This window comes from Eublepharis macularius, chromosome 9, assembly GCF_028583425.1.
Source record: "Eublepharis macularius isolate TG4126 chromosome 9, MPM_Emac_v1.0, whole genome shotgun sequence".
NCBI lineage: Eukaryota > Metazoa > Chordata > Lepidosauria > Squamata > Eublepharidae > Eublepharis > Eublepharis macularius.
In genome coordinates, this window is record NC_072798.1 from 24,513,973 (window position 1) to 24,658,151 (window position 144,179).

General features: G+C 43.2%; 1 protein-coding gene across 1 annotated transcript; it reads right to left on the minus strand.

Annotated features, from left to right (window-relative positions):
* Positions 1 to 30,656: 30,656 nt before the first annotated feature.
* On the minus strand, positions 30,657 to 97,375 carry PKP2 (plakophilin 2). The gene is made up of 13 exons (XM_054988929.1): positions 97,137 to 97,375; positions 81,320 to 81,432; positions 76,794 to 77,479; positions 75,446 to 75,581; positions 68,493 to 68,700; positions 59,482 to 59,662; positions 45,997 to 46,114; positions 44,020 to 44,181; positions 40,293 to 40,466; positions 39,194 to 39,347; positions 37,845 to 38,034; positions 34,990 to 35,065; positions 30,657 to 31,507 (listed from the first exon to the last, which is right to left on the minus strand). The coding sequence occupies exons 1-13, from the start codon at positions 97,336 to 97,338 to the stop codon at positions 31,439 to 31,441; spliced, it is 2,469 nt and encodes an 822-aa protein (XP_054844904.1). The 5' UTR covers positions 97,339 to 97,375; the 3' UTR covers positions 30,657 to 31,438.
* Between the last annotated feature and the right edge of the window lie 46,804 nt (positions 97,376 to 144,179).

Genomic DNA, 144,179 nt, shown 5'->3' on the forward strand with positions numbered 1-144,179 from the left:
CATTTCTGTCTCTCCTTGTTGTACCATGGACATTTAAATAAAACATGGGTTACAGTTTCGATAACACCCAGACCACAGCCACAATATCTGTTTGCAAAAGGTATACTCAGAATGTGGCCTTTAGAGACTGCAGAAGGTAGCGCATTTAGTCTTACAAGCATAAATGCTCATTTATATTTAGGGACTGTTAAGCCAAACAAATACGTTGGAGTCGTAAAACTTGGAGGGATCCCCATATAAAGGGAAGAACAAACTCTCCTAGCTCTTCAGATGGTGCTGTTCATATCTATCTTCAAAATTAATTCCTTGATTGTTTTACAAGCTGAAGACCATCCTAGAACAATGATTACATCCTCTGCACATTGTAAAATACTCCGTTTTCCTTCAGTTGCTTGGCTCCATGCACTAGAATAAATATCACACTTTAAGTAGAGCAATAAGCTATTGTTCTCTGAGAAAATTATTTTAAGTTTCATGTTCAGAGTCAGAATCCAAGCTCTGGCTTCAATAATTATGACAGGAATGAAGAAGAATCTAGTCTACCATCATGGCCAGCAGTGTCACCCGAGGAAGTGTTGATATTGATAAAACGTTTAAAAGAGAATAAAGCTCCAGGGGCCAACCTGATACCAGCTGAAATATTTAAGTGCAACCTAGAGTGGTGGAGTGTTGCGCTAGCACCTGTATTCTCCAAGATTAATTTGATAGGCAAAATTCTAGCGATGTGGAAACGCACTCTTATCATTTCTGTTTTTAAGAGGGGTGATTGAACAGACCCTTGTAATTACAGGCCAATTAGTTTACTACCAGTTATCAGTAAACTATATACATCCGACATGTACTACAAGTTAACTGACTGGATTTATTCTGAATCAGTAATAAGTCTAGAGCAAGGAGGCTTTGCCCAGGGAGCATCAGCTATTGACCATTGTATTGTTCTGCACCATCTGGCAGAAAAATATACCCACTATACCAGAAGAAAGTTATGTGTTGCTTTTATGGTCCTGAAATCTGCATTTGATTCAATACCTAGGACCCGTTTGTGGCAAAAACTAATGAAAACCAAAATTGCCTGTAGACTGCTATGGCTAATTCGGATGCTATATGATGATCCATCTGGACAGGTTAGATGTGGGCCAGAGGGACAACTTTCAAGGACTTTTATTATGAGATCAGGTGTTAAGCAGGGATGCCTAATGGCTCCACTCCTTTTAAATCTATATCTGAATGATCTGGCACCTTCTCTTAAACAAGACTCCTCTACTGAACATCAATTGCAAGAGGCTCCTGGTGCATCTGATACTAATCAATTGGTGTTACAGTCTTATTGGGTTTTTTGAATGTCTTATTGAATGATAGGATCCCCTTCTGGAACTCCAGATTTGGTATAGTAGTTTTTAAAGGCCCATTTTAGATGTCAAATGTTCATCTATTGCCATGAAGCTGGGTAAAACTTTAAACAGCTCCATTAGGCCAGGAAGAGTACTTCTTTCCTTTGATGTCCCATTTATTCCAATGACTTATTCCAGATCATGACCTTGTTAGTTGGGATGAACCCTCCAATAACTTGAAGTTTAAGGCTGGGGATTCCCCATCTACCTATCCTATTGAGATAGATTTAATTAATTCCTTTAAAGCAATCCCACCAGGGAAGCAAAAATATATTATGGATAGGTTGAAGCAATTGAAGGCTAAACTCTTAGAGATGAAGGACCACACCCATGTTCCTATACCCCTCAGTCCCATGGTAATTGACGCTCTCCCAGAAATCCCTTTATCAGTCCAAACATCAGCAGAATCTGCTAAGCCACTAGATGAGGCTCTTAGTGACAACCAATCTGCCCCATATAAAAAGCATGTTTCAGCACAACCTCAAAAAAATTCCTCTGGAAGGGTTTTTCAACTGCTACTTAGGAGACCATAAAATTGGTACAGTTGGACTTTGCCCAGTAGGCCCTACTGTTAGCAGTCAGATCCCCTCTTCACACTGAGAGTGCAGTTTATTGATGGAATATCATAAACCCTTTCTCATATGCCCTAAGTGCAAGGCACTGCATGGCCCAGGGCAGGGTGAATGCCAACTGGGCAGGAGCTTGGACAATTACCAGAACATGAGTCAGAGGCAGTTGACTGACTGACAGCCCTCCACACCCCAGAGAAACACAGAGATAACAAGGTTTCTTAAGAAAAGTCCTGTCTAATCTCATCAGTGCTTTCCTATACCTCTCCTCACCCATTTACTCTAATCAAAGCTATTCAGCAAACCTGAGAGCTTTTCCCATCCGGTACTTACCAGGTCATCAAGTAATATTTTCACTATATTCTATCCCAGATAATAACTTCAAGCCTCTCCCAACTTATTGTTCTACCTTCCGACAAACCATTAAGCTATTGTTTTGGGGAGCAAGACATCAGCTTTCCCTAGGAAACATTTTGCCTCATAATTGGGCTCCCCAGTTTTGTGCTGTGTGTGTGTTCTGGGACCCATCTATGCACCCCCAAATTCATTTCAGCCTTCTCCTCCATAAAGCGCTGGTCATTTTGCTTCCTCCATGGACCTCTGCTGTTCAAGACTGGTAATGATCACCCTCCTGCTTTCTTCTCCTTTCCTCATTAATTTTCTATTGGTTAGCCTTGTATATGTGCTGTATCTGTTTGTGTTATTGCCCTTTTCCCCTTTAATAAGACCTTTCTGGTTGAACATCTGCCTGATTTATTTGAGAGTTCTCTAAGGGAATTATCCCAGTAAACATTGATGGAGATTTGTAGTTACCCCTCTTGCTTGTTGTCTTTAATGCTAATTCCCCCAACTAATTAAGGAGACCTCCTATCTGTGTATTATTTGCCCATATATATAAAAATGGATTATTTTAGTGGCTCCTAATGGAAACATGGACAAAACTGAAGAACTAAACTGACATCTATAGACCCAGAGTGAGTATTATCTGAAATGTATTTCATGGAATGTGACAGGATGGTGAAATAAAATACCAGGACCCCACATTTGTACAATTTATAAGATGTGATGGTATATGATTGATAATCTGAAATTACCTTGAAAGTCTATAATATATGTGGTTAGTCGTCCTCAGCCTGTTTGCGGGGAGGGTGGGGTATAAATTTGATAAAATAAAATATAAATAAAATTTAGTATAACTGGGTTCATCATTTTACTATTTCTTGCTCCACAGATAAAAACTACCAGAACGTGAAATGAATTAAAATAACTAATAGGAAGAGCAACTAAAACATCTTGTAAGGCAGACTTGTTCTAGAACTAAATAAGGTCATGTGATCTCAGGGCAAGTCTACAAATTACTAATTCCTTAACACTACAATGACAACTTGCTTTTCATTTCATGCAGTACAAACAAGGAACATGGCTGTCCATGTGAATAAAGCTTGTTTTAAGACTGTAATACAGACCCAATCTAAGTTAATTATCTGAACTGGTATGTTACCCAAAGGAACTTGGAAAACATGCCATCCAGGGGGACAGTTCCTGGACCTCACTGGAGCTTCCTGTGAGAGAGCTTAAAATAAGTACCTTTGGATTCTCTTTAGAATGCTCTTGAGTAATTGTTTGAGTTGGGAAATCAGATTTGTCAGAATCCTGGATTTGCTGAGGATTCACTTGATAATACCTGAGCAAACTGGCCAATCAACAACAATACATCTAATTCTGAACTTGGCTGCAGGGTACGGATCAAAAATACACATACAATGGTGCCAGATAGAAACTGGGGAGATGTAGTAAAAGAGGAATAGGGGAAAGTTTGAAATATGCAGAAAAATTAAAAATGCTGCAAGGCAAAAAAATAACCCAAAGCAGTAAAAAAAAAAACTCTGATGGGTTCCAAATCATGGGGAGAGGTAAGGCTTCATAGCTGGGAATAAAAAGGAGAGAAATGGCTGGTTTAAATACAGCAATAATCCTTGGAAATGTCCTGCTCAGAGTGTCTGAAACCATTGCTCTGATGAACATTTGTTAGGTTTTGGAATCAAGCCACCAAACTCTCAAGGCAACTGAAGTTCTGTCAAGGTGTACAGGATGCCTATATATTTCCTGCTGCCAATCATGAAGCATGGTACAAACAAATATTGTATCAGTGCTAGCATATGTACAATCCAAAGCCAGAGTATTCCTTTAAAGAATTGATTTAGATCGTGTGACTGTCCAAACCTCAGCCCTTCACTAGTGGTATAAGACGTTTTCCTTGGCCATTAAACTGGTACTGGAGAGAGTTACACTGAGATTTATATTAGATGGAAATGGGATTTATTCATCCTAATTCTGTGAATGAGTATTTGAAAGTAAGTCCTACCAGTTTCAATAGGACTTATCCCAAGTCACTGTTCTTAACTTTGTACTTTAGAATAGGATCTTTGTGATTCGGTTTCGTTTTCCCGGCCATGTCGGACGCTCCTCTCGGCAGGTCCGGGAGGAAGCGCCCAAGCACCCTGACCGGGCGGCTGATCTGCGAAGATTAGCCCCCAGGACTCCCAGGGAGGGAGGCAGGGTCCGGGACGCTGCGGGAAGAGCCCCCCGAAACCTATGCGGGGGGTAAATTGCCCGTTTGTCCCTATGGAGGCCGGCAGACATGCGCGGCGCCTTGTGTGCTGCCGGGCCATGGAAAACGGCAAAGAGCAGAACTAGGCGGAAGCCTGCAAGTAAGCAAATCCCTTCTGTTATTACAAGCGCACGCGAAGGAGTGGTGGGATCTGAAGCTAAGAAGGCTAGTTCTTCCCCCTCGCTGAGTCTCAGAATTTGGCTGGCGGCCCCCCCCCCTAAAATGGCAGCGAAAAAACAGAGTCCCGCCCTGGGCAAGTCAATTACGGCTGCCCTGCAGGGGAAGGGAGAGTCGCTCGAAGAACTGGTGCGGAGGTCGGTTACCGAAGCCATAAAACCCTTTGTTGACAAGCTGAACGAAACAGATCAAAGGGTGGGCTTAATTGAGAGCGAAGTGAAAACCATTAAGGAAGCAGCGGGAGGGGCAGAGAAGTCTGCTCAGGAAAGTGCGTCACTCGTGAAGGCTACGAATAAAGAGTTAAAGCTGGTGGAGAACCAGCTGATCGGGCTACAAGTGGAACGAACACAAACAATTTTGCGCCTCCAGAATGTGAAAGAGGAGGAAAATGAGGATTTATGGGGTTTGGTCTCGGAACTATTGGCGACACCCGCGAAGGCAACTAAAGAAGAGGTTAAAAGCGCCATTTTGGAGGTCCGTAGGGCTTCTTCAAAATATGCAACGAAGCGTCAGCTGCCTCGCGAGATCATCATCGATTTCTCATCTAAAAGGATCCGAGACATCATCCTATACAACTCATACAATGCGGATCTGGACTTTTTGGGTAACAAGGTCAAGATATTGAAAGACGTCCCATTTTTAGTCCGGAAAAGACGTTTTAAGTATAAAAAGCTTGCAGCCCTTCTGAGGGAACGTGGAATAAAGTACAAATGGTTATTTCCTGAAGGCATCTGGTTCAGTTACAAAGATCAAGCTTACAATATATTATCAGAAGATCAACTAAGGGATTTTGAGGATAAAAATCCGGAATTCCAGCGAGACACCAAGCAAGAAGAAAACGAGAAGTCTGAGGGGTGGGGGGAGGAAATGAGCACTGCGGCTGCAATTGCTCAGAGAGAACTGCGTCCGGGACCCAGGAGGGGGAGGAAAACCTAATTTGAATTTGAATTGTAATTTGCATTTTGTAAGGTCGACCACTCCATCAATATTATACAAAGCTTTAGTTTTTAATAATGGCAGTATGAAGGGAAAGCATTCTGGGTAGTGTAGATGTTATATGTTGTTGTTTGGATTTTTTTTCTCTTTCCTTCCCTTGTTTCCCTTCTTTTCCTTTGTATTGTTAGTTAATGTAGTTAATAAAAAATAAAAAAAATAAAAAATAGAATAGGATCTTTGTTACGGTTTTTAAAAACAGAAGCCTGACTTAGGAACAGGTATGACAATTCAGATCAGAGATGTGAAGTGCCTTTGGGGTTCCTGTAGGTTCTTTCTGAAGCAGCAAGTACAGTCCTACTGGAATGCCCTTTTTGTGCGAAATTAAAATAGGTTTAGCACTATTTTGGTGATGTTCAAAATCTGATTTTTTAAGCATCACCCTCTGCATTAGCTTCAGGAATTTGAAGCCATGGGTTTGGATACACAGTAGTGTGTAAAGATTGAGCTTGAAGTACAGCTGCTTTGTAACATCAAAAATCCCCCAAAACCCAAAGCAACCAAATGAGGCATGTGGTATGGATTTGGGGGGATTTACTTTAGGACTGTTTTTGCAAATCTAGAGATAGCTGCGTAAACAGACTTCAGTGTTTAGAAAGATCCGCTCAAGCCAATTAATTCCCAAGTCTACTGATCTGCCTGTTGCCAGACAGGCCATTGTGGGAGTTCTCTGAACAGGAAGTCTTTTTGTGTTCAGAGATGCTGCTTGCATTTTCTTTCCTGGTTATGGCAATCATCAAGTTTACATTTATGATTAATCAGCCTCTTCATAATACAGGTTATTTTGAGACCAAGAGGCAATTTTGCAGGATTCTAAATATAAGATCCAAGTTTAGAATGCAACTGTGAATCAATTTTGATATGCTGGGAAATCATGTTTTCCTCATTCATATCTAAAACATGGATTATGGGAGTGATATTTTTATAACTTCTCACCTCTCATGCGGCTGAGATCTCTTGGAGTAGAACAGATGAGGGCCAAAAAGGTAGCCCTACATTTTATTGCTTACTTACTTCATTTATAGTCCACTTTTCTCACTAAGAGCTAAACTGCAAGAGACGAATTACACAAGGATGCTCATGTGAAGGGAGTCGCAAATGTCAGCAGGGAAGTTGACTTTTAAGGGCTCTGTCAATTTCCCCTTTCTACAGAGCTGCAAAGATCTCTCTTCAGAGGGTTTGTTTATTTCCTCATCACCTCCTAGAAGGGGAGGTGAAACGGACAGACTTCCTGAAGGTGAAGAGGAAATGAACAAACCCTCCGAGGAGAGATCTTTGCTGGCTCTGTAGAGAGGGGAAAATAACAAAGCCTTCCAATCTGTCTTTTAAAACTCAGCTTCTCAGCTAACATTGCGACTCCCTTCACATGTGCATCCTTGTGTAATTCATATCTTGTAGTTTAGCTCTAAGACTCAAGGCAGGTTACAAAATATTTTAGTCTCGTATTGGAGACAGGGACAGCTTGAACAAACAATACCCATCTAGTGAGATTATGGTCAAAGTGAGAGTTGAACCAGAAATCTTCTGACTCATAATTCGCATGTGCATTGGAACTAAGCATGTTGGAAATTCTGAGATGAACATGACGGCCTTGATGGAATTTCCTCACTTCAAGCTACTGATTGGTTTGCCTCAGAGGTTGTAGTTGAATGCCTGTTTTGCACCATGTAAGTTTCCAACTGAACAGCAGCCAGATCATGCTAGATCATGTCTTCGTAATCAGTAATGAACAGAAATACAAAGAGGGGCTACACTGGTCACCAAGGTGAAAGAAGGCAAGGCCAAATGCCAACAGTGCAGTGTGTTATTCATGTTCCTTTTATATCATGTTTCAGATCCCTTGACAAAACGCTGTGTTAAAGTGTAGGGCATTTTTTAGTATCCATTCAGTCACTTTTCAACTGCACCATTGACATTTGGCTCTGCTTTCTTTCATCTTGGTAACAAGAAACAAATTTGTGTTGCACCTTGCAACCACTTTTTCTCTTGTGCTGTCTATAAATTAACTCTTCTTATTACCAGAGAAGAGGGACATATTCCCTGAGATGATGGTCAAGTCATGAAAGTAACCAAGTCAAGCATGGAATTATGTGCAGTTTTTATCCTTCTTGCATCTGAAGAGGCATCCTTTAAATGACTGGCATTGCATACATTGTGTACTTTTTTGCATTTAGATTCACTAAATCAGCCTCCCTGCCAGTCTCCTACCAGTGTGTGTGTGTGGGGGGGGGGGGCAATATGACCATCCGCCGCCCACATATGAGTAGTGACCAACTGAGTATCAACTCATGCCTCCACCTCCTCTCTTCTGCTTATATGGGTTGCAGGTAAAGGTGAAGGGAATCTCGTCCTGGAACACCGGGAACTTATGTTGTGGAGCTATGTTTTATGCCGCTGAACTTGGATCTTGTGATTCTTTGATTTTACTGTTTTGTTTATTGTATTGATTTTACTGTTTATTGTATTTATTGTATTGTTTTACTGTTTTGTTTATTGTATTGTAATCTACTGTTTATTGTTTGTTTATTGTATTGTAATTTACTGTTTTGTTTGTTGTAATCCACCTTGTGCCCACTTGCGGGGAGAGTGGACTATAAATTTAACAACAACAACAACAACCTGCACAACCAAAGACATCCATTCACAAAGTGATTCCAAGATTAGCTAGCTTCATGATCAGATACTTAGATATATCTAAGTAGTATGTTCTTCTTAAAAAATCTCAGACATATTTTTCCTTTCAATTACGTGCCTTTTAACAATGGGTGTTGATGGCAGAGAGGTGAGGGGAAGGATGGCAACTGACAGAAAGCGGGTTTGTGCAACCGATCAATCTAATTATAGAAAGGACACATTCAAATTCATTCAGGTCTATCCAAACAGCTTGGTAAACGACTGGTTCCCTGACTGTGATTGGCTAGCAGGACACAAGCTGGACTGGTGGGTGATAGATCAATCCTGATGGGAACACAGATTCAGCTTGGCGGTATTGAATGGATTTATGCCAGTACAGTCTATTCACCTTAATGTTCATAAATTATCCCATCCTCGTTGTCTAAATTCATGAGAGTTTCAATTATCAGAAATAAGCATATACCTTGAGATGATCGTTGCCATCATATTTTCGAGCTGTGCACTTAGAATTTTTTTCCGAACCAAAGCCAACATTTGCAGAATGTAGTTAAGAAACTTTGTGACGAGAATAGGTAATTAGGAAACCTTGTGACAAACACCTTGTGACAAGCTCTTGTTATATACTCACAGCAAGAAGTAAAACAGTGACCCAGGTAGGTTCAACCCAACACTGGATCCTGAGGCAGCAGCTTTGACAGAATATTTTGCAATAGCCAATACAGAATAAAATCTAGTACATGTGTCTGGGTAAGAACATGACACATGGAACGCCATGTATTGTTTGTTCTGTCTGGATCAGATAAGAGCCCTGGATTCTGAATAATTTTGTTTTTGCACAGCTGTGTCCCTGCATATGCAGACCTCCCCACTTAGGAATTCCAAATGGCTTCTCTCTTTTAGAAAACTGGAGATTCCCATCCCTGGGAACGTTTGGGCAGTTTGAGACTGCCCATCACATTGTTTAGCTAGGTTGAGAGTTAAACATCACATTGTTTAGCTAGGTTGAGAGTTAAACAAGATCTTAAAGATGAAAATAGTCACAAACAAGGGAAATTTATAAAGACTCTCGTATATCTGTGATAGTATTTGACCTCTTCCTTGAAGAGTCATCCTTGGCCCCTCCCCCCAAAGAAGTGAATATAGTATTCTGTCCGTCATTGGTATTTCAAATGCTTTGTATAAATGATCTGATAGGAGATAAAAATCTTGGGAACTGAAGTTCAGCTTCCCCAAAGGAAGAGAATTCTACGTTACTTATATACCAATGTATGAATCTGCTTCTTATCTTTGGTTCCTGTAACTCAGTATCACTTCCTAGCAGTGGCCATCAAGGACTCAGGAAGAGAGATGTGTTGCCCAGCACCTTGTACTTGAGAGGCTTAAACAAGAAATGACCTGGGAATTTCAGAATGCAAAGATGTTTTGCTTACATTATTCGTCTTTAGAATCAAGACTGTGACGTTAATCAATTAAGCAATTTTTTAAAAAATTGATCAGCTTAAAACGTGCCTCGTTTAATCAAAGTGCCTCCCAGCAGCCAGTTCTGTAAAAAATAATTATTCTTAACACAACTATTTTAAAAGGATACTGCAGATGGAAAGCATCATCTTAGAAGATGTGAAAAAGGAGAGGAAAAACAAATCTTCTAAGATGGTGCCTGCTGCAACACATCTGTAGATCACCTACAAGGAAGTCTCTCTCTTTTTACATCTATTTGTTTTCTTATATGCAAATATATGCAGATTCAATCAATTAATTGATTAACCTACTAAAACTCATATGATTTTAGTAGGTTAAGATTTTTTTTAAAAAATCAGACAACAGCTCTATTTAAAATACAGTGATTACATATACACAGGTGTGTTTCCCAGCAATTTGCGGGGTGGGGTGGGGTGGAATAAATAGCAAGGGAAAATATAGACATCCCTGACCGTAAAAGCTTCCTAGAGTAAGTTGATATGTGCCAGCATGCTCCCAATTGAAAACTCAACCTGCATTCATTGCTATCAAGCCTGTTCTGGAAGATTTACAATGGAAAACTGAAGGAATTTTGAATTCGGAGCAAACAAGAAGACAAAGCCACATGATTGCATCAACACAGAACGGACTGCTGTGTGGCTGTCTGCAGCCCATATGTCAACATGTGAATTTGACCACATCGACTGGTCCAGCAAACGTCTCTTTTTCAGCTGCCACCTGGCCAATGGCATCTGCTTATCACATCATATGGCAGAAGGAAGTCTCCATTAGGTGTCACTCTGCACAAAGGAAAGAGCTTTTAAAATAACCTCCTAGTCCTCAAAATCAGCAGAAGTTTGGGGGACTGCTTGTGGCCAGTCATATAGAATGGAAGGTTCTTGCATGTGTCTATCTAGCCCTGCTTCGCACTGGTTTCGCCCTGCTTCGCACTGGTTTCTAGAGCTTCCCTCGGATCAGCCAGAAGCACGAGATAGAGCTGAATGACAACTCGGCCCATATCTCTGTATGACCTCACCCAGCGGTTTCTTATAGATGTTTAACAGCATAGGGGACAAGAACCTTGCGGGACCCCACAGGCCAAAGGCCACCTGGCTGAGCAGCAGTCCCCTAGCCTCACCTTCTTAAACCTACCGTCCAGGCAGGACCAGAATCACTGCAAAATGATGTCTCCCAATCCCAGCCTGGAAAGATGGTTCAGAAGGTTACCATGATCTATGGTATCAAAAACCTCTGAGAGGTACAAGATAATCCACAGAGTCACACTCCCTCTGTCCATCTCTTAGAGGCAGAATTTTTCTTTAAAAATGTTTCTTTACCACCATCACCACCATGGAGTATGCTTTAAAATGAGCTTTTGCTGGTGTCTTATTGGGCTTGTCTCAAGTCTTCCTCCACGGTCACTGTAGCCATTTCCCTGTCTTTTCCATAAACCAAGGGGCTACCTTGGTGCTAACACCTGAGAAAGCATGCCTGGGAGAGCCTTCCTGGTGTAGTGGCTAGAATGTCAGAATAGGACCAAGGGACCCCCATGTTCAAATCCCCACTCTGATGTGGAAGCTTGTTGGGTGACCTTGGGTCGGTCAGTCACACACTGATTGGAGAGATAGAGTCCTTATAGACTACAGTGACACCACCTCTCAACTCTAGACTGTTGCTGGTGTATTTGAAGGTGTCACTTTTAGCTTGACTGTTCCTTCTGTTGCTGTGGCAGTAGTCTCTACATTGTAGTTTGCCCCACAATTTCCTTCCTGCAGTCCTCTGCAGCTACCCCCCAACCCTGCTGGGCTTTTAAAAATAAAATAGAATTAACATTTTGCAACAGCCTTATTCTAAAGCAAAATGTTAATTACTTATTTAAAGCTAAATCAGTTACAATTGGTAACCGACATATTATGACACTATAGCAATATATCAATTCTGGGTTTTTTTAAGATCTGGAAAAGCCCTTGGGGATGACATATGGAAGCCATAAGGCACTGACAAGGAACGTTTTGCAGGTCCCTTCTGCATCTGCACCATTTCTGTTCCTGTCCACATATTGAGTTGCTGTAGCACAGTGGTTAAGTGGTTTGGCTGCGAATCAGCACTCTACTGGTTTGAATCCCACTACTGCCAAGAGCTCAGTAGGTGGCCTTGGGTAAGCCAGTCCTCTCAGCCCCAGCTCCCCAGCTGTATTGTGAGGATAATAATAACACTAACTTGTTCACCGCTCTGGGTGAGGCATTAATCTGTTGAGAAGAGTAGTATATAAGCACAGTTGTTGTTGTCATTGTTGTTATTATTATTAATCAAGTTACATACAACACAATCAATAATAAATAAAGATCGATGTTATCATTGATTGGCCTTGCTAAGCTGAAACTAGTTTCCACCAGAGACCTAAGTATCAGCCAGGTATCTGTGTAATGCGTACGCTGTCCCAAGTAATGCCGTCTTTTGCAGTTCTGTAGGTGTTATGTCAGAAAGCTGCAGTTGTTGTTGTTGTTGTTATTACAATACAAAAGTGCTTTGACCACAATCTTTTACAAAAGCTTGGGAAAGACCTCAGCAACACAGGGAAGTACCCAGAAAATGGACAATATTGTGTTGATACTCCCCCCCCCCCCAAAAAAAACTTGGTTCAGTTTACACTTGTTTTTTTTAGAACAGAAACTTTCCTGTTCTAAAAATAAGATCTCATTCTTGAAATTGGAGTTTGTCAAAAAGTTCTATTTTTGGACATTTGTAGGTGGGGTAAATTTTTGCTCTAGGTGGGACACCAGTGTATTCACGGGCCCCACCTTGGCTATGGCTCCTATTGTCTACTCTCAGTTTTCTCCATCCTATCTTCTAGCTCCACTTTTCTTAACAGGACCTCCTAAAAGCACGTAGAACACATATAATGTATCTCCCTTAGCAAAAATATAAATAGATTGACATAATAGAATCCTTTTGGCTTCAACGTGCATTGTTTTTCTGTCATTCCTACAGGGAGGAAAAACTGCTTAGTGTGTCGTTTCCCAAATAACAAAACTCCTACCCACGAACATTTATAACGCTCTGATACAAGAAGCAATTACAAGCTTATCCATTCTAATTTTGTTTTCCAAGCCTTTTAGTTAACCTTATGTACTATGGAGCTGACAATTGACCAAAACAAAGCAAAAACAAAAACACCCTAGCCTGGTGTACGTCTAACAACAACTTGATCTGCAGAAATAAGAAAACATAGTTTTTCACTGAAAAATAAAGATCATTGCCTGCTACGGTCAGCCCATCAAGCTTCTGTTAATGATACAGCTAGAGAGGACACTTGAAAAACTGGCAAACTCGTGCACTTAGTCTGTAAGCCCATGTAAATGTAACTCTATAAACAGACAATCCTAAGGAACAGAGCAGGAGGGAAGGCATCATGGTATAACCTGAACTCATCAAATCAGAAGCTAAGCAGGGTTGGTGCTTGGATGGTGACCACCAAGAAATACTGCAGAGGAAGGCAATGGCAAAACAATTCTGCTTCTCACCTGCCTTGAAACCCCATTGCTGGGGTCACCATAAGTCAATTGGGACTTGAAAGCACTTTACACACACACAAATGGAACAGAGCAGGAAAAATATCTGTATGAAACCATTTGCATTCATTTTAACACTTTGCTTAACACCGCAGCTCATGCTCTGCTCACGACCTGAGTTCGATCCTGGTGGAAGCCAGGTTCAGGTAGCCGGCTCAAGGTTGACTCAGCCTTCCATCCTTCTGAGGTCAGTAAAATGAGTACCCGGTTTCCTGGGGGTAAAGTGTAGATGACTGGGGAAGGCAATGGCAAACCACCCTGTAACAAAAAGTCTGCCAAGAAAATGTGATACGACATCCCCCCATGGGTCAGTAATGACTCGGTGCTTGTACAGGGAACTACCTTTACCGTAACACTTTGCTTAATTAGGAAGTTTAGCAAGTGTTCTATTGCTGCAAATGAGCATTTGCTATGTTTTCGAGTAATATAAAAACATCATCATGTAAAAGTTAAAGGGCTAATTAATCTATTATAGATTTTTTATAATCAACCATCAATAATTGTTGTTTGAGATGTCCACTAGGATATGTAGGATGAAACCCTTTGCGTACATGTGCAGTTATATTTAATTCAAAGGTAAAAACACATCAGAAAATCACCTAAAGTTAAGAACAATTACATTCAGCTACAAAACATACATACATACATACATACATACATACATACATATATATGAAAGAGCAACAACATATCTCCATAACACTCAAGTATAGAGTACCCTTCTTGTATACAAACAATACCTAAGAGAAAGGTCCAACTCTTCAACATCATTCAGATGTTGATTAGAACATTCAACACCTTATCAACACCATTAAAATGTTGATTAGATTATACAACTGGGGCATCCGGTAATTCTCCTGTTTCAAAGAAAAAATTCTTCCTCAGGTTTGAAATTCCTCATGTGCAATGTTGTGGTGTTCTTGTACTTATAGTTGTCTTCAGATTTTACAAGTCCAAATATTAACAGTACATATCTATAAAAACTTATAATAATGCAGTTGTCACATTTGCAGCTTCTATATAAAGCATTATAATATGCAGAAGTAAAAAATATACTCCTTACCATACCTAGCTCCATTAACATATTCTGTCATCCGTTATTTCATACTGTGTAGCATAATAGTATATAATACAAAGGAAAAAATTCTTCCTCAGGTTTGAAATTCCTCATATACAATGTTGTGGTGCTGCTGTGCTTATAATTGTCTTTTCAAGTCAAGCATGAGTCAGAAAGGATAATTGTAAATTTCTAGAAAGCAGAGTTGCCAACTGCCTGGAGAAAAATGCCCTGTCCCTTCAACAGAGAGGCTTAGGGTATGGAAATAGGCTGCTGAAGCCTTTCATGGAATGGAGGTACCACCTGGTAAATAACATCCTATTAAGACTTTGTAGGATGTTCTCAGGGCATTTTTTCTCCAGGAAATTGGCAAGCATACTAAAGAGGGTATCAGCTGTTGCTGAAGTTGCAAGATTTAAGCTACCAACCCAGATCAACAATAATTGTATGGCTTCTTCCTTTTGCAGGAAAACAAAATGCAGCAAGCAGACTGCCTGGCTTCTCAGGCCCCCAGAGCATCCTGGCCAGAAGGAATTTTGTATCCCAGTCCCCCATTTACAGTGGCCTTGTAAATAGTTATCTCATTTTTTGGAAACTTCTGATTCTGTAAATGAGTTGAATGGTCCCCCAAGGGCTTTTGATCAAACAATATTGGCTGTACTCTCTTACATATTCTACTGGAACAAATCAAGGGCTATGGCATGCTGGAAACCAAGAGCTCTAACTTTTATGGAACCTGAGATGTAGTAATGTAAACAGCCGCACCTGTTGGATTTCCCTTGGCATGCAGCTTGCCAAGATGCAGCACCTCTGAGAGGAAACTTCAGTGAGGGGGCTAAAGATTATTGACACTAGGATTAACACAACTCTGCAAATAAAATTACTAGACCTCAGACGTTTTTATTAGTCTGCCTGCTGGTACATTCCCATGTCAATGGCCTGAGGGTATGTTACGGGCACTGAAAGACAGTTTCAGACTGGTAAAGAACCAAGTTTCTTGCCTGCTCAGTCACCCGAAGCCATTTTGAACTTGTTACAAGGAACTGAGTGAGGAACTTTTGACAGGCCTGGATTTCTACAGCCATCAAGTTTTGGAATAAACCGGGAGGTGTTGACAAAACCTTGATATTGGAAGAAAGACTGGAGGACCATGGAGAGTTTGAAATTAAATCTGATAGATAGCCGGATCTGGATAACTCGGTGTTCCAGCTTGGTGGTGTTGGTTATATCCATTGTTATTACAATTATTACTTGATGTTATTATAACTGCTTTCTGTTCTTCTGTATTGTTTATGCTCAAAACTGTAGTCATAAGAGCAGAGAATAAAGAAAGAAAAAAAGGAGTTTGAAACCACAGCAAGTACCTCCGTTCTGAGGGATACTGTCAGAGGTCATAGGATTTGACAGTAGTCAGACAGCTGAGTTAACTACTGGTAACATGGATAGTAAAAATAAACAGGTGTCTTGAGGCACCTCAAAGAATAGCAAGTTTTTAATTTTAGTATCATATTTCATGGATTAAACCTCACTTCATCAAGGTGCATGCTGAGGGCACTCGTTAGCTAGAGATACAAAGTGATGAAGATAATAAATTGTAAACAAATGTTCAAAAGGCCATGAAATGCAGGAAGAACAGAGTTTTCTTCAAGTTGTGATCTGAACCTAACTCAGAAAACTCATATAGCTGTTTGTCAAAGGTTATAAAATGGATACCCATTTTATAGTTCCTGGTTTTGGACTTGAGTCCAAGTCCAAATTCATACATGTGCTTTTCACCACCTGTTTTTATACAGGATTGTAAATATTTTGATGGCCCTGCTGATTTACACAGCTTACTTAAAATTGCATTTCTGCCTTCTTTTGTTTTGCAGTGCACATGTGACTTCAGTCCTATGATCATGGACGTCCAACTAAATTGGTCTTTGTCTTGCTTCCCAGAAACCAACAGAGCTCCATTTTTGAATGTATTATGTTGCTTGCAGAATTACGTTGTTCACAACTTGGTGAAGTAACTCCACCCTCCATGTTGCTGTTACAAACTTAAGTAAAGGTTGAACTAAATATGGTCTATTATCCATGGCTGTAATCTGTGTGTTACTCTGTTGGTGCAATTTCTATTTATCAAGTTGATAAAAATGCTAAAACACAGTAGAATAGAAACCTGTTGTTAGAAACCTGACACTGTTTAGAAATTCTGGAACATGGCTAATTCACTTGGGCAACTCTTTCTATTGCATCTATGTGAGAAACGTAGATTTAATTACAATCCATTGAGGCAACGCCTAAGTGTGTTCTAATGAAACTGACTGTTCAAAAAAGTGACCCGTCCTGCTGGATGAAATTTTCTGCAGTACAGGATGCTGTAAAGCTCAGGAGTACATTCCGTAATGGTCTACTGAGAACATCCTACTGTAAGTTATACTTGTTCTAATAGGGCATGGATATTGTGAAATCTTTGGCAGTATCAGGTTGAGGTAACAAATTTCTTAATTTAAGCCAACTGTACACAGTCATCCAGATAATTTGGGCTAGAGAGCCGTTGGGCTGCTCCTAATATACATAACTATTCTTTGGTAGTAGAAAAAAGCAAGTGTCCGGTAGCACCTATAAGTCTAACAAAATTTGTGAAGGGGTATAAGCTTTCGTGAGTCACAGCTCACTTCTTCAGATGCAGCTAGAATGTGAATCCATCTGTCCTTATATCTTGGAGAGTGGAGTGATTTCAGATGCTGAATTACAATAGCCGGCGAATGACATAATAGCAAGCGTAATTGGATTAGGTGGGATATGCAGAGGGGTAGTAGGTTTGGAGAAATCAGCATTAGTAATGAGACAGGAAGTCTAGGTCTCGATTCAATCCAGGTGGATGCATTGTCATGAGCTTCGTTATCAGTTGCAATTCAGCAGCTTCTCTTTTTGTAATCTCCCTTTGGTAATGTATTATGGTTCTGCTAATACTTTAAATCCGAAGTGCAGTGTTAGCAACAATCCACAGAAGAGTGTTTTCCTATGAAATATATTTAATAAAGGTAATTTTTATTGAACAAAAGAATGCAAGCTTTTGGCTACATGAGATCTCCTTTAAGAAATTAGATTTCTATTATTTAAAAAATCTGGCTCTGCTATAATGATCCTTTATCTTAGCTTAACCAACCTCATAGAACTGCTGTCAGAACAAAGAGTTTTAAGAGCTGAAAAGAAACTTCAGTCTGGGTCTTTCACTTCTTAACTTAATTGACACTGAAGAACAAGGAATCTTGGGACTGAACTGTATGTATTACACAGACATAGGCATTTTTATTTGACTGCAGTATCAGCCAGCGAGTTGCTGCTCCCAAAAAGTTCTTCAGCAACTTGACAGCTGAGTGTTACCAGAGTGGATGAGTGGTGGGAGAGAAGGCCATGTCTTCTCCCACTGCAGGCTGAGCCCATTTGGTGGCTTCCTGACACCATCTGCTCTCCCAAATGTAAACACGGGTGAATAGGAAGTAGTGTGGGACAGCCAACACTAGGAACAGGAAAATCTGGCATCCAACTTAGAGCCCTCTCCAACAGAAGCAGACCCAGATGTGGCCCTCAGACTGAAAAATTTGCTCACTCCTGCTGTCTGTACTACTACACTAGTTTATTTCTTTCTAATACACAGATTGCTGCCACGGGTCACTTAAAACCTCAGCAAGAAGATTTAGCTCTTTTGGGCTTCAGCCTGAGAGGCATGTTCTGTCAAAGCATAACTTTTTCATCTTATCAGTCATTTCCACTTTCTTTTGTGCTTATGAGAAAATAAAGGGCAACGGCAATTTTTGAGCAAACAGTTCAATGCAAAACAGCTGGCTCCAGTGTAAACCCAGTTAGAGCATGGGTGCGGCATTTCTTGTGTGAAATTCAGCCAGTCATCACAATGAAATCCTTTATGCAAGAGTTCAGGCACAACCGGAATCAGATTTTATTCATTAAACACAGATGGATTGTTCTTTACAATTGTACTTCCCAGTGCAAAGTTGCTGATCCAGTGTCCATGAAGATAGGGTGCAGAAAAACCAGTGTTTAATATGGAAAAAACACCTGGTGCTCAGAGAACAAATGCACCAATTATAATTTCTGGATGCATCCAATAAAGACAGATCTAGTATTTTAAATGTGAAGATGGTCTGAATGCTTCTTTGCTGCCCTGAAAAGGTACATTGTCCTGGAGTGAATTTTGAAAACAAATAAACCAATGATTGCGCAATATAGGTTAGGTCAAGCCAGATGGGAAGGGATATTATTGGCTAATGCCATTGCTGAGGTCATCAACTTCTCTCCTGCACCAGTCGCAAAACAATTTTGCAACTGATAAAATGCTTTAAACATTTGAACATTAAGAAAAGTCTATAAATATATAAACCTATATAGTCTTTTTTTAAAAGGAAGCTTGCTTGAAGTTGAGAGGAGCAAGACGGAGAGATAATTCAGTGTGCCTTAGACCCAGGCATGCCTCGTCAGCTTGAGGGGCTGATGTGACCTTTAAGTCCTTAAATACTTCAGGTCCAACAACATACCTGCAGCTGCTTAGATACTGAGCCCCTTTTGCCGGAGTTGTACTGTCAGAAACAAGACTGGTAGGCATATGAGCCTAGAATTGCCAGCTTTTAACTGGTCCCTCTAGCTGTTCTTTTGACATCACTTTGACCTGCTGCAATTATCAGGCAATATTATTTCTCTCCATGCCATGAAAAGCTCCAACTGCCCTTTCCCACATATTAAAAGGACAGCACACTCCCCCCCCCCCTATCCCCGCCCTGCCCTGGCCAGTTGACAACCTTACCACGGCAGGGATTTTTCCAAACTAATCTTCCCCCAATTGTGGACCTCCCTCCTTTTGGAGGTACATTTATCTTCTGGTGCAACTTGAAGACTTGCTTTTTCTAGAAGTTTTTAGAGATTGATGGTTTTAGTGCCCTGAAGTCCTGGGGAAGATTTAAGCTGTTCTTAGAATGTTGCTAGGATTTATTTATCCATGTAGAGATTTGTGCCTCGCTTTTCTTCTCAATGGAGATTCAAAGCAGCTTACAACATTGCCCTGCCCTCCACCATTTTATCTGTTCAACAACCCTGTGAGGTAGACTAGGTCGAGGAGGATGACTGGCCCAAGGTCACCCAGCAAGCTTCCATGACTGAGTGGGGAATTGAACCTGGTTCTCCCAGATCCTAGTCTGATGTAGTTTAACCACTACACCCCTCCATTTTGTACACTGCTTTTATACTCTGTTTTGTGTTGTCATTTAGTTTTCACCCTGCAGCTAAATAATTGTTCATTTTTAGTATTTTTATCTGATGGCACTGAATTGATAATGTATTTCTGCTTAGTACATTTGCTGCTTTTCACATTTTAAGTATAAAAAACTATTCATTTTTACTGTTGATTTTATGGAAATTAGATTTTGGTTACATACTACATTAGATATTCCTGGAACAGAAGGGTGTGAAAGAAATCGGTTCACTAAATTGGAAACCTGAGGCTTTGCTGCGTTATAGCAAGGATATCTGGAAAGCATTCCAAGTAGCAGTGTGGACCAATATTGAAATAATCACGACTGAAATGTTGCTTGCCTAAGGATGCTCCTGAGCTCCTGGCCAAATTTTTGAACTCTGTAGCTGAAATCTTTCTGTTGACAGAGTTTAAGGGAGTTAAGTGCCTAGACCCTTCTTTCCCAAACCGCATGGCCTGGGAACAGCGCTGTGTTGAAATTATCAGCAGCCAACTGATAGCCTTTATGCCAACTTAACATCTAATCCATACTTCTTTATCTGCTCGCAATCCTCTTCCAAACATAAAGGTGAGATTGCTGGATCCATCTGTAGACTACCTGCTTAACCATCTTGCTGCTCAGTAGCATAAACAATACCATATTCAGACTGTGTCTCAGATCACCCTAAGGGGACATTCATGTCAAGCTGCAATGAGGCGGAAGAGCAGAGACTGGATGACTGAGTCCGAGCATGACACTGCCATTGCAATCCTAAGCAGGTAAATGCAGAAATAAACCCCATGGATTTCAGTGGGGCTTACTCCCTAGTAAGTGTCATTAGAACTGCACACTCTGACACGTTCTTTAAAATAGGTCAAAGAAAACTGCACATAAGGTTGTGCAGAGTCTAGGAATTTTGTGTTCCATTGTTCAATAAACAATGCTCAGTCCTTTACAAATCAATATGATTGATAGTCCTTTCCTTCTCTTTTACAATGTGTGTCCAAAATGCCATCAAGTTGCAGCTGAATTATGGCGTCCCCCTGCTGGAGAGCTGCTGTAGCATAGCGGTTAAGTGTTTGGGCTCCAAACCAGTATCCTGCTGGTTTGAATCCCACCACTGCAGTGAGCTCAGCAGGTGGCCTTCGGTCAGCCACTCCTCTCAGCCCCAGCTCCCCAGCTGTATGGTGGGGATAATGAAACTGACTTTGGTCAGTGGGGCACTAATCTGTCTAGAAAAAGCAGTCTATAAATGCATTTACTACTTATTATTTTCAAGACAAGAGGCGTTCACAGATGGTTCGCCATTGCCTGCCTCTGCATAGTCACCCTGGACTTCCTTGGCAGTCTCCCATCCACACACTAACCATGGCCAGCCCTGCTTAGCTTCTAAGATCTGACAAGATTGGGCTAGCTTGGGCCATTCAGGTTAGGACTCTCTTTTACAATAGGTCACTTTAATTAATAGATCCTTCTATACCAGTCTCTTATCGATGGTGGGCTCTTTGATTTTCACGTTGCTACCATCATCACTTCCAATACAGTTCTTAAATCTAAACCATAAATATATTTGAGGCTCAAAGGCGTTAAGTGCTGTCCCAGTTGATGTTTATAATAACTTCCTCTCATAGATATATCGATTACATTCCTATTAATATTACCCCAAATCTACTCCCACTCTTCTTGAACCATGGGATGTCTACAACAGAATGCAGATGGAGACACAGGTCTGAAACCTGGACGGGACTAAAGCAACTGGTTCTTTTGGGGGAAATGTAGGCAGCTTGGCGGAATGTTGGACAAGTGACAGTTGAAAAGTCCATTGGACAGCAGTCAGAGAGCCAAGCTGCAAGACCAGGGCGCCTACATTTCCCATCAAAACTTGAGGGAAGCTGACAAGTGTCCAACCTGTGCCTTTTGTCACTTGTAGTTCTGCTCTGACTCAACATTCTATGACTTCTGGTGCTTGTTCAGGCATCATAGGGGCATTATTTCTTTCAGGCAATTCACAAAGTTACACTTCACTGCGTACCTGGAGATTTTTTTGGATTGTGCAGAAAACCCTTATTGCTTCAGCTGCCTATGTCACAGATGTAGCAAGGAGGATAAATATATCCCGGGCTTTTTTTCAGCAGGAATGCGGTGGAACGGAGTTCCGGAACCTCTTGAAAAGGGTCACATGGCTGGTGGCCCTGCCCCCTGATCTCCAGACAGAGGGGAGTTTAGATTGCCCTCCGTGCCGCTGGAGTGGCATGGAGGGCAATCTAAACTCCCCTCTGTCTGGAGATCAGGGGGCAGGGCCACCAGCCATGTGACCATTTTCTACGAGGGCAACCCACTGAGTTCCACCACCTCTTTTCCCAGAAAAAAAGCCCTGAGTATATCAATAATTACTAAGGATAAATCGTTTACAAAATACTTGGACACTTAAGCAAATGATGACTTCTGTTACGTGTTTACATCCAGCTTTTATAATTCACTCAATTTACTCTTTCCAGGGTTGTGGAGGATGGGCGTTCCTGCAAATAATTTATGTGGCCTTGACAGATGCTGGATGAAAAGAATGAATGTTGAACTCTAAGGGTGGAAAGCCTTCTCAAGAAACGCTGGTTATATCTTGGATGTTAGAATATTTGGCTGAAGAAAAATGTTGTCCAGGTTTTTATTGCTTGTACAGATCTTGAGAAATAGCCGCTAGGGTTTTTTCCTCCTCCCTATAGTACAGCAAGTGATAAGCAGTTGTCAAAATGAATTATAGGGCTTCCTCTTTTTCCTGAAGAAAACTTCTGTGTTCTTGACCTCTAGCAGCCATGGTAGTAGAGGATGAGGAGAGAGAAATTTGTTTTACCTTTACATAATATCTTATTGTAAGGTTTTGGATATGTGCAGATGACACTATATGTGGTAGCAAAGTGTTTGGTTTGTCTGCCCCCATATATTTAAACTGTTTCCCATTTAGGGTCCTTTCAGATTTCTCATATTTGCTATGCTGCTGAGCCCTGAAATCTCTGTATCAGTTTTGCTGGTCTCTTGTAAAAATCAAATCCATAAATATTTATTTTTGAATAATTTTCTTTTTCCCTGTACCAAACTTTCTTTGTAAAATGTATATATTTTAAAACACTTGTGCCAGTAAATCAGAATTGTATCTATCTTATATGTGTAACTGGTGCACATTATAAATATGGCATACTACAGCTCTTTGCATGCACATGCGTGTGCACACACACACACACACCAGTGTTCTAGGAGTTACTATAACTGCCAGCCACAGTCCAGTAAAAGGATGTCATGCAATATTCCCCAGTGCACATAGTTTCATGGTGCCTACTAATATGTTTTCTGGTGCCCAAAAGCATAGAGACAATTGTGGCTTTCTTGTGGGGCCTGGAGATCACTGGAAATTACAACTGATATCCAGACTACAGAGATCAGTTCCCCTGGAGAAAATGGCTGCTTCAGAGGATGGACTCCGTGGCATTATACCCTACTCCTCCCCAGGCTCCACAAATATCCAGGAATTTTCCAGCTCAGATATGGCAACTCTACATACAGAAGTAGCTGCTCCCATCATAGGAGGATGCTGGGCTTAAAATCTCCTATAGCCACCAATTTTATGGTGATGCCCACTACTCTTTCTCAACATTCCTAAAGTGCTCAGCTGTTTAACAGGTTTGGGGACATGGAAGGACCCTCCAAGCGATTCTAACAAACTGGAGACTTCTTAAAAGTGGCTATTTTCTGCTTTTGCATTCCAGGACAAGTCCCAATGGGACCCCCCCCCCCCTATACTTTCTCATGGTAATGTCCAGTAATTCTTTCTTTTGCTGGGGGTTCTTGACGTTGAGAGTCAGCAGCCAGCACTTGTCATAGCTTGTGAAACATTCCGTGTTTCCTTCTCAAAGCCTCTCTCCTTTCTAGCAGGAGGCTGTGGGAGCTGGCCACTGAGACCCACTTCTTCAGAATGTGGCATTCACAATGTCATCTGATTATCCCTATCCACGAGGCTTGCCAACCTCCAGGTGGGCCTGGAAATCTCCCAGTATTACAATTGATCTCCAGGCAACAGAGAACAGTTCCCCTGGAGAAAATGGCTGCTTTGGAGGGTGAACTGTATGGGATTATACCTGAGGTCCCTCACCTCCCCAAATGCTGACCTCCCTAGGCTTCACCCCCCAAACCTCCAGGACTGTCCCAACCTAGAGTTGGCAACTCTACTTACTAGGGTTGCCAGTCTCCAGGTAGTGGTTGGAGATCTCCGGAATTACAACTGGTCTCCAGGCCACAGAGATCAGTTCACCTGGAGAAAATGGCTACTTTGGGTGTGTGTGCATGTGCGTGTGGACTCTATGGAATTATGCCATGCCAAGGTCTTTTTCCTCCCCAAACCCCACTTTCTCCAGGTTTCACCCTCCAGATCTCCAGGAATTTCCCAACTTGGAGCTGGCAACCCTACTCACCACTATATCCCCCAATGACATGCAGAGCTTTGCCCATGATGGTCCACAGCCTCTCATGTTGTATTACGCAACTGAGTACAATTTAAGTTCCAGCCAAGGTTTATTGTAGATCATAAAGAGGCGTAAACTGCCGTATCATTGTCAGTTAGGCCCAGGCAAAATCTCACCCCTTCTATTTCTTGTTTCTTGCCCTACCATGCTACATCTCCCAGCAGGTAATGCTTCTGGCTCTGCTGTTATAACCCAGCACTATATCTAAGAACACCACATATCACAACAGAGGACTTTCAGTGTGCACAAGAAACTGCTGAAGGAGGGGGGAGGTAGGAAAGAACTGGGTATGCCAGGTCTTTTTACATGTGCAACTACAAGGAGGCAAATCATAGTGAATTTTAGTTTGATAACACAATAGTAGACAGTTTTCATCTGCATTTTACTTGCCAATATATAATCAAATGTGTAGGTTACTTTTTAATCATGATCATTTCGACTTGTTATGAGCAGTGAATAGGTCTAAGTCATGGCATGAATAGTCAAGCACAAAGCAAGCAAGGCCTTTGGCCCAGGCATAGCTGCTGAATATTGGGACTAGCATCCGTGGCTACAGGTTTAATACATGCTAATTATTATAGTGTCATGTTTGATTACATTTGAATGAATTAGCTTATTCTAAAGTGTAATATCCTCTATCTCTCCTGCAAAGATGGTTTCACTACCTTAGGCTAAATTTATATCCGACCGAGGCCAAAAAACACCTGACAATTTGAAAGCAGAGCCGTTTAAAAATAATTATTGCTGGGTGTGGGAAGATTAAAGTCATTGTTTGAGGACAGGTAAAACCTGTTGTTCTGTGCCTCTGATTCAGATCAAGAGACAACAGTATTTTTAAGCACAGGAACTGCTTACTCAGAGTTAGGACTTCCCCCAATAAAATAACTTATTCTTTCTTTAGGGCACACCAAGCCATGAGCTGACAATGTCAGTTTGACAGAACCAATTCCCTATAAAGCCAGGAGAATGGAGAGGTAGTGTAACTTTCGCTTCTGCATAGAACCTTTCCTCACCCACTCTTTGATTCAAAACCACTTCTCCTTAAGGCCATTTTGCTTCTAGAGATTAAAGGTTCCCAACCTCCGTGTGGGGCCTGGAGATCTCCCCAAATTACAACTGATTTCCAGACTACAGAAATCAGCTCTCTTGCTGCTTCGGAGGGTAGATCTATGGTACTGTATCCTACTGAGGTTCCTCCCCTCCCCGAGCCCTATTCTATCCAGACTCCACCCCCAAATTTCCAGGAATTTCCCAACCCAGCATTCTTAATCTTATGAAGACTACAGCTTCACTCAGAATATCATGTGGTGAAAACTGACATCAGAATGGCTGTGGAGGAGGGATAGGAGTGTAGATGGGGGAGGGGGAGTTTTCCCTTACATTTTAAAGAGGTATTTTAAAAGAGTGAAGCTTAACCTTTTACCTCTCCACTTGATCACCTTATGCATGTTCCTCAGCTTGTGATGTCCCCAATATTGGAGTCAGGCTGAGAGAAAAGGGTCTGTAGTAGTCACGGAATGCAAGGAGGGACAACTGGAAGAGAGAAGTCGGCAGCACTGCTTGCTCACAGGAGCATTTAGTGGTAAACATGAGATGCCTTCCCCAGCTTTCTTTGTTTTTAGAACAGACATGTGAACAACAAACATGGCTGACCCTGCAGTACTGAGTCTGGTCCAGTATTTCTCCCAGTTGTTTAACAGAAAGTAAAATGGCTTCTAACTAATAAATCCTAAGCTCCTAACAGTTTGATTTCAACAGAACCAAATTCCACTTTAATGATGTTTTTAGCCCACTTCAATAACATTAAGTAAAACATACAAGACCAGAGTTTTTTCAGTGTATCGGAGAACTTGGTCTGTAATAACTTTGCAACAGAAACTCTGAGTGCAGATGATTCCGGGGCTTGTTCCAGGAGGCGTCATCCAAGGCACTGCTTAACCTCTGCGCAGCTTCGTATGAACTGACTGCCCTAGCCCTAAAACGCTCCCAGCACTCCTTTGTGATACCATCTTACAACTTACATGGTATGTCTGATCTTGTCAAAGCGCAATGCTCTGTAGCATTCCAAGAATACCCAGTGCTGAAAGCTGCTCTAGTACTCTTCTATGTGGGAAAAGGCAGGTTAGGAATGGTCTAAATAAATTTTAAAATAAATGTTCATATTTAGGTGTTTGCTGTTTTGCATTGCCTTACCCTCCTTCACCCAAGTACTGCTAGGGTATATGGTTATAGACAAATTACTCATCGATACCATCCAGTATCTACCTGTGGCCTTTGTACAACTGGATACTGCTCAATACTTGCAATAGCTATAGAGATAAACATACATTTTCCTAGCATCAAAATACTGGCCATTTCCACACACCCTTAAAGGGACAGCCCACCCACTGAACACTATTGGCTTTTCTCCAGGAATCCAAATGTCTCTGTTTGCAAAATGCTTGCAGGCCATTTGGCTTCCGTTTTTTTAGCGCCTTTTCTGGGAACGCACTTTCTGTGGTCACAAAAAGGGCGCTGAAAAAATGGAAATGGCCCATGAACATTTTTGCAAATGGAGACACTGCCAGCATTCCATGAGTGGGCCATCCCTTTAAGGGCATGTGGAAACAGCCCTTGTGTGGGAAATCAGTACAATTATGCGGGGGGGGGGAGAGGTGTCTGATGTTAATCCATGTTTGGACCCCTTGAGCCTGCCAGAATACAGAATGAATTGACGATAGTACAAACAATGTTCAGAAAATATTGCCATTGAATAGCTACGAATAAAGTAAATGCCTCCAAGTTTCAAACAAAAGGATTTAACACCCTGCCCCCTGTTAATTAAAAAAAATTACTTGATAGATGGTTTAGAGGATAAGATTGAAATAAAGAACCCCATTATGTTATGTCATTTTGGTGGCCCACAGAATCAAACCTCACAGCAAAGCTTCCTGTTATGTCAAATACAAAGCAGGATTTCTTTATTAGCTGGGCCAAACTTAGCTGAACACTTTTGATGTGGGTCTGTTAATTTGATCTTCAGTTCTTCTTGCTTAGAAATGGTATTTGAACCATCAGCAGCGGGTTAGGCACATATCTTGAAGGATTCCAAGTGGGTAAGAGCTGATGAGTTAATTGAAGAGCCCAACACCTGCACCGAGCAGCTGTGTTTTAGGAACTGAAAGGCGCTAGGCAGAAGCATGTTCAAGGTCAGGGAAGACATCAAGAACCCACACGGCAACTGCAAAGTGTTGACTGTTCAAATGAAGGAGCACTGATAGCAGCAGAGTTATCATAGTTTTCGCATGACAGAGAAATTGCTGGAACTGAAGGGACCAGACTGGGTGATTAGCTTTATACCTCCATGCTAGACCTTATCAGACCCTTCAGCCAACTGTTTCTGAAACTGGGCTTCCTCCGCTGGCGATCTTGAGGCGGGTGCTGTGGTGCAGAATTCTCATCAGGCAATTTTGGGATTTTATTCCTTCTTTTAAAAATATACAGCCATTTTCCTTATACATGGGGAAGCCTGCTTTGAGAGGGGCCCCATTTCATGGCCCTTCTAGAAGGCATGCGACTTGATTGGATGTCCAGCTGCTTCCACGTGGGATTTTAACGACAACAACAACAACAACATTCAATTTATATACCACCCTTTAGGACAACTTAACACCCACTCAGAGCAGTTTATAAACTATGTCATTATTATCCCCACAACAAAACACCCTGTGAGGTGGGTGGAGCTGAGAGAGTTCTGAGAGAGCTGTGACTGACCCAAGGTCACCCAGCTGGCTTCAAGTGGAGGAGTGGGGAATCAAACCCAGTTCTCCCGATTAGAGTCCCGCGCTCTTAACCACTACACCAAACTTTTGCCCTCTCTGGGCTGCTGAATGCCCCTGCTCTTGGGGAGATCTTCCATACAACATTCTGTCTGCTCTGAGTATGACATGGGGTTTGTGGGGCTTTCCCCTTTAAGCCAAAACAAAAGGAAAACCTCCTTTGGACCAACTAAAAGGGGAAATGCAGGGCGGCCGTGGGATGAGCTTCCATCAGCTATGCCCACAGCCAATCAAGGGGAATGTGCAGAGCTGAGCTGTACCTTCCAAATGACATACCTCAGCTCCACATCCCTCCCCTTTAGGGTTGCCAGCACCGCCTTGCAAACGCTGGGAAATTCTGACAGCAGTGCCCGTGGTCTGCTCGCAGCCTGTTTGCAGTGCCCATGGTCTGCTCGCAGTCTGTGTCTCCCTTGCTGATGATAAAAAAGAAAGAAGAGGTGGGGCAGACCTGAACCCTGTATGGCCTCCATACACTCACCCCCAACTCTGTCAGAAAGAAGGTAGCCTTATGACCTCTGGCTCTCCTTTTCAACCTGCTACTGCAAAACATGCCACTTCCCAATGCCTTGCTGAGTCGAGGTGTAGCTACAATCTTACAAAAGAGTCAGTAGCTATAAAAGTGGGCAATCCCTTTGAATGCCTTTGACATTTAGCTCTTAGATGCGAATTGCTCAGCATTGCAACAATACACAGAATTTCACAGCGTGATACAGAAGGTCACACCCTCTAGTGACTCTCCTTCCAGAAAGAATGCATTTTTAGGAAGGGCGTGAGGAAGGCTAAATAAATATCTCCCATGTACATATTTCTCAAAACAGCTATTTTTGATATTTGGAGTGGCTAGAAATCGACCAAGCTGCAGGGGAGAGACAGATCATTCCCCTTCCTTAACAGCTACAAAAATTTGAAAGATGCTATTTTATAAAGGAGGGGAAGAAAGAAAACAACCCACCCACACTTGGGCCAGCTCTGCTCCATTAGAAGCAAGTCTTAACTCACCTACTAAGAGAGGACGAAAGTATTTGCTATGAAGCTACAGCCTTCGACTTAATGGGTTGGAGCCAGACTATATTTTCCAAAAGCACAATAGAACTTCCCTGCCTCTCCTTTCCGACTGCAGCCCACTGATCTCTATGACATGCTGGAGGACCTTGAGGAACAACATGACAAGGGTCTGCAGGAGGAAGGGGGAGTCAGTAGGAACTGTCAATTCAGTCTGGATCCAACCTAATGTGTGGAAATGGGCAGTTAAAGCTTTTCATGCTAAGTAATGTCTTTGTAGCATAGTTGTTAAATGGTTGGACTATGACTTCAGCACTCTGCTGGTGCAAATCGCACTATTGTCATCAGGGCCGGCGCCACCATTGAGGCGGTGAGGCAGGCGCCGCAGGTGCCGCGGGGCTGGAGGGGGCGCTGGGGCTGGAGGTGCGCACCGCGGAGCTGGTGTGCTTGGCCCGCAGCTGCTGTTGCAGCTGGCCAGCCCTGTGCTACCACTGCCGCCGCCACATGCCCCCCCAGCCGGGCGCAGCAGCCGTGGGCCAGGCACGGCAGGTGGCTGGGGCAGCGTGCGGAGCGTGGGCAGCCTCCTCACGCTGCCCTAGCCACCCGCCGGCCAATGGGCCTGGCTTTGCTGTGTGATTACGCAATCACATGATGATGTCATCATGCAGTCTGGGGGTGCGCGCACATGCTGTGCGCACATGGGAGGGTGGCTGCAGGCACCAGAAACCCTGGTGCCGGCGGTGATTGTCATGAGCTCCTCTCAGTCTCAGTTTCCCCGCTGGATAGTTGAGGTAACAACAACACTGACTTTGTTCATCACTCTGAGTGGGGCACTAGTCTGTCTAGAAGAGCGATACAAAAGCACAGTTGTTATTGTTGTTGTTGTTATTATTATCATTCCTAGGATCATGCTTTAACTGGAGGTACTAGGGGCTGAACCTAGAACTTCCTGCATGCAAAGCCTGTACCCCCTCACTGAGCCCCGTTCCTCCTATCATGGCAACTTCTGCCGGGGCTCCAGGAGGCACTTTATGTACTTCAACCAATCTCAGTAGAACTGTTGCGTGTCTGCTTTGGCCAGGATTAAAAGTCATGATGAGCACATGAAGCTGACTTCTAGCGAATCAGACTATTCGTCTGTCAAGGTCAGTTCTATCTACTCTGACTGGCAGAAGTTCTCCATGCTCTCTGGCCAAGGTCTTTTACGTAATTTACTGCCTGGCATGAAAATAAAATGACACAGAGAGCTTTATCATCTTAATACCTGCTTAATATGTGTTTGTCGAACTTTGGTAGCGTTGCCAGCTTATTAACTGGTCTCTGCAGCTTAATATGCAATGATTGGCAGCTGAACCTTTTCATATTATGGAGACAAAATTCTCATCATTAATAGCTGACCAAGTTGCTATTAAAGGTGCAGGTGAAAAGTAAGATTGCCAGCTTTTTTCTTGGTCCCTGCTCCTGCGCATTTAACAATTTATAGAAATTAGCCATGCTAATACTAATCTAATCTTCACCTCCTGAGAAGTTTTCCATGCGTATTGCTGCTAACCAAACAGCTGTTAAACATACAGAAGCCTGACCAGCCTCTTCTTTCTGGTCAGCTGGTAAGCCTAAGTAAAAAGGTAGAAATAATGATCAGATAAACAATTTAATGTGGCAATTTTTGCTCTGGCTGAGTCTTCAAACTAGAAAGCACTGTCAGAATATTACAAGGAATATAGAAAGGCAATCCCAAATTTATATGGATTTTTTTTTAAAAAAGACAGCTCCTTCAATACCTTATTTCAATTCTGCATTTCTTAAAAAAAATGAAGTTTTGGTAAAACATACATACACAAGGCAATAATCATTGCAGCAGTTCAGCAGAAAATTACACCCGGGATAGTTTCATGTTTCAAAAGCAATCTTACCCGCTTGTACTTTCAACAAGCTGCAGAGATGCCTGCTAGACTAGAAGCAGTTTTGCATAAAGCTCTGATTAGTAAAAAGTGTAGTACCACACCCTAAAAACAAACAAGCAAAAAAGTTGCAACAGGAATTCCCACCCCCACCACCCTGGTCTTTGGTTACTGGCTTGATATACAATAGCATATCAACAGTAGTCTATTGATGGGCACTTGCTATCTAAACCTGGGCAACTGATATGAATATCAGATTTTGTATTAAAAATATTGACTAGATTGCAACAGGGATTTACCAATGAATCCTGAGCTGAAACTGGCTAAGAAGCCATGGTATAAGGCAGATCACATTGGGAAGGGGCACACTTTCTTGTCATCCTCTAGTGAAAGTATAAAATCAGCCTCCTCTGAAAGGTGCTCTGAAATTCTTCCTGGTGAGAAGACGCAGAGGAGACGGCTGCCCAAGTGTCCAAATGGAAATCCGTCTCCTTGGGTGTTGTTTCCTCTGTTTTAGTCTTTGAGTGAATTGTAGGCCCTCAATGTCCGGTTATTGATGAAATCGGTCTTTTTAAAGCCAACCTTTTAAACAAAAAAAGTCAAGATAAATTAATTCATAATGAAGAATAAAATAACAGAGATTAATTTACAGTGAGGGACAAATGCTATACTGAGTCTGAAGGTATTACAGTCCATCAGGGATTTTTTTTCTGGGAAAAGAGGTGGCGGAACTCAGTGGGTTGCCCTCAGAGAAAATGGTCACATGGCCGGTGGCCCTGCTCCCTGATCTCTGGTGCGGAGGGCAATCTAAACTCCCCTCTGTCTGGAGATCAGGGGGCGGGGCCACCGGCCATGTGACCATTTTCAAGAGGTTCCAGAACTCCGTTCCCCCGTGTTCCCGCTGAAAAAAAGCCCTGCAGTCCATTATCAAATATGTATTAAGCTGGCTATCTCCATCCTACCGAAGATGCCATTAATGCCATGCCAATACACACGGCCTCGCTACATGTTACAAATACTCTTGTATTTGTTGTTGGACGGTGGAAGGACTTTCTTTAAGACATGCAATGGGATTTTTGTGCCTCACAGACACATGCTGGACTTTTTCTCTTTGTGACTGCAGAGAAAAGCAGCTTCAGTTCCCGCATCCATGTTGTTTTCATATCCTCAGACTGCTCTGTGAGGCTGCTATTGGCTCTGTTGCAAAAATCGTGTTATGTCACACACAACACCAACTAAATTTTTTATGTCAATCCATCGCTCTGAGTGGTGGCAGGAAGACAAGAGTGCTAGTGGGAAGTCCCCTGTTATAGTAGGAGACCTGGCAACCTGGCAGTGCTTTGTTTCAGATAGATTTCACCTTTGTGCTTGGCTTTATGCTTGTTTAAAATGTTTCTACTACCATTCCCTGTTGTGTCTGTTTCTCTGAATGTCCTAACTTTTGTCTATTACTGTACTTTGCTCAGTGAATGTCCTAGCTGTTGGTTATACTGTATTTTGACTCACAGTGTGTAATCCGCCTTGGATTTCAGTGAGAAAGATGGACTATAATCACCACCACCACCACTCTAAGCAGTTGGAGGCTGTGAAAACAGCATGGGAGGAAGGCCGAAGCTGGTTCTCCTAGAATGCCAAGGCTGTGTGCAAAAAAGGGGCACTGTGCACATAGGAGGCACAAAACCTCATCGTATTTCTGATACAAAGTCCTTGAGCCATCCATTGACAAACAAGAGGACTTTGTAACATGGACCACAGTGGGACACTTAAAGCTATAGTTCCATGACTAGCACTTGAGAGGTGTCATTTGTCCCTAACAAGCAGATATGGTGGCATTTGTACTCGGCTATAGATTGGGGGGGGGCATGCAGTCTGTATTGAAGCTGTGGTTCTGGAGAAGGAGGTTTGAACTCCCCCCCCCAACACTTTACCATGATAAACAATACTTTAAGCTGTGATTTGGAAAGAAGACTAATTCTTGTACTGTATATTTTTTCCTCTACAAGGGCTGAAAGCAACCTGAGGAAGAGATACTTTAAATGATGGGAATGGTAAGGGGGAGGGAGAGTTAACGTTTACCTTCTCCAGTGTTGCAGCCCTAATTTATATAGCTCACACCCACAGTTGCTTGGGAATCCCTATAATGTGACTCAAAGATCCCATGCAGTTTGGCCGGCAGTCTTAACTATAAGGCACTGGGGGAGTCTTGATAGGATGTAGATCTGTAAGCCATCGAAGCAGATCTGCGTTAAAGTCAATTTTGGATCATACGAGGATGCAGTCAATTGAAAAAGCGTATACGTAAACAACTGTCAAAACAGGGAGAGGCTGACTGACAAAGGCAGAAGCCTAAAATGTTTAAGAGAGTAATTTTAAATCCATCTTTGTTTTGTCAGTTGCTTATTTACATTATATGCCTACAGGAACACTGGAAAATTGCTCATTAATTTGAATGGTTCTGGGACTGTATCCTCTAGCAACAACAACCTGCAATGTTATTATTGAAAATGACAGCAGTTTAATAACTTCATTTGGAAAGGGAATCATTCTTTTTCTTCTCTCTCTTTTTTTTTTACTTTTGCCAGCCTAGAAATTTAAGTAGTGCAAGTATATTGGTTTTTGTTTGCTGGATTTAACTTAATAAAGTAAACAAGAGGTTTTCCCAGGAGCATTCCTACAGTTGTTTTACAAAGAAAAAGATGAAAAGAACATTGTGTTTTCTGCTTTAAAAACGTACTTCTCCATTATAAGGAATTTAGTTGATTTTAACATTCCTTTTTACAGAGATTTCTCATCACAGGATATGCTTGGTCCTGTGAATGCACTCTTCACAGGGAGAAAGTAGTACAGTTTTGGAAATTCACTGCACACAGTGGTAATGCAGCTCCAGTGATGAATGGTGGGGACAAAAAAGAAGTTTAAGGCTGGCAGGATTTATATATTCACAGCAGGACACCCCAATTTGCTGCTTATGAGCAGAGCAAGGGAGAGACACAGAAAGGTGACAAAGGCAGCAGCCAGCTAACTGAAATAGCCTCCCATATGGTTTAATGGCAGTAGCTCCAGTAGGAAAAAACAGGTCTTTAAAAGGTGGATAACTAGCAAATTAGTTTTAAAACAGGTTCCCAGTACCCCAAGTTCTTGAGTCTTCATTGAAGGACCATCTCCTTCCAGCCTGTGATGGCTTGTGAAAGCAGGGCTTGAGAAGTTTCCTCTTCTCAAACCCTGTTTTCTTTGCTCCCATCTGCAGAGATGAGTGGTGATCAGAGACCTGTGGTCAGAATTGGTGCAGCCTGTTATGCTACCTCAGCATTCTCCTGCATTGTTTCCACCTTGCTTTTCTGAATGCAAGAACTGACAAGTTCCCCAGACTAAAAGAAGGCTGCATATTTGGGAGTGCTACATCAGCAAAGACACTGGATTAACTCTCTAGTGTCACTTGCCTGCTCTGTGGTGGCACCTTGCCTTTGAAATGCCCTCCTTCCTTGGGGCTCACCTGGAACCTCCCCTACTGTCGTTTATGCACCAGGCCAAGACATTTAGTTTTACTCAGGCTTTTAACTAAGAGGTCACATCTTTGGACCCATGTCTAAGTATCCTAAATAAATACGTACTGTCATGGATGGGAACTAATTATGTTATACTGAATAGTAGTACTAATTATAATGCTTTCACACACTACTAGGAATTAGAGTTGCTATATCCCCACTAGGGGTGGGAGATCTCCTGCTCCCATCTTCTTTTGCCTACTGGCACTCCAGTGGCTAGTGAGAGGGAAAAAGAAAATCACAATTGAATGATGGCATTACATTACTCCTGCGAAAAACCCAGAAGTGATATCATGCCTCTGTAGGAATTGCCAGAAACTTTATGGTAAAGAGCAGCATCATGGCACTTCCAGGTTTTTCCTGCAAGTGATACAATGCCATTGTCTGATGGCAATTTTTAAATTTGTGCTGTTCATTTTTACACTGCATTTTACTGACATTTGTTTAACTTTTTTGGGGGGAGGAGAAAACAGGATAAAAATACACTAAAACAACAAAAACAACAAGCTGCTAGCTTACCTTTTTGTAGGCATTGTGGAGGTCAGCATGAGACCATAAAGAGTATAAGAGGATTGAAGCTGCTCTACCGGCTTTGCTGAGGGATAGGAATATCATCATCATCATCATCATCATCATCATCATCATCATCATCATCATCATCATCATCATCATCATCATCATCATCATCATGTGGTTCAAACGGGGTTGCCAACTCTGACTTAGGAAATTCCTAGAGATTTTGGGTAGTATCTAGGGAGGGAGCTCATCGGCATGTGATGTCACAGTCCGGCCTCCGAAGCTACCATTTCCTCTAGTGGAACTGATTTCTGTAGCATAGATATCAGTTGTAATTCCAGGAGAATGCCAAGCCCTGCCTGGAAGTTGGCAACCCTTGGTTTAAATATTAGCTACTGTACAATGCTAAGTTAAAAAAATAAAGAAAAAGGGAAGCCGCGCTAGGGCAAAATGAAGGACCAATGAAAAGGACCAGTTCTGCACCAATTGCCTCTTCTCCTAAGTTAAAAAGAACAAATTCCACCCACAGGTTTAAAGGGATAAGGCCGTTAGGAAATAAGGGACATGATAAAAAATGGAAGGGAAGCGGCAGAAATTAAAGGCAAAAGAGATACATTAGATGCTGTTTGAAGTGAGGCACGGAGGAAGTGAGTTTCAAAGTAAAGAAGAAACAGAAGGGTGAGTCAGGAGGAATATATCAGCAAAGTGGACTATATCGGCAAAGAAGGCTGAAAGAGACAAGATAATATAGATATGAAGAAGCCTAAGAGATTGATAAACAGTGACATCCGAAGCAGACTTCCACCCTTCTAAGTTCATAGAAATCAAGGGACTTAGAAAGGTGAAAGTGAATTTGCTTAAGATGGCACCAAAAAAGTAATAACTAATGCTGGGTGCAATAAAGGCATAGAAACCAATGAAGGGACTGTTGCAAAGGAAAAATATGAGCAAAATGAACAACAACCATCAGCTGAATTGGAAGAGAGAAAGTGGCAAAGCAAAGAAAATCACAATTTCAGCAATATTTAAAAGTTAGAAATGGTGTTTGCTGTAGCTTGAATAAAATAAGAGAAAAAGAGAGGAGCCAAAGAGGGCTCCAACGCTCAGTATCTGGGAGAGGAGAAACAGACGTATTTCTTGAGAGTGTGAGAGAAGAAAGAAGGTACTGCTATAGGGGAAAAAAAAGCAACAACTTAGTTTTAGAGGAGTAAATGTTAAGATATAAAAGAGGATGTTAGGAAAAAAGAGACAAAAATAGGTCAGAAGAAGAGAAGTAGAACTAGAGGTTACAGGCATCAAAGTGATATTGAACATTAAAAGAACAAATAATAGGAACAATAAAGAAAAAAAGGGAAGAGGACCCAGAATGGGAAACTTATCCAATGTATATAAAAAAAATGAATGACTAGGTTAACAGATATGGGGAAACAATGCTGAGAAGAATGAAAAAAACCACAATCCATTAAAACTCACGGCAAAGAGATAACAGAATGATGAATGGTATCAAGGGTTGGAGATAAGTAAAAGAAAAGAATGCTGACCATGTACAAGGTTCTGGAAACACAAGAAAGCAGATTCAGTGGAATTTCAAGAATGAAAACAAGGTTGCAAGGGATGCAATCCTAAACAGAATTACACCCTTCTAAATCCAATGGGCTGTAATTCTGCTTAGCATTGCACTCTTGTAGAATTTTTAAGTTTAAGAGTATAAATATTTTAAATAAACATGAAAATTGTAAGTGGTTAGAAACATGAAGTAGAAAAGTAAGTATAGTCACTGCAAGACTAGTAAAGTGAATGGACATGGATCCAGCATACAAACGGTTCTGAAAAAGAGAAACAGAGAACAAGATTGTGAAACTGACAAAGCTGATGAAGAAATAACTTGGGCAGGAAGGTGATTAAAAGTAAAAATGGAGGGAGTTGACAGAGAAGCATGAATGGTAGAAATGTTTTCCACAAAGAACTGATTGACAGCCTGAGAAGAATAAGGGAAGGTACGATCAAGCAAGAGTAGAAAAGTGAATTAAAAGTGAAGAACTGTTGAAGAGGGAAGAATGGGAAGCAAAAGGAAATAGTCTTGTTTAATAGAAGAACAAAAAAAATTAAAAACAAAAATGTGCAAGATCAGTAAAAGCGCAGAACATATAGAATACATGCTCAGGACTGTCAGAACAGGACCAAGGATAGTGAAGGAAAGGATTTAACAATGGTTGAGGAGAAGGCCAATAAGAATGCAGAAGTGGAGCAAAATATTTGAATGCTGCTCTCAATGTAGCAGGAGGCAAAGCATTCATTGAATCCACTGATGGGAGTCAGTGTTTGCATGATGGAACGGAGTCTTTTCAACTCCCTCCACCCCGTTCCTACACATAAAATAGTAGCATGTCATGATGAATCTTTCTTGTTGCTTAACTTTCTATGTGCAGGGATTTTTGTTTTCGGTACAGAGCAGCAGTTTTATCCCACCTGCAATCCAGATTTAGACCAGACACAAGCTTACCAGTGCAGTGGGAAATATGATGTAAGCAACTCTTCAAGTGAAACAGGAGAGATTCATGCGCAACCTTCCACCACATGATTGCAAACAGCAGCGGGAATATGTCAGTAGTACAAATAGGATTCCTATGGACTTTTCAGACACTGAGAAGTATCCATCGACTCTTGAAACTTCTTGTTAAACTGTGACAAAGCAAGTAATTGCTTTGACACATCAACTATTGTTCCATTGTAAAGTTATGGAATAAGGTATTTCCTTAGTGCAGGGATCCTATTTTAGTACAAATGTACAGGATGTCTGCCTGTCCCCCCCCCCCTTTTTTTTTTGCAGAGGGAGGGGAAATGTGAAAGTGGCTCACCTCTCACTTGTGCTGATGTTCGTAACCTTTGAGATGCCATCGGAATTCAGGAGAAGCCGAGCATTCTGAGAGCTGCTCTGAGTGAGGTTGTATAAAGCATAGCAGGCGGAAGCGGTGGTCTCATTTGCAATGTCAGAAGATGAGATGAAATCTGGAAGTACAGCAACCAAATCGGGCAAGACCTCCCTGGCTAGAAGATAAATGGGATATGTCCTTATTATAATTATTAATTTGCAGTTCCAGCCGTACACTACTCAGCATTTTTAGAAAACTTCTAATTTGCAAAAAGCTGTGCAATTTTTAGTGCATTTATATCCACAGCAACCTAATGTGGTATGGCACTATTATTTCCATTGCAGAGTCTGGCAACAGAGCTTGAAAGATATGCCCAAGAAAACATATACCCAACACTACAGACTGAGTGCTTCGCCTCTCTTCTCCAACTTTTAAACTGTTGGACCAGTCCCTTTGGAAGAGCTTACATATATGCATGTTCATCATGCTGGGACCAAAAGAGAAAGTGTTCACTTGCGATGTGTCGTCCTATCCTGATGTTCAAATCATTTGGAAGGTGGAGGGTAAAGATCATGCCAGCATACTGCACTACCATGTTTGTGTCCTAGAAAATATTTGCACAAAGTTCTAAACTTGTAGAGCTCAATGAACACAGAGTTGATGTGCACAACCTCCGTGCTTTTGTTGTACTTGGTCACATGGACTAGTTCTAAACACACTGGGCTCTGATAGCATGGATTTCATGGTAAATCTCTGTTAACAGAAGGCATTTCCATCAGTGGAATGGGACTACAGTCTGAAATGATCCCGGAAATGCAATTAGTGGGGGACAGGGGATTTACATGCAGAGCATGAGGAGGCAGTCAGAGGTCTGCACTGCAGCAGGAGAGGGAAACTGCTGAAATATAGACCCCTGCTTTTAAGGCAAATTTACTATAAGATTCGAGTCTCTGTGTCGTCCTCTATGTAAATGGCAAATGGCAAATGAAGGCCAAGTGATGACAAGCATGCAAGGGGTGGGGTGGGGTAGAGGGAACAGAGTCAGTCCAGTCCTGAGACCCTCCATGTGAAGAATTTGAACATCAACACAGAATGAGTAAACACAACCAACCAAAGCCAAACATCACTTAAAGAGCATTCATACCACTTCACAGCATCAAAAATGCAGCACGCTTAAATGGATGTAATCCATGGTGGAAGACTGTTTACTGAGCTTTTTAGTATTAGAAGTTCAAGGGCATTAATTCCAACTCAAAATTCTTGCATTTGGCATTCAGTATACTAGCATGCTCTTAACATCAAACAAAGCTTTTTGCCAGCTGTTATGTATTTACCTATTTCGTTTCGTAGTGAGGCGTTACGAGACAAATTCCTGATCAGGGAGACTGCTGTTTTCCTGACGCTTGGATTGCTCACATGAAGCATGTTTCGAATACTTGGGAGGCCATTTGCCTTCTGGACAATGATTTGGGCTACCGCAAATGGCATCTGTCACAGAACACAAACAATTGTCAGGCTTAGTGAACAGTCACCTCACAGTAATTCCTCCTTTTCTCTCAGACACTTTATTAATCATATTGACTCCAAAAATCATTTTAACACTGTTAAGGCATAAATACTTATTACCAGGGCTTTTTTTCTGGGAAAAGAGGTGGTGGAACTCAGTGGGTTGCCAGCACAGGGGGAACCCCTGGTGGGAGGTGGTGCCCCTGGTACCACATGCACATGTGCAAAGTGCACGCATACTTCCAGGACCGCACAAGGACATCACTTTGGGTCAGCTGGAACAAGGGGAGGAGTTTTTAAAAATTTAAATCACCCTCAGCGAAAATGGTCACATGGCTGGTGGCCCCACACCCTGATCTCCAGACAGAGGGGAGTTTAGATTGCCCACTGCGCCGTGCGCGGAGGGCGATCTAAACTCCCCTCTGTCTGAAGATCGGGGCGGGGCCACCAGCCATGTGACCATTTTCAAGAGGGGCTGGAACTCCGTTCCACTGTGTTCCAGCTGAAAAAAAGCCCTGCTTATTACTAATCAAAAGAACTCTAATTCTGTACAGGAAGGGGAGGCCTCTAGGGATTTCTAACATAGATTTTCCAGCATTTCACCAATACCTAGCATTCTTTGCAGGAAGGAATGCTTAAAAAGCTCTCACTGTGTTTTTTGTTGTTTTCTGGAAATGGTACTTACTCTATTTTTATTTTACTTCATTTAAACTCTGCCTTTCTCCCCAGTGGGGGCCAAAAGCAGCTTCCATTGTTCCTTTCCTCCATTTTATCCTCACAATAACACTGTGAGGTAGGCTAGGCTGAGAGTGTGTGATAGGCCCCAAGTTACCCAGGAAGTTTCCATGGGAGAGTGCAGATTCGAACCTGGGTCTCGCAGATCCTAGTCCATCACTTTAGCCCACTATACAAGGCCACGCTACTTACAGGTCCACTGCCTGCAGTGAGGTTTTGGAGCGCTCCTAGTGATGCTTCCCAGGTAAAGTTCCTTGTGCTTTTCGCTATTAAGGACAGATATATCCTTATCAGGGTGGAGTGCCAGAGCTTTTCGATGCCCCGGGGGTTGCTCTTTTCCTCAGGCAGCGGCAGGTCCTGTTGCTTCTAAATATGCAAACACATCAAACTATCAGAAAAGAAGCATTTCAGGGTTGCTTTTGTTATCAAACCAAAGGGCTGCACAAGGAGCTGTAAACACACCCCCTGGCACGGCAGAGGCTGCTAGTGTGGTGGGCGTGGCAGCCACACCCTCTGCTCCCATGCCACCGCCCCACCTTCTGCTCCTCCCCTTCTTCCTCTGTCACACCTACGCGAAAGCACAGGCATAATAGTAATTGTGCTGCAACCCCCTTACCCTACAAAGCCATTCTGTAACTCTACAACAACATGGGGAAAAGCCCTTTAAAGGGGAGGGGAAGGAGGTCAAGGGGGCAGCAAGCTGTCCCATGCCATTTTGAAAGCAGAGCCCACAGCTACTCCATAGATGCCCATTAATTTTTTCCTCCAGTTTATACGGGAAAGGCCTAGGGATGCCACAGGTAACGTCTGCACAGTGCCACGCAGGCATTCTTCCTTAATCTAAGAGCTTCCTGTCTTTCGTGTAGGGAAAAGTCCCTGTGTAGAAGCAACCCTAGTGCATCATTGTCTCCAGTATACCAACAAGTCTCATGGTATCTTAACGGTTAACACATTTATTGTGTCATAAGCGTTCAGGAGTAAGAACCCACTCCATCAGGTACATGAAGTTAGCAGACAGATTTATGCCTAAGGCTACAAACAGCAGAAGGGAGGAGGAAGGCATTACTAAGGGAGGTCAGAAGGGCCTGTTTCCCAGGACAAGGTCTGTGATAATACATTGCAAAGTACAGATAAAAACAAAATCTGGCCCAAAGAGTAAACAATCAACGGGGAGCAGATGAGGACTGTTTCCAACTGCTAATGAATTGGTGAAGTACGATGAATCTGAATTGTGTAGATAAACCTAACCCTAACTATCTCTAGCAGTGATGGCTAGCCCTGCTTCAAGTAAAGATCCCGTATCAGATTGAATTGCTGGTTGTAAATCTCTGCAGAGAATGGCCTCTCCATGACCCCTACTATAGCAGCCATGCAAAGACCAACTGTCCTGAGAGAGAGAGAGAGAGAGAGAGAGAGAGAGAGAGAGAGAGAGAGAGAGAGAGAGCACCTCTGTATCTCTGGAGGAAACGTGATCAGAGACCATGTTTCTCTTTACAAGCTAATAACTAACTAATATGTTATGTGTTGGCAGGCACCATACATTTTATTGCATTACTGCATTTGCATTTATCCTGTTATTGTTATCCTGCTTTATTTTATTGCATTTGCATTTACCCTGTTTGTTGTTATCCTGCATTTCTCCTCAGATGGGTACTCAAAGAGGCTGAGAACATCATTCTCTCCTCCTCTCTTTTCTCACTACAACAACTCTGTGAGGTAGTCGAGGCTGAGAGTTTCTGATAGGCTCAAGGTCACCCAGTGAGCTTCTATGATAGAAGTGGAGTTTTGAACCTGAGTCTCTCTAGTCCGACAGTATCCACTATGCCACCTGCGGGCTTTAATTTGTGAGTCCTCGTAATATGCAGACGTATCTATATTTTGTACAGAGATGTTGCTCACTCTAAGTTGCTTTGGGTAGTATGGTTCAATAGATGGGAGTTGCAGATTTCAAGTATTTTCTCCTTTTTCACTCAGAGTGTAAATTGTTAGGGACAGGTAAGGCCTGGTATAGGCCTGCCCATGAAGGAGGAGATAGGAATGAATTGGTGGGCAAAATAAGCTCCTGATTATCCGAAAGCTCCTTAGGAGGAACTAAAAAATTGCTATTCTTCATATGCAGAATTGATCATTTAGAAATATCTCACCCAATGTTGAAATTATTTTTGTCAGCTTTTGCATACTTATCTCTTCCATTCTGCTGTGAAATCAGGGTCAGTTCTATAATGTGATGAGCAGCGGGAGTGGTTCAGGAGGATGGATTTTGGGGTATAGCAGTCTCTGTCATCACCCCTACCTTATCACTCCCCAGTACGATAGCCTCCCCCTCATCACCCAGAAGCCTCCAACCAAATGCTCCTTCATCCTTCTCAGCATCTTTAACAGAGAGATAAACTACACAGTGATGTTTGGCACGTGTTCTTTAAGTGTTGGGTTTTGCAATTTTACCTGAGAACTGTAGTTTTAAAAGAGCCGCTCGGAGAGAAAACGATTCACTCACTGTTCTTGTAAAACAAAGAGGTGGGTGGGAGGGGTGAAAAAGTATCTCCTCCAACTCTTTATTTTAAGACCTGGCAGATTCTATGGGGAGGGGGGCGGAGGGAGAGAGAGACCGTGTAGTTCAGCAACTAAGGAGTTAAGGACAATAGCCAAAAGCTTTTCTTTTTCACCCTTCCCTCCCCAATTCTCTATTTTATAAAAACAGTGAGAGAATCGTTCCCTTTCCACAGTGACCCAATCCAAGTGGCTCTTTTAAAACTATAGTTTCCAAGTAAAACTGCAAAACCCAACACCTAAAGAACACGTGCTAGGCATCACTTGTAGTTTCCCTCGAAGTGTAGCAAGTTGTGCATACCCAGTATTTATTTATTTATTTATTTATTTATTTATTTACTTTCTTTCTTCAATTTATAGTCCACCCTCCCCACACAAGTGGGCTCAGGGCGGATCACAACAGACTTAAAATACACCACACAACTAATCACATCACCATTAAAAACATAAAGGGCTTCCTGAATTCAGGTCTCCCTGGCAATGGGTGTGTGGGGGACACCGCCGGTGCCAGGGTTTCTGGCACCCGCGGCCACCCTCATGTGCACGCGCACATAGTGCGCACGCCCCCCTGGACTGCGTGATGATTTCACCATGTGATGACATCATCACGCAGCAAAGCCAGGCCCATTGGCCAGCAGGTGGATGGGGCGGCGCACGGAGGCTGCCCGCGCTCTGCCCTGGCCACCTGCCATGCCTGGCCCACGGCTGCTGTGACCGACCAGGGGCGTGTGGAGGTGGCAGTGGTGGTGGTGCGGGGCTGGCTGGCTGCAGCAGCTGCGGGCCAGCCACACCAGCTCTGTGGTGCGTGCCTCCGCCCCCGACATCCCCTCCGTTGCCCGTGGTGCCCGCCTCACCGCCTCAATGGTGGTGCCGGCCCTGGTGGGGACTCTGTGGCTCAATGAAGTCACCATGTGGCACCAGTGAAGTCTAAGAATTCTTCTGTGACCTATTTGGGACTCCTCTCATGTCCTTGTTTCCTCTCATTACCTATTCCAGGACCAAGCCCATCACTGAAAATTCCATCCATTCTTCTGATTCAACCACATCTGGTATTAGCAGCTCATGAGTCAATCTAGTCAACCTAAGGGACCTACCCACCAGAATCTTATCCAGTCACCTTCCTACACCACATTCAACCAATTTACATCACAGTCTTACTGAATTGTATTTTTTAAATTAATGTGAATTTATGGAGGCCTCTGCTACCATTTTGTCTGTGTGTCTAGCACAGAATCACCACATCAGGACGGGCAAAAGTCACCTCCCTGACAAAATAGAGAACTGTCCACCACCATCTCTAGTCCTACTCACTCTCAAAATGTCAGCCAAAGAATCATTGATTTGCTAAGCGCTGATAAGTCACTATTACCTGCTTTGCTTTTCTGCTCTGTGATCCAAAACATCCAATGTAATTGTTGTTGGGGGAAACATCTCTTTTTTGTGTATACATATTATGTGTATAGCTGCTTGGGAGCTCAGACTCTAACTGGTAGGAGAGATTATGAAGAATGCACACACAATTCTCTGTGGCCTGAAAGAATGAACAAACAAGAATAGCTAGGCAAATAATCAGAGGAGATAAGTAAAGACCTGGCATACACTTCAGTTTCAGTCACTGAGCTCTTTGTCCTTGGTTTAGAGCTCCTTGTAGATTATGCATTATTATCTATTGTCTCAATTTCCTTCTATGGGAAAGACTGTGCTGCCCTTATGATCAACTTTGACCAAGCAGAAGGTACTGAAATGAAAGGTCTTGACAAGGTTTTCTCCCTGTAATCACATACACTATCTGCCCCCACCCTCAAACCCCTCAGAACTGGAGTAGAATTCAGGTTTTCTGGAATTGAAAGAATATTATCATGTTTTTATCCCACTCTTCTTCACCTCCAGGAATGTAAGCCAATGTATAGTTCTCCAGCACTAACCGCAATACCATAGTGGCCCACAGAATTCCACAAAATGAATTACCAGTTAGAGCATTACTTTTTAAAAACCTCTTCTGTGTTTTGTTAGCTTAATTTCTGTTAAAAATTTATCAGGCAAGGGGAATTTTAAAAAAATGTTGTCAAGTTCATTAACTGAATTCATGCAGCTAACTGAAATACACCAAATTTATTAACATAAATATTAATTTCTGAATTCTGAAATGCACAAAGAATAAACTGATGAAGGACCCAACAGGGGAAAAAGGAAAAACCTTTCAAATAAAATATACAGATCTGCATTAGGGTATTTTCTTCCTTGAAATCAGTACAAATTTGAGAAGGCCAACTTGTTTTTGTGATAAGAAAAATATAATGAAAGGGTGATGCATATTTGAAGTGTTGCATTTTTCCAATGCTGACAACAATTACATGTAGAAAATAATGTAGAAACACTGCCTGGTATGCTGACAATGCAATCCTAAGAAGAGTTACTCCAGTCTAAGCCATTTGATTTCAATGGGCTTAGACTGCAGTAACTCTTCTAAGGACTGCACTGTGAGTTTAAGTCTGGGGACTGCAGGGATTCAGCACGACATGCCGCACTCAAAGAAAAAGACAAATCCTTGATGTGCAAGCAAACATGTTCATATGGGGCTCTTTCTGGATTCTGGCCAAAATATTGCTATTGTCTGTAGGAAACCTGTATTTAAATCCTTGTTCAGTTGTGAACCTAATAATGGGCTTACTGCTATTAGCTGAATATTTGAATCCATGAAGCCATATACAAAACCATCTCCTTGTTCATTTATCCCTAGAAGTGGCTTTCAAGGATCGCAGTCATGGGTCTTTCTCAGCACTGCTATCTGAGGGCCAAGCTACAAGTGACGAATGACACAGGTTGGACACTTGTCAGCTTCCCTCAAGTTTTGATGGGAAATTTAGGCATCCTGGTCTTGCAGCTTGGCTCTCCGACTGCTGTCCAATGGACGAATGACACAGGTTGGACACTTGTCAGCTTCCCTCAAGTTTTGATGGGAAATTTAGGCATCCTGGTCTTGCAACTTGGCTCTCCGACTGCTGTCCAATGGACTTTTCAACTTGTCACTTGTCCAACATTCCGCCAAGCTGCCTACATTTCCCATCAAAACTTGAGAGAAGCTGACAAGTGTCTAACCTGTGTCATTCGCCACTTGTAGTTTGGCCCTGAGATAATTTATTAAGTCAAGATGGCAGAGGCTGAACTGAGGTCCTTAAGCTGTTCAAAATTCAGGGTCCTTTAACCTACCTATGCTCCCTAGGAGATACATCCCAGGGTTGCAGTGCAGATAATGACTCTGGATACTTAACAACCCACTTAAGGATAACATATTAAAGAAATTTATCAGTGTAGCCCATCCTAGACACAGATTTGGAAGACCCACCTTGTCGTCAGGCTGATGGTCTGCAGTTGTTCCTTGTATGTAATACACCAATGAATCAATCAGCCCATTACATTCTCTCATCTTCTTTCTTCCTTCAGGGCCAGCTGAGCTCATATTTCTGAAACCATGAATTAAAATTGATTATGGGACTATCACATGCAACTTTCTTATATCCAGTTTTGTCACAGGGTTGACTCAGCCTTCCATCCTTCCGAGGTCGGTAACATGAGTACCCAGTTTCCTGGGGGTAAAGTGTAGATGACTGGGGAAAGCAATGGCAAACCACCCCGTAAAAAGTCTGCAAAGAAAACGTCGTGATGCAACGTCCCCCCATGGGTCAGTAATGACTCGGTGCTTACACAGGGAACTACCTTTACCTTTTACCTTGCTTCCAAAGATACTCATTCATGTGCAAACAGTTTCAGGGCCTGGTTCTTTCCCAGCCCTGGTACCTGAGAATCAGCATGGCACATACAAAATATGTGCCCTTCTACTGTGATACGATCCCCACCCCAGGGCCGTTGGTGAATAATGAGGTATGTTAAATAATAACCCAGTTTAGGGAGTGGGCAGAGAAAATTTTTAAAAATACTGTTGTTCATTTAAAAATAGAATATCCATTCTCACTTCACCCAAACTATGTTTAGAATTTTACAGGAGTAACACTTGTGTCTGAAGATGCACGAAATATGTAATGACAGAGATGCCAGTTTCTATTGCCAAGAGAAGAAAATTCAGACAACTTTCCAGAAGGAACTCTGTCTTTCATTCTGAACGATACACGTAGAACCTTTTACTGATGTTATGTTTTCCAGTTCTCTTCCAACAATGGTGTGACTCATGAGAGTTAGTGCATCTTTTGTGAGTCATTCTGGAAGCTAAACAGTATTAAAGCAGATCCTTAGAATCTATCGGTCTGCCTGCTCACTTAGCTCCTCAAAGGCGCTTTTCTGGGTATCTCTTTTAGGCGTTAGGCAAAGGTCTTCACTCACTTTTGGTTAATTCTGATTCTTGGCCAAGAATGTTCACATCTCCTTGGCAGAAATATGGCTTATTGTGTGATTTATTCAAATAATTTAAGTTGGTTGACTTCATGTTTTTTTTTTAAAATATGTGAGTCTCTGAACAACACTAATTTCTGAAACTGCTGGAAATAAATATAACAAAATATTGGTTACAATTGATTAGAAGCTGCATGATATGAGGGTCATAAATTCTGATTGTTGGATGCAAGTATGTCTACTTTAATTGAACCCCCTCCCCATATTTTCTAAGGGGGCAGATGAACAGATATGGACTGGAGAGAAGAGGGCTAGCGGCTAGCTCTTCCCTTGACCTGTGTGTGTTTCCTGGAATGTATGTATAGAAAAAGGAGGATTCTTGATCATAATGCTGAACATGTACAAATCATGGGCAGAGACCTGCCACAATCTCATCTTCCTCCATCCTGCATTCATTCGATTTATTTGGAACATGTGAAAAGAAGTCCTGGGTTTCATGGGAAATTAACTAGTTAGGCCTTCATACCTTCACTCATTTCCTCCCTGCTTGGCTGAATAGGAGAAAATCACTCTAGCAGTGGAGCCTGAACAGCAGCTGTGAGCAAAACAATTTGCAAGTTGGATTAGGGAGCAAGTCAAGTGTACAGTACACACCTGCCACCTTTGTGTGTTGCATCAACCATGCAAGATCGTTGTTGAAAGGACTGGTACCTTTGGAAGAGCTTTAATCCTCTCTGAGAAACCACCGCTATCCAACAAAAAAGGCTTAGTCTTTTATAATCTGTTCAGAACTTCTATAAATAGGTGTATTAATAGGCATGCTGAAAAATGATGCTTAGTTACCACTAGGTTATGATTAGACATGGGCACAAACAGCATTACGAACAGAAAAAAACCATGAACAACCTAATCTGCTGTTCTCAAACAAGCTGTTCGTGAGGCCCCATCCTAAACGAACAGGTGGTCGTTAAAAGCCTCGTTCATTGCCTTTGGCAGCCATTCGGCAAGCCAGACAGTCTAGCACCTGCTGCAATCAATCCCCTTGGCAACCGGAGGCAAGGAGGGACTGAACTCTGTCTGAACTCCTTCTGGCTTTCCTTCTGGCTTTAATCCTTGAAAGTACTTCCAGCAAAGAGTCCCGTTTTTGCCACTGTGAAGAGAAAATGACAGCAAATGGGGAGACCTGTGGATCATGCCTTTCCCGGGGTACAATCTCTCTGAAACTTGGGAGGTCTTCAGAGGACAGTGAGGACTATGTCCCCTGCAAATTTGGTGGGTATTGGACATTGGGAAGGTCAGTTTGTGGGGTGTTTAAAGGGCCCTGCCCCTTGCACGTGGCAGGAAAGGGCCCTTTAAACTATCCGTTGGCAGGTGGCAGGGGGGAATCCCTCCCTGCCGCCTGCCAGCTGATAGTTTAAAGGGATCTTTAAAGGGCTGGTTAAGTAGGTTTGAGGGGAGGGGGGCTAAGTGGGGGGGGTTGGGGGGGTTTCTGGCCCCCATGAACAATGAACATGTCTGGGAACAGTTCATGTTCCTCCATGTTTGTTGTTCGTTGTTCATGAATGGCACCGAACGACGAACAGGGTGTTCAGGGGAGCGGGGGGTTCTGTTTGTGCCCATGTCTAGTTATGCTATTAACAAAAAAGTTTGGTCTTTTTGTTTATCTACAGGATTATCTTTCTCTATTTGTTTTACCTCGAGGGATAATGCCATTAAAAAGATACACCATTGGCACAGGACTAAGCATATAGACAAGACTAAACAAACCCAGTCCTTGCAATAGTTTTGAGGGTATTACATGTTTTGCCTGAGGAAGATTTTGCTGTAACTCCGCCCAAATGCTCTACAGCAAAACTGGGCCAGTAAAATAAAACTTCTACCCTGCTGCTGGTGATATTCCAGAAACCCAGGTGAGCATCCAAATCTCAAATCCAACAAGAAAGCACACTTTTTTGAAGTATCCACTAAATGCATGAAACTTTGCATGTCCAAGTTAGCAAGAAAACTTTCATTATGCAAAACTGTTTTTGCATTTCTTTTTGTAACTTAAATATTTGCTTGTTAGCTGGGGGGAAAAAACCTTCCACTGAAATACATTCTGAAAAGACTGGTGCATCTTGCACTTACCCAAGGCACAGGACAAATTGCATCATTTTACACAACTCTAATTGATACAGGAGGGAATCAGCCTTTTCAGCCACCATCAAGAAAAGCAGATTTCATGCTCTGCTTGTACTGACAACACAATCCAAAAGGATGACAGATGTATGTACTAGACCTTCCAATGTTTCTTAGCTGACATTAGGGATATGCTTGCAACATCCCAGTTTTCATACCATTGCCCAGACCCTCCTTTGCTACACTGGGCTGACCATTCCATTCCACCTGCTGTACTTATTTAATTTGAAACATACCTCCACTGATTTAAAAGCCAAGGGGGAGATTTTTGTAAAAAATGTGATAAAAATGTACCTGCCTATAATAAATTATCAACAGTTCCAAATATACCTCAGCAATCACTGTGTGTGAAATGGAAGGCTGTTCTCTGTGCTGGTGTCCTCAACCTTTTTGAGGCTGCGGGTACCTTTGGAGTTGTGAGAGGGAGTGGTGAGTAGAGATGGGCACGAACAGCAATACGAACAAAAAAAAGCCACAAACAGCCCAATCTGTTGTTTGAAAACAAGCTGTTCATGAGGCCCCATTCTAAACGAACAGGTGGTCATTGCAAGCCTCATTCGTTGCTGTTCGTCAAGCCAGACAGTCTGGCACCTGCAATCAATTCCCTTGGCAATTTAGGCAGAGATTGTCTGAACTCTTTCTGAACTCTTTCTGTTGCCCTGGAAATCCCAATCTAAGCCCAATTTATCTTGATAGGCAGGTCTTCAAGTGTGGAGCTCCAAATTTGTTACAAGGGAGCAAATAGCAGGGGGGAGGGGCTCCCAGCTCTGGCTTAGTTTGCAGACAGTGGAGAGGGAGAGACGGTTGCTGTTGGCATTTTGAGAGAGAGAATGCATTGGAGCTTGAATTTTCTTTGTGTGTGGTGGGATAGGGATCTATCCCTTCAAGTTCCAGGGCTGCTGCCAGGATCTGGGGCCAAGTTATTATTATTGGTACCTTTCCTGGTGCCTGCTCAGGTCAGGTTTCTGGGAGTGGTGCAGTAGGGATCTTGACCAAACTTGGATGATGGCCGGAGGAGAGCCTGTTGGCCCCACGAACAGCCAACCATGAACATGTTTGTGAACAGGGCCATGTTCGTGGTTGTTCGTGAGTCCCTGTTCGTGGATGGCAACAAACAATGAACATCATGTTCGGTTTTTTTCTGTCTGTGCCCATCTCTAGTGGTTAGCATCACCACAAAATGGCTTCCACCAGAAGCACAGCCAAACCCAAAATGGCTACTCAGGAGGTGGAGCCAAACAGAGTATGTCCCTCCTTACACCTCTGGGGAAGAAGATCCTGAAGGAAGAATGGAACCACACACTGACTAAGGAGAGTCCAAATGCTTACCAGACTTCTACATCACCCAGCGGAAAACCTTTTCTTTTTCTCTCCCCTCCTTAGTCTCACAAGAGGGCTGTCATCTGGCTACCCTAATGATTTGGTTCTATAGAAATTCAAAAATTGGTCTGCCCTTAACCTTGATTGTTATGTTCTATTCTACTACAGGCATTAGATAACCACCTTCCACTCTGCAGAAAACTTTGTTTCTCTCTTCTTTCTGATACTCTTATATAATATGTCAAGACAGCAGAAGTCTTTTTGTCCTCTCCCTATGCTAATTCTCCGATCATTATTACCATATGCTTTAAAAGCAAGGAAACCATTGTGCTTGTTTTTTCCATGATGGGAATGCACTCAAGAGGATACGTTCGCTCTTTTGTCACATTACAAGCTCTGTTGACAGGATCGTGTCTGCAACGGCCTTGCTTGTGCATACAGAAGTAGGTTTGTGGAAGCTAAATAAAACAAGATGATAAGAATGGCATTTTTGACTCCATTGATTGCACTGGAGTGCACCAAATGGATTTTAAATGAGAATGAGCTGTAGTTATAGCAAATTCAGTGTTGTGTTATTGACACTGGATTGCTGCTTTCCAACCTTGGCCGTAAGTACAGCCCTGTGTCTTTTGTCAAGAAACACAATGTAGTACAAATCACAGCTCCTTAAACATTTTGAGAACAAATTTGCTTTTTTAGTTTTGGAGGGAAAACTTGTATCTTAAGTATGTACACATGTCTGTACAAGCTGTTTCCTTTTTCCATTCTTTACACTGGCTTCCTCCTTTGTTTTGCAGCCAGTACAAAATGTTTCTTTGGGTAGAATTATATTATCTTGGCAAACCTGTTTCCCAGATTGGTGTTTGATGAGGTAAAGTGAATGTGAGGGGACTGCAGGAGAGATGCCCACGAAAATGTCCACCAAGGCTTTTGCCCCTTCCTACCAGTGAATTTTCGGTTTTGGAGCTAGGACCAAAAATGATTTTAAACTACCTGGGGAAGGGATTGTTGGTGGTTTCTTCACAGTCACATCAGAGTATTCTATCCTTATTAATTTATTGAATTATCTGTATTCTCGTTATATAACACTTATTCTCTCTATTTGGCTTGCCTTTGCACTTTTTAATCTTCTAACTTAAATCTTCTCCTCAAACCTAGAACATCCACTTCTATCACCTGCTGTTGCCCTTTTCATATGCCCCCCCCTCTCCTAATATTTGCAACATATTTGGCCTTTTCCCTCATGGTGCTTGAGTAATGATAAACGGAGCTTTTCATCCGGCCTTCAAGTTGCTTACTAGTCAGGACTGTCAACAGTAGCAGAGTAGGAAAAGGAGACACATCAAGGTCTCTGCCTCTTGTGAGGGTTCTGAGCTGGACATTGGTGCTTCCTGTTTCCAGAGTCAGCAGCTTTAGTGGAAACTAGAGGAGTCAAACTTGGCACTTTCAAAGACTCAACATGGCCCTCAGGCAGAAAAATCACCCAACTTTGATCTAATAGGTATGAGTGCTCTATAACAAACATATTTTAAATACTGTTTTAATGTCCCAAATGTTTAATGTTGAAATGTTTGCAGTCTTGGGAAACTTATTTGAGTGGAAAGGCAGCACAGAAATGATTCAAACAAACAAACAAACAAACAAACAAACAAACAAACAAACAAACAAACAAACAAACAAACAAACAAACAAACAAACAAACAAACAAACAAACATACATACATACATCAAGGGGTATGCTGAGTTCTTCAATTACATAATTCCAGAATAAAAAACACAGTTTAAGACTAATATACTCTGCCATTAACATACTGTGGTAGAGGAGTTATTTATTTAGTACACTTATAATTTGCTACTGTATAATAATAGCACTACCACATCTAATAAAGCTAAGGCGAGCCTGTGATCTGGCAACTCTGTGAAGAAGATAGGTCTGGGTATAATTTTCAAAACAAGGCCAAGAAACCTTGCAGCCCGCCTAGAACACTTGCTACGCTTCCAGAAGTCACTCCCTGCTTGACTCTTCTCAGAGACACAATTGTTAGAAGCAAGCATTTTTGCAACAGAAAATTGCATCATCTTTGCACGATGTGCAAAATTCATTAAGCCTATTTTAACGACACCCTCCATCACTGCACCTATTCCCTTGTGTGTTGGTTTTAAATCCTATATTTGGATGAATCATCAAAATTGTCACTGCCATACTGGTTCACCATAGTTGTGGTCCAGGTTTGAAGAAATACTGTAAGAGTTACAGAGTCAGTCTGACAGAGCCACTAATTGGTAAAACAGACATTTTTTCCCTCTCTGACAGCAACCTCTGACAGGAAAAAAATGGTTTGGGTGTGTTTAGAGAGATCGAATGAGAAACACATACTTCTGAAAAGCACCTATTGGCTAGGAGGATCTGTGATATCATTAACTTTTCTTCAATGTCTCTTTTGGAAAATAAATTGGTGTATAAGGTGGAAAATAAAAATGTATACATGAAATGTGTAAAAATACAATACCTATAATAATACAAAATAATACAAATAAAAGACAGATAACCCTCCTGATGCATGAGGGCTGGGTCAAGGTCTGAAATTGCTGATATGTACGAGTCTCATGCGAATTACAAAGCTAGATTTCTTTGTGGCAAAGAACCCACTATGAGAGCTCTTTAAATCCTACATCTGTTATCTTAACTCGGAAGCTGGAGGATGACAAGTATCTCGTACCCTCTGCTGGCTCAAAGGTTCTTTGGTCACAGAACATAAACACAGACATCTGACATTTGCACATGAGAGAAAGAGCATGATATACTTTGTGTAAATCTGACGTTTTTCCAGCTATGACAGAATATTTAGAAGAGGAAAACACTGGAAAAATATCCTTTTTTCTGCCAAACAGAAGATCACTCTTCTATAACAGAAAGTCTTGTATTGGAAGTCATATGAGTGATGCTGCAAGACACACAAATTCTACACAAAGACCAAATGTCAACCAAGTTCATGGTACTAGAAGATCTCAAGGAATGAGATCACTTTGTATATCCAGTTCCATTCAGTTGGGAAGTGATGCAAGCTAAGTATCATGTTTCCATTTTCATTCAATTCATTAAGAAGTCTGTCATTTGTTCTACTGCTGAAACTATTACCTCGATAAGGAAGCAGTTAGACCACTAAGGACTAACAAATCACATTTGTCTGATAGAACATTCAGCATTTTGGGGCAGGGTATAACAACAACAACAACAACAACAACAACAACAACAACAACAACAACAACAACAACAACAACAACAACAACAACAACAACAACAACAACTTATTTATAGACCACTTTTCTCACTGAGATCCAAGTCTTATTACATACTGCAAGCAAGTACAATATAATCAACAGCTAGGACATCCACAGAGCAAAAATACAATATGTTCCATAGTTAGGCCATTCAATGAAAACAGATACAGATACAATAGGGTAAACAGGTACAATAGGAAAAGAGGAAGACCTAAAAAGAGGTGGCTTGGCTCAATAAAAGAGGTCTTTCATTCATAGGGTCGCCATAGGTCGGAAACGACTTGACGGCACATAAAACACACACAGGGTATGGTAGCAGCAAAATAGTTAACTCTTGGACTAAATCAGTTTTCTAGAGCAGTGATCCCCAATATGATGCCTGTTGCTGCCATCGTGCCCACCAATGTATTTCCTGCTTGCTTCTTCCTCAAAGCATCTCCTCCCCAAAGCAAGCAGCTAGCCTCCCCTTCATTGGGGTGGAAGGTGTTTCAGAAGACTCTATGAAGCATCATCTTTGCATCATCAAGGAACACCCATTTGGAAACAGCTGCTTGGCTTGCAACCATCCAGCATTTTGTGGCTGGCCCGTGCCCCCAAAGCAGCCATTTTGTGGTGGATTCTACAACCTGGGCCATTTCCACACGTCTTCTCCCCCTCCTGAAAAATAGCTCAAGACTTATGGAATGACGCGCCTTCATAGTGCGATTTCCTGACATGACTTTGTTTTGTGGCACGATGATGTCAGAAAATGCGCCATGAAGCAAAGTCATGATGGAAAATCGTGCCATGAAGGAGCTTCGTTCTGTAAGTTTTGCGCTATTTTTCGGGAGGGGGAGAAGGCGTGTAGAAACTGCCCTGTTTTCAAATTTTCAGTAGAGCCTACAGGCTCAGCAATGTTGGGGGCTCCTGATATAAGATGCCTTTTTAAATAATGACTTCTTCCACCCCCACTTATGCAATAGCTACAATTTCCTGCAAAATAAAGAACAGGCCTGAAGGGGCAATAAAAAGTAAATTACTTTAGTGAACCAATTGGCTAGACATTTTCACACCTTAAGTGAAAAAAATCAAACAAACATTGCCAACTTCCTCATGGGGGAAGGGAATGAGAGAGGATTAAAAAAAAACCCAGGGAGGCCTGGTGGTATATGACAGCCATGGGGGCAAATGGTGATCTCCTTTATAGGAAACAGTAGTATCACTCTTTGAATATATAGAGATGAAGCCACCCAAATCAGAGTCACTTTCAAAGGCAATTTTTATTTGTGCATTAGAAGAGCTCATTAAATAGTAAAGCCAATTTCATCAGATTGTTAAGCAATAAGTAACGTCCCTTTTGATTTACCTCCTCCCTGCTCAAGGCACAATGCCAAGTTTTCTTTTCCTTCAGCTATCACCAACATTTGTGTTTCAGAGGCCCTGTACAGGACAATTGCTGGAACAGGGCTCTGTGTACACAACACAATCTGCCTAAACGTTGAAACTGAGAGGAAGCTTGTCAGACTCTTTTACTTCCAGTCCATCATCACAGAATGACCGCTGCCCCCTACCCTGTTAGTTATAGTCATTGCTGTAGCTCAGAATCCAGAACACATCATATTTGCATAATTTTAAAAATCCATCTTTAAGATTTCTAATCCACCTTTTGCCAAAGGCACTAACAAGAATCCACAAATTTCATTAAACTACATACAACAGGGCAAAAGGAGCACAACTGTGGTGACTGTGACTGGGACAATAGGCTAGGACAATATATGTGTGTGAGGAGATGGACTCTCTCTTTGGGGAGCTGCTGACCTATAGAAGTACCTCATTGCTGCCTTCTGTAAATAAAGCAAATTTTACCTCAGAGGGCCAAACGGAATGGGCGCCTGAGGAGAAGCAGGGGCATCCCGCCACACATGTAAATGAGGCGTAACAATATGTGACTGATGCTTGTGCTCAACTGATTGACTGTTAGGGTATTTCATAATGATTCCCAAGCTTTGTACAAGACTTTCCAATTCCGACAAAAATCTGAAAATTGGATTCTTTTCACTGGGGTGTGGAATGTAAATGCAAAGAAGACCTAAATATTTATGTGCATCTAACTTTCAGGGGGTTTGGAAGGATTACATTGTCATCTTTACCTTTTGTTTTATCTCAACTTTTGAGATAATTTAACTTTTGTTGAAATTCACCTATTACTTTCCCAAGTGTAATAACCAGGTTAAGAAGAACTTGGGTAATTTTGCACGCAAATAGCAGTGGAAGCTTTCTTTCTGCAACTGACGCTGCAGGCTACGGACTTTTACAACCCGAGCAATGAGCATGTCAGCTATTACAAAAGGAAGGACTAACTGGAGATTTGTAATCTGGCAGATGCACAGGCATTTAGGCAAATTATTTGTCAGCACATTTCATCTTCCACGCTTAGCTTTCCATCATGTGTCTCCATAGCAAAACAATCTAACCACCCAGAAATCAGAAAGACTTTGTACATTTGGCATGGCAAACGGACGCTATTAACTGTTTCAATGGTCAGTGCACAACCAGGAATTTATTTATGTTATTAAAATATTTTTGTCCTGCTTGTCTCTCCAAAGGGACCCAAAGTGGCTCAACAACAACAATGCAATATAAACCAACCAACAAAACGAGACAACAAAGAGTGTATTGGACTGGTCAGGGATTCAAGAGCTGGCTAATTTAAAAACACAGAGCCAACAGTCTTTTAGCCATGCACTTCTGGCCAAACCCAAGCCCTATAACACCTGAAACAGAGAGGGGAAAGCAAGCTCTCAGCAAGATTACAGATGGTTGAGATGTTCTTCCCACTCTTTCCCTGTTAGAGAGCCTCTGGCCATGTGCAATTAGTTGATTTACATACAATGTTAAGTAGAGTTGCCACTCCAGCCTGGGAAATACCTGAAGATTTGGCAGTGGAGCCTTTGGAGGGGGAATTTGGGGTGGGATTTCACTTAGAATCTATAGTATACCATAGAGCCTGCCCTCCGAATCTGCCAGTTTATCAAGGGGAACTTATCCCTGTTGCCCAGAAATCACTTGTAATTTCAGGACAATGCCAAGTCCCACCTGGAGGCTGGCAACCCTAGCTGTACCCTTCTACGTTTACTGAAGTTAATGGGCTGAGAAGGATGTTAAATCTGTTTAGGATTATAATGTTAAGCCACGGGAGCTCCGTGGCGCAGAGTGGTAAGCTGCAGTACTGCAGCCCAAGCTCTGCTCATGACTTGAATTCGATCCTGGTGGAAGCTGGGTTCAGGTAGCTGGCTCAAGGTTGACTCAGCCTTCCATCCTTCCGAGGTCGGTAAAATGAGTACCCAGTTTTCTGGGGGTAAAGTGTAGATGACTGGGGAAGGCAATGGCAAACCACCCTGTAACAAAAAGTCTGCCAAGAAAACATCGTAATGCAGCGTCCCACCATGGGTCAGTAATGACTCGGTGCTTGCACAGGGGACTACCTTTACCTTTTACCTATTGTGTGGTGGTGGTAGTGGTAGTGAGTGTCCTCAAGTCATAGCTGGCTTATGGTGACCCCTGGCGGGGTTTTCATGGCAAGAGACTAAGAGAGGCAGTTTCCCATTGCCTGACTCAGCAACCCTGGTCTTCACGGAGGTCTCCCATCCAATTATTAACCAAGGCTGATCCTGTTTAGTTTATAAGATCTGACAGGATCAGAATCACCTGCACTATCCAAGTCAGGTGCAAGTCCTACTGTAAACAGCTATATTAAAAGTATTGGTATGTATTCAGAAAACCAGCAGAGGCATCATAGATTCTTTATGGAATGTCCCAGAACAGGGCATCCATCTTCCCTCCAGCTCAGAAGACTCTTTTATTACCTATTACCTAGCTTAGACTGGTGTTTAGTTGTGGCCACTGCACAATCACACTTCATGCAAGAAGCAGAGCAACCTGGTACCAGTATCAATAGCCCCTTTTGACTGTGTTTGACAAACAACAGTTTCAGGCTCAAACAGACCACGTATGAGCTCCAAAGTGTTTTTCTCTTTTAAAGCTGCTATAGCGCAGGGCCCAGATTTGGACAGGGACCACATTATTGCAGGAAGGATAGTATTAAGCTTTCCCCAAGCCATTTTCCAACCCTGAAAACAGCTCTACAAAGTTGTTATTTATTCTTGAATGAAAATATGTACATTTACCCAAGTGGACCAAACAGCAGTTCTCTAGGGCTGTTTCAAGCTGGAAAAACAGCATGGTGGGGGAAAGCTTAAATCGTCTTCTCCCCTACAGTCCTGATTTGAATTATAGTCCTATTTGCCTTATATTTTAAAGCAAAAAACAGAGTATGGGTATTCCATATGTGGAACTTCCAAAGTTGTGTCTGCTTTGACCTTGTAGATGCTAGATATCTGAAGGGCTGCCTCCTCTTCTATGTCTAGCTATCGGCCTCGAGATCCTTGGGAGATGTTCTTCTTAAGATCTCATCTGTGCAGTATCAAAAGGAAGATAAGAAAGCATTTTAAGTGGAAACTCCCAGGTAGTGGGAAAATCTCCCTTTGGAAGGCCGTGTGCCTGAGCCTGGCTTTAGTCAAGCAGCCAGGCTTTGAGTATTCAGTGATGAGGAAAAGGTAGTTTTCCTGCTCTTTCAAAGCGCAACTAAGAAGTACCTTGAGCTAGACAAAGTTCACAGGTGTCAGCATCAATGCACTATGAGAGGATAGTAAGTAGAACTTTACAGTGTTTATGACACCGGAAGGCACTTATCAACAAACAAAGCTCCTCTCGGTTTTATTGGAGTTCATCAGTGCCAAGCCACAATGTTCTCTCACTTAATTATTCTTTACAGAACTGACATCTGTGGCCTTGGGACACTACTGTAAATATTCAAACTTAACCCAAGCTGTACATCCTGTCCATGCCCTGGAGCACCCATGTAGGGGCGAGGTGGGGGCGAAGGGGAGGAAGGAAACCCTTTGGGTAGAAGCCTTTACCCCTCCATGCCTGAAAATGCCAGCTGGCCTCCACATCTGCCCCAAGCCCTTGCTAGAAATTATACACCCTCTCCAATTCCCAACCTTTCATTTACAACAACACGTAATTGTTGTTTTTCCTCCCCTCTGGGAAAACTGGGACTTGGGAATCTGTGCTTTTGCATACAGAAAATATCCATGGCTACATTTAATACAGGGACACTATTTCCTTAGCTCTCAAAATTCATTCTAGTGTTGTGGGGAAAATATGACCCATTTCTTAGCTAGCAGACAACTGAGGCTTGGAATGCCGGATAGTTTTCTGTGGAGTCTCACAGGAAACTTCAGACCTTGCATTCAACGACACAGACAAAAAACAATGCAACAAATCCTATGCCTTTTGTGACCATTTTGTTATTTTAGTTGTTCAAAAAGGCCAAGCACTCTATTCCTGCCTTTTTACCAGCAGCCGGACGCTGCAGGAAAACTTGCCCTCACCACACAGATGAGTTGTGGGGAAAGTTGCATCTGTGAAATTTCTGTCAGATTGCTGTAAGGGCACAGGATAAGGACTTTAAAATATATGTTTCATAACACACATAAAGAAACCATTGAACTTCATTACTGTGACCTTCATATTTCAAGAATGTTGCTAGGCAACAAATGCCAGATAGTCACTCCGCACACACATGACTCAGATACAACCTGAAAGAAAGTGTTTGTTTGGGCCATGAGAACTACAAAAACAGATTATATCCTCATCTTACCTCAGGCATCCTGTTGCATTGTAGAAAATATCAGGGTCTGGTACAACGCCTGATTTTTTGGGATAGTCTCTGTCTGGCCAGCCTGAGTAAGGGATGAGAACAGTTTCGGTCAAAGGCTGCAGGGCCTCTCGGATCAATATATTCTTCAGCTGGTCATTGGAGGACAGGTTCCATAACAAACCTTCAAGGAATAAAGAGATTAGAATGACAGAATGGCCTCTTGGTTTACAAGGTTTTAGCCAATAATCGATGAAATTATTAATCAAGTTCATTGAGCTTTTAGTCATGAACCTAACAATGCGACTCAAAATGGAGTTATGCCTTTCTAAGTCCACAGAAGTCAACGAGTTTCAAGGGGTGTAACTCTTTTCGTGGTAGCACTGTAATTCTAAGAATATTCTATATTCCAAATGTTTCTTTCTCCTTCAATCAGGATCCAGGACAAAGCATTTTTTTTTTACTTAGAACTCCACCTTTTCTGTAGAAGGATTTCTGTGACTATATAGCAAACAGATAATAGCTGTAGATTCCCTTGAGAGTGCATTATAGGGTTGTCAGCCCCGGGATCCCCCACTTCCAGCTGGCGTTTCCCACCATACACTCAAGAGTGGTTGCAGGAGAAAAATAAAATTTTAAAAATTGTCACTGCTTACTGGTGCGATGTCACTTCCAGGTAAACCCAGAAGCGATATCATATCTCTCTAGGAAGTGGCTGAAATTCTATGATAAAACTATACTGTTTTTGGTGATTCCTAGAGAGGACTGGTGTTTTTCCTCAGAAGTGATGTAATTCCTCTCTAGGAACTGCTGGAAACTCTATGGCTTTTACCACAGAGATCCAGCAAATTCCTAGAGGTGTCATATTACTACATGGTTTACGTGGAAATGACATTGCACCATCAATTGACAGCCATCCCCCTTATGTCCCTGTCCCCCAGTCTCCTACTCACTGCCAGGCTGGCCTGGCAATCCTGCTGCATCATAAAGTCTGCCACTATTGGCCCACTAGATAGTTCTCATTCCATGCCTGGTCCTATGCTAGCAGGCTGTGCTTCTTATCCATTTAAAGTTTGAGAATAGGTTGAGATTGTTTCAGCACCAAGATCTCTGATCATTTGCTTTACCACTGCAATGAATATTAGCATTGAATGCCTTAACAGGATTGCCCCCCCCTCCCTCCAGGTGCGAATTACTGTATCACCAACTTGGGAAGGCTTCACCTGTTGTATTTTTTGTCACACAAAATATCCAAGGCAAGGAAATGGTCTTCAATTTATTGTACTCCCCCATTGTTCCCATCATACAATATTTCTGGGTCCACAGATAGACTACCAGACTCAGGAGTGGCTTAAAATCACTTAGACATGAACAGCAACTAAAACATCTTGTGCAACAATCTCTAACACCTGGTGTAGAGCAAACTAAGTTCACATGATCATATGGCATGTCCTCAATTGCCTAATATTGTTAAAACATGAGCAAATGTCTCTAAATTATAAATTCCATCACTACACAGAGGATAGTCACCATGAAAGCCAGAACAAATGAAAATCACTAAAAGTGTGCCCTTAGGCACGGGCATTTTCTCACTGAGAAGTTCCATCAAATACAGAATTTGAATTTTATATTGGAAAAGACAATTGTGGAGTGACAAGTGAGTTCTATCCTCATTGACAGACACATCGCTAGCGCTGTGAGAAAAGTTTCTTCCCCATTTTATCAAGCATTGACTTGAAAATCTGACTCTGCTTAATTCTCAAAAACTTCCCCCCAAATAACCTGACACTTTAATTGGAGTGATTAACAGAGTGTTGGAGAGAAAGACACTTGCTGCAAATTTAGAGACATGAGCAAGTTAAAAATCAAGAGATTAACTGTGATGCTTTATTATATATTTTTTGGAAGGAGATATTGTATCATTTGGCATTATATCATATGCACAATGCCCTTCCTTACAAAGAGAACGATTGTTTCCACAGTTAACTGCTCTGAATTCCAAGACACATCCTTAGTCTAATACAGAAGGTATTTAAATTTTGGAACAAAACTCCTTATGGCCCTTGGCTCACAGATAACCATCTTTTCATTATATGTAGATACAGTAGCTGCACTGTCATGTTACACACAGCAGTAGTGGGAAGATCGGTATTTCTAATTTTGGCATTACTGCCTCACCTGGATATTATGATCACAGAAATGGAACATCTTTGCCAAAACAAGTAAGAGGAATATGCCCATCTTAGCACCTGCTATAAAATCTGGGGGCAGGGCATGGGAAAATGAGATTTAAATTGCTACAGAACCACAACATTGTTAATGCTTAAAGAATGAATATGTCTGGAGTTGCCAACTTTTTTTCTAGCAGGTGTCTTGTGTCTTTTAAATAGCCGCCTGGCTTGCAGAAATTTAGTACTTTGTTTGTTATGTTAATTCCATGCCAGGAAAGTTTCAGCCACGTATCAGGTAGCTGTTTAAAGGCAGGGAAGCCCTGCCATGGAAGAAATTGGCAACTATAAATGAGACGAACATAGTTAAACATCTACATGTAGAAAACTACTATGGAGAAACTTGCGAATGATGAGGTATATGCTACATAATGATGAGACCAAATATTTTGTAAGGCCAAACTTGGAGAGAAAACCTCATATTATAGTCAACTTGGTTCAAATCTCACTCACTTGATTGCCTTACTAAAGTTCGTAACTTTTTAACCTGATTTTACACCTTTGCTGTGAATGCAGCTGGCTGTGTTAAGAGGTGCAAGTGAAACTTTTCAAAGCGTGTGCGCACATACACACACACTAACACTAACAACAACAACAACATTCAATTTATATACCGCCCTTCAGGACAACTTAACCCCCACTCAGAGCTGTTTACAAAGTATGTCATTATTATCCCCACAACAATCACCCTGTGAGGTGGGTGGGGCTGAGAGAGCTAGAAGCTGTGATTGACCCAAGGTCACCCAGCTGGCTTCAAGTGGAGGAGTGAGGAATCAATCCCAGTTCTCCAGATTTGAGTCCCGCACTCTTAACCATTACACCAAACTCTCTCTCTCTCTCTCTCTCTCTCTCTCTCACACACACACACACACACACAGAGAGAGAGAGAGAGAGAGAGAGAGAGAGAGAGAGAGATGCTACTGCTAGCTAGGGTTGCCAACAGGCCTTGGAAAAACATCCTAGCCCTTTAATAAAAGTTTACAGTGAGGAAATGGACAGCAGAAGCCTGCTTAGCATGGAGATAAAGAACATCCCATAAATCTCTCTTCAAGCAACAGAACTTTTTTTCTCCAAACAGTTGGCAACCCGACCACCAACTAATTTTCTTTAATTCAAGCTGCTGAAGTATGCAGCCCCACCGATAGAATGTGCCTTAAGTGCTAAAGTGCTAAAGAATATTATCAACAATAAATATTATCATACAGACAAAAGGGACAATTGGATTAGACAATCAGCCCCTGTTTATTATGGTCCATGAATTAAAGACCATTAACAGATGCTGGGAGAACTGGGTGCTTGAATGTAGCTCTCTTTCCACTTTTGTGACTTTCCACAGTAGATTTAGTACAAGAGAGGTGTGGCTCCCTTTCATATTTATGTTTCCTTTCATGAAAGGCCTGCCTGTCTGTTCTATAATCCTGCTGCAGAAAGAATGTTCTTCCATTGCTTAGCTATATGTTGTATGAGACAAGATCATGAAGTTAGACACTCCCTGAAGGCTTGGTAAACTCAACACTGAAAGCTTGTTTTGGCTGCCTCCGCTTTGCTGTGTTCTGTTGCTACAGAGCTCACTACGTAATAAAGAACGCTTCAGCTCCTATCAGTTCAGGCATCTTCCAAGTGCCTTCCCCACCCCCAAAGCATTTGCTGCTAATGGAATGGGAAACTCAATCAGTTCTTACCCAGCAAGCTACAACCTGATGTCTTTTCTGCATGACCTTGAGAAAAACTGCTCAAGCTTCATCAGATATACAAGAGAAAGCTATTTCCTCTTTTTCTGTATTTGAAAACAGTTGCCCTTGGGCTACACAACTGTTCTCATTTTAAAAAAAAATAATCAAAATTCTGTGACCAAAACCACTTACCCGAATGTGATCGGTTATACTGAACAAATTTGTACGCATTTGCTTATTTGAATGTATTCCTCTGCTAGTTATGGGAAAGAGCTACACAGAGCATAGAAATGTCACCTCTTGACCATCCAATACTCTGTGCTGCTGCTCCTCTCTCTATTGCTTGAGCATAGCCAAAACATGTCATTTTAACAGCCTTAGCAGCAGCTCCTAATGAAATCAGTGTCCAAGAGAGGCAGCAGAATACGTCAGGAATATCTTTTGCTTCCTGCTCTTAGAAATGTCTGACTTCTGGTTGCAATCTGAAAACTCTACTTTGAGTTGCCAGACTGCAGTCCAGAGATGTTGTATTTCTATTAAAGAAGCTATATGAGTTGATGGAGCTGTGGTTTCTCCTTGAAACACAGATGCTCCCCAAATTATTTTTCATCTTTTCATAAGTTAGTTTCTAGAGTGGACACCTTGCAGCTAAAGCATCAGACATGGATCTTTGTATTAACTCATCTGAAGCATGTGGCAAGGTATCCACTGCTCTTTTGTCTGGAGTAAAAATGTCAAGCCCCTTTAATAGAAGCTAGATGCGGTGTTGTTTACCAGGTGATGTTACATACCTCCATGACATGAAAGCCTTCAGCTGCTCATTTCCACACACAAAGCTTCTCTATTAAAGGGTTAGGACATTTTTCTCTAGGTCAATTGGCAACCCTTCTCTTCTGGCCCATACCCTGCTTCCTCTTTCACAGCAATGGTTTTCCCAGGGGTGCCTTAACTCCTGATTCAGCGAGACACTTAAAGGCCGGCAATGTGGCAACCCTATGGTTACCCTTGCACAATCATGCCTGGTTGCATGTTCAGGGGATCTGCAAACAGAAGGAGGGCTGGTCCACACAACAGAAAAACAAGATTTTCATTTCTCTGTATTCAGCAGGCAAATCAGAGGATGAAGCAAGTCATTAGACAGTAAACATTTTGTGACAGGATCCCAGGGTCCACAGCTTGCATCGCTTTGATAGAGGATAATAACTCATCACCACGGCAAACAAGAGACAGATTCTCTCTCTTGGGTTGGGTTCCCAGTTTGGTGATGAAAAACAGAGAGGATAACCATGGAATAAACCATCCTGGCATCTTGATAAGGGAAACAAACCTTAGCCCTTTGAAACCCTGGGTGGCCAGAACTAAACAACTGAACCACAGGGCTGCAACCCAATCTAACTAGAAGCCTAAACGTGTTTATGTCTTTTAGGTCAGGAAGAGCAAACTGTTATTTTCTGTTCACAACCAGGACGAGTTTCATTCTATTTTTTTTTTAAAAAAACAAGCTTCTAGAATGCACAGTTGCTTATAAAGCACTAAAAAAAAGAGGCCCGTCCTCCCACCCACTTTTCCCAGAGATGCTGTTGACATCATTAAAGAAAACCCCAAGTACCTAGAATGCCAGAGAGGAGCTTCTCGGAGGAGTTATATCTGGTGCTGCCAGACTCCAACATTCCTAAAGAGTGACATATTTTCTGCATGATCTGTAGAGGTGTTACCAGAAGTTTATGTTATCAACCTCTGATAGAGTTCCCCCCCCCCCCCGGTTTGCCTAATTTACAGTGATCAGTCTGGAGTGGGGCTGTCATCATTCCAGGCAGAGAAAGATTCTGGCTTGAGCTTTTTCAGAGCCAAACTCCTCCTCCTCTGTTTATCTTTACTGCATTGCAATTCTACCACATATGACACCACTAGGTTAGGTATGAGAAGAAGCTTCTCTGGAACCTGGTAGCCCTCATGCAAGGCTGTACAGAAAAAGGTAAGACTGTACCCAATGTGGCATTATGCTATCCTATCTTAACTTTAAAAAAAAAGCCACTTAAAGAAATATATGCAAGCCTGATCTTGTCAGATCTCAGAAGTGAAGCAGAGTTGGCCTTGGTTAGTAATTGGATGGGAGACCTCCAATGAAGACCAGGGGTTGCAGAGGCAGGCAATGGCAAACCACCTCTGAATGTCTCTTACCTTGAAAAACCCAGCAGGGGTCGCCATAAGTCAGCTATGACTTGATGGTACCACTACCACCATAGAAATATATATATTATTTCGGTTGGATTCACTTAGCATCACCCAATTTCCCTCTTTACTGCAGCCCTTGCTCCCCAAGGCTTTTGGCCATGCGGGTTCTATGGTCCTCAGCACAGCCTCTTTGTTAGTCAAAAGGGGGCCGTTTTCACACGTCTTACCAGCTTCGGTATGTCGTGCAAAGCTCCCGCAAGGACAGCACCTTCCTGGCGTGATTTTGCATGAGAACCAGGAAGACGTTGTCCTTGTGGGAGCTTTGCGCGATGTACCGGAGCTGGTAAGACATGTGAAAATGGCTGGGATCATCTGTTTCCTTTTCATTAGTGGAAAAAGCTGACTGGATCCAACTCTTTGCACCCCCATAATATTTAAATTCCTTTTTTCCTATACAATAAGCAGGACTGAGTGGTAGATCTCTTTTTGTACTGCATCATTTCCAGCTTAAGGTGAAGGATGTGTATTGTTGCATATAAAAATACACCATGTTTGGTAGCAGGTATTCATGCAAATTTCCTACTTTTTTCTCCTCCAGAAAGAACAACCTCCCAGCATACTGACGCAGTGCTGTCCAGGAAAAGCTTTAATGCTTTATTCTGCTGATTATATAAAGTGGCCCTCAATCTTGAAACTAGTTTGAATTATGAACTCTATCAATTTGCTTCTACTTCACCCTCACCTTCTCAACCAACTAAGTGATCTATTTTGTGAAAGATTAATGAGAAAAATTCTGCACTTTTGTCTTTATTAATAACGAATTATTAAGTTTGCAGCCATGGAGCTGTAACACATTTCTCAGGCAGTGCCCAGTGCCCGCCCTGCAATATTCTCCAGGAATATAAACCATTCTTTGAAGCATTGTGGCCTACGCAGTATTGTGTTCTCTCTATCTTGTGCTAGAAAAGAACTGCAGATAGAAAATCTACAAAATTAGGGATGGAGGTGAATTGAACGACAAAGCAAAGTATTTTTACCATGTTAAACTATGGCTACCTAATGGTGATTCTGTCCTCTGAATTGGTCTATATAATTCCCATATTTCCACTGGTGGGGGAGATGTTTATAATTTCTGTTAATATAGCCTTCTTGGTAATCCAAGCTCACACACTGCTAATAGTGAAGTACCTTTTGATTACTTCATTATTACTTTTATCCAATAATCTCATTCTGTCTTCCTGTCAACAGCAGCCCATACATGGGCTTTCTCTGTGGTGGCCCCCACCTTGTGGAACGGCCTGCCTGAGGAGGTCAGGAGAGCTACCACTCTTCTTGCTTTCCACAAATGATGCAAAACCAAATTATTCAAAAAGGCTTTTTACTCAGGAGAACGGTATTGTAGGGAGGGGGTCTCAGATGCTTTGCTAATGCATTAGGGACCATAGACTTCACCACTATGTTGCCTTACGTATTATATTGCTCTAAATATGTGCTCCTATATGCTACTAGTGCTTCATGTTTTCTAATGTCAATCCTAGAATTGATTATGTTCTCTTTCAGCAATTCTTCAACTCTGTATTGGATCCTTGCTAATGCTATGTCTTTGTAAAATCCTATGACATTTATACTGTATGGAAATATCCTTGATACTGATTGTTCTAATCTCACACCATGTAATTCACCTTGAATCTCATTAGAAAGGCAGACTATAAATGACATAAGCAAACAAACAAACAAACAAACAAAATATTCTCTGCCAAATCTGCAGAAATTTCTAAGCCCAGAACTTCTCCTTGAATCCCCTTCTGAATTTATGTTTGTGTCAACACTTCCACCCTAGCAAAGAATCTGTTACGTCACATGATAGAACACTTAGGGCCAATCATCACTGGTGTTTTGCCCGTTGCTTAGGGATGCCAAATCCCTGGTGCCAGATCCCCTGCCCCCACTTTTCGACCTCCAATTCTTTTTACCTGGCCCGCAGTGAGGTGGGGTGAGGAAGGAGTGGGGAGGCAGGCTGGGAGCCACTGGGACATATGGCAAAATAGTGTGTGCACTGTGGAGACCCAGATGATGCACTTTTGGTTGAAAACCAGAATCTATGGGGTCTCAGCAGAGACCAAATTGGCCCCAAACTATGTCTTCACTAATGTCCAAATAATGGACATTATTTCCATTTTGGTCTCAGCAGAGACCAAATTGGCCCCAAACTATGTCTTCACTAATGTCCAAATAATGGACATTATTTCCATTTTTCAACTGGAAGTGATGTCATCAAGGTATCCAGAGTGCATATGAACATGAGAAATATGGATCAGGCCCTTGCACATGTTGGTGACTCCTCCTGTCCCCCACTTTTGAGGTAAGGGGGGCTGGCCACCTTACAGGTACCACAGAATCAGATTTGAGCCAGATCAAAACATAAACATGAGAATGGCTGATCTGTTCTGATATCACAGGAGGTCTTGACTGACAGATGTCTGCCTTCCAATGGCTTAATTGCTCTGATGTCATAAAGGACAAGGCTGTCTTGGGCTAAGTCAGTGAATGCTGAGGAGAATAGCAGAAACTAGGATTCTAAAGTCTGTGTGCAGCTTTTTCAGTCATCAGCCTAAACACATCAGCTTAAACACATTCTCTTGGAAATGATTGGTTTTAACAGAAGTTCAGGTTAGTGATGTTGCAGCATAAGCAGGGTATCACCTAAACTCCATGGGCATTCAAGCAGCATCTGTTGAGTACAAGTCCATTGAGTGTTTTTGGAGCTATCCAATGAGAGAGACAACATGTGTTGCACGTGGTATGAAATGCTGCCCTCTTAAAAATGCAAAAATATTGGAGAAGGGTATAAGCAGAGCACCATGCAGTAAAAACCAGGACAACCATCACAAAAAGGTCTCTGAAGGAAGCATTCCAATGCATCTATTTTTTTAATTACCTGTAATTTGCTTTTTCGTCTCCACATCTTCCGTTTGCTGCAATAACCTCAATAAAATTGAGATCCCTTTATGCTCTGACACTTCCAGTTTGTTGTCATTGTCTTCATAGACAAGGTTCCTCAATGCACCACAGGCTGCCCTCTGAATCTCCTCATTTTGCACATTCAAAACTTCCAGGAGCTTGGGAATACCCTGCAGCAAGTAGACCTGTTGGGGAAAAGAGGCTGATGGTTAAACTAAGCAAAATATTCTGCAGAGATAGCAAATTCGGAGGCACAGATAAGCCTGTTGAGGAGTCTAACGTTTGGAAGTCAGTAGGAATGTCAGTTGTTAAGTCAGGATGGAGACGCTTCAACTCAAGAGGTTATCAGGGCATCGAGCAAAGTCAGTCTCCTTAAGTAGGCAAAGCGTGCAGTTCAGTTTAAAAAAAATCAGAATGAGAAATAAGGAAGAAGCAAAATATTTTACACTATAGGAAGGCACCATATGAGATGCTTTAAACCAGACTCGCATAATGGAATTTTAATTCTCTGGTAGACAAACCTATCCTTGTATAACTAAGAGGCATGCCTGAAAACATGGAAATGTGATCTCCTAGCAGTGGCAAGGAGCTTTGCAGAAGAATGAACAATTTAACTGGCAGTCGCAAAGAACAGGCAAAGGTGAAATGCAACAAAAACTCCTCTTACCCTTCCAGTGTTTATGAGGCAGTCTGAATGCCAGCTTTTGCTTTCACTCCGATATGCGGCTTACTCATTCCCTTATCCTTTTAAATCCTTAGATTCTGGCAGATAGATTTGCCTCTCCTACTCAAGAGAACTGATGTACACTAAAGATATTTTCAAACATCCACTGCTGTGTCCAAGGTCTATGTGCTATCCTAGCTATGTCACCCCCAACACACACAGATAGTATGCCTTTGGTCCACCAACAGTGCTATCCTCTTTTCTGAGAGTAAGCCCCACTGAGTAAATTTGGGTGCAATTCTGAGTAGACCTGAGTAGGATTTTCTGATCTTCAAATCAGGGGGTGAAAGAAGCTACTGGCAAACAGACTTCAGTCCAGGATCAGCTAAAATCAGAAGACATTCAAAGCTGAGCTCCTTAAAAAATTACAGTCATAAAAGTAATGACATTTACTGAACCATAATTTATCACCTTTCACAGATGGAAAGAGAGATGCTTGAAACATGCTTTTTCTCACACCGTGATGACTTTGGGGGGGGTCTCCCTTCATCTACACTGTTGAAGACCGTTCACTGCTTGGCTTTAGGCAATGTTTTGTAACAGCTTATTAGTTTTAAAAACATGATGCTTCTTTTAGTTCTCTGCTAATATGTTGTGTGCTGTTCAAAATGGGTCTTGGTAGCGGGCAGTGTGAGAAATGACAGACTGTTTACTGCAGGGTGCCTTAATGTCCATCTGTCTAAACTCAGATGTATATACAAAAAAAAATGCATGCATTGCCTCCCACTCAGAGATTGAACTTCTAGAAACCTTAGAGTGCCAGTATGAAGTGTGATCGTGAGCTAACAAAATGCTAATGATCCATCTTTCCAAAAGACCAATGAACAGGTGAAATAAAGACAGAGCTTCTCCTGGATCCAGATTGGTCTGGGGCCTGCCTCTGGTAAACATGGACCGTTGGAGCATAGGCTTAATCAAAGGGCAAAGGAAGGCAAGGGGAACAATATACACAATATAAGGAGCACACAATCAAAATACAGTGGCAGCACCAGGAAGGTACTGAGTACCAAACACCCATGTCGGGAGGCACCAATGCCAGCCCCCCCCCCAGATGGCAGTTGTTTGGGGACAGCAGCGGTAGCAGAAGTGATACTTCAGGAAGACTTAGGGGTCTGGCCCTTTAACAACCTTACTGCCACCTGGCTGGGCCAGGACGTAGCTGCTGGGCGCTGTAACTCCTGACTTGCCTTCCAGCTGATTGGCGGGCTGGAGGTCTGTGGGAGTGAATGGTGCCTCAGCAGGGCAGGGAGCAGGACTGGGACTGGGAGATGGTTCCTCTAGGCACCAGGGAATTTGTCCCATCCCCAGTCCTGAAGGCCTGCCATCAGGATGGGTTTGGAGGAACTTGTAGGGCATGCGCAGCCTAAGAGAGGGCCGTTAAAAGGGAGGGGGAGCACAGCCAGCCTATGAAAAAGGGGAGGCCACTCCTGAAGCCAAAAGGAGGAAGGCTGGAGACTAGGGTGGCTACTTAACCCCTTCCCTCTCAATTCTGAACCCCCTTCCCAACAACCCTTTTGAGTTCCAATGCAGACTGTCTTAAAATATGCATTGCCCTAGATAAAGTACCAGTTTTCAGTCATAAGACCACTGCTATATCAAATTTATGCCAGTGCGGTACACGTGCACAAGTAAAATGGTGCTGGAACCTTTAATAATGCACATCTTTCAGCCCTCACGGCACGCAGTGTGCTTGGACTGCAATCTTTATGGCAAGTTTGTACCAAACTACATGTTAGAAAGACTGGAGGAAAATCTGGAAAGTAGATGACAACCTTGTATGGATGCTCCCCCCCAAAAAACAGAGTTCCAGTCTGGAAGTACGGCAGACTAAAACCTCTGTGTGGTAGCAGCAAGAACAATTAGTCTTAAATGAATGGTTTTGTATCATGTACAGACACAGACATCCTGGCTTAATCCTAACTTTTCCCTTAGTGTTGTTCTTACCACAATACAGGCTGTGATGTCAGCTGAATCTCCACGAGGGAAAGAACAATAGTGATAAAAACAGAATTTGTCAGGGCAAACCAAGATGCGAACCAGCCAGATCCTGATTTCACAAACCACATATAGGTAAAATAAAAGCAAAGCTGTGTGTGTTGTCTGAACTATATGACAGAAGGATATATATATGTGAAGGACATAAACAAGCATAACAAAATAAAATGGGTTCTATGTTGTAGTCTGGCATTAGGGTTGCCAACTCTCTTGGGAAATTCCGGGAGATGTAGGGGTGGAGCTTAGGGAGAGTGGCATTTGAGGAGTGGAGGGAACTAGGCAGGGATGTGATTCCATGGAATCCACCCTCCAAAGCTGCCATTTTCTCCAGAAGAACTGGTATCGGTAGTCTGGAGATCAGTTGTAACTCCAGGACAACACCAGTCCCCACCTGGAGGTTGGCAACTACAGCTGGCATTGGAGCCATTGAAGGTTGGTTTCAGGTCAGAAAAGGTGAATGGCTTCTGTAGGATTGGGAATCTATTTTTGAGTTCTAGCAGCAATAAGTAGAAGCCCTTTATAACTCCAGATGGCTTAAGTGAACTTCTGTGTGCGTACTGAAATGGTGAACCAGACCTTTGTTTAGAAGTAACACAGAGCGAGTGGGCGAACACAGCAGAACCTTTTCAGATTAGGACAAAGCGTTCCCAGCAAAGGTGCTGATAAAGAAAAGGACAAGAATTTTGTTTGGGAGGGCTTATTTTGAGATCGCTCAACAGTTCACCATGGTCAGCAGTTTCCCCCCTCCTCTTGAGCAACATCCTAATCAGCTGAGATATGGAGGTAGCTTATGTTCCGTTATATTCTATAGATATTTGACATTGTTGTCTAAATAGCTTTAAGCCCTTGCGTAAACAGCTTCATAACACTTTTTCACAGCTGGACTAAATATAGAACTGGGACAGACAGAACTGTGGGACTGGAAGGTGCCTCAAAGATAGTCCAGTCTAAATGTCTCCAAGGACATATTCTCTCAGTTATCCTTTCTAAATCTACTGAAGTTGACCAGTTTAGAAGGGTGCTACTCTGTTTAGGATTGTACTGTAAGACTTTGATTTAACTGGACTCTCTCTCTCTTTCTCTCTCTCTGTACATACGTGTATTAGAAAACAGGTATTGCCCTTCCCCAGTCATCAGCATCTTGCTCAGATATATACAGTAGGCAAAATCTTTTCTGAAAGTTCATGTAACTTATTTAATTTTTATCCCATTCTTACAAAGAACTCATTGCAGAACATCTCCATTATACCTTCATCACAACTCTGCTTGCATGCAATGGATTTCACCTGTCAAGTATAGGGAAGAATATATTTGGAAGGGACATGGGGAGATTCATCGGGAGGGCTTTAAACTGACATCACAGGGAACGTAGACAATGGGCATAGGAATTTCAGGGAAGAAGGAGAGCAAATGGCAGAGGCATACTTGGGAAGGCCAGGTCAAAGAGGGTCTTCCAGTGGCTTCCGGTGCCTGTATACCACTGCCCAAAGCTTGGGCAATATGAAGGAGGAACTTGATCTACTAATGCAGATGGAAAGATATGACTTAGAAGGCATTACAGAGACTTGGTGGGATGATTCTCATGACTGGAATACAGTAGTGGAGGGGAATGAGTTATTCAAGAGGAACAGGAAATGACATAGAGAATGTGGAGTGGTGCTGTATATGAGGAAATTGCTTGATTGTCAGGAAATACTGGCAGAGGAGAGTGACAGCCCAGCGGAAAATGTCTGGGTGAAGACAAGCAGTATTGTGGTTGAGATCTGTTACAGACCACCTGACCAAGGAGATGAGGTAGATTCTGTCCTCTGTGAGCAGCTTAATAGGGTATCCAAGAAACATGATCTTGTATTTATGGGAGACTTTAACTAGTCTGATGTGTGCTCGGAGACAACCTCTGCTACGTGTCCAGGGTCACGCATCTGTCTGATCTGCCTGGCCAATAAATTCCTTCTCAAATGGTAGAGGAAACGACAAGGGGTCATCCACACTGGAATTGATATTAATCAACAAGGAAGAGTTGGTTGATGTAGTTAAGGTGCTGGGAACCTTAGGGAGAAGTGATCACATCCCCTTAGAATCCTTTTTGCTGTGGGGTACCAAGGGAGTTCGTAGCTAAACACACAAGTTAAATTTTAGTAGGGCAAACTTAAATAAACATAGCGATATGATGAGTTATTCCATGGACAAGAATGCTGGAAGAGAAAGGAGTAAGTGAAGGGTGGACTTTCCTAAAAGAAGAGCTCTCGCAGGCTCAAGCGATTACCATTCCAGCAAGATGGAAATGCAGGAGAGGATCTAAGAAGCCAACGTGGATGAACAGAGAACTCTGTGATGAGCTAAGGAAGAAAAAGGAGATGTTCAAGAAATTGAGGGAAGGAAATACATCTAAAGAAGAGTATCTAGGGGTAGCTAGGCACTGTAGGGCAGCTGTCAGAGAAGCCAAAGCTTAGAATGAGCTGAGACTGGCCAGAGGGGCTCGCCATAACAAGAAAGATGTGCTTCAGATACGTGAGGAGCAAACGGAAGGTAAAGGGGGTGATACCCTCATTGCTGGGTGAAAATGGAGAAACTTTGACAGAGGCTCAATGCCTATTTTGCCTCAGTTTTTTTTCCCTGAAGGAGAGAACAGGCCCATTTAGAGATGGTAGAAGGCAAGGCATGGATTCGGGGCTGCTGGTTGATGTGGGCAAAGAAGTTGTTGAGAAGCACCTTGATGCGCTGGATGTGTACAAATCACCTGGACCAGGTGGGATGCACCAGAGCGTGCCTAAAGAACTTTTGAAAGAGCCTGCAGACCCTTTGTCAATCATCTTCCAGGCCTCGTGGAGGAGGGCTGATGCCATCCCAATCTTCAAAAAAGGGAAAAAAGATGCTCCTGGGAACTACAGGCCAGTCAGCCTGACCTCAGTCCCAGGGAAGATACAGAAGCAGATATAAAAGGTGTCAGTCTGCATGCATCTGACGGACAACATGGTGATACAGGGAAGTCAGCACAGATTTGCCCCAACAGTTCCTACCAGACCAACCTAATTTCCTTCTATGACCGCGTGACAGGTTTACTGGATCGCGGGGATGCTGTCGATGTAGTCTATCTGGATTTTAGTAAAGCTTTTGACAAGGTTCTTCATGACATTCTGATGGGTAAACTGGAGGACTGTGGATTGGCCTCTAAGATGGTTAGACAACTAGGGAACTGGCTGGATAAACACACCCAAAGAGTAGTTGTCAATGGTATCACCTTTGATTGGAGGGAGGTAGTGCCACATGGCTTGGTTCCGGGTCCACTGTTTTTCCATATTTTTATAAATGAACTGGACGAGGGTGTGAAGGGATTACTCATTAAATCTGAGCAGTTGGTGTGATGCAGCAAAAAAGGCAAATGCAATCTTGGGGTGTATCAACAAAGGCATCACATCCAAATAACAGGAGGCCACTGTCCCACTATATACTGTGTCGGTCAGTCCCCAACTGAAATATTGTGTGCAGTTCTGGAGGCCTCATTTAAAAAAGGATGCGGACGAATTGGAACGGGTGCAGAGGAGAGCAACCAGGATGATCAGGGGCCTGGAGACGGAGCCCTACGAGGAGAGACTGAGGGGCTTGGGAATGTTCAGTTTGGAGAAGAGGAGGCTGAGGGGGAAAATGATTGCTCTCTTTAAGTATTTAAAAGGCTGTTACTTTGGGGAGGGAAGGGAGCTGTTCCGGCTGGCAACAGAGGATAGGACTCCAAACAATGGCTTCAAACTACAGGAGGGAAGGTACCAGCTGGACATTAGAAAAAACTTCTTCATGTTAAGAGTAATCCAACACAGTGGAATTGGCTGCCTAGAGATGTGGTGGGTTCCTTTTTATTGGCAGTTTTCAAGGAGTGATTGGACAAATACTTGTCAGGGATGCTTTAGGCTGTTCTTGCATTAGGCAGGGGATTGGACTAGATGGTCTGTAAGATCTCTTCCAACTTCTATGAACACTTTGAGGTTGTTCGCATAGAGAGATAGTGATTAGGGATTGAAAACCAACTTTCCCTGGTCCGTATCCAATATTCCATCCCCTCCCCTTCAGCTCTCTAACCTCAGCAAAGGTAGTAGACATTATAAACACAAAGAATATAATGCAAAGATTTATTTTAGCTACACAAGCAACGAGTGTAATACTTCTCATAACAGAGTATCCCCTGAAAGTCCAGTAATAGGTTACTTGCTACTCACTTTCCTCCTGGCCTCTGCTCTCTGGAAGCTCTCGTGCTGTATAAAAATTATTGCTGCAAGGACTCGAGGGGGTGAGAACTGTTCAGTTTGCAGTATATGTACGGCACGCTCCAAAGTCATCTCCTCTTCTGGACTCCTGGGTGATTAAACATAAAAACTTAGTAAATCAAGACTGAGAACGTGCACAACTGAGCCAATGGCTGTCAGTCTGTAAATAACTCAGTTACCTTGAATAACAAACAAAAGAGTCTGGTGGCACCTTAGAGACAAACAGATTTATTGCAGCATAAGGTTTTGTAGCCTAGAACTAATTAATCAGATGCTTAACGTGTTAAACTCAGTTGACAGATTTCTCTCTCTCACACACACTCTCTCTCTCTCACACACACACAAATACAGAGGAAAAATAGTGGGGTCAAGAGAGCATGAAAGCAGATAAGTTGGTCTGGGACTGGATTTCTTTCCTATCACGGGTGTTAAATTAGCATAACAAAGCCTGGACGATTGTGGTATGACTAATAAGTCCCGTTAGTCACCATTTTCTGATCTGGAATTTGTTCTGATCTTTCCTGTGATATCGTCCGTTCTGCGCTGTGGGCATGTGTGGGCAACTCGGACTGAGATCATGGCAGGCAGGAGGAGGGGGCTTCAGCCTTCCCTTTGTGCAGTTTTCTCAACTTGAAATGCCACTACTTGCCCCATTGGTGGATCCACATACACTGACGGGGTACATTGAGGCACTTCCTAGGACCTGCTTCCAGTCAAGAAAACAGCACAGGGTGGGAATGACTGACCCCTCTGCCCCGCCATGAAATAGGTTCCCAATCCAAATCATGCTTTTTCTCAGGTTCAAATTTTAATGTTATTCTTGTTAAACATTTTTACAAAAGAAACCCTTCTTCTTACATATGTTGGGGGCTTGCTTAACCTCCTGATTTGGCCAAAGGTTTGGTGGTCAGCAATTTTTATCCCTGGTACATTCCTGCCATCATCCCCAGGAAAGAGGGGACACAGGAAGGTGACCCCCAGGGAGGTGTCATAATTGAGCAGAAGACTGAAAAGGACAAAAGAAACCTTCACACCCAGAGACCTTAAACTTCTGAATACCAGTGCTAGGAGGCAACATCAAGGAAAGGTCCTTCTGCCTCATTGGTTTGCCCTCCAAAAGAAATTGGTTGAAAACTGCGTGGATGAGGATGCAGGACTATGAGGATCACAGTCCGATCCGAGATAGCTCCTCTTACACCTGTGCTTACGAGTTCTTGGTGCTTTATTGTACAAGGTGCTCATAACAACTCACAGCATGCTCTTATGTGTTGACAATAATGGCATGTGGCTAAATACTTACCCCAGTTGAGACCTGCTGGCGGCTACCCTTTCTTGCTCTAAGAGACCACTTCCTGCTGCAGCTGCCATCGCTGCTGTCATTGCCACTCTCTTCCCGCCCGTCTCAGCAGTGGCGCTGGTGACTGAAGCTGGTTGAGAAGCCTCCCTTGTACTCTGCGACCTGAAGGTACTCTGATGCCAGCTGGACCTCATCGACTGCCTGTTCTGAGATCCCATTTGGGAAGTCATGGGTGACCTGACTTGTCCCACAGCAGCATCAGAAGTCTGGTAACTCTCTTTATCTAACAGGTTGGTCATACTCCGACTGCTCCTGATTTGCTGATACAGCGGCACTCCTGGGCTCATAGGGACACCATCAACCCCCGTGTCGTTGACAGGCGCCACATAGAAATGCCTTTGAATGGTGCTCCCTCTATTTAAAATGCTGTGGCTGCCGTAGCCCCCAGCCTCAGAGCGAGCGTATCTCGGTGGCATGATACCGGCTCTCCTGCTTTCACCGTGCCTTAGAGTTAGACCTCTGTTGTACTGAAGGTCGTTCTGCAGATAAGCCAACTTGTCAGGGCCATCAGGAGAAACCTCTAATCTCTTCAGGGGCTGTCTTTGAGTCCTCTCTTCCATGGACTTGTATGAACTGTACTGCATGCTTCGAGGACCCCAGCCATTTTCATAACTAATTGGGGAGCTTTTCTGTAAAAAAAAAAAATCCCAAAAAGAACACCAGTCAACAGGAAGGTTATAACACGGAGGTAAACTTAAATAACAACAACTCAATTCTTTACACAGAAATCAGACCATGAAGTGGTTCCATTGAATGTCACCACAGCTATCTTCTTCCTTCTCAGGTTGCAGCAGTGCCTATCTGTCAATCCTCTTTATGCATCCTATGTCACAACCAGAAAACTCACTACAAAAGAAGGGTTGCCTGCTCCAGGTTGGGAAATTCCTGCAGATTGTGGGAGTGGAGCCTGGAAAGGGACCTCAGCAGGGTCTAGTGCCTTTGAGTCCATCCTCCAAAGCAGCCATTTTCTCTATGGCCTGTAATTCTAGGAGATCTCCAGCCACCTCCTGGAGGCTGGCAACACCACAACAAGGTGAGAATAACATTGGCGCATTCAGTGATCCACATGCAAGACAAAAGCCCATTTACACCAAAATCAAAGCGGGGGCACTGCAGAGGCAACAGCATGCACACCAGTGTAAATGGGGGTACTAGTGGCTGTCAGGAATGAGGGAATTCCCTGCCCTTGGAGACTGAAAGTCAGAGAAGGGATCACACAGGACGAGAGATGTTTTTTATGATGTCTTGGATCTCACCTAGATTTTGACGGGTGCAAGGACGAGGGTGATTTTCACTGATCCTCCCTCCTGCAGGAGACCTCTAATCCCCTCAATCTATTCCTGGGGGCTCTCTGCCCCCCAGGAGCAGCATTTTGGAATGTCTTTTGGGCTGCCATGGGAGGAGGAATCAGTAGCAAACATTCTCTTTTCTCGCGCCTGCGGAAAAGTAGGCAGGATCCAAGCTGATATGCAGAGCACAGCTTTGAACCGAATGGAACCTAAAGGGGGGCACAGGAGCTGCAACGCTGGTTAGACACGTTCCTTCTTCCCCAGGCAGGCAGCACTTTGCACTTTTTCCCAGCATAGCCTTACAGCAAGAGCCAGCTAAGCAGGTTTATGCATCTGTGTGCTAGCTGCAGGGTTTTCCTCAAGCATTTGAGTATCCTGAATAGGGGCTGGAGTCTTTATCCTCCTAGCATACCAGGCCCTGCTCTGGGCGCATCACATTTTCTCCCTTCTTTCTGAGATCTGTGCCTTTGTACAGCCACCTTCCCTTTTCTGAACCTTGCATCAACTGCATTTTTATTTTGCCGCTCCATGTTGTCCTTTCTCCATTTTACTCTCACAAACCCAGTAAAGCACCTTAGATTCAGGGGGAAAGCCTGATTCGCAGCTCATTTATACTGATTAACATCTGGAGGGGATTAGCTAGGGTTGTGCTGCCTTGCCTCCCCCGCCCCCCGTCTCCATGCATACTTGCTACATGAACCCTCAGGCACGTAGGCTCATGTACATGCTATGTGGGACCTTTCATTTGCCGGACCGCACATGGCAGATCTATTATGGACAATGGGCATGAGTATGACACAGTGATGGTGCTGTTCTTTGTGATTCATCAGTTTTAATGCTTGTATTTATGCTATTTTAATATTGTTTATTGTATCTTAGACTATTTTTAAGTATTGGTTATTTTATATCTTGTGTTGTAAAATGCCTTGAGAGCTAAACATGCTAGAGAAGTGGTGTAGAAATCATACAGACGAACAAATAAATAAATATTAGTTCATACATATGGATACGTGTGTAGGTGGTACCAGGGCTTTTTTCTGGGAATTGAGGTGGTGGAACTCAGTGGGTTGCCCTCGTAGAAAATGGTCACATGGCTGGTGGCCCCGCCCCCTGATCTCCAGACAAAGGGGAGTTTAGATTGCCCTCCGAGCTGCTGTGCAGAGGACAATCTAAACTCCCCTCTGTCTGGAGATCAGTGGGCGGGGCCACCGGCCATGTGACCATTTTCAAGAGGTGCCGGAACTCCATTCCACCGCATTCCAGCTGAAAAAAAGCCCTGGGTGGTGCACTTGAATGAATGATTAGGGGCAGGACTAGCAGACTAGTTCCATCCCCAATCCTCCAAGGAGCTCCAAGGTTGGCACAAATGTTCCTGTTTGGTAGAGTTAGGCTGAGCACCATAGTGAGCAGGGATTTGAAGCCTAGTCCACCACACCACACTGGCACCTCTGCACAGACCATTTCAGACACAAGTGTCCGATAGAAGGCCAGAATGTGACTAGTTCCCACAAGGTTGGGTTTCTTTACAAAGCAGCCATGCCACTTGCAAGGTATTTGTTTCCTTAAACAACCTTGTCCTAGGTTCTCCTCAGTAATTTTTACGTGTTTCCCATCCTAACACTTTCCCCGAATACCTGCACATTGCTGTAGTCGAGCATTAGAGTTACCTGAATAATTTTCTGCGGCATGAAAACACAAAGGGGCATTATTAGGCAGGTGCAAGGTACTCCATTGATAGTGAAGAAAGGGGCAAGACAAAGCAAGTAATTAGATAAATTCAGACGCTGTAATTAAGATCTGGCATGTACTTAACTTCAACCAAACAAGGTTTCAGTCTACAGAGCCCACAATGTGTCTAATGACTATAAACAAAGGCAGAATTCCTCTCGGCTCATGTAAAATCAAAAGCTCCAGTGTCTGAAACAAGGATTAAGTTCCTTCCTGGCACAGATGTTATATGTAACAGTGGCTAGCTCTTTTGAACAACTTTCATTTCTGATTGGAATTGTGTTATAATGTAATACAATGATTACTTTTGTTCAGGGAGTCATAACACTGCACTGTATATGGCCATCAAACTCACATTATAACAAAAACCCAGAAGACATTTTCAGAATGGAACTCCAAATGAGTTTTTTTCTTTAAAAAACAAACAAAACAAATGAAAACCGTTTCATTGGCCTGAAGAATGAAAAAGAATGAGGGAAACAAGGGACCAGTGAAAGCCATTTATTTCTTTGTTGCCTTGGTCTGAAGTTTCCAGCCTCTTTTTCCTTCTTCCGTCTTCCCCCCTTCCTTCCCTTACTATACTGTGGGCAGGGCTACTGGTTATGACACTGGGATCAGGTAGGTGATGGATAAGTGGTAGAATTTCTTTGTACTCTTGCCAATTCAGACCTCCCCTCCAATACGTCTAAGGCAACACACTTTGTGCAGACTGTGGAATGTAATCTTCAGAGGACCTACTGAATGTCTAACTGGCACTCTGAGGACTACATTCCCCAGGGCACATAGAGGTGCAGTGCCTCAGATGTGTCAGAAATTGCATCCTATAGTGAGGTGGTACATGAAGAGCAGGGCTTTTTTTCTGGGAAAGGAGATAGTGGAACTCAGTGACGGAACTCAGGACCACACAACGATGTCGCTTTGGGTCAGCTGGAACAAGGGGGGAGTTTTTTAAAGTTTAAATCGCCCTTGGCGAAAATGGTCACATGGCTGATGGCCCCGCCCCCTGATCTCCAGACAGAGGGGAGTTTAGATTGCCCTCCACACCGCTGTGCGGAGGGCAATCTAAACTCCCCTCTGTCTGTAGATCAGGGGGCAGGGCCACTGGCCATGTGACCATTTTCAAGAGGTGCCGGAACTCCGTTCCACCGCATTCCTGCTGAAAAAAAGCCGTGATGAAGAGAGAGATTCTCCCAGTTGCTGATTAACTGGTTGACTGGCAACCTTCCATGGCATGGCATGCAGCAGCAGCCCAGGAAGAAGTGCAGGAGGAGGGTCGGAGAGAAGAAAAGGGGAGGAGCTGAAGATGCTTCCCTTTAAAACAAAAGAGAATGAATTGCATTGAAACTTAGATGAGTGAAATTTCTGACAATGAAACTCCCTTTAAATATATTTAAGCTCTTCATTTGAACTCTCTCTCTGTTTGCATGTGTGCATTCCTTTAGCATTCCTCACCTGATGCGACTGATAATACAAAGTTCTAACAGAAGGTCGTGAAGCAAAGTCCGTTTCAACTGTATCTAGATTATGCACGTATTCTGGAACACTAGCGGTCCGATGCAGACTCCCTGTACAAAAGTCACAAGAAACACAATTATGCACAAGTTTTAATTAAACAAAACAGAGACATTCAAACCATTGATTTACAGAATGGAGAGAGTAGACATTCAAGATAACCTTGCCATTGAGGTCACCACTTCTCTGTAGAAGGAAGGCTTTTGGGATTAATATAGCACAAAGGTTGTAAAGCATTTCACTTTTAAGTGGAACTGAAAAAACAAGGGTCCTGCATCAAGAAAACAGCAACTTTGGGAAACAAATTTCTAGAGTGTACTATCTCAAACTTTTGATAATTGTGGTGCACTTTTTTCTGGATGAGAATTGAAACACACTTCACCCCACAGAGTGTACAAGAACTCTCTGAATTACTTAATATATTGTGCCTCCTTGCCCAATATAAGAAGGGTTTACCCAGAACAATGATTCATGCAGAAAGTCAGATTTTAAATCTTTTAATGATTTTCTAGCTGCATGCTGTCAGTTCTCTGGGATTCACAGTCTGAGAACTGCTTATCTAATTAATTTATTTCTGTACCACTTGATAGCACAAGGTTCTCAAGAACAAACTTGTCCAAGAGCTTTATTTAAAATGCTTTAAATAAATACTAAGTGCAAATAGCAAAGCACCCCCCCTCGCAAGAAAAAAATCAGAAGGAGGTGCTGATTGGTGTAGGAATACTACTAATATAGAATCAAGAAAGCCTTCTCCAAACTACTGATAAGCTTTGCAGAAGCCATTATAAAGAAAATACCTATCAAGAAAAATCTTTTCTGTTACAAGCTTCAATTATGATGATGATTGGAAAGGTTCTGTATCAGTTTCATTATCTCCCCACTCTCTGCCAGCTCCCTCTTGGTCTGAACTCAGCTTGACTTCTCTGAACAGCCAGAATAATGAATAACATTAGTTTTCCTATAATGTTCATTACAACTGCAATGACAAAATAATGCACTCTCCTAATTGTATGTGTATTTAAGTATGACAAAAAGCCAACGGAAGAGAGGAATGATGTGGATGTAGCTATGTTGCAAAGAGGCAAATGTAAGGACACTGAAAGAAGATGGAAAGAGGCAGAATTCAGGAGACAGAACTGTACGAACTATGTTGCTCAATTTTTGTTTTGTGTTATTAGTTCATATATAATACAAAAGGGGGGCCTGAAAAGGCTCAATGGAGTGGAAATCATTCCCTGGGTTTTCTGTCCTGTTCTGTTTCTCCCTCTCCAGCTATCTTCTTGCTTGTCCTTGCCCTATTTTCCTTCTCTCCTCCTCTGTTAAGTCTTTCTGGGTTGGAAAAGCCAACCCTTGCAATGGTTGACACCCTGAGAGATCTCACAAGGTATTCTCATAAAATTTTCGCTGTGACGGAATTCCATGTTTAGATATCACACGTGCACCTTTCCCCACTATTTTATTTATTTTTCTGCAAGCCATGGGTCCTGGAAATAATAATTATGGTAACAGACTGAGAACATACACGGAGCTTCTTTCAGAGCTCAACTAGCCAGGCTTGAGAAATTGTGACTGGGATTCCCTGCTTTTTTAAAGCTTAAAGCCACTCCAGCAGGGTGTGTGTGTGTGTTTGTATACTGGAACCACAGCAGTGAGGGAAGGGGACTTTACTTTCCCTGAGGCTGGGCTCCCAACATGAAACACTCCCCGCAAAGATACTCTGACCGGGACAGCCCAGTTGAGTCTGATCTCGTCAGATCTCAGAAGCTAAGCAAGGTTGGCCTCGGTTAGGAATTGGATGGGAGATCTCCAAGGAAGACCAGGGTTGCAGAGGCAGGCAATGACAACCTACCTCTGTTATGTAAGTTTGTAAATTTCATATGTAAATTTGACTTAGTCAGACTTGGATTGAATAAAGACTATGAAAGGTTATCTCATTATCAGAAGTAACTGATTTCATTATCAGAAGCAAACTGATCTGCATCTACTCCCCCCTCCCTTCACCACCTATATATATCTGGCCAGTTTCTTTATACCCTCCATGCATCTGATGAAGATAACTGTGATTCTTGAAAGCTTATGCTGCAGTAAAGTTGGTTAGTCTTAAAGGTGCTACTGGACTCTTTACTATTTTGCTACTACAAACTAACATGGCTAACTCCTCTGGATCTACCACCTCTGTTAGTATCTTGCTATGAAAACCCCACCAGTGGTTGCTGTAAGTTAGCCATGACTTGAGGGCGCTCTCCACCACTACCACCAAAAACAAAGATAATGATGATGATCAAGAAAATTGGTAATGTAGTTGTATTTATTAGTAAGGTGAGTAGTAATAAAAGCTGCAATGCTGAGAACAGTTTGCAGCACAAAAAATCCCAGAGAAGTCAGCATGACGTTCACTCGGATAGATGTACAGGAATGCAAGATTATATTAGACACAGGTGAGTTTTCTAAATTGAAGAAATTGTTGAGGCAGGAATACAATCACCCACATTCATGTAGCTGGCACAGTAGGGCTCTGCTTGTCTTGATAAACTGCTACTTCTCTGGCCATACTTCAGGCATCGATTCTCCCCTCCCCTTTCCCAGGCTTTAATCTTTCCGGAAGAAATCCGAGCAAACAATACTCCATTAATTCTTCCCCCCAACCCCTGGAAGAGGATGCCCACTTTAAAAGTCACCACGACATTCAAGAGATTAGGGAACCGTATGACACACCCTACGTGGGGGAAACTGAAGGTTAATGAAAATCCTCATCCATGCCTAGAAAATTAAGTAACTTTATATAAAAAGGAAAAGGCAGGGAGCACTTTTTAAAAATCACAGATGTTTGGGGAAGGTCAAGTTATTAGAGCTGTTGGTTTATCTCCTTGGTTACAATCTGATTTCAAGTCTAATTTTAAAATTCTCCCAGGCAGAATGCGGTCTCCGGCAAATCAGGTCCCCTGTTGATTAAAATGGATTACTTGTCTGTGTCATAAGAGATTGGGGAAGTAGGTGAACCCATAGAGCCGGGAGCAACTGCCCTAGATAGGAATGAAAGGGTTCAAGAGGTTACTTGGTTAAAAGATGACTTCAGAGGGTTGTAGAATCCCCCCCCCCCCATTACTTATTTCTAGGGTAACAGGCTGCCCAATTCTGCGGACAGCAATGACTTGATGGAACAGGCCAGCAGTAATACACAGTTAACTGACGGACTGCTAAGGAGGAGAAATGGGTCTGGATCATATGACATAAGCACTGCCATGTTGCACCGACATAAAGGCCTATCATTGCCTATAATCGCCAATGATGCCACTATACAGATGTGGATGGCTTTGTGCCAATGCCAGAGAAGACACCTACAGCTTCTAAAAAGGGAACAAGCAGAAATGCATCATACAACGCAAATCCTCCTTTCTTCTTCCATAAGAACAGCCCTGTTGGATTGGACCAGTGGTCCATCTAATCCAGCAGCCTGTTTTACACAATGGCTAACCAGATAGCCTCACAAGCATGGCACGGAGACCAAAGGCTCTACTTACTGTCACCCCCCCCCCCCGATATTCAGAGAGCTGCTGCCTCTGAACATGGAGGATCCATTGATGAACATGGCCTTCATGAACTGGCCTTCATGAATCCTATTTTTAAAACAACTAAACTAGTGGACATCCCCACACTACACAATGGTACGTTATTCCTAGTTGGCATTTTAGGGCTATGAGCTGCAAGATTAAATTGACTGGAGGCAAGCAGGGGCAGCAAATGCTGATTAATATTAAGCTTACTGTCACCACTCCTCCCTCCTGCCCCTTTCTATTTGCATTCAACTTACAACTGTGCCATGCAATGCGTTGTACACTTTCCTGTTTTCCCCCCCTGTTGCTGCAACGCTTTAGCAACTTCTGTGTTATACCACAGAGTCAGCTAAGTCTAGGGTTGCCAGGTCTGGGGCAGTCATCAGCAATAACATGATATCACTTCCAGGAGAAACCCAGAAGTGACATCATGCCCCTCTAGGAATCACCAGGAACTCTGTGGGAAAACCTGTTCCCAGCTACTGCCTGAACCCTGCCTGTCTCCTGAGTCATCAACAGGACCTGCAAGGCTCTGAAATTGTTGCTGGGGCACCTCTGGTCATGGCGTTGCCCTTGCTCCTTTTCCCAGAGCTCCCGGTTAAGCTGCCTGCCTTTGCTGTGCCAGAGAAGCAATTGTGCTAGACTACAGTAGCCAAACACAGAGAAGTCAAGTGGCACTTTAGAGACTTACAACATGTATTCTGGCATGAGCTTTCATTGAGCCACAGCTCACTTCTTCAGACACAATAACTGACTGCTCTCCAGCCATGTAGAATCAGCGGACATTCTGCATCAGCTTTCAAGATCCACAGTTTTGCTTATCCTGGGACTGTAAACTGGGCAGGCTGGTAAAGCCCTGTCAGCTTAATCACTGTAACGTTTTGCACACAAATAAGCTTGTGTGTATCAATGGAGGTTTTTAATGTTTGTTTACTGTGCAGGCCTTTGAGGAAAGAAGGAGAGGAGCTGGATGGGGGAGGGAAGTGCACTGTGTTTGGAAGTCCCAGAAAAGTTTTCAGTCAGTCTTTGTGTACATCACAGCAAGGTTATTCTGTCTAAGTCAGGCAAACTGTGCGGAAAGGCCTGATTAAGTCTATTTCTGAATGGCTGAGAGGAGTGTTTATTCTGTTAGAGAAGATGTGGGAAAAATTAGTCTTTGTGATGGGGTCTGAGAATATATAGCTATTTTTGAAACCACCATGCTTATGAACCTATTCTGAAACCAATACGCTTATTAGTATTCTGCAACCATCACGGAGATGTATAAATTCTACTTCTGAATAAGCAAAAAAGGATCCCTCCTTCTGCCTCACAGCCACCCCCACACGCTGACCATTGTGACAAACTGCCTTCTATAAAAAGCCTTCCTGTATTAACACTTACACAGAAGAGATCTAAGGAAAAAGCTTTCGGTGGCAGTGACACTGTTTTGGGAGGCACCAATATATAGGTCATACAAACAGAGCAACACAGGTGGTGTTAGCATTGGGGTTCAAACCTCAAAGGGAAGTTCTCAAAGAAAAAAGCTGGATAAAGTAGGGGTGTGCAATCTAGATCCGGGATTCAGGAAAAAAGATGGATTTTTTCAATCCAGCTAAATCTGGCTTTGCTGAATCAAATCAGAAAAGATGGGATCCAATCCAGGAACTTGGATCCAGACCTCTGGATAAATACAGGGAAATATGGGAAATGTGGACTCAGCCTATGGCTGGCTCCTTCCTGGGCATCTCCTGCTTTTTTCGAAGGGGAGAGTGAGTGGCCAATTCATGCAGGAGATCTCCTTGTCTACCTGGATTCTGTAAGCGACATTGGTTCAGTTGGGCTAAGTTGCTACAGTGTCTCTTGCTTCAGTTTGGTTTAGGTGGAATTCTCTGTTTTGACATGACTTTTTATTTTGATGTTGGTCCCCATGATCCTTTGGTTCTGGGCAGCTTCCATCCATTCCCTTGCTTCAGTTTGGTTCTGCTGGGCTTCCTCTTGCCAGTTTGGTGCAGGGGTTAAGAGCACGGGACTCTAATCTGGAGACCTGGGCTTAATTCCCCACTCCTCTGCTTGAAGCCAGCTGGGCGACCTTGGGTCAGTCACAGCTCTCTCAGAGCTCTCTCAGACCCACCCACCTCACAGGGTGATTGTTGTTGTGGGGATAATAGTGACATACGTTGTAAACCGCTCTGAGTGGGCATTAAGTTCTCCTGAAGGGCAGTATATAAATCGAATGTTGTTGTTGTTGTTATTTGGGAGTGTGCCTATGACCACTGGCTGCCTTGCCCCTGTGTGCTTCTGCTTGAGAGCCTGCTTGAAAATGTTTTCCCCATAGGAAACATTGGAGAGTGGCTGCAGGCATCTTCTTCAGCAGCACATAGGATTGGACCCCGAGGTCCAATCTCCCTGAAACTTTGGGACTTGTTATAGGATAGTCCGGAATAGGTTACCTGCAAATTCAGTGGCGTTTGCTTGAAAAACACCCCCTCATCCCTCTAAATAACCCCCAGATGGTTTTCCCCATAGGAAATACTGGCCGAATAAATCTGGGATTCTCTGAACTGTCTTAACTGGATCAGAGAACCCTGCTAGGATTTTAGGAAACCTGGATTTTTTGGGTATTCTTGACACCCAGATCTGGATTTCCAGAAAATTTGTGTGTGTGTGGTGGGGGGGGGGGTGCATGCCCCTAGAGAACACTCAAAGCTATGTCTGTGTGAAAATAAAAGAAGTGTTGGTTTAAGGTAACGTAAGGAGGAGCTGAATTAAAAATCCAAGGCAAGGTTTAAAATAAAAATGTTACAATCATTCTATCTGCAAAGCCGCATAAACTCAAGATCAGCAGGAAATATTAACATAACGGCAGCAGTTCTCAGCCAGGCTTTCCCATCATGTGAAGGGCTGTTCATCTTTGGCATTGTCGTGACTTGGCTGATAGGGCTAAATGAAGATTAATGGAAAATGAGGTTGATGTCTGTGATTCATCTTGGAACGCACCTGGAAGGGCTATGAAAGGGGAAAGCAGAACAGGAGTTTGAAGTTGAGTTGAAAGAGCCTACAAAGGGATTTCTGGAGCAAGATGCTGCTTTCGAAGACTGGTATTCAATCTACAGATGCCTATGTACTCGCTTCTCATCCCACAATACGTGCTCAACCAATTTTCATAAAACAGATTACACACACGACATCTTTGGAAGGACACTGGCTACCTTGCACTTCTCGCTGCTTGGGCAAGGTGAGTGCAGAACAGGATATGGGTGTTTCAACTTCTCAGCTTGTCCACTCAGGCCCAACAGACTCCAAACTTGCTGTTCTTCCCTTCACCCTTTGTCCACGTTTCTACTAGACCACACATGGGCTTGGAGACTCTCATTACCAGAAGAAAGAGCATTAACACCCCCCACATCCCCCTGTTTCTTTCCCTTTCCAGGGAGGGGCCATATTATCTCCATCACAACATCTGAGCCATCTTCACAGCTGCTAGTGGACTGAGGACACAGATATTCTCTACGTCTTCTGCTAGGCATCCCACCAAACGAAAGGCCCTCCACTCACTCCCTAGGTGTCACTCTGTCAGCTATTTTGCTAATACTACTAATACTATTCCATGCCTCTGTCCTTGAATCAAGAAGATCAGGGTATTAGATATGCACTAATTCTAATTAAATTTCACCGTGTATGCTAAACAACAGCAAATATTCCCACCTTGAGGACCCTATTTGAGTGTAAAAGTGGCACATAAATATTTTAAATAAGTAAATAAATAAATCAGAAAGCTTTATATTGGAAGATTTTAAAAAAAATTTAACGTTACTGTTTTATCGAATCTCTTGCGATATCATGAGTCAACTGCGTGGACAGCATTTGCAAATAAATAAACATTTGCCATTTTAAAGAAAAAACTGTAAATCAAAGCATGGAGGCAGGACAAACAGAACAGACATTATACTAAATAAACATAATTGTTTTAACTTTGAAAATAACTTCTTCAAAACACCGGCATCTCTTGATGAGTCTGAAGGCAAATAAATGTCTAGCTATAGATCTAAAGCAGCTCAGGTCTAGCAAAATCTCTCTCATATAGTTTGCAAAGCAGCCGAGGGGTTGCAAGACTTCGGATTTAATTTAGCCTCTGTGATTACACAATATTTATTTTGGTAATCTTGGCTTGCAGAAGGAGTGAGTGGTTGAGCAAACTATTCTGCTTTCCACTGAGCAAGCTCAGCTCTCAGACAATTTCCTTTCATTGCTGATAAAACATCTAGGAAATTTCAAAGGAGGAGAAACCGATTAGAACAAAGGCAGATATTGGGGAGATTAGATTTCAAAGTGAGAAGATTGGCTTTAAAATTGGGTGTGCCCTCCCGTTCAAAGCCCGAGAGCTCTAAAGGTGCAAACACCACCATGCAGCATACTGAGCTTGCACAAATAAATTGCGACACCCGATGCAATTTTCCACTATAAAAGGATCTGAAGCAAATTAACTTTGGGAGTTGTCATTAATCTTTAGATTCCAAAGGATACAATTATCCATTCTTCACTCAATATAATTATTATGTTCTCAAGTGGATAGATCCGTTATTTCCTTTCAGTCATAAATGGCTGGGAAAAGCTCCTAAACAGCCTTCATTATCTCATTCTGTCACTTTAAGGTTTGTATCATAGCAATGATTCCTTCATACACTAATTCTACTATTTTATATTTCATTCTTAAGTTCTGTGAGTCTGTCATAATCTGTCCCAATTTATTTAGATGTCTTGCCTAGCAAGCATCGCTTATAGTAATCACATCCCCTAATGAACTCACAGTATAGCTAAAGGCCAAGGGTCATCAATGGGTGGCCTAAAAACCAGATCTGGCACTCAGTGGGCCTATTCAATGTCCTGAGAACAACAGGATGTGAAGAATGTATTCTATAGCACAGGGGTCTCCAACTTGCAACAAATGAACTACAGATAGATCACCAGCTGCTGCAAAGTAGCTCACAAATCCTGTAGAAAACCCACAAAAAATTGTGAAAAGATCTGCTCTAGGCTTTTTATTATTAACAAAATAGCTTTTCTTGCATAGGATTTTTCTTTGAGCTGCTTAGCTGATAGTTTCATTTCTTGTGCTTTTCCTAGTCCATATTTCTTGTTCTTGGACTTGGTAATATTCGGGGATGGGGGAATAAGCCTTTCCCCTTGTATCTCCACAACAAATACTTCGTTAAAAATAAAAGCTGGGAATTGAGAGAATCTGAGACACACATTGTTTTTTTTGTTGCAACAGTATAACAATAATTAGTTGCTGATTAAACAAAAAAGGTCCCTTCCGGACAAGGGGAGAAAATGGGAACATTAAGTATTAACATAGTCTGCAATCATGTGTAGCTTCTTGACAGAGGTGTGTGCAAAGAAATACACACTGTTCAGTCATTACGTGCAACACACACGACACATTTCTTCCATGGAAGCAGGGAACAGGGGCAGGGGAAATGGCTGCCATGTGGGCGGGTCCAGGAAAATCCGGCCCCTCCCCCACCCAAGCCACTCTGGCTTTGCTATGATTTCCCCCAAAACTTTGGAACAAGGTAGTTTTGGGAAAGAACAGAGAAATGCTGGGGAAATTTGAGAAAGAGCATGAAGGGGAGGGGGAGGGAACACTTCCCCATAGTATCAAACTCGTTATGGATTTCCATATGGAATGGACCAAAGATCCCTGGTTTTCATTGACTCTTTTCGCACTTACGGTTTAAACCGCCATTTATGAGCATTCGCCCCGATCGCAGTGGCTTCGGCATTGCACCTGTTCATTTCACACTGTCCACTGCAATTTCGATTTGGTGTCTGTGCTTCATTTCAAAACCTCGGTGCAATTTTGGGCTTTTGGGGCCTTGCAATTCACGTCACACTTTTTAAAAAAAGATTGAGCATGTGTAGTAACGTTGCAATGTTGGAACCCTTCCCCCCTTTTTGCTGATTGGGCTGTCCCCTGCCCACCGGAGAGGCAATTGGTGGCAGAGTTCTGGGGGAAAACATGTACCACTCTCATTTTTTAAAATCAAGCCAGGAAAGGGTTAAAATGCTGCCGATTAATCTCCTCCCAGGAAGCAGAGGCTTGTTTCCAAAGGGCTGTGCAAAATGCTTGGGTTTTTTCCTCCTCTTTAGCAAAGGCCGAATCCACACTACCGTTGTTCTCGTGGCAGTTTTTCGCTTCCGCAGCGCCATTCCTTCATCTGTTCACACGCATCGTCTCCGAAGCCGTCATTAATTCAGCATGGCGTCGCCACAGCCCATTGCACTTTCGCCGTGGGTTATCTTTTAACGAATAACTGCCCTCCGTTGAATTCCGAGCCTCTCTTGACCCGCTTCCCAATTAAGGAGTAATTCTCCGCCTTTGTCCCCACCCCTTTTTTTAAAAAATAAAAGAGTACCGTGTTGATATGGTGACATCTCATCATATTAATCTCATTTTAAAAAAGCGGGCAGACTTCAAATATCAGAGGAAAAATTTCATATGTTAATTCAATTTATATATTTGTGGGGGGGCATCCACATGATACTGAAATCATGGCTCATGTTACGCCCGACATGGACTGTGCCGACGAGTTAGGCACAGATGTCAATTTTCCAAAGGCAAAATGAAGCTCTGCTGTGGGATGCTGCTGTAGGTGATCGTGACTGCTCACCCATTCCCGGATGATTTCAACCAGCATGCAGGCTGTGATGTTCCGAGCGCTCATCGTAAGTGTCTCGGGTGATTTTTTAATATATATTATATTAATGGTGTCGTTGTACCATTGAACCAGGATGCTTACTCGTCGATATATCGTCAATTTGTCCTTTTTTTAAAAAAAAAAAACTGCGGGGCCATTCAGGTTTTTCCCGCCCCTTTACCCGTCTTTTTGAAAGGGGATGTGATCAACGGATTGCGCAGGAGAAGCGCTATTCAAAGGGTGATGTGGACAAACAAGCGAAGAATGCGCAATAACAGATGGAGCAATCATTGCACAAGAAAAGCGGGAGCTAAGGTAGTGTGGAATCGGCCAAAGTCTGAAACATGCCTGGGAGGGAGGGAAAAGCAGCCATTTAATCTTTTCCTGGCTTTTAAAGCCAGGAAGAAAGTGCAGGAACATTACAACGTTGCAACCCATTATTGTCTTTAAAAAAAAAAAAGAATGTGTGTGCATGCCCTAAGGGAGGAAGGAGAAAGCAGCTATTTAACACTTTCCTTGATTTTAAAGCCAGGAAGAAAGTGCAGGAACATTACAACGTTGCAACCCATTCTTGTCTTTAAAAAAAAAAAAGAATGTGTGTGCATGCCCTAAGGGAGGAAGGAGAAAGCAGCTATTTAACACTTTCCTTGATTTTAAGGCCAGGAAGAAAGTGCAGGAACATTACAACGTTGCAACCCATTCTTGTCTTTAAAAAAAAAAAAAGAATGTGTGTGCATACCCTAAGGGAGGAAGGAGAAAGCAGCTATTTAACACTTTCCTTGATTTTAAAGCTAGCAGGGAATTAGCAGCAAGCTTAGAAATCATTCCTGGCTTTTGAAAAAAAAAAAAAACCAGCATGCATACGGAAGGAAACCAACGAAGAAACAGCCTTATGACCCTCAGCTCGCTTTATTAAAAAAAATGGTGGACAAGGAGTTCAGAGAGCTGAGGAGGGTGGGAGTGGTTAATTCTGCACAAACCAATCAGCTCCCAGGGAAAAGGAGAGGGGGGGGAGAGAAGCAAAAAGGAGGCAAAAGTGTTCACATTAGCAAAATGCGGGCCAGCTGCCAGTCGGCAGCGAATTTAAAAAAACATCGGGGTATGTCCGCAGGGGGAAAAATCGGGGATACAGCGGACAAAAAGCGGGACTGCATCCCATGACTGCTTTTAAGTGTGAAAACCGTGCAAACATGGGATGTGGAACAGGTACAAACGCGCTCTAAAAACCGAGTGCGAAATGTACCATTGTTAATATACAAAGTGCAATCATAGATGTCCCAAGCTGTTATATATGTTAGATCTGTTAAAGACAACTAAATCCCAACATGACTAGCAGTGCAGTCCTAAGGACACTTTCTTGAGAGTAAGCCCCATTAAATCATGTGAGACTCACTGCTGTAGAGGCCTGTTTAAGATCACTTGCCAGTTTAAACATGAGCACGAAGCACTGCTTCTGAGAGCTACCACACCTCCCTCACACCACCTAGACACAACCCACACATCATATGAAAACAAGGTGCCTAATGCATAATGTGTTCACTTCTGTGGGCCCTCCGGAGGACTAGCTGAATATGGTGGCCTAGATGCCCCCTTCTTACTGGGCCAGAGCAGAAATAAAGGCCCACAAGGGCCCTCTTGTACTTCACCATAGAAAAGAAACAGCAGAGCAGTTTACAGTAGGCCTTTTATACATCCCGGAAGCCACAGAGAAAAGAAACTTGTCAGGTACAAAGTCCGTATTTATCTAAGAGACTTACTGATCATCACAATTCAGTTCCATGTAGGAAAGCACTTAACATAGTCCCACGTGATGATGGCACACCCACCTGTTTCATTATGTAGTAATATAATCTACAGCCATGTGTAGCTTCTTGACAGAGGTACGTGCAGAGAAATACACACTGTTCAGTCATTACGTGCCACACACACGACACATTTCTTCCATGGAAGCATCCTTTCAGAGAAAACATTTGTCTTCTCTGCAGAAGCCCCCAGTGAGGATGCAGATCCTGAATATTTCCTTTGCGTTCTTGCTTAAGGACATTATTTTTTCAAAAGTGCTGGTATCTCAGAAATGCAAAATGCCCCAAATACCAGAATAATTAGGTCAGCTAGAAGCAAAAAAATTCAACCCCCCCCCCATCTGTAAGCATAACCAAATCCAGGCCTGCCCCACCAGTCAACTGCAAATATTTATGACAGCATTTACTCCAATGCATGATTAGTTTTGTTTTTCCAGGTAAGACATTAAAAAAGAGGGGACTGTTTTACATTCACATGCAAGTTAGTTAATGCCAGTACTTTTTTTTTTGGTGCATAACGCTTTTTTGGGGGGAGTCGTCTTACATTCATGGCCACCTTTCTTTTGAGTAAACACGGTAAGTTAGAAATCTGCTGGAGCTTTCCCATTACTAGGTGTATTTCGATCAGTGTGTATATACAGGCATTGTTCCAGTCTGCCCTGCCAGCTCATTGGACAGCTACAGATAAAGAAGCATTTGCAGTGATCTTTGCCACACTGTCAGCAAACAAACAGCTAGGCACCATTCTCAGAAAAATCCGAGCCACTGTCTAACTACATCCAGAAGTCCTCTCTGTCTTTTAGAACTGAAAATCACTCATTGAAACCTGGATAGGCTGATCTGGACTATTTTTGTAAGGCGCACACCTATTCCATCATTTGCAGGATGACACGTACATGCAAATCCGCTGGAATATTTCTGAAGAGCGTTAATGATTCTTTATTAATCTAGGGCCATTTCCCCCTGAAAACATGTTGCCTTTGGCAGTTACGAGTTCATATGAAATTCATAGCCATTACATGTTGCGTGTGTGTGTGTGGGGGGAAGAATGCCCATCTTGGCAAATCCCAGAGGATGCCTCCCACTATGTGAAAACAAGGCCTTGCCAAATGCCTATATGGCATCACAAAAGAAGCAAACATGTAATCTACAGTGAGAGCGAGTGCCACGCATCGACCAATCTTCTCCACTGACTGCAACAGAATCAAAACCATGTAAAGGTAAAGGTGCAAGCACCGAGTCATTACTGACCCATGGGGGACATCGCACCACGATCCAATACACCAATTTTTAACATTCCAGCACATTAAAGAAAACAATTCAAGAAGTATTCTTAAACAGGCAACTATTATGTAGGAACCACCCCTTGGACTCTCCCATTTTCATCGACTGTGGCACGTGGCACCCCACAGGGAATTGGGGACAAAGAACCCATTTCATCCGTCATGCAGTACAGATGGGCCACCCATTTATCTATCAAGCACAGTACAACCTGGGCAATCAAAATCCAGAACACAATGTGATGGAAGGCAAGATGACCTGTACCAAGATATCACTGTGAAAACCATCCAAACCAGCAGTCCCCAGTGTGGTGTCTGCCAGTGAATTTCTTGGCATCCGTTTGCTTCCTCCCCCAAACATCTCTTCCCAAAGCACAGCAACTTCCCACTGGAGGAACCCAGGAGCCCAGGAGCTTTTGTGTCTTCAGGGAGCTCCCATTCAGAAAGAGCTGCCTCCATCATAAGAGGACGCTCGGCTTAGACCCTCCCAATGTAGTTATTGCCCCCGTTACTCCATGGCTCCCACTCCCTGTCCTCACATTTCCAAAAGTGCTCACAAGGCTTGACGATATTTGGGATCCCTGATTGAAATGTTACCTTGCACTACCCTTGCAATACTCCAAGCCAAAAACCACCACCTCTAAGTAACTCCCAAACAATTTATTCCATTCAATAAAAGAATGACCAATAGTGACAGAATGGTGACCTATACAGACAGACAGCGGGATAAGGAAGACATCCATTTAAGGAAAGGAGAGGCAGAGCCTAAACCTGTTGCATGCATTTTGACTCTCCCGATGAGTCAAGGGGCAGCGTATGTCATTCAGAGAATACCTGGTGAGAGGATTCAACTCCGAGTCACCAGCCTGGGGCGGGGGTGGGTGGGATTGTGTCATATCTAGGAATGAACACGTGCAAACAGCCTACAGCAAGTCCGTCAGCAAAACAGCCAACTTTAAGCAGCTGAATTCAAACTTCTCAATACGCAAAAGAATATAAATCTTCAGTGGATTGTTGGGGAATGAAATAGGGATGGTAGAGTGATTTTCTCATACACAAACAAAGATTCCTGAACAACAAACAACATGAAACAGGGACCGTTTTTTTCCACTGAAGTCTAAGGTCTATAGATAAACATAATTCATTCTTTCCCACGTAGCAGCATGCAAACTGCAGCGTGGACATAATCGTGTGGGCAGCAGGTTGGCTGTAGCACTCAAGGGCCACTTCTCACCTTGGAACAGGTGGAGGTTTATGTCCCCGTGGGCCCTTCCCATGCCACTGTGTGGTCACACCAGATCAACACGAAGAGCTTATGAAATAGTTACTTCTCATAACAGCATTGCCCCTTCTCAGGGCTGGGCAAAGATGTGGGGAGTAAGGAAGCTGTTTTTCTCTTCTGAATTGCCTCAATATCCTCCCATGAAATGGAGTTGGGGGAAGAAAGCAGCAACCATCTCAGATCTCCCATTTTGAAAAGTCACTTTCCCATAATGTGGTTCTGTTCTATCCAATTTTATTTTGCAAAGTGAGTATATAATGAGTGATGGGTAAATTTTATAAGACAAATTATAAATGCTGGTGGTGTTTGGGATTTTTAAAAAAGCCTGTCCCACAACAGATCAGAAGCATGGGATAGGAATGACATGATGAAATTTGCCTTGGATTTGAAGCTGGGCCACTCATAATCGAGTCCAACACTTCAGTCATCACACCACACTGGCTACCTTTGCAGAGATTAAAAAAATCCCACCCCCCTTGGGAAAGAAAAACAACAGTTGGAAAGAGGAAGCAACAGCCAGAGGATAAAGCTGAAAACAGAGAAGCGATTGGGAGGGGGGTAGGGGGAAAAAGGCCTGTGATCTAAAAGCAAGAAAATGCTCTTACCTAAAAACTATCTATGCAAGTACTGGAATAAGAGAGTAAAAAAAGAGAACACTTTTGAGTCCCGCTGATGTCAGTTGGAAAGAGTTTCAGGTAGGCAGTGGTGTGGGTCCGCAGTAGGACTGCAGGACTGGGGTCTAGTGGCGCCTTAGAGACGGACAAGATTTCCAGAGTCTGAGCTTTCGAGAATCAGAGCTCCCTTCTTCAGATACAGGGGAGAGTGGAGATCCCTGAGTTTGAAAGTACCCTGAAAATCGTGTTGCTTTGGAAGGTGCCACTAGACTCAAATCCACTGGGAACGACAAGCGGCGGCGTTCTGACATCTGGACTCGGGAGTCAAGTCTAGGGGAGTTCCGTGGGCCTTGCCCGTCGGAAATGCGTTTTGGATTACCCATCAAAGCAGGGGCGTTTCCTGTTATTGCCCACGGGCCAGAAAAGCGCTCCGCTCCGCTTCCGAAGCCTCCTGGCTGCGCAGGTGGGCCAGATGGCGGGCGGGGCCTTTCCTGCCTCCCGTTCGGAAGCGGGGCTCGAAGCGGGGTGCGCCGGCGCTCACTCACCGTTGCCCACGGCGGTCCTGCTCTTGCGCGCCAGGGTCTGCTGGACCTGCCGCTGGATGCGGAGCGACTTCTGCGCCTCGCCGCGCCCGCCCGACAGCTGCGCCGGCAGGGCCAGGCTGGAGCTGTCCAGCTCGCCCAGGATCTGCTGGCCCAGCACGGTGCGGATGTAGCCGCCCTCCGCGACGCCCAGCGTGGCTGCCATGGTCGCGGCGCGCCGGCTCTGCGCGGCTGGACGGCGGGGCCGGAGGGCTGCTGCAGCGGCGCGCCAAGCCTCGCCCCCTGGCCGCCCGGGGAGGCTCCTGCGGTCGCCGCGGACACGCCCTCCCCGCCGGGATCGGCCGGCCGCGCCCAGCCCCGAAGGCACGGCGGCTCCGCCCCAGGCGCTGGGCGCGGCTTCTTACCTGAGCGCGCCGGCGGCCGGCCTCGCCCCTGGCACTGCTGGGAGACGTTGGCCCGGTGATTTCGGAAGGGCTCCGAGGGAAGCCGAGCCGCTTCCCGGCCGCTCTTTTGGCGCCGTTTGGGGCGGGGAATATGGTCCTACGGAACTCCCGGCGACTAACAGGGCTGGAAAGCTTAGACCCCGAAAGTCTTGCTGGTCCTCGAGGCGCCACTGGCCTCGAATCTTGGGACGGGGCTGCAGGTCTATCATCCCTGTAGCTGGATCCCCCCTTGTAGGGCTGCCTGTCTCCAGGGGGTGGCTGGAGATCTCCCGAAATTACAACTGATCTCCAGGAAAGAGAGATCAGTTCCCCTAGAGAAAACGGCTGCTTTGAAGGGTGGATTTCACTATACTCTGCTAAGATCGGTCCCCTCTTAAGGCCCCACCCCCTAAATCTTCAGGAATTTCTCCTCCTGGAGCTGGCAACCATATGCCTTTGGGCACATTCTGCCCTCCCCGCCTTGGTTTAGAAGCAGGTCTGGAATGAAATATTTCCTGATCTGAAGCGCCTTCCCCTAATCCCTGCCGCTTCTCTCCGGCTGAGGACATTTTTCATCTGTTCTGGATTTAACAAGTTGTAGGGAGCTGGCGCTGGAAATAGTTGCCGCCAAGGCTGAACTCCCCTTACCCCGGGGCAGGGCTAAGCCAGGCCACTTCGTATGTCTTTGTACAAGATGTGTGTGTGGGGGGGGGGCGGGGAAGCGCCCTGTCACCTGGGGGATTTTTCTTGGGAAAATAGAGGCACTCTGCCCCTGGCACAGAGCCTGGTGTTGATCCTCCCCTGTCCTGCTGCTGCCAAGTCCTAAAGAATAATGAGGAAATGCACGGGCATTCCTAGCTGGGCAAAGATGCTGATGAGCCCACCACCCTGAAACGAATAGCTGCTTGCAGACAGGGATAAAAGAAACCAAGACTAGCACTTATAAGCACAGGTAAGAGAGCTAGTTTGGTGTAGTGGTTAAGAGCGCAGGACTCTAATCTGGAGATCTGGGTTTGATTCCCCACTCCTCCATTTGAAGCCAGCTGGGTGACCTTGGGCTAGTCACAGTTCTCAGGGGCTCTCTCAGCCCCTCCCACCTCACAGGGTGTTTTTTTGTGGGGATAATAATGAAATACATTGTAAAGTTGTCCTGAAGGGCAGTATATAAATCAAATGTTGTTATTGTTGTTATTATTTATTATTATTCTTTCTCCAATAAATTTAGAATGTTAAGCCACTGCGTTGACTCTTGGAAGCTCATCCCTTGGAAATCTAGTTGATCCTAAAGGTGCTATTGGACCGGATTCTTGCTCCTCCTGGCTGCAGCTCCCCAGCTGTATTGTGGGAATAATAACAACACTGATTTTGTTCACCACTCAGAGTGGGGCAGTAATCTGTCTAGAAGAGTGCTACATAAGCACTGCTGCTGCTGCTGTTGTTGTTGTTGTTATTGATTTTTAGCTTTGTCCAGCAGTTAAAGAGTGCTAAGTGCAATCCTTTGCAGAATAATTCTAGTTTAAGTGCATCAGTAGTGTCAGTGGGCTTATTTTGGATTAAATCTGCAGAGGATTGCACTGTGAAATGCCAACAGATCTAATCCCAACAATCTTTTTCATGCAGGTGTGGAAAGGCCCATATGGAAGTGTCAAGCCCTGCATCCTTCTATGATGAAGGCAGCTGTTTCCAGATGGGTGCCCCCTGCAGACCCAAAGGCAATACCTTTCGGGCTGTTCAGAAGTACCTCCTATTCCAGTTAAATGGAAGAAAACCAGGATTGCCCCTTTGCTTTGGGGAAGAAACAAATGGGCTCCAGGCAACACATCGGGGGGGGGGCACCCTAGAGGTCATAGGTACATTGGAGACCAGATCCCTGATTTAGTCCTTTAAAGATCACTTTGGATTCCAGTCTGCTTTTAGACCCAATTCAGTGCATCTGGAAAATGCGTGCAATGCAGAGTTCCTGTTAGCAATTTGGTCACCATAAAACTGACCTGACTAGTTGAGATTTTCCAAGATTTTCCAAGATAGTCCCACGTATTACACTAACATAGCCTGACTGTGACCAAAACCTGGATAACTGTGGCAAGATCATATGTAGCTGGTGTACCAACTAAATGTGGATAAAAGCATTCGGAGTTACAGATACCACTTGTGCACCCATAAGCAATGCCTAGGCGCAACAGCACTCTCCAAACTGCAAACTTGACGTTTCAAGGTGCTACCCCAATCCAGCATCAGTTGGCACGCTGGCACTGTAGTTCAGTAAACTACCCTTAGGCATTACTTTTGTCCTGTCTGCATCCAGCTTCAGTTTATTATTTCCCCATCTGTTCCTTTATTTATTTGTTTATTTATTTAAAAGATTTCTATGCCAAATTTCCACCCAAACAGAATCCCCAAGGTGGTGAACATTAAAACATCAAGACATTTAAGCAACATTTAAAATGTGAGAATATGTAAAATATTCAAACAATTCACTAAAACATATAAGCACACAAACAGACATAACAACATGACCAGGGAGAAGGGCCAATAACAATTAGTGGAGGGATGCAAAACTAAACAAAACAACAACAGTGTTCATCACATGGCAAGAGATGACAGATGAATCTTCCTAGGAAGGGAATCGCAAAGTCTGGTTGCCATGACTGAGAAGGTCCTTTCTCAGGTTGCCGTCCATCTGGCCTCTCCTCCTGGCGGCAAGAGCAGCTTAGGGCTGCCTTGCTTTGTGCCTGTTCTGGGTGGGGCCTTGCACCTCTGTGTTAAAAAACTACAAATCAATTAAAAATGGCATCAGCTGGTACAGGTACAAACCCATGCCAGATGTCATGTCTGGCTCCGCTGTTGGCGACCTGAGTTGGCTGAAGATGAAGCTCCTTTCTGCCTGCCGTGGGAGTGCCTATTGGCTTCCACTATACTCTCTAATGTTTGCTGTCTTTACAAATATAGAAACAAAAATGCACTCCAGTTTCCCAATAAAGTCTTCTCTGGAGGAAACTGACCCTCATATGGTTGTTCCTAGAGCTTCACACTGCTTGGGCAAGTGGGGATCCACCTAACAAACAATTCCAGAAAGTTTTGCTGTATGTTTGTGGATTTTTGTTTATTTTAGAAAACAATGTTGAAGTTGAGCTAGAAAAATGATATGATTCAGGGGAAAGAAAAAAAAGGAGGGGAAGTCATCTGCATAAGCAAAGTTCACAAATTCATATTCATTTCCCTCCTTACCGACCCCTTTTTATGAGTCTGGGATTGCTTTTTATTAAGTTCATATAAGTAAACAAAAGGACAACCTTGCAGTTGCATAGTTCCAAAACACCTCAGGACAGGGTAAATCCAAAAGATCAGCATTTATATATATTAAAAAAGGTACAAGCAGAACAGACACTCAGTTGCTAACTTGCTACCAGTATGGGACTTTAAAATTTTAAAGGAGGTGGTATAGTAAACATTTCTTATTAACATTTTTGCTTTATTTAATTAGCAGCTATACTGCAAGCATAACTTTCCTATGATAATACAGAAGTAGCATTTAGACATTGCAAAAAACCAACATGTTGTGCTCATCTACTTCTCCTATTCCTCTCTTTTCTTCTTGTATTACACACAGAATGAAACTGAGGCTTCCAGATTTGGAAACCCTGGAATGAAGTTCCAGATTACTGAGAGTGGAACCACAAGTGACAAAAGGCACAGGTTGGACACTTGTCAGCTTCCCTCAAGTTTTGATGGGAAATGTAGGCAGCTCGGCGGAATGTTGGACAAGTGACAGTTGAAAAGTCCATTGGACAGCAGTCGGAGAGTCAAGCTGCAAGACCAGGATGCCTACATTTCCCATCAAAACTTGAGGGAAGCTGACTAGTGTCCAATCTGTGCCTTTTGTCACTTGTAGTTCCGCTCTCAGATGCCTGAAGGCAGATGCCAGAGTGAATTGAACTTCATCTGTCCTCCTTTCACCCCACCAGTCCAGAATTCTAAACTGGGATTAAATGGAGGTTTAGAATCTCAGTCTGCACATGTGCAGGAGTGGTACCATTTGCCTACATGCCAATTCAGAAAAGGTTTGAATGCTGGAAATCTCTTGGGAGGTGTGTGTATGCATGGTGAATTTTTGGTGCATGGGTACAAAGGCTGGTGAAATTTGAATAAGGACAGATGAAAGGCATGCACATTTAATAGCTGGAAATCAATGGGTCATAAGAAATCTGAGGCCACCAGCATTTACATGACAGAGAGGTGTATTGAAAGAGCTAAAATACTTAACTGCAATGTACTAAAGTCATCTTTAAATTTTCAGAAGGTTCCCGGCCTTTCCTCTTTCTGTTTTATTCAGTGAATAGAATCCCCACAGTTATTCCCAAATTACCATTTGCTACTGATTTAACAAAGTTTCTCTTGTGTCCCTTGTTTTCAATACCAAAACTCCTTTAATGTACTTTCAGATCATTTTATAGCAGTGTTGGATCTGGGGAAATCCCCCTTTTCCAAGCGATAGAATCTCTTGGGTCTCCAGTCAGATTTCCAGAGCCCTGTGGGAAGCTCAGTGTTAAAGTGAGAGAGAATGTTGTAAGCAAAGCTATGCAGAATGTTCCATGCTCTTCACTTACATTATCTCTGAGATCCTTACAAGCTTCATCTGTAATTGCAAGTTTGCATTTTTAGCCCTGCATTGCAGAAGGGAGTTGAGGCACATAGAAACTCACATGGTTGAGGGCCCATTTTTTAAAAAATCAGTAGATCACAATAATGATATAACAATTTCTTGCCATGATTTACTATTATGTCTAAATCCCCATCTTTCATTGCTGCTAGAGGATTTAATTCATTTCATTTCCCTTTATATCTCCATAACAAAAGGGCAAGAGACTCTCCCTCCTTTAAAAAGCAGGCATTTAGTGGAACAAGTACAACATATGATTCAAAAGCCAGAATATAACTTCAAATACAAATCCTGAGTTGTAGCCCTTCAACTAACCAGAGTTAGAGAGCAGGCAGCATTCAGACATCACACTGGAGTTCAATCAAACCATGGTTTAGCATACTGTCATAATACAGGTTTCATGAGCTGTTCTCTCCAAATAAACTTTATGATTCATACTACAACTCACACACATTTAGCCATTTATACCAGGTCTCACATGACTGTGGAGGGGGTGGGGTAGTAATTTGGATTGGAACCATGGTTTGGGGCAGGAATTTTGAAATCTTTCCCTCAACTTTCATAGAAATTCACCTTCCTGGCTGTTATTATGGAATAAATATAAATGAGCATCTGTATTGTATCTGCCTTTTTTCTTTATCAGGGCTAATAGCAACTACAGGAAGCGATAGCTACTGAGAAAATAGTGCAAAAGGAAGATTTAAAAGTCATTCTCTCTCAGTACAATGGCCCAGATCTAAATAACTCCCTCCCCATGTCTGCTTTTTAAGGATAAAAAGTATGCAAGTTCCTTCCAGCAACATTTAGTTTGATGCTGGCCGGCCTTGGCTGTCTCTGTAAGAAGCTTCTCTGCTTTCAGCAGGAAAAGGAAAACCACAAGAAAAGTCCAGAGCGAGGACTTTGCCATCGATACTGAAATGTCCCCAGCTGAGTAAGCACATTGGCTTTCCTGGCTAGGTGTAATGGGCAACTTTTGTGGATAAGCTTTCCCTGGAATGTAATCTACAGCAATAGTGTCCTGTTCTCAGAAAAGTACTTTTCATGTTTCTCTAGGAATAATCTGGGGGAGAAGAGAGACATACGGAGCTTTGTCTGAACAGGTTTTAAAGAATCCAACATGATCTGTGCACATTTGAAAGAGAACCTGCAGCAGCAGCAGCAGCAGCATTTGCCTACATAAATAACAGCTCTCGGATAACACACTTTGCATGGGTGCTCTACAAGCAATAGAAACCCCTTGGGCTTGTATCCCTGCTTCTTGACCAAAGTCCCCATCGACCCAATTACTATAGTATAGAATACACAGTATTTATCTCAAAAGATGATTCCCTCATTATTCTCGTTGGATCTGATACATTTTCACCTGCTGCTGCTTCTTGATGTTTGATACTGTTTAGTCCTGGGATGTATATGGATATAGTAAAACTAAAGCAACCTCCAGCAAAAAAATAAAAAAAGCAAAAAAAGCCCCATTTTATTCTCTTCATTAAAAACAACATAGTCCGAAGGAGGAAAACGTCATTTGGATTCAGATATGAAAACACCTTTTTTAAAGTAACACATTCTACTGTTTTGTGGGGTAGGAAATCATTTTGATCCCCCCCGCCCCCCGGATCTCAGTGAGTCTCAGAGCAGAACCACAAGTGACGCCTGACACAGGTTGGACACTTGTCAGCTTCCCTCAAGTTTTGATGGGAAATGTAGGCAGCTTGGCGGAATGTTGGACAAGTGACAGCTGAAAAGTCCATTGGACAGCAGTCAGAGAGCCAAGCTGCGAGACCAGGATGCCTACATTTCCCATCAAAACTTGAGGGAAGCAGACAAGTGTCCAACCTGTGTCAGGCGTCACTTGTGGTTCCGCTCTAAGTGAGAAAGGCGGACTATAAATGACATAAAAATAAATAAATAAAATACTCATAATTGGACCATGGATACTCATACTCATATATTTTCCATACAGAGCACAAAACCCAGCTTTGGAGTAGCTGTTTCAGGTGGGGAAATGGCTTGTGGGAAAGGGTTAAAGAGTTCCCCCCACCATGCTGGTCTCCCCTTTGTACTCAGATTCCCAACTGCTCCATTCCATCAAAGAAAAAGGAAGTCTGATAAAACCTAACCACACCCTACAGAGAAGCAGCCCAAAAGTGGCTAAATTGTTAAAGTACATAAAGAAGTAGAAAGCTGTAGTGACACCCTGTGGCTAATCTGTGGAATAACATCTATTACCGGAATCCTGGATTTTAAAAAAATCTGTTACTTCATATAATAACGTTTTGGAGTAGGTGAAGTATCTGTGTGAAACACGGGGATAATGGATGCGAGGTATTTTGAACCCTCACAGTCTGGTCACAATTAAAATCATGGGATGCTAAAACACTTTCCTGGCCAGATTGTTTAAATTTGATTAAAAGCTTTATATTTCCAAAACTATTGTTTCTTTTTCAATCCTTACCAATTGAAATTCCATTTTCATTACTGGCCAAATGGCAGTGAATATTAAATGATTTTATTTAGGCCTATAAGCGCCCAAGATTTTCATCGACAGTTTTATATAGACCTAATAGTGAAAGAGGTCTCAGAGTTCCCAATCTTAAATTATACTATGAAGCCACGTCATTAGCAAATATGGTAAGGTTGCTCTCTGGTAATCCGCAAGTGGCTTGGATGAAAATAGAGAATATTAGTATTTTTTCTTACCCTATGATTGACATGCTTTAGCGAAGATCTAAATTTAGACCTCAATATATTAATTATAATCCTTTTGCAGATTCTTTTATTGAAATCTGGGATAGACAAAGATTGAAATTAGCACCAGAAATATCTCCATGTTAATCTTTTCTAAACCAAGTGTGGTTTTTGCCCGGTTCTGAATACAGTTTTTTTCAACTATGGCGTGAAATGGGTCTGTATAGAGTTTTAGATATTGTTAAAGCTGGGAAATTGTTGAATAAAGTAATTTTGGAACAAAAGTTAGGTTATTCAATACCTTGGTTATATTATGCATAGCTCAGGCATTTGTTTAATTCTCTGAGCTTAAAAGAATCTCTTTGTAGGCCTTTGACAGATTTTGAATCACTTATCAAAGCTGCTTCATCAAAACTCACTGGACTGGTATCTAATATTTATAAGATATTACTTAGTATTGACTGCATTCATTTGACAAAATATCAAGTTCAGTGGCAAAAAGACTGTGAAAACAGAGTCAGTGTAGCTGACTGGGATGCTATTTGGACTTCTCCAGCATTTAACTCCAATATTATTAATGTCCGTTTTCAATCGATAAAAATTGTAACTCGTTGGTACTTACCTCCGGTTAGGATCAAATGGATAGCTGGTTCTTCCGTGGTTAAATGCTGGAAGGGTTGTGGCCGTTGTGGTGATTTTATATGTTGTTGATGGTCTTGCGGCTTTATTCAGAATTATTGGGAGAAAATAATACAACAGATTTACAAGATAACAGGTTATAAAATGCCTTTTTCTCCTGAGATGGTTTTATTAAACTTTGGGTTAGCAGGAACTCCTAACCAAAATGTATTAAAGTTAGTTTCTATTTGACTATCAGTAGCAAAATCTATTCTAGCTTTTCGTTGGAAAAGTAAACTGCCTCCCTCAGCTGAACTTTGGCAAAATAGATTATGGGATTATTTTATTTTAGGGAAATTGTCAGAGAAAATGCGGAGTGCCGTGTGTAGCAACTATAAATCTACCTTTGTAGAAACATGGCACCCTTTAATAAGCGATATGACAGAAGCTGACCTTCTCCCGAAAGATTCATTTTACCAAGATATAATATATTTTTAGAGTTATTACTTACCAGTATTGATGTGACCATGTTGGGTTGTGTCATTGGCTGTATCTTGGATGTTCTTTTTGTTAACTTTGGGTTGTGGGTTTGTTTGTTTTGGTGTGTTGTATTTTTCTACTTGTAATAAATAAAGGTATTAAAAAAACCACTTGCAGTCTGGTCTTGTGCATGTTTACTTGGAAGTAAGTCCCATTTAACTGGACTCAAAGGTAAGAAAGTGTGTATATTGTAGCCTGAAAAAGCAGTACTTAAAAATAGCAGGAATATGAGCATTCAGTGATTGGCCTTCAAGTTAGGGGCTCTCAACCTATACCTTAAAAATGAAGGGGATCATCCAACTCCCCCCCCCCCGAAATACAATTACTGAGGTGCGCCAGCAGGAAGGAGAGAGCAACTCTTTTTTTCCTGACATAGTTTTCCTAATCCAAATAATCCAAATAATCACATGAGAAAATGCTAAGTGCCAAATATTCTACTTTATTTTCTCTCATGGAACTCAAGGAAGCTTATGTGGGATTCTGAAGTGTGCGATCAGTTTGAGGCCCTAGCTAGGCCCAGATCAGATTTGGAAGACTTCTATTTTTATTATTTATTTTACTTCATTTATACCCTGCCTTTCTCTCTAGTGGGGATCCAAAGCAGCATACATCAGTCTCCTTTTACCCATTTTGTTCACATAACCCTGTGAGGTGGTTAGACTGGGAAGGTGAGAGTGTGGGACTGTCCCAAGGTCACTCAGCAAGCTTCCATGGCAGAGTGGGGATAACCTGGGTCTCCCAAATCCCAGTCCAGCATTCTAACCACTACACCACACTGGCTCTGTACCACGTGTGTCCAACCATGGCACCAGTTATGGCTGCCTCCGTACATCACTGGGTGTTACCCTATAGTAATAATTCCAAACTGGACTTTCCTGTGAGGAGACAACTAGCAGTGAATTATCTCTCTGGTGCAACAATAGCACAAATATCCAATCATATGTGGATACAGCTCTATCGACATTTACATAGAAGTAAGGTCTGGTGCAGTGACTAGGGTTGCCAGATCTAGGTTTGAAAATTCCTAAAGATTTTGGGGTGGAGTCTGGGGAGTGCATAGTTTGGGGAGGGGAGAGACCTCAGTGGGGTACAAGGCCAAGAATCCACTGCAGCCGTTTTCTCCAGGAGAACTGCCTTCTATGGCCTGGAGATCAGTGGGAGATCTCCAGACACCGTCTGGAGATTGGCAACCTACTGATGCATTCAAATGAGATGGGAAGAAAGTGGTGTTGCGTGTGGGTAGAATGGATTGTACCCTTTTGGACAGTAGGTGCACTAGGAACATGAATGCTACCTTTTCTATAAAAAGCTCCCATAAGCAGAAAGCTAGTACAAAAGGGCCTGGTAGAAACTTTCTTCCTGATGTGATACATTTTTTACTTGCAGGGTTTTTTTTTCTCATGGAGGTACTGAAAATGGCACCCTTTACTATACAGCAATGCAATCCATTCTAGCACCTCAAGATTCTTCACACGTAGATCTGTTAGTGGAACTGATTTCCAAGTAAACATGCTTCTGTGGCACAGATGTTGGCCATTTTTAATCACACTGGGGATTTTTAGAGAGGTAGAAAAGGAAGGAAGGGTGACAGTCAATTGTAAATAACTTTTTCTTGTGGTGGCTTCATCACTTATTGCTCTTGCATGCTACATTTGCCATCTGTCAGCTCAGGTGTTCAGATCCGTCTAGTTGAATTCCTCTTGAGCCACATTTGCCCCGCTGACCAATTTCAAGCCAGTTTTCTCTCATCTGTAGTCAAGAAACATCTTCTTCCTATTGCCAATTAGTAGAGTTATTTGAGGATTTTTTTTTTAAAAAACGATTTCTGGTTTTTGTGTGCAATATCTTTCTTTTTCATACTGTGGGTCATATAAAAACCTTTCATATAGAGACCATCTGGACTCCACGATGCTAAGGCTCTTTTCTCTTCTGTGACCCTTTCTCGCCATCGGTTGGCGATTGATGAAATTTTATAAAGCAGTTCCTGGAACCATGGCCATATCATCCCTGTTGTGTCACACCGCAGATAATGGTGATGATTCACTGGTCCCCGATGCAGACTATGATGCCTATTGAATCTTTCTCATTTGCTTTGGCAGAGCACATCCTTGTAGAATCTTTTAATGAGTTAGTGAAGCTGGCTGCAGAACGATTCATACCTGCCAATTTTCATTGCTCTGTGCGGATTGCAGAATGTTCATCATCGTTCTTGCAGGTTAGTTAGATGTATTTTCAGATAAACATGAACCCCCTCAACCAAAATGAAGTTCATTAAAAAGAGGAAATGGAACACACACATAATGACTAATTTCATAATAAGTTTTTTTTTAAGATTATAATATTGACATTCTATTTCTAAATATGGGTTTTTACCTAATCTGGTTTTGGCCATGTTATTATTTTATAAATGGCTGTTTTCAGGCCATTTATATATCACAGCAAGTACTTCCAGATACAGAATGGGATATATAAATATATGCTAGCATACAGACAGCTACTTCCAGTATACCCCAAAGGGATATTTTTAAACTTTTCAAACTGCTTTCTGAAATTTTCTGCTGTATTTTAGAGTGGTTTGGTACCTAATTGGGAGATCTGCTACTGGGGGAACTGCAAGCTCCCTCGGGTATGTGGGATTGCTTATGTAGTTTCTTTGAATCCTGGCCGTATTAGATTATAGATGTCCAGAAGTTATTTGACAAACATGATTACAGCAATGTTTCCCAAACTTTTGTTATTAGGGCATGATTTCCAGATTAAAATTGGAGGTATGTTGCTATTCCTACATATACAGTTTCTTGATCAGTTCCCCAAAACCTGTAACAAACAAAGAGGTGTTCCCAAGATGCAACCTGAAAGCCAGCATACAACGGCACTTGCAGAACAATAAATCAGTCACTTATTGTAAGTTCATCTATTTAAAGTGCTCAGTGCAAAATATATAAATCCAAAATTAATCAACTCACAACACTCAGTGAACATGCAAAGACCTTATTTGTCCATTACAAAAGAGAAAATTATAAACCGTGTCCCTTTAAGGCAGTCACACAGTATAGCGGCAAAGTCCTCAAGTATATGTTTGTTCTTCTCATTAAAGACTGGAGACTCCCGTATAGATGACCGTTGAATGGATAACAGAAAAATTGTATCACATGTAGTCTATTGCAAACAAAGGTTGGAAAGAGGAAATCTGAAAAGGCCCGGTAGTTCCTTTTGTCGCCAACAGTTGATGGTGAGTGATAAGGTGTACTTAAACATTGATTTTGACTAATCTTATAACTCTCTTCTTTGTAGGTGGACTTCAAGGATGGACAGAGAGCCCGAAGGGCCCCCCCCCCCCCGGCCCTACAAGTTGCTGTATACTTGAGGATTTTGCTGCTATACTGTGGGACTGCCTTAAAGGGACACAGTCGATCAACAGGCTGGAGATGTGGAAACTGAGGAGAGAGGCCAAGAAAGCAGAAAGACAAAACATCGTTAAGAAGTCGGTGGCTAGCAATAGGATCCAAAGACTGAATTGGTGTTACCAGGACTACAGTTCAACTAATGACAGACCACTGTTAACACCATGCAATTGGGTTTATTAATAGTTTGGCTTGTTTGTTGTAACAGTTAGTAATTAGTTGATCATGTTAACTGTTTAAATAATAGTATAAAGAAAATATTGTTGATTACTCATTACCCTAAGCTTGAACGCCATTCTATTTTGCATGCTGAAGGTTTTGGGTACGATCCCTAACATCTCCAGTTAATGGGTCTCAAGCTATAGGGTATCAGGTCTGGGAAAGATTTGTCTCTTCCAGAGTCTCAAAAGAACCACTGCTGATCACAAACTTATACAGGAGTCCAGTAGCACCTGTCAGGGCGTGCCGCCGCTGCCGCTGGGTGTGGCCCTGGGCGGTCTGCTCCTGACGTCATAGGGGGGCCAGGGATTCTGCAGGACCCTGCTCTGTGGAAGGAGGGGCGGTATACCTCACCCAGACTCCCTCTCAGTCCACTCGCTGGCCTGCTCAACCTGGCCTGCTTGCCCCCTGTGTCCTTCTTCATCCCTTCCTTCCATAACTCTCCTCCAAACCTCCACTCTTGCATTGCACCGTCCTCACTCCACATCATCACTCCTCATTCACACCCACCACCACAGGGCTCTTCCCAGCCAGCTTTTATAGGGCTTCCTTCTACTGTCCCACCCCTCTTCCAGCCTGGTCTTGGGCTGCACCAAGCAGTTGCAGCTGGGGTAGCTGATCTGGCCCCACTGACCAGCACCAGCTGTGCCTTGTTCCCTGGCTGCCCAGCCTCCCTGCCTTGGCTGATTGCTGAAGGCCTGTCCAGCTGCAGTTCCCTGGCTAGCAGCCCGGCCTCCCTGGCTGAGCTGATGGCTGAAGGTGGGTCCAGCTGCGGCTCCTTGGCTGGTTGCCCAGGGCTTCATGCCGAGTGCCTCCACTAGCCCCACCTGGAGTGGCTTGGCTTTTGGCAACTCCTGGGCCAGGCTACTATTTTCTAGCTGGGGCGTGGCTTTGGGTTGTTGGGGCTGCTGCTGCTTCTCCTCCTCAGGTAAGGCCTTTGGGTGGGTGACTGCTGGGCCCCCAATCCCTCTGCCCTTGCCCCCTTCCGCCTTGCTTAGTCCCCTTTCTTTTCCTAGGGGAGTGGGACTCGCTGGCCTCTCTCTGTCTCCCCCTGCCTCCTGAGGCCCTGGGCCTTTGCCCCTTGCCCCTGGCACTGGCAGGTTCTGGCCCCATTTGCCCATGGGAGGGGTTGGCCTGCTGTCCCCCAGCTGCCCCTTCTGCCTGCCAATCAGACCGGTTGACCTGCTGTCAGCCGGCCGACCAGTTGACCTGCTGTCTGCTGGCTGACCAGTTGACCTGCTGGCTGCTGGCTGCCCCCTCTGTATGCCTGTCCGCCCAGTTGACCTGCTGTTCCCTCCTACCAAGTCTGGGGGCTGGGACCCAGACCCCGGACAGCACCTCAAAGACTACCAATTTTTATTTCAACATAAGTTTTCTGAGCTCACTGTTTGAGATGCACATAAGTGTACATCACTTAACCTGGTTAACACCAGCAACAGTAGACAATACTGACCTATATAAGAACATAAGAAGAGCCATGCTGGATCAGACCAGTGGTCCATCTAGCCCAGCATCCTGAGGCTAAGCAGTTACTGGAGGACCAACAATAGCCTAGATGCCGAGGCCTTCCCCCGAAGTTGCCTCAACAGACCTTTTCGTCCATGAATCTGTCTAATCCCCTTTTAAAGCTGTCTGTGCCTGTGGCCGTCACGGAAATCCCATATTCTAATCGCTTGTTGGGTAAAGAAGTATTTCCTTTTGTCCGTCCTGAATCTACTGCTTCACTGGACCTCCCCAAGTTCTAATATTTTGGTTTTTAAGGATTGGGGTAGATTGAAGGAGTATTTGGAAAAAAAGTGGGACGTGAAGGGGAAACTGGCAATGTGAAAGTTATTAGGGGAATTTAGTGGGGACAGTAATCTTTACCATTTAAAGAAAAGTTTTAATTATTGTAAAGTTTAAATTTTAAATAGATTTGAGGTTAATGGAAATTATTTAGTTTATTAATGAAATAAGAGTTAATTATATATAGAGAGAATAGAAAAATAAGTTATAGAATAAGATATGGGTTGGAAAACTGTTGGAAGTCATTAGAAAAGGGGGGAGGGAAAGGGTGGGGGAAAATTGATATCTGGGTTTAATAATTGAAATAATGTTTGTAAATGTGTACTCACCTAATAAAAATTTCTTAAAAAAAAGTTCTAATATTTTGGTAGAGGGAGAAAAAAATTCTCTCTGTCCACTCACTTGAATCTCTGCATAATTTTATAAACATCTGTCATGTTCCCCCTTAGTCATCTCATTTCAAAACTGAAAAGTCCCGGAGTCTTCAGCCTTTCCTCATAGGAAAGGTGCTCGAAGCCTTGGTTACCCTCTTTGGAATCTTTTCTAGCATTGTAGTGACCTTTTTGTGATATAGTAGTGACCAGAACTGCACAGAGTTTTCCACATGAGGCTGCACTGTAGATCTTTGCAGAGGTGTTATATAACGTGGGTCATTTTATTTGCAATCCCTTTTCTAATAATCCCCAGCATAGAGTTTGGGGCATAATGGGTTGACATTTTCATTGAGCTATCTACTACAACCCCAAGGTCTCTTTCTCCATTTCAGCCAATTCAGAACTCATTGACAGGTAAATAAAATAGGGATTGGGTGGGGGGTGTCTGACAGTTCATATAACTGAATGAGATTGATCCAGATGCCCTTATAATGTCACAAGAGTCTTTCAGCCACCCTGGTGGGGGAACACATTAACAAAACATCTCTGCTGAGAGGTGGGCTCTCTGCCGTGCCATGGATCTTAGCACAAAATATAGAGCAACACGGTAAGTATAGCAGCAACAAAACACAATTTCCTGTGCAATAACAATGTCTCCCTATTTTATTTACAGTAGTTGCATAATTTAACAGAAAACTATACCACATGTAACCAGTCCTAGGAAAAATTATTTTGCAGGCGTCATATATGCTCCAAAGTCAATACATAAAGTGTCCAGTGCTTCAAGTGCTCTATTAATATTGCAACAGGTATTAAAGTGCAAATGCTTCCTAGCACCATGTACACACTAATTCTTTCATTCAAGCTCGCCTTATCTTCCAACTGGAATTGGGTATAGTCCAAGATTTAGTTCCAATAAACTGTGTAGTTCACAGATTACAAGTAGACCTTTGCGTGTATTCTTTAGGTGTACATTGATAATTCTGTGGCATCAGTATTCTAACGGAAGGTCCAGATCACCATTGTATCTGTTTCCAAGCTCTTTCTCAAAGAACACAGTTGTCAAAGGTTCATGCAGCTACCACTCCATACTAGTCATCAATTTTCCAATTTTCACCATTGGATCCATTGCCATGGATCTTAGCACATGCCAGCTCACACTGACCCTGATTCCCTCTCTGGAGTTTCCTGATCTGTTACATTGTGGTAAGGCCAGCACTGCTGACTGCTTTCACACAGTGCAGCAAAGGTATTTGTTATCAAGCTAAATTTGTTCAACGCACCATGGAAGCCATCTAAAGGACTCAGGACTGCTGACCCCCCTGCTGAGGGTGGGGGATCCACTGCCCATGGTCCCTGCCCCCTTCTTCTGCTCACCTGGCTTGTGGGGGGTGGGGAGGCACATGCACAAGGCATGCATGCATCGCACCAAAAATGACATAATTACATTTTTTGGTGTGATGCAGAAGCGACAGGTCGCACTGGGGGAGGGACTAGCTAAAAATTGCCCCTAAACACTAAGCTTGGGGATGACTTTTAGGAAATTGCCCCCCCCTCAGTGCAACTTGTAGCTTCTGCATCATCCCAGAAAATGACTTCATTTTCTGGTGTGATAGGTGGGTACAGGAGCATCTGCAGGCAGGAGATAAGTACCTTCTGCTCTCTGCCTCGCTGTGCTGCTCCTAGGGGACCTGGCAACCCTAAAAGGACTATGGAGGAAAATGAAAACTTTTGAAGAGAGCAAATTTAGAGCATTTTTGGGGAGCATTTCTTTTAAAAAGAGAATGGGAACGGCTTGAGGGATTTGTATAGATTAAGCCCGGGTGATAGAACAAGGTGTTAATTACATCTGGGGTTTTAGACGTGCATCTATACCAGAAGCATATGGAATCCATGTACCATGTTCATTGTGTACAGTAATTTACATGTAGATGTAAAAAAACCAAGCTAGTATAGGAAAACTGTAAACACAAAGAAGGGGAAAGGAAATGAAGTTGTCCAGAGTACCACACAAATAAGCTTGATTTCCAAATGCCATAAAATGTCTCATTAGAAATTAAAGACTCCTTGATACCTGAAAAGCTCCAATCCTTTTTCTCTTAATGAGAAAAATGCACAGATAAAATGTCAGGCTGTGTTTCCACATTCGTCCATAATTTCCTTTGGAAAAAAAACCTCTCAGCTGCAGCAGAAACTGAGGAAAGGGTGTTGAGGAGGGTTTGTTGATACTCATTATGGAGAGTCATGAAAAAGCCAGCCTGAGTATTTTTATTATTTCATCACTTTCGCTGTGGAAATGTCCAGTTTAATGTTTTAATGTTTAATAGGGAATATGCAAATAACATTTTTTTAAAAAAAGAGCATTAAAGTGGAGCATCTGTAAAATGTGACAATATGAGTATGTTTTATAGAAATTATTTTGAATGGCAGGATACTTGGTATCCTACCAATACCTCAGATTGAAATCACAGCAGATGTCCGGTTGAACGGTCCCTCGCATTCTAATCTAAAATACAGCAGGTGCTGAACAGTGAATTATTTCTCAGATTTAGGGATGGAATCTTTGCAGCTCAAGATATGGATACTGCCCTGGCCTTATATAATAATTTGGTTAGTTCCTTGAAGCCTCATTTGGTTAAGAATATAAAAATATCAACTGAAACTTACAATATCTGTTTCAACATCAATTGCATAAATAAGAAAAGGGAGCTTAGGCATACTCTCAGAACGTATAAGCAGGTTCCAAATAACTGTTTACCAGAATCTTTTTTTGAACTTCGTAACAATTATAAACAGCTTTATAGGAGGAAAAATCTTGCTTTGCAGAATGAATCATGGCAGGAACTTGCCTTTGCATTGACTCAGAAGGATATGTCAAAGTTTTGGCACTTGTAAATTTGGATGGATGAGTTCATTGCGATTTAGACTCTTATATATCTAAGGATAGCTGGGAACAACATTTTCCGTAGTTATTCAATGATCCTGAACAGAGGACCGATATAGCTGAAACTGTCACAACAAACCCTTCAAGCTTATCACTTTTTTGACCTCCCGTGACTTCTTATGAAATAAAGTCCTTAATATCTATAATTAAGAATAATAAGGCTCCTGGGGAAAATCCCCCCCCCCCATATTCTTAGAGCCTTTCAGAACTGGTGGACATCAGTTCTAGCTAATCTGTTCATTCATATATATAGAACTGGTAAGTTCCCCCAGGAGTGGTTTTCTTCCATCATTGCACCTATCTACAAGAAAGGGACTGAAAAGATCCATCCAGTTACAGACCAGTAAGTCTACTGGATGTCATGGGTAAACTGTATGCAAGACACCTCTTACTGAAGTTAGAAGAGTGACAGTGCAATCCTATGCAGAGGTATACCAGTCTAAGCCCATTGAAGTCAATGGCCTTAGTCGGGAGTAACTCTCCATAGGATTGCACTGTGAGTGTTTGAAAATGATTTGTTGGTCCCAGAACAAATTGGATTTAGGCCAGGTCATTCAACTTTAGACCACTGCTTCTTATTACAGCACTTTATTAATAAAATTGTGAATGAGTTATCTAGGCAATTGTATCTTGCATTCATTGATCTTAAAGCTGCTTTTGACTCTGTCCCAATGCAGTTCCTATGGGATAAATTAATTAAAGTGAATATTGATAGTAGGCTATTGGATCAAATTAAAACTCTTTATACTAATACCACTCTTAAGGTTAGATTAGGTATTTATGGTCAATTGCCCAATCCAGTTGTAACTTCAAAAGGTGTGTGCCAGGGTTGTATTTTGGCTCTTTTGCTTTTCAACCTGTATATAAATGATATGTCTGAATATTTGGCAGGAGCACAATTTTTTCCAGTTAGGTTTGGAGGGAACACCATCTCAATACTTCTTTACTCTGAGAAAATAGGATGTAAAAGGAGAACTGTGGCAGTTTGAGAATTTTTAAAGAAAAACAAGGAAAAAGGAAGAGAGAAGGGATCTTACCATTTAGGGGAAATGTAATAATAATCTAAGCTAGTATAAGGGTTAGGGGAATTTTATTCAGAATATATGATAATGAGAGTAGCTAAATAGACATACTAATGGGGTATACTATATATAATACATAACGTTAGCGGACGAGATTGTATATTATATTATGTGACTGTGTTATATTGCGTTGTGTGCTGTGCTACATTGGTGGCATGGCACACAGTAGGGGTTTTATAATACATATTATATTGATAGTAGTATATCTGATAGAATATATGTTTAAAAGAAATAGAATATGTTTAAACTAAGATTCTTGTTATATGTTATATTGTATTATACTGGTCTGCTATATTGAGAGGTATAAGATGTATACTATACTATATTGATAGTATAACTGATAGATGTATACTATATCGATAGTATATTTGATATATTTGATAGAATATCTGAAAAAAATTAGAATGTGCTTAGAGTAAGGGATACTATTAAGTAATAAGAGGGGTTAAGGGTTGGAAAGCTGTTGGAAGTCGATAGGGAGGGGGGAGGAAAAGGGTGGGGGACAGGGTTAATTAGATATTAAGGGAATGTATGTATTAAATTCGGAATGTATACTCACCAATAAAATTTAAAAAAAAATACTTCTTTACACTGATGATACTTTACTTATATCCCATACACAAGTTGGCTTTAGAAGGCTTTTAAAGCAGTTTAGTTTTTATTGTAAAAATAATTTACTAAAAGTTAATTATGATAAAACAAAGATCACAGTTTTTAGTAAAAGAACCCACCTTCATAAGAGGACAATAGTTAGGCATTTGTTAGAGTAAGTGATCTCTTTTAAATATTTTGGGGTAGCCTCGATCTGAATAGTCCAGGCAAGCCTGATCTCAGCAGATCTGCGAAGCTAAGCAGGGTCAGCCTTGATTAGTAATTGGATGGGAGACCTCCAATGAATACGAGACAATGGCAAAGTATCTGTGTTAGTCTCTTGCCATAAAAAGGCAAGAGGTCATCATAAGTCAGCCATGACTTGAAGGCACTCTCCACCAGTCTTTCATAATTCTAATTCCTGTCAGCACATATTGAACATGCAAAGTGAAATTTTGAAATGGTCATGTTTGTTATTCTTAGATTTTACAGAACAAGGGGAGGATGTTTGGTGCCCCCAATACTAGAAATCTATAGATCAAAGGTATTTCCATTGATGTTATATGAAGCCCCAGTTTGGAAGTTTGGAAATTTACAACCATTAGAAGTTATTCAAAATAAATTTGCTCGCATGTTATTAGCAGTTCCTAACTCAACACCATCTATTGATTGCTACGGATGTATTGCCATTGTTATGGTCTCTGACTGCAAATAAATAAATTCAATTCAATTCAACTCAACACCAGCAGTTTTAGTTAGATCTGAACTGGCTTTGCTGCCAATATTGTCTTCAGTCCATGAAACTGTTAATTAAATTTTGGTTGAAAATGCTCTTTGGTCCAAGTTCAGGTTTCTTAACTTTGGCTTATGAGGAAATGAAAGCTAACTCATGGTGGAGTCATATACTGAATCTAGTAGACAAACTTGGATTTTCAGAAGAATATTTAAGAACGCTTGACTTTTTTTTCTGCAGCGAAACAATTAATAAAACAAAGACTGTTGAAAATAAGTGGTCAGGTGGATGCTGCATTATTGGGTTTCCTGAGAACAGCTTCTCTCTATAGAAAGCTTGCATTCTCCCCTTTAATTCTTCCCTCTTATTTTTACTGATCTATTAAATTTCAAGTACAGGAAAGCAACCACCAAATCACATTTGGATATTTTACAACTGCAATGTCAAGAGGTCTTTATAATGAGGTCCCATATAATGGAAGTTTCTTCCCTTGTCACCAGAGATCTATTGAGGATCTAGCCAATGTGGTTTTCTGTTGCCCAAGATTTGTAATAGAATGTGAACAATGTCTTGGGAATACTTTATCATGATATCCAGGGAGATCAGACTAGAACAGACTAAAAATGTTGCTTGCTGATAAAGACAAATGGATAACATCACAAATGGCAAAGTTTATCACTTGGGTAATAAAGACTCTCAAAACCATTGCTAGTTTGGTTGATAGATAAACTGCAAGTACGATGATGGGTTCAATGTGTTAATATAGGAACCATACGTTGCCACTAATTTTCTATTCTATTGCTATAATTTTAATTATTATCATGTATTTAATTTTAAACAGACATTTAGTGAGTTTTAATTGGTATTGAAATTGTTTGTATTGTGGTTTTCTCCTGGTGTTTGCTAAGACAATGAGCGAATGCAATAAAGTGCATAATGCAGATGATTATAGAACCGCCCAGCACTGCAGAAAGGGCAGAGAGCTCCTCTTAATGGCTTGCAGAGTGACTGGTCACTCCCTGGTCACTTCTGCACACCCGAGCCCTAGATTAGCATGATATGAATGCTCTCATCATTAAAAGTAGGGCAATTTATGCTTTTAGTCCTGTTCATGGCCAACTAGAGTCTCTGACCATGATGTTTGCTTCCCATTCCATGGGGTAACAGAGATGTTGAATGGCAGAGTCATGTCCCACACCTATTTTACTCTGCAAAATACTTAAAAACTGTTCAGGAGGGCATTTTTATAAAGGCAAGAGGGCACTGCGTTAATGGAATTGTTCAAGAAAGTGCTTTTATAAAGAGAACAAGACTGTAGACTATGCCACTGGGTATAGTATGTATAATCTATTAAGATTGAATTTTCCAGTGCAAATGTAACCCCTATGAGGTAATTAGTTTAGCCCAGTAGGGTGGAGTAGCTAGAGCCAGGGAGCTGAGGATGAAGCTGGTTGCTGGGGAGTAGAGGTGAGTATGGACAGGAAAACAGTCCTAAATTTGACACAAACTTGCTCTGTTCGGTGTTCGTGAACAGGTGGCCCATGGGAGGTATGTTTTTCACAGAACCACGACTTTTGGGTGGGTCTGTTGGTCCATTGCTCTGAGAACGCAGAGCAATCAATTCCCTAGGCAACATAGAAGCCTCCTGCAGATCATTTTCTGCCATTGGAACACACCAATCTTAGCCCTGAAAACCTTGATAGGCAGCTCTGGCTGCCAACCAGAGAGGATACTCGGGCCTGCCAAGACCTTGTGTTCTTCTGGCGGGCCTGTAAGACAGAGATGTTCTGCCAGGCATTTGGCATTTGGTTGAGGATAGTACTCAGACCCACCGATTGGCATCCCTGCCTGTCTCCTATTCGTGGGAGGCTATGTTGAGTCATCTGCCCCATGTAGGAACGGTGGCTAATCTTGCACCAACTCACGTCCCCACCCCTTTCTTCCCTTATGGTTGGCAGGGAAGGGTGAAGTGAACCTGGGACATAGTGCAGAGTCAGAACATAGTGCAGAGTTTGTTTTTCTGCTGTTAAATCTGGCTTTTATCATTATTGAATGTACCATTTTATCAATGTGTTTTTATCTGTATGTTGTAATCCGCCCAGAGCCCGTCCATGGGGAGGGCGGACTATAAATTTAACAACAACAACAACAACAACAACAACAACAACAACAACAACAACAACAACAACAACAACAACAACAACAACAACAACAACAACAACAACAACCCTTGCCAAAGACACAATTACACAGCTTACCCTCATTAGTTAGTAGATGAAGCCTGGTTCTGTCCTCTTCACAGAGAGGTAGACTGCATCTTACTCTTTATAAATAGATATAATTAAATCCCAAAGTAAATACTGCAAATCTGCATTCATGACAGAATGAGTCGTTGGCTTATATTAAGGAAACTTGAGACATGAAATTGAAACAGCAGCTTCTTTCCCCAAAGTACTTTTTTCTTTCTGTAGTTCGACCTTCATTGGCAAGGACAATATTAATACCCTGTATCAGCTGCCAGAATAAGCAATGCAGGCATGGCAAAGGCAGAAAAGGCATTTCTTCACAAAACAGGTCATACAAGCTCCGTTTGAAGCTTCAGTTCTGACACAACTGCTCTCTCAGCTCCCCTGTGGCTCCACTTTCCTCATCCTCCTGTCCCATTATGCGTCTCTCCTTCACATTTCTATACCACCCACTTGCCCAATTTATGACTCCTTCTCTTCAGCTCCTTTTAAAGAAGCTTCTTTGCAATGGCGACGAAAGACAGAAGTAGAGATACAAGAGAGAAGTAGAGATACAAGAGCTGGCTGGATTAGACTTCTCCTGGCCCTGTGCTCACTTGCCACTCAGTGCTGGCACCTGATGTGTGTGCTCAGCCCTTATGGTCTTCAGCCTGTGCTGACTGGCAACATAAGGGAGCAGAAGTTCAATCTGAGCTACTCATACATGGACTTATAATTTGTGCTGCTCTCTTGTGTTGTACAAAGCCCCGCCCTCTGTGGGAATGACAGTGGGAATGTATCCTAGGTTTTTGATCATATTTATCTAAATTCTCCTAAATAGAAACCCCACCATTTTTGTTGTCTTGAGAAGTACTATTTGGCTCTGGCTCCGGCCTGGTGGAACGCTCTCCCAGTTGAGACCCAGGCCCTGCGGAACTTATTACAGTTCCACTGGGCCTGTAAAATGGAGATGTTCCATCAGGCCTAAAAGAGCGGTTGAGGAGCTGGCCACAGGAATGTTCCCACACTTCGTTTGGGGCTGATTTGGGCCTCAAATGGGCTGGATCATCCCTGTGCGGAGCACAGGAGCGCTCTTGCTTGTGGTGCGATTACGTCATGCCCAGAAGTGAGTGGCATCACCACACAGGCTCTGGAGTGTGGGCGTGCGAAGTAAATGAGAATCGGCAGAAGGTAAGCGCCAGGTCCCAACCCTCCCACCGTGAGGATAGAGGGACCTGGGAACTCTACTGACAAACCACCTCTATTTTTCATTTGCCTTGAAAGCCCCTTGCTGGGATCACCATAAGCCAGTTGTGACTTGATGGCAGTTTACACACACACACAGTCTTTGGGAAAAGTTTCTCCAACATTCATCCAAATATATGAATAGGTCCTAGGGTTGCTATGGCAATCAGTGGGAGATGGGGGAGGCAGGGACTTACATTGTTGGCAGTATCCTCAGCATAATGATGTCACTTCCAGCACAACCCAGAAGTGGCACCATCACAGCAGGGAAAACTACAGTCATGATGAGGAAAAGCCTGCAGGCATCCAGGACACGTTCTAATCAGATCACAACCTGTAATCATAATTATTTAGTTAACAATTCCCTAATTGCTCAATGTAATTTTGTGGCAATTCAGTTAGCAGCCCACCTGTTTAAATCTTTGACAGATGTCAGATATTAATGAGAATCCAACCAACTTGGACGGAAAAGTACAAATATTCTTAGTTAAAAAACAGGGGTCATAGCCCAGAAATAAGGCTATGTGCCCATGCACCAGCATGCACTTGTTAAGTCTCACTGAGATCAGTGGTGTCTGCCCCAAATGCAGCTGTGAACAGAACTATATCTTGAGCAAGTCATATTGGTCTTCATTGTGTTTATCAACTTTTGGTAAATTGCTTGTTTCCTTCTCACCTAATCCAATTAGATTAAGGAACAACTAATTACATTTTAGAGCTAAACTTTTATTTTGAGTGTCTTGACCATGTAGAATCTAATTTTTCAACCACCAATAAACTTAATTTGTAAAAATTATGAGTTGCTTTGCCAAATAAAAAAAAAGTTTCTGAAAGTAACTTACAGCAATAAAATGCTACATTTAATTTTATTAAACACATACACAATAAACGATTAAACACAATAAACAGAGCATTAACCGAGAGAGAGAGAGAAGATGGTGGCTGTGTCAAATAGTAAGGTTTTGCGTATCAAAAAAGCCGTCGCCTGTTGGTAGAAAAGTATCAAGGAAGAAATATAGACGGGGAAAAGATTTTGCTTGTATTGTTTCTGATAAAGTCTGGATAAATTAATCACATAAAACCTATAGAATATACATAGTTCTTCTCCCTTGGTACCTCGGCTCTATTGAAACAATAGAATTTTTACAACAAATATTTTCCGATGTTGGAAGCATTCCATGCTGTCTGCAGATTTTCCCTGTCTGCAGATTTTCCCTGTGTACGTGTTCATCTGGGCAGCAGCTCTGGTCACTTCAGTAACTGATGCTGTTACTGGTTTAGCATACCATCTAACCAGTCCATTGATTTACTTTCAGGCTGGTGATCTATTCTCTGCACAGCTCTTGATTGTCACGGTGAAGATGAAGATGCCGTTGTGACTAACCCTGTGGAGGATGAAGCCCTGCAGACCCAGAGGTTCCTGGGCCCCCTCGCTCTCAGGATCTACCAGAAGACAGGCAGTCAGCTGTGGGCCAGAAGCCCAGATGACCCACGGACAGGAGCTGGAGTCAGAGATCAGGGCTGCTGAGGAACCCCACTATGGAGATCCCACAGGGACCCCAGGAGCAGAGAAAATGGAAGAGCCTGCTTGGAAACGCAGCTCAGAAGGTGTCGGGTACTACTGGGGGCCCAGGGCCTCTCTTCTTGTGAAGCATCAAAAGACCCAGATGCACCTTGAAGCTTTGCTGGTGCTGGGCAGGATCCAGCTGTTAAGTTTCTGGGGATTTCAGGCTACAGTTACAGCTCCTATAAACAGCCTGAGTTCAGTGCTGGCTGTTGTGGGGCCAACCACTCTGACAGCTCTTGGTAGCCGTGCCTGCTGTACTCGCCTGCGCTTGTGGGAGCTTCTGCTTGCCTCTGGTGCCTTGAGAACAGCAGGACATTGATACACTTTCAACAGAACCAGAAGAGTTTGGCCCAGGCGCTGCAAGACGCCTTCTGTTCTGATGATTCAGAAGTGGCGTCATAGCGGCACTGGATGAAGCAGAATTGGATGAAGTCGCTGATTAAGGTCCATGCTAGAATGTGAAGGAACTCTTTGATTTTGTTAACACAACAAATGTGAGCTTTATTAACTATTGTAATGCTCATACAGACATCTTCCTCCTTTAATGCAGAATTGGAATTATGATGTTTCTCCTTTTTGGAACATCATGTTACTCTCTGTGTTAATGTATAACCGCAGACATCTAGGATATTTTTGAGGCAAGGAATCTCTAATTCTGGGTGTTGCTACTAAAAAGGCCCTGCCTTCACTGAGACAAAGTAAGCAAAGTGTTTTGAACTCTAAAAACAAAATGCTAAGGCCACCATGGGAGTCTTCCCTTCCTTGTCATGGAGGGAATGACCTCATTCCTGGCATGACAAGGAAGTACACTCCCACACACTGTGGAGCTCCTGGGCCCATTTCCCACACTTCTCCCCACTTCAGTCAGGTGAGTGGCAGTAGTGAGGTGTGTGTGTGGAGGCTAGGAGCAGAGGATCCCCCAGGGGACATAACTCTAGCTGCAGGCCAAGGGAAGCAGTAGAATTTAGGGGGAAAGTGTATTATATGAAAGCATGGTTCAGAGGAATGAAAGGAAGAGCAAAGGGGGAGACTCTGGGGACAAAGAAAACTGGAATAAGAAATGAGACCAAGAGAAGAGGTACACACAGGACCAGATCTAGGGTTCCCGGTGCCCGGGACAACACTAGTCTGGCTGCTCTTGTGCGCGCACGCGCAGTGCACACACGCTCCTGGTGCTGCGTGATGATGTCACTTTGTGACATCATCACGCAGGGTGGGCGTGCTGCCAGCAGAGCGGTGGCAGCACCGGCGGCTGGGAGGCCACCTGCGCCACTCGCCTGCCCTGCTGAGGGGGCGGCCAGCTTGCTGCGCGCTCCCTGTTCTGCTGGGCAAGTGAGTGGCACGGAGGGCTGGGAGGCTGCTCACCCCATTCGCCTGCCCCACAGGACAGGGAGCGTGTGGCAAGCCGGCCTCCCCCTCAGTGGGGCAGCCGAGTGGCGCGGGCGGCCTCCCAGCTCTTCGTGCCATTCACCTGCCTGGCTGAGGGGGCGGCCAGCTTGCTGTTCACTCCCTGTCCTGCTGGGCAGGTGACTGGTGCAGACGGCTGCTTAGCTGCCCGCTCTGCTGCTGCCGCGCTCCCGACAGCTGGCAGCTGCGCCCGGTGCCCCCTCTTTGGCAGCGCTGGGGGCAGACTACCCTTCTTGCCCCCTTGATCCGGCCCTGGGTACGCATGATCTGGAGACTCTAAATTTGCATATTTATTTGAAATATACCAACTGACCCGCTACTTTTAACTATAGAAATATTAACCCTGCTGTTTTACTTGCATTTTCTATAATTATGCAGTAGCTATAATTCCTAGAAGCCTAAGAGGCATTCAGAGAAAGTGTATTTAATACTGTAATCATTCCCCCTTCCCCAGGTGATTGAATCTGGAATGGATTATAGAAGGGCAGGAATTTGGTCACAGTAATCTATTCAGAGTGCACTATGGCTTTCTTAAAAGACATATTAATGACCACATTCTCTGGCTATTGTTCTGTTAATAGACCTTCAAGTGAAGGCTGAATTTCAGCAATACCTTGAAGTAATGAGAAATGCCACCTTTAAAAAAATTATGGCCTCTGTACAACCACTTAGGCCTCTTGCTTCCAGAATATTCAGAGATAAGCTGCTGTGTAGTTGGAGGTTCCATTTAGATAGCAAGGCTACCTTGCACTTATACTTCCAGTTTTTATCCTAAGAAAGGGCACACAGATATTCTGAAATAATAATAATTTGCTTAATTCTCAATTTTACGCCTCTGGATGTGTGACTTAATTAAAAAAAAAGTTAGGGCTCTCTTTGTCTCTTCAGCACTTTCCTATCCATAACCTTTCTTGAGAGAATTTTAAAAATCATTGATGTGTAAACGTGCATGTATGCATATATAAAATATGGTATTTAGAGAACATTTCCTATCCTTTCAGACACCTGTAATATTTTATAAGGTCATACTTCACCTCCAATTGAAATCTAGTAGCCAACATAATCCTTAAAGGAAATACTTAAAATGTCTGAGTGAAGCACAAAGCCATGGAGGTGAAAAACTGAAAGTTGATTATTGAAATGTCATGTCATTTACTGTGGCCATTTTTCATTATTTTCCTGAAATGCCAGGAGCCCTTAGAATACTCAAGCCTTTGGAAATAAGCTAATAGTGCAGGCAAGAAAACTCCACACCAAGCTAGGCAAATTTCCCTCCAGTTTTTCATTAGAAATGAATACTGGATTTAAGGAAATGTGTTATGGTGTTTGTCACGGTGATACAAACTACGCCTCAAACAAGGACTTGTGTTTCTTTTTTTAAAATTCAATCATCCACCATCTGAGGGTCACTCTAAACGTTCATGAATTTGCCTTCAGAGCCAACCCGTGTCCTTCACAAATTTGCCATGAAGCCAACCTGTGCTTGTGCAGACACACAGCAGCTCTGGGGAATGGCTTGCATAAAAAAGCTGCTGCCAGGGGAAGAAGAGCGCCTCCCTTTCTCCCAAGTTTGCAAAAACTGTGAGGGGGGGGGGACTGCCGCACGTGCACAAAATACCTCCACATGGGGGAGGCAAAATGGGAAGCTCTCTTTCCCTCACTCTTTTTGCATGGGGAAAAAAGCTTGGGAGAAAGGCGGGAGCTCTCCCTCTTCCACACAGAGTGCATTGCAGTAATCTAATATGGATTTTACCAGGGCGTGAACCACAGTGACAAGATCTTTGCCATCTGGTAAAAGATGCCCTTGGTCACTTCTACCTCCTATTTATCCAACAGGAAGCCTGGGTCCAGCAGCAGCACCCAAACTAAGAATCTGCTCCTTTAGGGAGAGTACAGCCTCTCCAGGACAGGAGATACCCCAATTCCTGGAACAAACCTTCCTCCCATTTTGTTAGGATTAAGTTCCAGCTCGCCAGGCCTCATCTATCCCAAAACTGACTCCAGGCATCTGCACTCAGTTTCCTCAGCTTCCCTGGGATGTATTCTGCCGAATACATTCTGGTGCGGAGGTTTGGGCTGGGTTGTCATCAATACGCGGATGACACCCAACTTTTTCTGTTGATGGACGGCCGGCCAGACACGGCCCCAGACAATCTGGCCAGAGCTTTGGAGGCTGTGACGGCATGGTTGAAACAGAGCAGGCTGAAATTGAACCCAGTGAAGACGGAGGTCCTGCAGCTGGAACGGGGGCTGCCAGATGTTGGGATCCAGCTCCCTGCCCTGGATGGGCAGGGAGTCTGGGTGTGCTCCTGGATGCCTCTCTATCGATGGAGGCCCAGGTCACGGCGGTTGCCAAATCTGCATTTTTCCATCTTCGTCAGATCAGGCAACTTGCCCCCTACCTGACGCCCCAGGACCTGGCTACAGTGATCTATGCAACCGTCACCTCCAGGCTAGATTACTGTAACTTACTCTACGCTGGGCTACCCCTGGGCCTGATCCGGAAACTACAACTGGTCCAGAATGCGGCGGCACGGGTCCTGACTGGTATAGCTTACCAGTCACACATCACACCTGTCCTGCGCCAGCTGCACTGGCTTCCGGTTGAATTCCGAATCAGGTTCAAAGTGTTGGTTCTTACCTTTAAAGCCCTGAGCGGGTTGGGACCGGCATATCTTCGGGACCGCCTCTCCCTGTACATTCCCCGGAGATTGCTTCGATCAGCGAATAAATATTTACTTGTGGTCCCCGGCCCTAAGGAAGCCCGCCTCGCTTCAACCAGGGCCAGGGCCTTTTCAGTCCTGGCCCCAGCCTGGTGGAACGCTCTGTCAATGGAAACCCGGGCCCAGCGGGACATATTATCGTTCCGCCGGGCCTGTAAGACAGAGCTGTTCCGCCAGGCATTCGGTGATTGAAGGGGGCGGTGCCATGTTGGCCTCCCACCTTTGGGGTGGGGGAGGGTTCTCCCCACCACTGCACTTTGTTAATTTGTTTTATTGTTTGTATATTGATTTTAGTTCTTGTTTTTATCGATTTTAACTGTTCACCACCCAGAGCCCCTGGGGATGGGCGGTATACAAATTGAAATATAAATAAATAAATAAATAAATAAATAAATAAAACTCCTCAGCCTCAGAGGGCGAACTTGATGATATATCATTGATTCTGTGAGAAATCCCTCCTCCAATTTCCCCCATCCACAGGCACTGCCCCTGAATTTCCCCAGCTAAATTAGCACTGTTCAATTCTGAATAAGGGCTGGTTGCAGTGCAGTTCAAAATTATGTCTGAAAACCAAGGGCCGATCCATAATCACGTTTTTACATATACACTTAAGGTATTGAAAGCGTGTATGGAAAATGTACATTTTGAGAACAGTAAAATCGTTACAAATGTGTATCCTACAGGTAGGTATAAGCGCTTTCACTTGGTGTCAGAAACCCATTTTCCTCTGCCAGTGTGGGAAAAAGCCAGGATTAAAGCAGAAATGATTACCCATTTCTCCATTTTGAAATACTGAACCCAGTTGGAAACATACCTGTAGCAATAAGAAATTACAAGAAAATTAGATGGATTTCTCTCCTTATGGATATTCCTGTTTTTTTTTAAAAGTGGCACATGATGTATGTGTGTGTGTGTGTGTGTGTGTGTGTACAGCCTTCACACGCATACATACAAGATCAAAATGCTGGCGAGGATATGAGATCAAGCGCACCAGTCCCAATCTCATTATGCGCATTTGCATCACATGGACAAAATACTAACATGTACACAAACTTTATGTGCATTAGCTTTGTTCTTGTGATTGAGAATGCCGCTCATCATCAAAGAGTCACGGGGTCAGGATCTGAATGCAAATCTAGGCCAGTGCAAACTCCCAAGAAATGATATCCAGCAAGCATTCTCCTAGGGACCCATAACACATTTTTCTTCTGCACTGTTAAAAAAGGGCAAAACGAATGAATTCCTTCTTTTGTTTGTTTTTGCAATTTAACAGGTGCCAGATTTATACTTTAAAAACATTTCTTTGCTTATTGTCATTAACCAAATGCAACTGATGTACTGAAAACACATGAATGCCTTTTCTAAGCGCTGACAACATAATGCTACAAAATTAGAGGCTTTATTTGGTTGAACATCTTTATGCATGTTGCCACAGAAATAAGTTTTATTCACATTATCAGTGGTATCTATCATATATAAACATGATTTTAAAAAACCCCTTAGAATTAACAATGTTTAAAATATTCTGGTATTCTTATTAAAATATTTATTGTGAGCCAGCTGTGGATTCTGGAGAACCTTCAACTTGTAACACATCTTCTTCACCTGGCCCAATTCCTGCCTACACGGCACTTCGTCCACAGCCATCTGGAGACCACATTTACCTCACTCAGAGCCAAGCTACAAGTGACGCCTGACACAGGTTGGACACTTGTCAGCTTCCCTCAAGTTTTGATGGGAAATGTAGGCGTCCTTGTCTTACAGCTTGGCTCTCCATTTAATTGAAGTTTACAGAAACCCCTCCACACACCCAGCGAAGGGGAAGGGGGGCACCCAGTGAGAGCCCGACGCCTGAACTCTCCTCCTGACCGCATGTTCTCCCTCCCATGTTCAGGGATAATAATGAGTTTAAAAAGCGATGGGCTTCAATACTAAACCGTTGTTCTTTTGATTTAATGTTATTGTTGATTGAAACATCTTTTGCGGAAGTTGACAGGTTAACGGTTGATATAGACGAGTTAAAAGAAAAAATTAAGGGTTCTGTTAATGAGGAAGAGTTCAAAACAAGGACCATGGATATAGACCGACTCATTAAAGATTGTGAGAGTAAGTTAAAGGACATTAAAAACAAGAAGCTGTTAAGGGACAAGAGGGACTACACTAGTAGTAACATTTATACCTGGGAGAATAGAGTTGATCCCTCTAGAAAGAAAAAAACGAGTAACATGGTCAAGGGAGACTGGGTCTGATTTTGAGACCACAGACCCATTGGATAACGAAACGTCGGGTGATGAGTTTCAGAATGTTAGAACTTTGAGAAGTAGAACTGTGCCCTATGGTGGGCAACGGAGTAGTAGTACTTTTTTGGGCAGGGGCTACAAATCCAGAAGAGGGAAGTTTCGCAGTTAGTATTTAATCTTTCAGATAGACCTCTTATCCCCATTGAGATTAAAGGCTTGGATAAGGGATTGGGCTTCGTTCCAACACCGCGGTATAATGGATTTACAACCAGAGTTGATCTTTTCAAGCTATTTAGATTGATTAAGTTGAGGAGACTGTTTGGGAACGTTGATGCCCCGAAAACGTTGGGGGGGGGGCAGACACCTCTCCACCTTTGTGCCTAGAATTAATTATGGATACATTGAGAACTTTGAAAAATTGGTTATTTCTGACATAGAGAAATTGGAAAAGCACCCAATAAGATGTTGGCATAATTTATCTGATTTGGAACGATCAACTTTATTGTCTTTGGACCAGGATCCCTCAATAGTGTTAAAATCTGAGGATAAGGGGGGTGGTGTAGTGGTCCTTAATTCCAAGGACTATTTACATGAGATAGAGAATCAACTGACCAATGCAGATTATTATACTGTGATTGAGAGAGACCCTCTTGCGCACATACAACGCACATACAATGGCTGATTCGGGTGGTGTTGGAAGAAGCTTTATTAGCAGGAGATTTGGATGATAATGCTTTTAAGGCTTTAATAAATCAATCCCCACGCACCCCGGTGTTCAATGTATTGCCAAAAATTCATAAGAATAGGTTTCCACCTCCTGGACATCCCATTGTATCGGGTACAAATTCAGTTTTGGAACCCCTGTCGTTCTGGATAGATTATGTCTTGCAGCCCATTGTACAGAATACAACTACGTACATTAAGGATACTACCGCTTTAATGACATCTATTGAACAATTAGAAGTCCCCAATGAAGTGTGTTTAATGACCATGGATGTGGAAGCTCTTTACACTTCGATTCCACATGAAGGGGCGAGGATTGTAATTGCCAATGCACTATCTTCCCAGCCCACTGATAATCCACCTGCCCATTTACTTTTTCAACTAGTTGACATAATACTGGAGATTAATTATTTTAGATTCAGGGACAGTTTTTATTATCAGTGCAAAGGGGTCGCCATGGGGTGCCCAGCGGCACCTAGCATTGCTAACCTTTACATGGCTGATTTGGAAACTAAGTTCTTCTTGAACCCTTTGCTCAATCCCTTCTACAAAGAGATACTTTATTTCAAAAGGTATATTGATGATTTGGTACTGCCCTGAAGGGAAAAGAATTTTGTGATGCATTAGGCAATTGGATGAATACTGTTGATAGTAATATTAATTTTACTTGGCAGGTACACACACAAAACACTAATTTTCTGGACGTTGTTATGTATAGAAGATCTCAAAACAAGTTGGGGGTAAAACCATTTAGGAAAGAGACTGATAAATGGTCCTATTTATATTACACCTCGTTCCACAATACTCGGTTGAAACAAAACATACAATTTGGGCAATTTTTGTGTGTGAAACGGAATTCAACTGAAGTCAGTGATTTCCACAAGGAAGCAAAGAAGATGGGAAAAGCTTTTCTGTCTAGAGGATACCCACAAAAAGTAATTAAACTAGCTGAACAACGGGCTAAAGCAATCTCGAGGGATTCTCTTTTAACCCCTCGAAATCAAAAAGAAACAAGGATTGTGTGGTCTATTGAATATTCACCATTGGCCACCCCTATTGCCAATATAGTTAAACAAAATTGGTTGGTAGTCAGTAATATAGCAGGTTGTGAAAAACCCCCAATGGTGGGGTTTAGGAGGACGAGGAACATAAAAGACATGGTGGTACATTCAGATTTTAGGGAACCATCCCCTAGACAACAGATGCCCATAGGGCATTTCCCTTGTGGGCACTGCAATGTGGGTCAATTGTCAATTAATATTCAAAGTCTGATACATCCCGTCATTAAAAAACACCTTTATACAAAGGATTTTTCCACTTGTGCAACTCCATTTGTAATTTATATCATCAAGTGTCCTTGTAATTTGCTGTACGTAGGCAGCACTACACGTCCGGTTAAACTCAGGGTACAAGAACATTTGTCCAAAATTAGAACAAAAAATATGGAGGCACCGCTCACACAACATTTTATGGAGCACCATTCAAGTGAGCATGAGATTAGATTCTCTGTGTTGAAGGTAATAGATTACAGAAGTATGTCCAATGCCCAGAAAATGCTCCTTCAGCTGGAAACAGAGTGGATCTTTAGATTAAATACTATGGTCCCTAATGGATTGAATCAAGAAATGGACTTTTCCTCTTTTTTGTGAGCTGTTATGAGGTGCTCAGGTCCCTTTAAGAGAACATCAGACTTCTCAATTACTCCGCGTTTGGTATAAATTAAGATCTGAAATGCTTCTCAGACGAAGGCGAAAAGATTTGGAGTAGAGCATAATAAGTAGCCAGAATAAGTAAGTAGTCTTCATGCCTGAATTTGCAATCCTGTTGTTTGTTTCAATAGCATCATGTATATAAATACTGTGAATGTTTATGAGAAATGTATTATTTGTGCAAATTAAGTTATTATTATGAGCTTATGTTACAATACCAAAATAAGCACGGACAAGTGATTATGGAATTTAAAGGTTTATTCGTTGTACAACTGTATTCCGTAGGCAGTTGGAAAGGCCGTGAAGAAGCGGGTGCGGCGAAACGGGAAAAACCGAGGCTAGCGAACCCGTTGCCAATCTCCTGCTGGGAGCTCCCTTCGGGGTGGCATGGCAGGATGATTTTACTGAAAGAAATATTGTGGGTTGAACATTTACCCTGGAAATAAGAAGCATAAAGATGAAATAAAAAGAATGAAGATGTGGATTCTTTGAGTGTACATTATTTTGGATAATCCTTGCCTGTGATACAAGAGGATTCGATTTAGGTCTGTTTGGACTTTGTCCCTTCCTTTTGGTGTGTACACACAGACCTCCCCCTTATATATTGCATCTGTCTGTGACAGGAACAAACACAGCTTGTTTGCCATGCCTGCAGCCCCCTTCCCTTCCTCTTGCTACAATTCAGCATAAAACAACCCAACCTCAAAATGACCGCCTCAGAAGCTTTACAAAATACTTTTCTCTAGTCTCTTGGGAAGACATAAAAAAACTTGTTGGGCTTCCCAGGGCATATATTTAACAAGGAGTGTGCAACCACTGAATTGCACCTTGTAGGATGCCATATCCAAGTTTCAGTGGTTGAAGAAATCCGAAGGGAAGTGCTAGTGGTGCTTGTACATAACTTGTGGCATGCTTGTAAAAAAGGTGCCACCCATTCAATTAGTATATGTCCTATACTTATTGGACTTTGAAACTTCCAATGTATTTATTCACTGTTTACTCCAATGGGGACTCCCCGTGACATACTACTGGTTTTCCAGATAGGGTCTAGAATTATAATAGACACTGGGGAGGGGGGAGCAGCAGCAACCTTTTTTTTTCTTCACAATTGTCCATGGGGAGAGGCTCAGACCCCCCTAGACTTGAACCCCTGTCCCTTGCCAGACCCACCTGCAGACGCCACCAACAGTCTCGGGAGCTGAAGAATGACAAGATGGCCCCAGGATCAGGTGGCGGACCTGTGTGGCCATGGAATTGGCAGGAGAGTGGCGAGGAGGCCGCTGCCACACAGGAGGGCCAACGGAGGCTCGCCACCAAGCTGGCTCAGCCAGGCAGCCACCAGCCAAGGTGCTGAAGCCCCCTCACCTACAAGGTCCAGTGTGAGCCTGAGGAACAGACACAAGACACTTCACATGAACCTCTTGAAGAAATGGCATAATCAAATGACGAGGGAGTGCAGGTTGGCAGAGGACCCCATGGGGCTGGTGGAAAGCGACCTCCCCTGGTCATCAACAGCACCCAAGGCAGAGGCCCCCCAGGTGGACCCTAACGTAACCCCTGAACAACTTGCCAGCTAGAGGCTTTGTGGCCATGGGTCCCAGGAACCTTCTCCTGGTGCCTGGGGGAAATGAAGTTGGTCCAAGACACCATGCCTACCGAGCCCGGGCAGATGGTCTGTGCCTCCTGAAGGCCCATCCCTTGCAAACAATGGGTGGTGGTGGATGGAAAAAATGGAAGAAATGTTACTCCTGGGAGTCATAGAATCCCCCAAGAGCCCGTGGAGGTGCCCCATTGTGTTAGTGCCCAAACTGGACAGGTCTACCCACTTCTGTGTGGGCTATTGTGCACTCAACTGGGTGGCCCAGTTCGACGCAGGTGGTGGATCACCTAGGGGCTGCTGTTATTTTTCCACTCTTGACCTAACAACTACCTTGCCCTCCTTAAGGTGCCTTCCCTTAGGACTATCTGCACAATCACAGCAAGATCACAGGCCTTTTCTGTGGTGGGCCCAGTCCTTTGGAACAGCCTGCCAGAGTGGGTGAGGACTGCAGGACCACCTTCCTTTGTTATATTTAGGAAGGCCTGTAAGGCAGTCTTCTTCCAAAAAGCATTCCAGCAGATCTGGCCATTTGGATGGGCCTGTAGAGATGGCAGTATCCTGTGTCTTTCTTTCATATGATGGTTGGATTAGAACTGGATGTTGTAGAAGGGGGGGGGAAGGAATTCTGCCCTCGCCCCCTGCTTTATAAACAAATGGGCCACCCAGGTGAACAAACGCAGCCACCCCCCCATCACATTTAGTCTGTTTAGTTCAGGAGTGAGTCAAGCAGGGTCTGTTGATACAAAACCCCTGACAGTTTCTGAAAAAGACAGTTGATGGAGACCATCTTTGTCAGCTGAATCTTTTCTCTTGCCAGTCAAGGTTTTCTCTTGCCAGTCGAGGTTTTCAAATGCCTCTCTGCTCAGATAATTAAGCGAGGAATCAGCCAGGTTCCACATTACACATTGGATTAATCTCCTTCATACTTCTCTCATTATCAGAAAATAATTGAATTAACATTGAAAGGGCTGAGATTTGTTTTACTTGCTCGCTGAAGTTCATTTATACATGTGCTATTAATATCCACCCATGAGAATTATAATAAAAAACCCTGATTTGTTTCCCTTCTGAAAAGACCGGAAAATCTGCACCAGTACAACAAACAATGATGAAAAAAGGAGCAAAATTATGTCTCTTAATGAGACTGACCTTTCCGAGTATGTACCCTCTCCCACATTCCCCAAGTTTGTTTGCAAGTCTACCTTTAATTCTCAAGGCCACTACAATTTGGAATTATACCCTTCGGGCTGACACCAGATGCTGCGTCTAGTTCATACTTGCCAACATTTAAAAATGTAAAAGATTTAGCAGAATACAAAAGTAAACTGTATGTTGATTTTAGAATGATTGTTTTCTTGTTTTTATTGATTTTAACTGTTGTTCACCACCCAGAGCCTCTGAGGATGGGCGGTTTATAAATCAAAATAATAATAAATAAATAATCATAAACTGAAGAGTTTTTGTGGGTTCTGCCTTCTTCTGTCTTGTTCACCTTGTTTGCTTTAACTTTAACTTACATCATGAAACTGCAGAGAAGCTTTCCCAAAGGGGAAGTGAAATTGACAGAGCTTTAGGGGAGGGGAAGAGGAAATTAACAAACCTTCTGAGGATCAATTCTTGCCCCTCTATAGAGAGGTGAAATTGACAGAACCTTCGGCTCTATCTTTTTAGATGAAGCTTCCTGGCTAGCATTGCGTCTCCCAACACTTGAGCGTTCTCACGTAAGATGTCTCGTGTAGAGAGACTAGTTTGCACCTCTGTTAGGAAGTTGATAGAATATCATCTTGAAGTATGTGAGCCTCCTTAATAAGCAGAGCAAGGCACATTTAAATATGCAGGCAGAGCCAAGCCAGTATCTTTCCCCTTGGACCTTTAGCCAATAAAAACCTTGTGATGTATATATGTGTGCATACCTTTAAGTGAACCCTCAAGAGCCAGTTTCTCACTTTGGCCTTGGTCTGTATGTGTATCGGTTGCAGTCTTCCAGTGTATGTCTGAGTGTTCTCCATCTGCAAGTGGTCTCTCTCTGATGGAGACAGTACACAGACCTGTTACTGAAGCTACTAGTCTTCGGTGTGTGGGCTTGTCATGCCTCAGGTGGGGTGAGCCACCTTGTGCTGCCACCACTCTGGGATTTAGGGTCCCTTGGGAAGGCCCAGAGTACCCTCCTAACCTTTCTGACCTCTGTAGCTTGGCCACTAAACAGGCGTGAGGACCCAGCAACAAACAAAACAAACAACAAACAACAAACAAACAAAACAAACAACAAACAAAAATATTTATTTACAAGGAGATCAGTTAATATCAAACAAACAAGCAAGGTGCCTTAGCAACAATAGATGGGTGATAGCAAACTAAACAAAAAGCCCTAGCGCGACTGAACTCACTGCCCCTCTGTCTGCCAGTCCTGTCTTCTCACCCTACCTGGATGAGGGCCTCTCTCCCTAGCAGAAACCTCCTCTGGCCTGCTCCCTGGGAGAAAGAACACAGGGTTTTTTCCTCCCAGACTTATATAGCACTAGCCCCCTGTGTTCTGATTGGCCAAAAAGGGCACCAAAACTGCCCAGGGGCTCTTGGGAATTGTAGGCAGGCATACTCCCACGGCTAACAGGCTTCTGAGAACTTGCTAGGCCTTCCCAGCACAGCCAGATCATGACAGGGCTATTGAGCAGAACTGAAGCCTAACCTTATCTACCACACCTCAGAGGATACCAGAGACCTGGGGAAGGAAGGAATCCATCCTTTGCAACCCCAGCTGGGGAAAACATAGATAATAGATTTCTGTCATCAAATACAGCCCCACCAGATACTTGCACGGGTGTTTTCTTTGTCCTTTAACCTCTTTCCCTGCCACAGATACTTTATATCAAGCATACAATTATAAAGCCTGATAGGAGACCAACAGCTGCAAGCTGTCAATTGCAGACTCTCCAGACCAGCTTTCAGCTTGCCAGCATGGGGAGGGGGGGCAGGCAACACCATTTGCTCTGCTAATGCATATTGTGCTCACACTCCCTCAAGTGAGAGGAACCCAGCCAGGTAATTGGGCTCCTGAAATGGTGACAGCTGCAGGTAGTAATCACTCTCTTCGTGTTTCCTCCCATGGCAACTGGCCTGTTTACATTGGTGGAAATGGCACACTCTTCCCCTCTCCTGCCCTCCAACAGGAGAGGAGGAGAAGAGGCAACATCGTAGAGTTCGGGAAAGAATGTGTGTGTGTGATGGCAAATGCTTCATTTCCATTAGTGGGAAGCAATAGTGTTTAATTTGCACAATGGAAACTTGAAAGTTTAATAGAATGCCTTGAGAGAATGACTGACAGCCCCATTGTCCCTTTGAGGTGTACACAGTTGTTATTAATCATGTTTATAGAATTTCTGGAGGTGCAAAATGTATGTTTCATTCATACTCAGAACTGCAGGAAGTAGTTGCGTTCACATTCCAAGGGCTTCCTATAAGAACAGCACCTAATAGCTTTTTTATTGGGACCAAGTTGCCACAAAACAGTGAATCACTTCAGAACTCTGCTTTCTAACACAAAGAAATCCTACCCAATTTGACTTCTGTTGAAGAGGATGCAGTTTGGCTTCTTCCTCTAGAGCATCACCTGAAATGAATGCCCAGCTTGGTCAGCGTGAGCAAGGAAGGCTGTGACAGCCATGGGTTTGCCCTGTTGCCCCCAAAGGGCTGTGGCTGCAGTGGGTGGAGAGGCCTCCCCTCCCCCGGGATACAATCTAATTAAAAGGCAGATCCAGGTGGGAGTGGGAGGAAAGGATGGCAAGGAAAGGAGGCTGCTGAGGGCAGGCCATGGGAAGACTTACCTGCAGGTACCTTTATCATGGAGGGATGGAGAAGGCTCCCAACCAACGAAGAGGCTCTGGAATTGGAAGCAAAGAGGACCAGGCAGCAGAGACCAGCACCAGGCAAAAGCAGCTTCCTAGGTGAGGCAGGGCCAACAGACTGGCTCCAAACATGGGGGAGAGGCAGAGGACTCAAATTAAGGGGACACTACTCTGTCGCTTTGGAGATGGTTGGGTGGGTTTTTGGAGAAGTCTGCTGTTGTATGTTTTAAATATTTATGTGGTTTTATTGATTTTAAAGCTATATGTATTTTGAATTACTATACCGATTGTAATCTGCCCTGAGCCTGCTGATGCGGGGAGGGTGGAATATAAATTGAATTAAACAAACAAACAAACAAACAAACAAACAGCTGTTTGTAAAAAGAGTGTAAATAAAGGGTCACAGCAGCGGATTATGAGGGTGGACTAAGGCTGCCAGGCCAAGCCTGGCAACCAGCAAGAAGATTGGGTGTGTAGAATTTAGAAGTGATGGTGGGTTGCTCTAGGAATTGCTTGAAACTCTGTGTGAAGAACAGTTACCAGAGATTCCTAGAGCTACCTTACCATTGTGTTTGGCTTTTCCCCGTAAGTGATGTCATCATGTTTGTGCAGCTGTTTTTTTTTTTCATTCCCTGCTGCCATTTGGAACAGCAGTGGGCAACAGGAACTTGGGGCAGGGAATTTGCCTAGGTGGAGAAAAAGGGGAATATGGGATGATATTGAGCACAAGTGTGAAACTTAGTATAAGGACTGCCATTATTTCTTCTGGTCTCTGCCTTATGAGTGACCTGTGTGATCCCAATCATGTCAGGGAAGCAACCCATTTAATTTTAGATTCCCACAAGAGTTCCTTCTATGTTCCAGTAGCCTCCTCTGTCTCTCCATTCTCCTCCCTGGCCTGTGTTCAGAGCCCTCCTTTTATTCTCTTCCTCATCCCCAGCCCCACCCCCTATCTACATCTCCAGCATCTTGGCCAATCCCAAGGCTATGGGCTGAGGCACTGTTTGAGGGGAACCCCACCCTGGATGTGGCCTGCCCTGTCCCCAGCGGTCTGAACCCGCCGAAGAGGTGGGGTGGCAGCCAAGTGTTTCCTTGCCTTGACCAGGCTGCCCATCCGTTGGTCAAGGGGTGTGATCAAGCAAAGTATTGATGCAGTCAGCATTTGGGAACTCTTTGTTGCCAGTGCAGGGCTCGTTTGTGGCTCCACTCCTTTCTTCTGGCCAATCGCTGCATGGAGGCTTTGTGAGCCAACTGTGTGGAGATTGGGTGAGCCAGCAGCACAGAGGCCATGTGAAGGGCCGGCTGGGGTACGTCGTCATCGGCAGGTTGGTTGGCACGGCCTTGGGAGACTTTGACAGGGGATGGCAGCTGAGCCAGGACCCATTTGGGGATCCCAGCGTGGATTGTGGGCCCCTGGGGGGAGGTTAAAGCCATGGAGTGGGTGATTGCCACCCCTGACAATATAAAACAATACATGGAAACATGCCTGGTTTTAAGGTTTTTTCTTTTAAAAGGCAACTGTCAAGCCAAAACTATCAGCAGCTGTTTTTGACAAAGTTTCACAGCATGGTTCTTTGGTGCGCTTGGCAATTAGCTTGCCTTTGTGATCTCAGGATTGTTTGTAAACAAATGTATTAAACAAACATCTCAGTTGCATTCATTCTAAAGCAACAGCATTATTTGTCACCAGATGGAGAATTTAAGGATTGATGCCCCTTGTTGAGAAGATTCAACTGGAACAGAAGGTGTTTTTTTTTAAAAAAAAATATTCAGAATTATTTGCTTTAACAGAACCCCCAAGGCCCAGTTAATCTAAGGAAGGGTTCATGGAGCTCTCTCTGAACACCTAGATCTGGAAATTTTAAACTGCTTCCCACAAACATGGTAGACCATAACTAGGTTGAGCTTTTGAAATCCAACAAGAGGAGGGACAGATGTTCAATTTTGTAACAACAGGCTGCTGAGACAGCCTTGGGTAAGATGCTTTCCCCTGCTCCTCTGCTATACAAACAGGGATAACAGCCATCTCCTATAGGTTGTCTGTATGGATTAACCAGGTGGGATAGATGTTTCTTTCAGCCTAACTCTGCCCAAAAGAGCATTATACCGGAAAAAAAATCAGCAGAAAAAAAATTCATCCCAAGTATTATTTATTCCGACTGACAGTGGCTTTCCAGGGTCTCAGGTGGATTTTCCACACCATGTTCTTCCTGAATCCTTTTAACTGGAGATGCCAGGGGTTGAACCTGGGACCTTCTGCCTGCAAAGGAGATGCTCTGCCATTGGGCCACAGTCTATGTTTTTTGATTTAAAACGAGCCTTGCCAGCAAATGAAATGCCAAGCCATGTGCTACATGCTGCAGACATCTGCATTTATTTTATTTACAAAACGAGTATGTCGCCTTTCTTCCCCACCAAGGCAACTAACAGGTAAACATTATAAAAACGTATAATAAAACGCATAAAAAACAATTTAAACAATAACTAAACCGCACATTTAAAGCACAGAAAACAAGGCAGGAGGGATCATTGATGGAATGCCAGAAGAAACAAATTACAAAAAAATCTTCACTCACTGGTGGAAGATGAGGACGGAAGGAAACGGGAGAGAGTTCCAGAATCTTGGTGCCGTGACCAAGAAGTCTGTCTCCTAGGTTGTGTCGCCTGCCTTATCTTAGAAGGCAGGAGCACATAAAGCAGGGCCTTGGAAAGAGATCAGGAGTTGGATACATTTATATTGTAGACGGTCCTTCAGGTATGCTGGTCCCCAGCCGTTATAGGGCTTTAAAGATCAACTCCAGCACCTTGAATTGGTTTCAGAAAAATTAGGATCCAGTGTCCATAGGCCAAAGTGGGAGTGATTTGGTCTCTACCACCCGCTCCAGTCAACATAATGGCTACAGCATTCAGAGTCAGTTTAAGTTTCCGAGCACCTTTTAAGGCCAGCCCTGCCAGGGCCGGCGCGCCCATAGAGGCCAGGTAGGCAGTGGCCTCAGGCGCGAGGGCACTGGAGAGGCGCCAGAGGGGGTGTCAGCGGCGGAGGTGCACACCGCAGAGCTGGCGTGGCTGGCCCGCAGCTGCTGCAGCCAGCCAGCCCCGTGCTGCCGCCGCCGCCACATGCCCCCAGCCAGGCGCAGGGGGGCGCCCGTCTGCCTGACTCAGCCCCGTCAGTTGCTCAGTTCAACCGGCACTTCTTTGCAGAACTGTCTTGTCCTCGGGGGAATTGGAGCGTCCTGCCACTGCCCATAATTCAATGGAGCTGTACGGAAAGGTAAGGGCTTTCTGGCTTCCTTTTGCGCGGCTTTTCGGTGTCTGTCTGCAAGCAGGTGATAATGCCCAAAGCGCCTCATCAGCACCCAATCTGCCTTTGACAAGCCAGCCTGGAAATTGTACTGAAAGCTGTCTGTGAAGCCAGCAAAAACAATCATCCCTTCCCGGCAGCAAAGGGAGGAAGTTAAACCTTGCAAGCGCTGCTGGGGCGGCGTGCGGAGCGCGGAGCAGCCTCCGCCTGCCACCCCAGCCATCCGCCGGCGAATGCCCCCGGCTTGTGCTGCACGATGATGTCATCGCGCAGTCCGTGGCGTGCGAGCACTGTGCACACGCAAGGGGGGTTGCTGCAGGCGCCAGAAACTCTGGCGCCAGCAGTGAGCCCTGCACAGACTGCATTACAGTGCAGATATTGCCAGGCACTGACTCCAGGCTTTGGTTCAGGGCTTGTACAGCTTCACTGAGACCCTCCAGAAGTGCAAGACAGAGCTGAGTATCACCCACATATTATTGACAGCCCAACCCAAATCTCTGGATGACCTCACCCAGTACTTTCATTTAGATGTTGAAATGATGGAGCCTTGGAAGACTCTACAGGCCACTGGCCAAGGGGTCGAGCAGCAGTCTCCCAGCACCACCTTCTGAAACCAGGTAGGACCAGAACCACTGCAAAATGGGACCTCCCAGTCCCAACCACAGAAGACAATACTGAAGGATAATACGATTGAAGGTATTGAAGGCTGCTGAAAGGTCCAGAAAATCCGCAGAGTTGCACTCCCTTTGCCCATCTCCTGCCGCAGGTCATCCAGCAGGGTGACCAAGGCTATTTCAGTCCCATAATCAGGCTTGGAGCCAGATTGGAAAGGATTCAAACAATCTGCTGCATCCAGGAATCCCTGGAGTTGTCCAGCCATCCCCTGTTCAATCACCTTTCTCAAGAATGGACCACCTGGAGACTGGTCAGTAATTATTTAAATATCCTGGTGCAGGGTAGGTTTCTTCAGTAGTGGATGCAGGCACCACTGTCTGTTTCAAACCTGGGGTCACCACTCTCTCTCTCTCAAGAAGAAGGTGTTAACTATCTCTCAGACATAGTCAGTTGACCCCCCCCCCACCATTCCTGGCTGAGTTAAACAGCCAAGAAGGACAAGGGTCATCCAATCAGGTGGTAGGCCCCAAACATCCAAGGATCTTGTCCACATCCTCAGATGGAATGAACTAAAAAATGTCCCATACAACTGGACAAATTAGCACCATGGCACCATCTCACCCTGTTACGGCTAATATGAAGCTCAAGTCAGTATGGATGTGAGAGATTTTATCTGCCAAGTGTTGAGAATAACAGTCACAGAGGGTCATGGAGCAGTCTAATTCCTTCCGCAGTCCAGATCCCAACAGGCCTCTGACCACCTGGAACAGCTCAGTGATCAGACACAACAGGGGTGGAATAATATTGTTTCTTTGCTGCCATTCCTGCCACAAAGTACACTTTAAAAAGAGCATCAGCCCACATCTTACCAGATTCATCTTCAGTCTTCCTTCACTGTCACTCTAGCCATCTACCTTGTCTTTTAATTGCCCACAGCTCTTAGGTAAACAAAGGTGCTACCTGGGTTCTTCTAACCCCTGAGAAAGGATACCTGGAAGTGATCATTCATGACAACCACCCAAGCAATTTCTTCACTCCAGAGGTAAACCAGGGCATCAACAGTAACCTCAACTATATCAACAGGAAAATCCTCTAGAATAGTTAGAAAGCTATTTGAACACATCTGACTCCAGAGGAGGATCATTTTAATAGATTCCTCACTGCTGCAGAGACCTGATATCCATGTAAATCTAAACCTGAGTAAATAGGGATCTGTTCATGACAACATCATGAATTCCTCCATCCCCGGATTACATTCTTCCTGTGCAGGACAATATTCCAGATCATGAATGTGACAAGCACAATGTGGGAGACCAGTTATTACCTCAGACAGGCCCATGGTTGTCATGGAGACCATCAACTCCATTAGAGATAAGAAGCATCTACCCAGAGATTTAACTTTTTGGAGATTTAAACTTCTGGGAGAGCCTGGGCAGGGGATGAATCCTGCAGAATGACAGCTGTGGTAAGCACACTGACAGCATTTTAATAAGGCTTCTCCAAAACCGCAAAGGTTTGGGATGGTGATTTACCAGAGATGGGTACCAAAAAAGAGGATCTGCCCCTGGCAAATAAGGAATAGATGCTTGCAAGTCTTTGTCTCAGTGAGTGTGTCGTCTAGTTTACAGGTCCATTCGGATCCCTGATAGGATGCATCCAAAGAATGCACTTTGTTTCATGTCACATTCCCCTAACGATAACTGTACTTTATTCACATACATTTAATATCAACTTTTGCAGTTACCAGCTATCATGTTAATAAAACTTGTTTTTATTTTTCGTGCCAGCAGAGGGCACCACTGAATACAAATATGTCCTGTCTCAACAGGTACGTGCTCAGAAACAACAAACTGAAAGTTTATTTGGGGTAAAGAGACTAATCATTCGATGTCCTCGCCACACAAGCTGGATCTTGGCATTTATTTATGCTGCCATACATCTCCCAGAGAGAAGATACTGCAGAGCAGGAAGGAGTGCAGAAGAGGGCAACCAGGATGATTAAGTGGTTGGAACAACTTTTCTATGAGGAAAGGTAAAAAAGTCTAGAGCTTTTCAGTTTAGAAAAAAAGACAACTAAACAGGAGGGATGTGACAGAGTTTAACATCTACAGTGATCAGTGAGAGCTTGGGAAGAACACTGGATTGCGCCCTTCATTTGCAGTGGGAAATATCCCTCAGGAGTAACCGGAGTCAGGGAGCATGTGCAGAGAACTGAATGCCTAGTTTCACGCAATCTGCTATCTGGTTTTAATTATGAACTGAAGCCCATCTACCTGCAAGCTTGCCTGTGTATAGGAATGTGTTCCTCTGAGCATGTGCAGCATGCCTTTGCTCATCAATGAGACCACTATCAAGCTATCACGTTCCTGCCTGTCAAAAACCAAAACAAAACTTGGATTAGGGCTAAAGAACAGAAGAGGCATATTATTCAGACAGGTTTAAACTCCAGAATGTTTCACAAGATAAAAAAGTAGTGCTTAACTATGGAAGGCCAAAGGGCCGAATGGTCTTAATCCAGGCAGTCTTAAAGCCCCATCAGCTCCCATGAGAGAAGAATAAGACTTAGAAGAATAAGGATCTAAATAAATCTGTGCCAAGAATAATCAGTTCTCTTAATGTCAAGATGCAAACTCTCTAGACATGTACAGAGTGCTTTCTCTAACCATGCACGTCTGTCTGCTTATTAGTATGGGACAATTTCTTTATTGGAAGGGAAGTGGGGAATTTCCATTGGCCCAGGATCCCGCCAATTCCCAGGGTCCAGCCCTGAGGGGGAACTGGTTGGAAGAGCCTGGGGATGTCCCTCCTCCTGGGAACTTTTAAAAGGCAGGGCTGGGAGGATGCAGCGTGTAAGAGCCAGAATGCTACCCTGAGGCTGGAGGAGAGGCAGCGTGCAGGAGAGAATGAGAGCAAGGGAGAAGGGTGTTGCACAAACCCCTTCCTCTCCTCGTTCTGAGGCATTCCCCAGCCCAGCTGGGTAAAAGTGACACTGGAGGGTGCCACAGCCCCAGACTTCATCTTGGCAGAGGGAGAGTCCAACAAGGCCTTCACCAGGGCGGCGCAGAACCATTCTATTAGATGTGGCTGCTGATTTACTCTTTGATGAAGGAACTGCCTCTTTTTCTGCACTTGAGACTGTTGCTGCTGCATGGCCAGCCGGGTAATCAGGGCGCTAGAGAGGCCCTGTGACCCCCAAGGCTGCCCCCATTGGGGCCATCCCCCAGTGCCCACAGTATCTACCACTGTGATGCTCCCCTGTTGGCAAAGGGACATTGTAGAGACTCCTATTAATGCATGAAGCTGGCCCCAAGTACTGTTATGCTTTCAGCTGTCCGTTTCACATACAGGATCCAATTTTGGTCACTGATCACCTTCCTGCTCTGACAACCAGGAAGCCAGGCCTAGCGCAGTGTCTCCTAGCCCCAGCCCCCGAGTACCTGCATGGCTACTTCCCTTTCTGCTTGCTCTGTCGGAACTAAGTGCTTTTCCAGCACAGCGAGGGCTGTTCACTGAGTGTGAGCACATCACCAGCACTTCCAAATACATTCTCTGCAAATTAAGCGCTGTGCGAACGGTCCACTCTGTGGAACATTTCTTTGACTCTTGTTCTCAAGCCATGAATGGAACGGAGCGAGTGCAGCTGAAGTGATACATTCATGAGGCATTGAATTGTGGTGGCTCCCCCCCTGCCTCCCCGCCCCCTGCCAAAGGGTCCAGGCTCTGAAGTCACCGCTTCACTTTGAAGAGAATTCATTCAGAAAGGAATGGCGCGGACAGTGGGGGAGCTTGTTT

Excerpts from the sequence above, each read along its gene's own strand:
- PKP2 (XM_054988929.1), bottom strand. The coding sequence starts at position 97,338 with ATGGCAGCCACGCTGGGCGTCGCGGAGGGCGGCTACATCCGCACCGTG. Across the intron at positions 68,701-75,445 it reads GAGCAGAGGCCAGGAGGAAA|GTCTACTTGCTGCAGGGTAT; the intron begins GTGAGTAGCAAG and ends TTTCCCCAACAG. Across the intron at positions 35,066-37,844 it reads AACATCAGCACAAGTGAGAG|CAAAGCCGGTAGAGCAGCTT; the intron begins GTGAGCCACTTT and ends CCTATCCCTCAG.